This window comes from Leptidea sinapis, chromosome Z (assembly GCF_905404315.1).
Source record: "Leptidea sinapis chromosome Z, ilLepSina1.1, whole genome shotgun sequence".
Taxonomy (NCBI): Eukaryota; Metazoa; Arthropoda; class Insecta; order Lepidoptera; family Pieridae; genus Leptidea; species Leptidea sinapis.
Window position 1 is genome coordinate 36,106,299 of NC_066312.1, and position 144,179 is coordinate 36,250,477.

The 144,179-nt window shown below is 38.5% G+C and overlaps 5 protein-coding genes and 2 long non-coding RNA genes across 9 annotated transcripts; 3 read left to right on the plus strand and 4 right to left on the minus strand.

The window, feature by feature from the left end:
* Window positions 1-11,885: 11,885 nt before the first annotated feature.
* Window positions 11,886-19,117, plus strand: LOC126978573 (uncharacterized). The gene is made up of 2 exons (XM_050827525.1): window positions 11,886-12,292; window positions 13,800-19,117. Exons 1-2 carry the CDS (start codon window positions 11,980-11,982, stop codon window positions 18,665-18,667), a joined length of 5,181 nt encoding a protein of 1,726 aa, XP_050683482.1. The 5' UTR covers window positions 11,886-11,979; the 3' UTR covers window positions 18,668-19,117.
* LOC126978579 (adenylosuccinate lyase) lies at window positions 19,087-59,308 on the minus strand. The gene is made up of 3 exons (XM_050827532.1): window positions 58,912-59,308; window positions 20,669-20,964; window positions 19,087-20,166 (listed from the first exon to the last, which is right to left on the minus strand). The coding sequence occupies exons 1-3, from the start codon at window positions 59,077-59,079 to the stop codon at window positions 19,152-19,154; spliced, it is 1,479 nt and encodes a 492-aa protein (XP_050683489.1). The 5' UTR covers window positions 59,080-59,308; the 3' UTR covers window positions 19,087-19,151.
* LOC126978597 (protein snakeskin) lies at window positions 24,783-32,997 on the plus strand. Its single transcript, XM_050827557.1, has 4 exons — window positions 24,783-24,946; window positions 30,247-30,443; window positions 31,708-31,837; window positions 32,214-32,997. Exons 1-4 carry the CDS (start codon window positions 24,896-24,898, stop codon window positions 32,307-32,309), a joined length of 474 nt encoding a protein of 157 aa, XP_050683514.1. The 5' UTR covers window positions 24,783-24,895; the 3' UTR covers window positions 32,310-32,997.
* LOC126978604 (uncharacterized) lies at window positions 32,812-34,458 on the minus strand. The gene is made up of 2 exons (XR_007732645.1): window positions 33,375-34,458; window positions 32,812-33,180 (listed from the first exon to the last, which is right to left on the minus strand). It is a non-coding gene; the product is annotated as an uncharacterized LOC126978604 (long non-coding RNA).
* Window positions 44,049-51,232, plus strand: LOC126978602 (uncharacterized). The gene is made up of 4 exons (XR_007732643.1): window positions 44,049-44,121; window positions 47,701-47,803; window positions 49,423-49,554; window positions 50,069-51,232. It is a non-coding gene; the product is annotated as an uncharacterized LOC126978602 (long non-coding RNA).
* A 562-nt stretch (window positions 59,309-59,870) lies between the features above and the next one.
* On the minus strand, window positions 59,871-69,939 carry LOC126978580 (hydroxysteroid dehydrogenase-like protein 2). Of its 3 annotated transcripts, XM_050827533.1 has the most exons (13): window positions 69,705-69,939; window positions 69,458-69,621; window positions 69,153-69,244; window positions 68,932-69,053; window positions 68,527-68,613; window positions 68,268-68,386; window positions 67,278-67,374; window positions 67,040-67,134; window positions 62,714-62,878; window positions 62,055-62,122; window positions 61,640-61,751; window positions 60,865-60,993; window positions 59,871-60,396 (listed from the first exon to the last, which is right to left on the minus strand). In XM_050827533.1, the coding sequence occupies exons 1-13, from the start codon at window positions 69,725-69,727 to the stop codon at window positions 60,284-60,286; spliced, it is 1,386 nt and encodes a 461-aa protein (XP_050683490.1). In that variant the 5' UTR covers window positions 69,728-69,939; the 3' UTR covers window positions 59,871-60,283. The 3 variants fall into 3 exon arrangements, with proteins under 3 accessions (XP_050683490.1, XP_050683491.1, XP_050683492.1); XM_050827534.1 differs by lacking the exon at window positions 62,055-62,122 and having other exon boundaries at window positions 62,748-62,878; window positions 69,705-69,933; XM_050827535.1 differs by lacking the exon at window positions 62,714-62,878 and having other exon boundaries at window positions 69,705-69,932.
* Window positions 69,940-75,599: 5,660 nt separating this feature from the next.
* Window positions 75,600-96,517, minus strand: LOC126978576 (uncharacterized). Its single transcript, XM_050827528.1, has 6 exons — window positions 96,313-96,517; window positions 96,022-96,224; window positions 85,927-86,072; window positions 84,407-85,853; window positions 81,791-82,005; window positions 75,600-78,148 (listed from the first exon to the last, which is right to left on the minus strand). Exons 1-6 carry the CDS (start codon window positions 96,341-96,343, stop codon window positions 78,028-78,030), a joined length of 2,163 nt encoding a protein of 720 aa, XP_050683485.1. The 5' UTR covers window positions 96,344-96,517; the 3' UTR covers window positions 75,600-78,027.
* Between the last annotated feature and the right edge of the window lie 47,662 nt (window positions 96,518-144,179).

Sequence of the window (144,179 nt, forward strand, 5' to 3'; positions counted from 1 at the left end):
AAAAAATAATCTTATAACTATATTTACAATACTATGGCTAATTGAAACTATCAATACGTGGAAGCGCACCAAGAATACTGGCAGCTTCGTACGCACCGCGTTGGATCGCGACGCTGATCCTGGACCGAAATAGCTGCCAGCGCTTGGCTTTCCAGTAGCCTTATTGAGGCGCGAAGATAGTATTTTGAACATTCTCCGCGCCTCTGGGCCCCACGGCAAAGTGTCTCGACTCCGCGACACTTTGACTCCGGCGACGAAACGGCTCGATTGAACTTATATTGATTAATTTGTTTCAGGACGTTGGAGACATTTTGAAATCAAAGTACGTCCAAGGTGTAGAGATATACGAGGCTCACCGCAGCCTGAACAGCAGTAAGGTGCAGGAGAGGGTGGCGGGTGTGCGCGGCGCGGGGGCGGGGCTCCTGTTGCTGGCGCTGCCGGCGCACCCCGAGCTGCTGGCCAAGTACTACGAGCTGCGGAGCCTGGCGCACCACGTGGACCTGCTCACCGTGCAGACACACGCGCTGGGGCTGGTGCGGCACGCCACCGGCCACCCCAGCCGGCTGAGCGGCCTCTGGGACATGATGAATACTGTACGTACACTTGCGTGTTCTCTCGCACGCTCTGTTCTATATAACTTAACTTTATTGAACTAACTTAAATATAATATAATAAGGCAAACATGGCATTATTCGAACAAACGTTGACGATTTTACAAACGCTATTTGGACTAACTTAACGTTTGTTCGACTAAAATAACGTTTATTAGACTAACAAATAGTTTTGGCAACCCATGTGTGTGGACCCACATTAACAAGAAAAGTGAAATCACGATTTAGAAAAATAATTTAAGTGAAGAAGCCGCACTTGGTTTTACCATCAATGTATGTACCACGCTTACCACAATTGTATTCAGTATTATCCCGTGAACTACTTATGGTATAACTTCATTTATTTCTGCAAGCAGTGCTCGGGTACCGTTAAGTGCGGGCTGTAAGGGCAATGGCTGCCGGTGTGGTACGGGGACATGAAACACTCCATCTTTTAAGTACCAGGGGTTTCAGGGGATGCAATACTACTTCATGCAATTTTGGGATGAGTTACAACTTAGTTCCAGGTGTCATAACATCAGATGGATCATGTGGTCAGCTCTTCTCTTATCCGACAAATTGTTCTCGTCCAATCGGAATAAATTTATACATAAGAAGACGTATGACACCACGAAGACCGCAAAATGTTAAGATAAATAGTTACAAAGTATTTCGTTGAATAATCTTAAAGATTTGCTCAAGGCATTATGTGATACGGATTAGTTTAAAATATGTCTATTAACATTATTACAAATTATTATGAAACACGTATTATGTATACAAAACCTTGAATATTGATTAACAACATAAAATGTAACTGATCCACTTTATGAAGATCAAACCTATTTTGGTCAAAACCAAAATATGTTAAAACATGATTTAATTGGTGTTGTCTGTTCTTATGATTAAATACTATTTAAATATAAATAAATATTACAATTCCCGACCTTTGACGTTCTATACAATATGTATTTGTAACACAAGGATGTATGTGTAACGTGGACGTTACACATACATCCTTGTGTAACGTCCACGTCGATGACGTGGACGTCATCTTTAATTATAAATGTATCGAAAGTGTGCAAATTGTATGATGCTATATTATATGACTTATAATACATATAATGTAACACAGAACTCTTGTACTTTAGGCCAATAATGAGGCATAGTCATCAATATTGAGATATTAATTATTTATCATTGAGGACAAGAAAGGTCACTTTAAAGTTACATTGTACAGTTCCACGTTATAGTGCCAGGAATCACGGAATTACTCTGCAAACCAACCGCGACCCTTAAGTAATTGGAGTCTGTAAACGTGTGAAGACGACAAGCCAACCCATCTGCACGGGGCTGTCTCGTGTGGGGAGGGACACAGAGGCATTGTACTCTGTGAGCTCCTTCTCCGCGAAGAAACTAAATAAGAACCTGATATGGAGCCAGTCTGGCCTTCCTGTCGACACATAATTTAGACTTACCTCGAGGCAGAACCGCGAACTGACACGAAGGCAAACCGCCTCCGAGAAAACTCACCTAGCCCCAATGATACTGTTTTGCGCAATGTTTAACCTTGCTGCCCAGTTATTAAGGCCCGGCTTACTGCACAAATTATGTTTGCAGTGTACATTTTAGGAAACTAGGACACGGCAGGTGCATCTGCTGTTTATAATACTAACAATATGGCGTGGCTTAGGCTTAATTACGTAAATTACAAGTTGATTGCTAATAGAAGCATAGTAGATTGATTGCATATTCGCGTAGTTCTTGCAACGAGACTGAATTTGTAGCGGAAAATGTGCTAATTTGGTTCTAAATAAAACGCGATTTGTGTGAGTATTTATCTCTTAGTATGTGTTCTAAAAAGCTTATATAACATTAAGTTGTATTGTTATTTATAGCTGCACAATCAATATAGCACTACTTTCTCTCCTCAGGATTCCGTTGTTGATCTGGTGATCGGTCTGGGGGCACCTCCCTCTAAAATAGTGGTGAGTCTTCCAGCGACGGCGCGGGTATTCACGCTGCAGAACGCCACGCTCAGCACCCCGGGTAGCCCCGCGCTGGAGGCTGAGCCCCGCGAGATCGACCAGGATGAGCTCTGCAGATACTTGCTGAAAGGAAGGTGGACCCTCGAACGTGACCAGGACCTATCAGCTCCATATGCTTTCAAGTAAGTAGTATGTTTGTGTCAGCTTCATTATTAAAAAAATGGTCATATATATTATATGAAGGTTTTATTAGTGTTTTAATAGGTTAGGGAATGAGTTTCCTCGCAATTTATATGAAAATGGCATCTTTTAGTTATATATATGATCCCATTGCTGTAGCAACTTTGGGACTTCTGATAATCGTGACAAGTAGTTTAGGTATTCCTCTCTTGATTTAAACTTGCCAGCCCGAGACTTTACATAGGAAAAGGTAGCTATGAAAGTGTACGCATTCCTGAACTAAGTCAGTTGTCAGAACTGATGGTAACAACTCACTGATTTTGGTAAGAAATGAAAATTTCTCGTTAAATCCTTGATAAGCCTGTTGCCGTTTTTCTAACTCGGATATCAGTCTATTTATGACATCGAAAAATTCTATAAGATAATGAATAAAATTTTTTTAGTTAATAATAATTAGTCAATTTTAGTCAGTATTTTTACGCATAAAGAAATAACTTTCTGAAATTAAATTTGTCAATTTGCAAACTTACTGCATGATATCGATGTCATATCAAGATTTAATTGAAGAAAATTATGTTTAAACATTACCTTAAATATTGTAGATAGGGTATTTTACTGAAAGAAGACTTTATGTTATTTTTAAGAGTTAGTAATTCTCCATTCAAAGATTTTCTAAAAATTACTTGCCTCGGCTGGGACTCGAACCGACCTAAATGTAAAAAAAAACACCCCTACTTTTATGATGCCAATCGAAAGAATGACCAAACACTAATAACTCTTCTTAAGTAACATAGTATTTTAAAGGAAAGGAGCAACGCAAAATGTTTGAGTTAAATTTCAAGAAAGTTATTTATTTCCGACGACGACGCGACGTCGGAAAAGTAGAGATATTATCATTCCATTGATAGCGTTGGTTATTCGTTAATAAGTACCCACTTCATAATTAAAATATTTTATAGCATAGCTTTTTTTAGTTTAAAAGCGATACGAGAACGTGGGCGAGTTACAATCAGAATTGTGCCATATCATTTCAAGTATTCACCATAAAATGATAAGAAAATCAAAAGACAACGGACTCATTAAAAGATTGGCGATTTGCGTAAGACAGAAGGGATCACATTTTGGGCATTTAATTAATTAATTTACCCACTAAATTTACTACTTTCTCATATCTACATATCATAAGAGTAGGGGTGTTTTTTTTACATTTGAGTCGGTTGGATTCCCAGACGAGGCAAGTTATTTTTAGAAAACCTTTGAATGCAGAATTACTAACTTTTAAAAATAAAATAATGTATTCTTTCAGTAAAATACCCTATCTACGATATTTCCCATAACTTTGGAACACCCTGTATAGGTATATATTGAATTTCTTGTTAAATATCTTAATTTCTCTCCAATTTTCGAAATTCGTCTTTTCTGTGTGTATGATATTTTTTTTTTCAATTTCAATTATTTATATATACTAGTCAAAACAAAATAAGGGCCACCACATTTTTACAGTATTCTCATGAATTCTTGAGGCTTAAAGGTTGATTAATGATTCAATTGGATAAATTGATTGATTTTTATTGTAGACTGTGTAGTTGTAGAGAAATAATGATGCATTCAATTAAAAAAAGAAATTTTCTCCTCTTTGTCTAAAAATTAACATTTTTGCAAAAATAATTAGTGAGGAAAAAAATTCTGAAAAAAAAAACATAAAATGTTTCTTGATTTATGACTTTCCTCAATATATATCTAGTATGCCATCCTTGATAACTAATGCACTCTTGAAGCCTAGAAGGTACACTCTCCACCAGGTGTACCACTGTTTCTTGAGGAATTTGTTCCCAGGTTGATTTCAGAACGTTTATTAGCTGTCTTTCACTGTGCACGGGTTGGTTTGTGCTTCGAACACTGCGTTTCAGTAAATCCCACATGTGTTCAATGGGATTTAGATCCGGACTGTTTGTAGGCCAGGCCGACACCTGTATACCAGGCACCTCTAGGGCTTCTCTGGTGGCCCTAGCTGTATGAGTGCGAGCATTATCGTGCATCAGATGGAATCTTGCGCCGATTCTCTGTACATATGAGACCACATGGGATCTTATGACCTCCTCGATGTAACGTTGAGCTGTTATTGTGCCTTCGTATAGAATTACCAGCTCGGTTCTGCCTGACATAGAGATTCCTCCCCATACCATAACATTGGGGCCCCCAAATCTGTCACTTTTATGGATGCAAGCATCCGAAAATCGCTCACCTTCACGCCTCCACACCCTAATGCGACGGTGATCACTAAAAAAATTAACTTTGCACTCATCCGTAAACAATACTGTCCTCCAATCATTCATATCCCACGCCAGATGCTGCCTTGCGAATGATAATCGGTTTGCACGATGAGCTCTTGTTAATGGTATCCGCACCACACTCTCCTGGAGAACTGCTGGTCCTCGTGTAAACGATTTCTAATAGTTTGATCACTAACACGTGTACCGGTCGCCTGCTGCAAACGGTTTTGTAACGAACGGGCTGTTATACAGCGTTCTCTACGCGCAGTCAAGCGCACGTAGCGGTCCTCCTGTGCTGTAGTTGCTCGAACTCTGCCAGATCCCCGTCTCCTGGTTAGTCTCCCAATCTCTTGAAAACAATTCCAAGCATTCTGGATCACTCGCCGGGAAAACCCCAGCTGCAACGCCACAGAACGCTGCGAATGGCCTTCTTGAAGCAATGTTACAGCCCTAGTTACGGTTGGCAAGTCCATATGACTTCGAATTCTCGGCATAACTTTTTAAAAATGTTAATTCAGCCACTAGTCAAACGAAACTAACAGTGTTCCTGAGAGAATCGTCAATTTGACTGAGTTGAAATCCGTCTTAAAATCGGGTAGAATCAAGTGGTTACAATAAATTATCTAAAACTACCCACTTTAAACAATTATGCGGGTGGGATGCTCAAAAAAAGTGTGTAAACAAATAAGGTAACACCACAATAAAGTATCAGCTACTTGAGAATGCATAAAAAATAAATTATCGCTAGCGAGGCCAAAAAAATCAAGTGGCCCTTATTTTGTTTTGAATAGTATATTATATTTTTCATTATTAACTAAATTTGCCACCCTAGGCTCCAGCCTACTCAGCCTGCTGGTAAATCCGACACTGGCCGCATAAATCTTTTAAAAAAGTTTAGTCCTATAAAAAAGTTTATTCATCAAAGACAGTAGCGGTATAATCAATGTACTAATATTGATAACAAGCTGTGGAACTTGTCGACATTTGATTGGGCGCGTTCATGTCTTTCATTCTACAGACCGCAACTGCGCGCTTTATAAGGAACTTTTTGGCACACACAGCCATTTTGTGAAATAATTTGCTGGCTGCTCCTCCACGTCCTATTAATACTAATATATAACAGTTTCATGAAATCTCGACCCAGATACAATTTCTTCAAATCTAACTTTACAAACATTATAATTAATAACCTCAATCAAGTGAATTGGCTTGAAGAACTGAACGAATGCAAGGATGTTAACATAATGATTGATAAATTATATTTATAATTATATTAGAATATGTATTTAATAAACACGTGCCTAAACAACGCAGGTCTCAATATTCTGTAGGTATAGTTCCCGCCCAATCTCTTATGCCTACTTATACCGGAAAATAAATGTCATAAATGATTAAAAAAATACAATAAAGAAAAGATTGTGACTACTCAATAATAACCCAATCAAACAAAAAATGACCAATAAATAATAATCCCAAATATTTCTGGACTACTACCGTGTCTGGCAAGGGGTTGCCACGATGGTAAGTGTCGGGCAATGAATAACGTGATTTTTAATAATATTCTGAAGGTAATACCAAAAAATCGCATTTTATTCTTTGATGTATTTAGATCGGTATTTTACACACCTTAACCGTTTACGTTTTTACCTGTGTTGGGAGCATGCACTGACAAACTTTCAGCTTTATAAAATGACGTAGGTCTGGGGTCCACGGGCTCTTAGACCATTGAATGTTTCAGAGGTATCGGTCGGGTAAACCAAAAATACTATCCCACCACTCTTGTTGAATTGGTATTCTGAAGTTCTTTCTGTTCCATTAGCACTTATTTATTCCTTGTTTTATTTTATAAATACTCATTCCTTGAGTACCGGTACTTTTCTAGACAAATGGAAGCAAAAGTTGATCCTATTTTCAATTATGATAAAAGAAAATAAATATAACTCAACTATGACAACATTGCGTTAATTATAATAATACCTAAACGGTTTAGTAAATATTGACGTGGTTACGTTAACTGTTTACAGGAACACCACATGGATATCGTTCGAGGATGCGTCGTCGGTGGACGTGAAGGGCAAGTACGTTCGCGTACGCGCGCTCGGCGGCCTGGCGCTAGCGGCCGCGGAGCACGACGCTACTGGCTCCCGCTGCGGACCCTCGCTGAGGAGCTCGCTGGCGGCTGCCCTCGCGCACCAGCCCCGCGCACCGCGCGCCGCGCTGCTACGGTATGTACACATCATTATCATCATCAGCCGGAAGACGTCCACTGCTGGACAAAGGCCTCCTCCAAAGATTTCCACGACGATCGGTCCTGCGCTGCCCTCATCCAACGTATTCCAGCGATTTTGACCAGATCGTTGGTCCATCTTGTCGGGGGCCTACCAACACTGCGTCTTCCGGTACGAGGTCGCCATTCGAGGACTTTACTGCCCCAACGGCCATCTGTCCGTCCAACTATGTGCCCTGTCCACTGCCACTTTAGTTTTGCAATCGTTTGGACTATGTCGGTTATTTTGGTTCTCCTACGGATCTCCTCATTTCTGATTCGATCTCGCAGGGAATCTCCGAGCATAGCCCTCTCCATTGCCCTCTGAGCGACCATGAGCTTTCTCATAAGGCCCATAGTTAGCGACCACGTCTGCGTACCGTAAGTCATCACTCGCAACACACACTGGCTGAAAACCTTCGTCTTCAGACACTGCCGTATTTGGGACGAAAAGATTTTACGGAGCTTCCTGAACGCTGCCCATCCGAGTTGGATTCGATGAGTGACCTCTTTCTCGAAATTGGACCTGCCTAACTAGATTGTTTGTCCGAGGCAGACGTACTCGTCGACAATTTCGAGTACAGTTCCCAATTGTTATGGGACGACGAAGGTGCGACATGGACATTTGAATTTATCTTCGTCTTGTCCACGTTAATTTTGAGACCAACTCCCTGGAAAGCTGTATTGAGGCCATCGAGCATATGGCTTAAGTCTTCCATGGTCTCTGCCATAATTACTTTTCTTCCATGAGACGGACTGACATGGTGGCGTTTTTATACAAACACTTCAACGCTTCGATATGTCGGTAATCAATGTGGCACCTCTGGAGAGACAGAAGCACCGCCCAGGTCTCAATCGAATCAAAGGTTTTCTCATAGTCCACGAACGCCAAGCATAGTGGCTGGTAATACTTCTCTGTCTTCTGTATATCCTGCCGCAGCGTGTGTATTGGTCTATGGTGCTAAAGCTTTTTCGGAATCCGGCTGGAAGTCATCGAGCCTGTGCACGGGCGATTCGTGATAACCCTAGAAAACAGCTTATATACATGGCTCAGAAGTGATATGGGCCTATAATTCCTCAAAAGCATTTTATCACCCTTTTTGAAGAACAGCACCACCTTACTTCTGTGCTATACTAGCGGCGTTTTGCCCTCGAGCATGACGAAATTGAATAGTTTCTGGATGGTCTTAAGTACAGGGGTACCACCAGCTCTCAGAAGCTCAGTTGTAATTCCATCATCACCCGGCACCTTGTTGTTTTTAAACTGTTTTAGGGCCATACTAATCTCGTACAGGGTCAGCCTGTGCGGTCATGTATAGCTGTCCCTAGAACTTCTCGACTTCCCTTAAAAGTTCGGATTTAGACGAAACGACCCTGCCGTCACCGTTCTTCAGCTTTGTCAGTTCGCTCTGCCCGATAGACAAATTTCGTGCGAATACTTTTGAGCCTTTGTTACGCTCTATGGTTGCCTTCACACAATCTGTATTAGGGCGGCGTATATCGCAAGTCACTGACTTGGAGATCTGTCTATTTAGCTGCCTATACTGGGAAGCATCGTCCGGGGACTGAAGGGTCATTTGGTGTCTTACATCCATCAATTTGAGGGTTTAGTCTGAGATTTATCCGGTTCTTTTTGAATGGTTGGACTTGAAGAACTTAGACCCAGCCATTTGAACAGCTGCCACGAACCTGTGATTATACTCGTCCACGTCTACGCAGTCACAGAGGCATTCGAAGCGGTTTTGCAATTCGAGTTGAAAGTTTTCGGGTTTTGGATCTGAATGGGTGCGGGTCAGAGCGTAGACTTCACCAGTTGAGACCGCTACAGTTTTGGATTGATATTCAATGTGCCTCTTACTATGCGGTGATCACTCCCAGTTTTCACTGAGTTGGTCTTTTGGTCGACATAATGAAGTCGATCTCATTTTTGGTGGCACCATCGGGGTTGATCCAAGTCCATTTGCGTTGTTCTGCGGTAAGCGGTTGCGGTATATACACACGAGTATTTATTTATTTATTTATAAGGTTTGCCAACAGGTTTACTAAGATGTAGTTACGACCAGAATTCACATTCGTAATATAAATAGAGATGCAGACCCAATTACTGGCAAGCACAGCTTGCGTTGAGTATTGTACTTATTGTTTACACCAATACTCTCAACAATCATGTTGTCAATTTTGCCCTTCTTCTCAACTCCAGATCACTGGAGAATGAAATAACATCGTCGGGCAGCTCTGAAGGGCGGGCGCGCACCCAGCGAGCGTTGGAACAGCTGCAGCTGTCGCCGTACCGCATCTCGCAGGTGGTGGACGCGGACGGTGTCATCCACTCCATTAGAGAGGTACCAGCAGGGACTACCATCTCGTTACACACACACATGCACAAAGCATATCCATAATATGTTGCTTGCAACACACAACAAGGGTTTGGAAGATCCATCCTTCCTCTAAGGAACACGCAAGTTCCTAATGTTGTCGAAAGCTCCGATTGCTTGCTAACTTAATTGAGCGGTTCATGAAGGCGATGAACATATAGAATGACGCCCTGCTCCATGCGGTAAAGGAGACGAACGATCTTTAAATTTACTTGATAAGAAAAGGGTCGGTGTACTTATGTATGCACGTAAGAAGTTATATTTCTTTGGCCTAAGGAAGCAAAAATCATTAAAATTATTTATTCCTCGTACTAACGTAAAACGTAGAATCGTTTTGAGACAAAACAATTTTGTGAAAATCTTGCAAAGATGCCTTTGACAATGAATTATTAAATAATGAATACGGTTGTATGGGCTTTAACCCTTTGCCTGACCTAATAATTGACGAAGAAACCAAAAAAAATAACGAATGACGATAGCGCCAGAAGTTTTTAGGAACCAACTTCAACTTGTTACTTTTATGTTACAGTGATGCTTGCGCATCTTAAAATTTCACTCTCATAATTTTTCATCGTGTACTCGTGTATGATTGCAGGACACTCGGACAGAGTTCTCGTGCTCGCGCCAGGGATATTTCGTGCACCCGCGGTCGTGCGCGCGCTTCTACCGCTGCGTCAAGTTCGACCAGCGGGCGGACGAGTACACGGTGAGTGTTGCAGGGCGCTGGCAGCGGCCCCGGCGGCCCCGGCGGCGGTGGCAGCGCGGCTGACGGCTCGTGGTGGTTGCAGGTGTTCGAGTTCGACTGCCCCGCGGGGCTGGTGTTCGACGCGCGTCACGAGGTGTGCGCCTGGCCCGGCAGCGTGCCGCGCGCGCGAGCCTGCCCCGGCACCGCGGAGATCGCGCCCGTCCCCGCGCACCGCTTCCTGTGCCCCGCCACGGAAGGTGAGTGGCGCAAACTGTGCATCGGGCGGGACTTCCTTTAGTGAAACGGTGTGGAAACAGGCCCGGGCGTGCATTAGTTAGGGAGACGTAGTATATTCTACAAAATCATTTTATATTGCTACTTTTTTGTCACGAAAATTTTGAAAATTGAAGTATCCAATCCACTTTTCTTATTAACTCTATAATTCGTTTAACAGCTTTCCTATTCTATCTCAGTAGCCTAGTAAGTAGGGCCGCTGGCCGCGCAGGATACCGTCTACCCAAGCTTATCGTCAGAGTCCTTAACACGATATCCCTTAATTAATTATATTAATATTAGAAGTATCTTAGAATATCAAGCATATTCTAAGATACTTCTAACAAAGTAATATATGTGTACTGTTCACTAAGAATAAATAAAAAGTAGTGCAAGTCATAAATTATTATTAAATAAAAATTGGCTCTCGTGAAACACGGACTACTAAAAAAAGACTCGTCCGTGTCGTGAAAATTATATTTTACTGCTGCATCAAAATTTATTTTAATATTCCTACCGAGATATACCATATACGAACGGTGGTTTGTTGACGCGATGGAATGTATTATTTAAACATTTCTATCCGAAATATATCATAAAGTGTCTCTTTTTTATCCTTCGATACACATACTTCCATTTTTAACGCCATCTAGCGGTAGCGACACATACTGCATTCACTTTATGCACTTTGTTTACATGCATTTGAAAGATGCTCAATAAATTTTACAATCAATGTCAATCATCGAATAATGTCAATGATGTTCTTTTGTATATAGATGTTCTATATACATAAGAACGTCATTGAATTTCGTAAAGGACTTTGTACTTTGTACTGGCAGAATGTTCAAAGTTTACAGAGAGTCAGTAGATGTCCATCCATGCTTCAATTGTTGTGAACTGTAATAATTATTGTTTAATATTTTTTAAACGTTTTTACCTTCGTAAAACAACTTTTAAAACCATTAAAAGCACAGTGCAATCGTTTTATTTATCATTTTAAAACTATTATTTACTTTTTCTACATATCATAGCAGGTCTTATAATTAGTATGTAAAAACGATATAAATTCGCTTACCACTGTTTTTGCCATTGTTCGGGCTGTAGTCGAAAAAAATTTACACAACATCAGATATCTCATGTAATTCTAAAAATTCTGTGTAATGTTATATTAACGAGTATTGGTCTATAGATATACACAATTTTTATTTTATTTTTCAATGAAAACAAAACTGGTTGGATGTTCAAAAGAAGTTTGATGATGAAATAAAAGAATCAAATTTAACTGAATTAACTTGAAATCTAATGTATTATTATTTATACGGTATATTTATATAGGCTCTTAATGCGGTATGCATTGTCTACATGTTCCGCCCGCCCCTGATCGCTACTGTAATAATTTCCCCCCGAGCTCGGGGTGTGACACCTGCATTATTGTCGTCGCAGGCTTCTACGCTGACCCCGAGAACTGCCGCTGGTTCTTCGCGTGCGTCGACCACGGCAGCGCGGGCGGCGCCCTCACCGCCTACGAGTTCCGCTGCCCCTTCGGGCTGGGCTTCGACCAGCGCCAGCTGCGCTGTGACTGGCCGTGGCTGGTGGATGCCTGCGGGGACATCGGCCGCTACGAGGAGGAGGCGCACGGCTCGTCCGCCCACACACTCACCGGTAACTGCTTCCTACCTACGTATCCATTTACAATAAGGAAATAGCGACGCTCGAGTACACACCTACACCCATGGAGTTTAGTTAACTACTTAAAACCACTTATATTTATACGATCTCAAAACTCATTAATACATCAAGTCCAAAATTGCTTCAAAAAAGAGCCGAAGCATTTCATTTACCTAACTTGCAAAGTCTCTATGGTTGATCGTTGTTATTGTCAAATAAATATTTGAATCTGTTACCGGCAACCGATTGAGCTGAAAGCTTTTGTTGGCCAGATTCAAGCCAATAGATCTATTGGTAAGCATGACTTGTTGGCTTAAAGTACAAAGATTATTAATGTACAAGCCCAGATACGACTACAGGCGTGAACTGATAGAACGGCTTCCTGCATGTCGACCGAGTCGCGATCTTCTGGTGATACTTCTAACACATTGATAGGAGGCGTGTCTCAAAAGCAAGAGTGTGCTTCTCGTGAAACTTCCATAATTTGGACTTTCCAAGAGTCTTTATAGACCGGCCATGCAGATCTCTATCGAAAAATCGTCAACCAGTACCGGAAATCTGTTAATGCCTCGCTTAACATCCGAATACTGGGTCTCGAAATTGCCAATGTCGAAGGTAATACCATTCTGGCCACTAATAGAGTAAAGGGTAATACTTCTTAATAGTAGTAATACTTCTAGTGCTCTGAAATGCGCTGGGCTTGGCCACATATGGTGTAACTGGATCTGGATATGTGATCGTTTCTCCCCATTATGGTATTCAACAATATTTTTGCCACGTACAAACAAACTTGAATGTTTTTGCACTTCCAGGATGATACGACATGAGTAAGTAATACCTTAAATAAGCGTGTACCCATACATCCCTATAACGCTCCTGTGATGCTTCGGGTGTTGCAGGAGAATGTGGGCGGCGGTAATAATAATAATAATCACTTAACATCAGGTGACCCGTACGCTCGTTTATCCTCCTCTTAAAATTATTTATTTTTTTAAAGCAAGACTTTATTCAATGATTGCAAATTTATAATAATAGCTTGTAGGGCACATAGAGAACAGAGAAAGGGGAATATAAGTTAACTAATGAAGTTTTGAAAAAGAACTTATTTTTAAAATGTCTTGCATTAAGTTTTATATTACTCGCTGACTGTAGTAATATACACTTAACCTCACCGACATATAATATGACATATTATTAACACAGCAAGTATCTAGCTAAGATAAATAAAAGAGTTATAACGCAATTGACTGATACATAAGTTATATAAGCTTGAAAAAATGTTTTATAAATATGATTTACTCTTTTAATATTGCTTGGGTTATCAATAGAATTTATCATCCATTTTTCGGCAGAGTCAACAAACTCAGCTTACTTTTTGACAAAAAATTATTGAAGGGATCAATTATTAACCACCAGAAGCAATCTATGACATTGGAGTGATAAAAACAATAGAGGACAAAAAGTATTTTTATTTGTTACTAATGATATCTTAATATTTCAGGTGCAACTGGTTTTCAAGGCAGAACCGTGGAGTCAGTGAACATAGCGGCGCACAAGAGCCTCGCGTCAGGGGCGGCTCTCAACAATCTGGTCGGGATCCAGGGGGGATTCCTGGAACGAGGAGACACTCCCGATGACGACGCACAGGGGCGAGCCACCGGAGCTCCCGCAGACTTCCTCCTCAACGATGACTATTACCTTGGCAGCCAAGGAGAGCCCAGCGGTCTGTCCTACAACGTGGTCGCAGCGGATGCAATAAACAAGGGCCTCGTCCAGGCCAGGGATTTTGGTGAAGAGGACAAGTACACCAGTGGCTCCATCATTCTGGATGACTACAGACTGCCGTCTAAACCTGCAGGCACCGGGACGGCTTCGGGAAACATCGCCTCACGAAAGTACCAATCGGGCGAGTACGACCCGCGGAAGTACCAATCGGGCAAGTATGATGACTTCAACAACGGAAAATATCGTTCGGGCGCTTATAGGAAGGACAACCGTGGGGCTTACGTTCACAATCCCATCGGAGACAAAGCAAAGCCCTACCAACACATCGATGTGCCAGCGATGCCGTACAAACATTTGGACAACAAGTACCCAGGGACTTCGGACTTTGATCGAGGAAATTACTCGGGTGACTCCGACAGAAGTACGTACACTGGCTCCTATGACGCCGGCGCGTATATCGGAGACGACAGTCGTAACAGAGGTGGGTACGAGTATCCGAGGCCGGACATTGAATTTAACGAAGGTTTCGATACAACTAAAACAAGTGAATACAACATTGAAGATTCCGGCAGCTCGACTTCAGGTGGTCGCAAGACGACCACTGCCAATGGTAACTCCGAGTCGAGTCAGACCACGTACCTTGGCTCATACGGGCACGGCGACGCTGCTCACACCAGCGACTATCACCTCTATTCTGGCGCATCGCACACTCTAACAGCGGGCGCTGTCAATGTTGGTTTAGTTGGGAAAACGACTCTCGTCGACAAGGACATAGCTATTGGCGGGTACAATACTGGTGCATTTAACAAAGATATCCAGGTTACCTCCGGAGTCTCTCAAGCGGCTGTGTCCATAAACCACGCGGGTACCGACGCACAAAATTTTAATGGCTACACATTCGCCACGACGCCCACATCCTCGGGCGTCCCTACCACAGCCACACCATTTGCGGTCACTACTGCAATACCCACCATCTACAGAACCACATATGTGACCGAACCACCCAGAACTAGCATCAAACAGATATTTGGCTACACTCAACCGGCGGTCACTGTCGTACAACCTGCTACCGTCGCTGTAAAGCATACGTCTGATGTGTTACACTATAACCAAGGTGCTCGTGAGGCTGAGACCGTGAGTGCTTATGCGGGTGGTTCTACCAGTTCAGTAGCTACAGGCTACCACTACTCGAAGCCTAGTGTTCAATTTAAAGAGGGCATAGATTATACAAAGTCCACCCCAGAAATTAAACTTACTAAATTGAAGCCTCAAGGATTCGCACAAAGTCAGCAGACCTTCCATACAGAACAAATTAGCTTAGACATCGTAGGCGCAGTTCCAGTAACAGAAGAACCGTTTAAGAAACTGGTTGCATATACGACTGGACCCCCATACGTCCAGCCGGGCGCTCAGTCTTTCACACGACAAACCTTTTACAATTCTGGCACAGCAGCTTCCGATATCTCGCGCGATTCCATTACTAATAATGCTGCTGTTTTCGAAAGTTCAACACCTCAACCGGACTTAACATATACACCATCATTTTCAAGACAAACATTCACGCAGCAAACTCTACATAGTATTAATACGGACAAAGCTAGCTTTTCACAAAGTCAATCAAACGGTTACGAATACAACCGACCAACCTATACAAAAAGTGAGTCGAGTAGCAACCAATACTCCCAACCTGCAATCCAGTATAATGAAGTACGAAATGTACTATACGAATCTTCTCAACCCAGTGGCTATAGCTCACAAACGTTCCAACAGCAAGGTCAAATATCTGAAGTTAAACCAACCATTACTCAGGACACGGTATACGATTCGCCCGCCGTGCAGTATCCTGTGAAGACTACTCCCACAATTCAACAGACGTTCGTCCCTAATGCTTTAAGTAATCAATATTCCGAAATCGAGGCCATAGATGTCAGATCAGATTTTGATGACAAGAGTACCGCTAGTTTTATCCAGCCGGCTGTATCTACATACCAATCACATGGTTTTGTGGGCCGGAATGCAGAGGCGTATGGTAACACATATAGCAACGAACCGTCAACTGCAACTTCCATCGTGTTAACTACTGAGAGGCCACAAGTCTATAGTCAACAAGCCATCCACAAGACTGAGCAAGGAACTGTTACATTACCGCGAGTCCCTCTCACTTACCAGGCAACTGTCTCCATTCATGAAAATCCACTTTTAAAATATAACCAAAAAAATATTAAAGTAACACCAGCATCTACGCTTTACACACAGGTGAAGGAAACGATTGTAAATGATCCTGCAGCGTATCAAGTGTACGGACAGCGAACTCGCTCACAACCAGTTTACAAAGGATATTCGTACGAGCAACCTGAAATACAAAGAAATGTAGAAATTATACCAAACTATTCAGATGCCAGCGCAGTATCACATCAACTCTACCATCAGACTCAAGTAACAAATGGGGCTGTTAAGTCTAACAAAGATATTGTTTTAGTTTCAACAACACCGGCTTCACTTATATACGAAGATCACTACGCTCAATATGAAACTCCAAGACCTTCGATACCAGAGCTTCCATACCAGACCGCTGAATTTGTTCGGCCCAAGTCGCAGTTCCAAGAATATTATTCTTTATCAACTTCAGCGAGACCGGACAATGTGTATGTCCGGTCACAAGACTTGGATTATAAAAGTGAAATTGAACAGTATGACGTAAACGTTCCGACTCAAACATTCAGTCAAACTAAATTTTCATCTGGATCCAGTTTAAACACTAACACTCAATATGAGCAGACCAGGTATGAGTCACCTGAAATTCAGACTTTTAAAGGTGAGGACTATCTGCCACCAGTGGTGGTAACAGCTGCACCATTGAGTTCCACGTACAGACCAGTGACTACTACATATAGGCCAGTAACGACCACATATAGGCCAGTAACGACCACGTACAGACCAGTGACTACCACCTATAAGCCAGCAACTAGCACATACCGGCCGGTCACTCCGTACAGGACGACGAGCTACAGACCAAGAACATATTCGACAACAACAACGCGGGAGTACCTCCCACCCGCATCCGAAGATAAATACAGTGATGCTCAGATCATTCCATCCGGGCAGACTACATCCACAATTCAACAAAATGAAAATCGGAAAATTCCGACAGTGGACTATTTCCCACCAACACAAAAACCCCGTGTTGGCAGCTACCAAAGTTTTGGATATAATAAAGAGGAAGAACTTGATTCAGGCGCTGGTCTATACGAACAAGATTACTCAGTATCAACTCAGGAGCCACACGTTGTATCGACGTTGAGGCCAGTTAAAAAAAAACAAAATATTGTAATAGAAACGGCAAAGTCAAGCAATTTACTTGGCTTTGGGACTATTGGACCTGACGCTGGGCTCGTCACCACATCGTATTCCACTTCACAACCGATCGTATCAACATACACTAATTTGTATTTACCACCCCATGATATTCCTTCCACACCAACGGAAGCAGAAGTAGATATCATTCCGGCTACGATAAGATCTAGGCCCAAGTACTACAGGCCTGCTGTAACCACTCGAGTGCCTTACACAACTAGTACAACAGACTACCGAGCTCCAGAATACTTGCCCCCAGAAGATGTGGAACAAGAGAGAACTGGAAACTATGGTTTCAAGAGTGAAATTGAACAAACTGTTGATATTAACAACAATCCTTATCAAAGTTCAACACCTAGCGTGTCTTCAACAACAAGAAAGCAGAATGTTGTCGTCGAATCTTTCAAGTCTAGCCAGTCAAGGTATGGTTTGGAGGACGAGCTTCTCGCTTCAGGGATTCAATCGACATTAGCTCCTGTTGAATTATCCAGCAGAGTATCATCAACTCCTACAACAGGAACATACGGTACATCGACAAGAGTGCCTCTGCGAAGAACGAGGCCCAAAGTTGCTGTCGTCACTAAAATAAACGACTTCAATCCTCTTCTCGTGAGGAAGCTGGGAGCCGTATGCAGCTGTCAATCTCCCGTGTTGGTGCTGAAGGGCGGACGGCCGACCACGCAGCAAGCCGTTGTAGAATACACAGACGAAGATTCCGGTCGGGGCGATAACGACGATACTTCATATTTAAGGAAATCTTTGAGAGTCTCTACTCCTGCAAGCATCATCAGTACTGTCGCTCCCTCCTCGACGAACAATCCTATCATTGTTTCAGAAGACTCGTTTTATCAAGACTATCAAGATAACGACAATACTTACGAAATCGCCGGGAGCGGGAGATCAGAAAATGTTTATGTTTCAAGCTCCACACCTGCGGTGAGTGAACGCGTAGTACGGATACGTCCTAAGGTGAAGGCTGTCAGTGTCGCACCCATCAATAGAACCGTGGTGGAGGACGCCTCGTTCGCGCGCTATGGGCCGGGTGGCTGGCGCGGGCGCCACGAGCGGCTGCAGGGCGCCGTGGACTGCCAGCGCGCGGGTCTGTTCCGACACCCGCAGCAGTGCAACAAGTTCTACGCGTGCCGCTGGGACTGCTCCAAGCAGCGCTTCACGCTGCACGTGTTCGACTGCCCCGTTCAGCTCAGCTTCGACCCGGCGCTGGGCGCCTGCAACTGGCCCAGCCAGGGGCCCGCCTGCCAGACCGACACGCTGCTCACTAACTCACTGTGATCCGCTGACCAGCGACCAGCCCACTCCACGTGCCATCGATCAACAATCTCGGATACAGAACGGCACCATTTAATAAGACACGAGTGTATATCTACCGCAAAAAATTACAAATATTTAACTGTGTGTACATTAGATATAACATTTGAACATTCAACAGTATGTTCGTGTTCGTTCTGTCACCCTTATGTGTACGAGCAGTATGACAGTCACTTATGACCGCGACCATGTTTAAGCTTTATTTATTTCATTAACTTTTTAATTTTTAATTCTCATTTATTTATTACTCATGCTCTGTATTAAGCTTCCACAATCATGCTACTGAAATTGTCTGTATATTAGTTACCATTGTCTATCTAGTGCACTAAGAATTTAATATTAATTAAGGTTAATTGAATGTTTTATAAAATATTACGAATGCGCTCTGTTGTAAATATATCATTTATTCAGAAATATTTGTTTGTTTGATCTCCTTCCACCGCTACCGTTAAATATTTAACGCAACCGGCTTCTCCACTTCCGATAACACGGCGCTATATTTGGAAATTATAGGCTTGACTTCTTCTTCGATAAACTCTGTGACCTGCTCCGCAGCTCTTCCGATGAAGGTAGACGCGTCCAGGATCCTGTCCAGTTGCGAGATGATCGGCTGAAAGTAGTTGTCGCTTCTGATTCTCTCGATCAGGTCGTTATCTCTGCCCTCTTGCTTGACGACGGCGCCGGCTTGCTGTGACAGCACCCTGATCTTCTCGTGGCAGACCTGGCGGTCCCCGCCACATTGCACCATGGCCATTATGATATTTTCGGTGGCCATAAACGGGAGCTCTTGGGCGATATGGCGCTCGATGACTTTGGGATAGACCACTAGACCTTGGCATATGTTGAGGAGCGTCAGGAGCGTGGCGTCGGCGGCCAGGAAGGCCTGGGACAGCGTGAGCCGGCGGTTGGCAGAGTCGTCGAGCGTGCGCTCCAGCCACTGCGCCGCCAGCGTGTGCGCGGCGTTGCCGTGCAGGGTGATGAGGTGGCGCGCCAGGGCGCAGCAGCGCTCCGAGCGCATGGGGTTGCGCTTGTACGGCATGGCGCTCGAGCCGATCTGCGACGACTCGAACGGTTCCTCGATCTCCTTGCGAGAGGCCAGGATGCGGATGTCGGAGCACATCTTGTGAACTGTGGCTCCGAGCCCGGACAGCGCGGAGATCACTTCCAGGTCCACCTTCCTCGAGTAAGTCTGTCCAGTAACGAGGTACCTCTTGTCAAAGCCAGCTAGCTCGCTGACTCTTTTGTCCAGGGCTCGTACTTTAGCGCTGTCTCCCTTGAATAATTGCAGGAATGACGCTTGAGTTCCAGTGGTACCTTTGACCCCGCGGAACCGAAGGTCATTCTTCACGCGGGAGAGAGCGCGTTCATCCATCATCAGATCGCTCAACCAGAGCGAAGCTCTCTTTCCAACTGTTGTTAGCTGTGCCGGTTGCAAGTGGGTGAAACCCAGAATGGGAAGCGACCTGAAAGTTAAACATAACAAAATAAATAGATAATAAAATAATTAAAATATGTTTAAGTCGAAGTAGTACATAAATCACATCCAATGTCAGAAATCTGATCATGCAAAAAATAAAGAAAAGTTTGTCAACTTATACTCGTCGAATTGAAATAGTCAATATGTACTGGGTGGTTTTTGAGAAGGGCGGTGATGGCCAATAAGGAAACTACGAAACTTAGAGGAAAAGCGTAAAAAGAGGCATGTCCTCTATTTATAAGAAAAACAATAACTGCATATTTTCTTTTTTTAAATTTCTTAAACTTTTGACGGAAATCGAGCCGAATGATTTTTCAAAAAAATTACAATCTGTATTATCGGACCAATGGACTCTGATAAGGATCAATCGTTGCAAAGATATGTATTACTAAAAATTTCGTTGCCTTTCTGAACTCCCTGTCCGACTGCCCTATCAAACGTCAAATGTTAAAATAAGACAGGAAATCAGGAAATGTAGGAAAACCCACTTGAATTCGTCGGCGAAGGCGGCCAGCCGGCTGATGACGGCGGCCAGGCGCGGCAGCAGCAGCTCCAGTCCGTGGCGCAGCACGATGAGGTCGGTGTTGTCACCCACGTAGCACGAGGTGGCGCCCAGGTGCAGTATGGGTGCAGCCCGCGGGCAGCGCTCGGCCAGCGTGTGCACGTGCGCCATCACGTCGTGCCGCACGGCCCGCTCGTGCTGCGCCGCCGCCGCGAAGTCGATGTCGTGCACCGCACCCTGCAGCTCCGAGATCTGCTCCTCCGTTATGTCCAGGCCGAGCTCCTGGAACATACATCCTGTGAGTGGGACTCAACACTCCTCACAAATAAGAAAGTTGTTGTGAACTGTTTTAAACAATAAACCTACCTAGAAACACCTCGCTAGGAAGTCATGCCACAACGTACAAAAAGGCCCTTATGTAAGTAAGTTGTAAAGTTTAAAATTGCGTTGTAAAGATATGAACAATTAACAAGTTGTTGTGATAAGCAACTTCATCTCTAATCGGTCAGACGTTCCCAGCGGTGTATCGCAAGGATCACTGCTGGGACCTTTTTATTAATGTTATTAATACTTGTCTCCACTCATCTCATTTTCTTTGCTTTGCCGGTGAAACTTTTTTCCGTGATATCTTCTCCTTCTGATATGTTAAGTCTTCAAACTCATCTCAATCGACTTGAAGAATATTCTTATAGCAATAGACTGGACCTTAATCCTTGTAAAAGTTTTAGTACATTATTTACCCGCAAAAGAAATATGATTCAATTCTATTATAAAATTAAAGGTCAGCTTCTGGCAAGAAACTCAAGTGTACGTGATCTAGATGTTCTATACGAGAATAAATTAATCTTTGATAAACACATTGATTTAATCATACAACGAGCGTCAATAATGCTTGGTTTCATTATATTATGAGAAGTTCCAGCAATTTCTATCGCACTAAGACTTTCAAAATACTTTACTGTGCCCCAGTCAGAAATAATCTTGAATATTGTTCCCAAGTGTGTAATCCTCATTAAAACTGTCATATTAGTACAAAAGAGAATATTCAAAAGAACTCTTAAAGTTCATATACAATCGTCTTTGAAAAATTCCGAAAAAAACAATAAGTCCGTTGATTATGAAAGTCGATGTAAACGTCATCATCTTCTTCCACTAATTAAAAGACGTGAGATTGCTGATCTTACTTACCTAGTCCAAATCGCTTCTGGTGCTGATCCATAAAGCAAAAATTTAACTCAAAATACCTGCATTCCTACCCACAGTCTCCGATTCCGATTACAAACAATATTCCTTTATATGGCGAGCGAGTAACAACTTCAAGTGTAGAGGTTAAGACTCGTCGTTTGATGTTTTTAATATGTCTGTGCGTATGGCTAAAGCTAGATAGCCAATTAGCCAGGAGCTCTTCATGAAAATAAAAATATTTCACTTTGTTCATATACTGTTTCATCTTTTTGTTTTGTTTATGTGCTTACTTCATTGTTTGTATCTTACTGTCTGTTACGATTTACTGTATTTTATTTTTGAAATTCAATGAAAGATCTGGGTGTGATATTTGACCAAAAGCTTACCTTCGACGACCATATAATAACAGTCACTCAAGAGTCCTTTATGAGACTAGGGTTCGTATTAAGGAAGACGCGAGATTTCCACAGCGTCAATATAATACAACTGCTTTACAGTATCCTTGTGCGTAGTAAGCTTGAAGCGAGCTCGTGCATATGGAATCCCTATGAAGTAAACTATTTCCTTATGCTGGAGAAAGAACAAAAAGCATTTTTGCGTTTCCTGTATAATCGGAAACTGGGTTACTACCCGTACTTGTATTTTACGAGTTGGAAAGCCATTTAAAAGGCCTTCCACGTATAAAATCTTATATAATAGTTTCGTTCGGAGTCACGTCGAGTATGCCTGTAGTGTTTGGAATCCTTTCCATACTATCCATACCAACCGAATCGAAAGACTCCAAAAAAAATTTGTAAAGTCACTCGATTATAATAGTAATTCTAGGTACTCCAGCTACGCTGAATCATCTTATATTCACAATGTTGTCAAATTAAGTGATCGCCGAAACTCTTTTGATGCAATGCTACTTTATAAAATCGTAAATAACCACATTGATGCTCCTTTATTACTACAGGCCCTTAGTTTTCAAGTCCCCAAAAGAAATATACGTACTTGTCGAAGTAAACCCTTGTTCGTAGTTAAAAAAAGTAGGACATGCTATGCTGGAAATAGTTATATAAGGCGGACCTGTCGACTTCTTAATGGAAAACTTGCTGACTTAGATATTTTTAAAGAAACCTTGTCCAGTTTTAAAAAGAATATACTAACTGTGCTAAGAAAAAGTGAGATTTGAACGATTATAACTGTTTAACCACAACATTTTTTTTTTTTATAATTTAGTAAATAAGTAAGTAAGTAATTTAGTAAATCTTAGTTTATTATTAACATTTTTTTTTACTAGTGCCTCTTTTTATTTTTATTTTGTATAACTTATTTTTCTCTGCTGTACTTTAGTCTTAATTGTCATAAAATATAAATTTTAAGGAAACTGTAGGTCTAATTCGGTACTAACATTTCTTTGTAAACCTGAATATGTATGTGACTGTTTGTTTCTAAATATATAAATAAATAAATAAATTGTACCCGAAGGCGTATCTCGTCGGTTGCCTCGGTTACAACACTCTGGAAACCAGACGGGCTCTCGACCAGGCAACTACCTTGCTTAAAGTTAGCCGGGGCTTAATAGATGCCCCTGATATTCATAATGAGCTGATTCGATTGTATACACTTGACAATAATTATAGTCGTAGCAGAAATCACGAGCCGCGGGTCTTGAAATTGTTCAATCACGTATTAGAAGCCCGCCTTGATTGTGATCTATTTACTTACAGATTTTAGGTTTTGGTGCAGTTGCTGCTCCAACTTTGTGAGTCCTCGCATACTAGCGTCTAGCAATGGCAATGTACTTGATTAATGTATTTAATGTTATATATTCTGTAATACATGTAATGTATCATTAGCTGTAGGTTTTCCTTTAATAAATAAATAAACATAAAATAAATAAAACGTTGGAGGCAGCAGTGCGATTATCATAAAGTAAAGTTATCAGCCTACGCTACGATCTATATTCCTAACATTTATTTCATCAACTCCCATAGTCTCTTCCATCTAGTTTCTATTTCCGACAAAACTCATAATAGATAAATTTTATTCATATATTAAACATAATAAATTATAAGAAACATAATATTCTATAGATCAAAAACACATCCATCCAATTAGTTTTACTTTATAAAAGCAACCTGTTATAAGTGTTCGTCTTAACCTCTTTACTTTTTTAAAAGTAATGCTGGCAGCATTAAGGCTAACTACTTTTTCAACGATACCGAGTATCTCGTAATGTGTGATAAGATAGATACATTTAGGTAATGAGGCAATTTAACTTTTGCTTTTTTATCATACAGCTTAAATGACCGGCAAGTTTGTATATCATCAGGATACATTAAATGAAATTTCCAATACTGATATTGTTAACCAATCAACCAATTCAGGACAACAATCAATCTAAATGATCTATAACACCTGTAGGAAAGTTCCAGTGTTCGCCTGAATTATTGACTATATTCGGGCGCGAGATGAAAAAAAAAGGTAATATCATGAAATGTTTGGATTAAATTATACTTTGGAACACTATCGGTAATAGTTACAGTAGACGCGAAAACAATGTGACGTCGCTGTGCAAATCCAATGGATTCTTGAATGGATCGACTAGATCGCAGTGCATTTGAGAGCAATTGCCCATTTACGGGGCCAATAATTATATAAGTGCCAATTGTTATTGTTTATTATCAGCTAATAAGGTGACCGGAAGTGGCAGTTCCTTGATTTCTTTACCTCGAACAACCTACTGCCAGTAGAAACGATTGTCCAATGTTGGCCCTCGCATACACCTTACGATAGTACAGAATGAAGTCATACGACATGAATAGACGACAGAGTTTCAAACAAAGTGGGCTCTCTACAGGACAATACAACGTGCCCTACTAATTCGCCAAACATGATAAGATAGCTGTTTAGATAAGATACACGGTATCACCTCAATCAGCACTCAGTGCCGACTCACCTCTTTTCAAAAGCGGACATAAACACAATTTGAGTGAAATTGATAAGGAGCTTTTGATTGAAGAGAAAAGTGCATCGTGCAGCCATGGTGTCCGTGCAGACGATAGCCACCATTGTGGTGAAAGTATTCAAGATTGTAAGTATACAACGATAGCTATGTCACTATCAGTGACCCACTGGTCCCCAGATAACGCAACCACCGCCCATATTGTTCACGACGAACTCATTTATTTACCGTGTGTGTGTCCGATTTGTAATAAGGTATAAGTCTCAAATATCATACGATTACTTCCCATATAACTGACTATCTGCTGCTAATCTTATACACTTACCTTAATCTACTACAAAGCTTGTGCTAATATAAAATGAACGTTCTGATGTTGGTTATAACAAGTCATAACGCCCGAAACACATCTCCTTACTCGTTAGGGCTTTGATTGCCCAGTTTAGATAAGAACGTGATTTGATTCCCGCGGAGTACAATTACTGGATAGTATTACAACGGGCTGCTTGTGATGGTGGATGGTGGTTCATATATATCAACGTAATACCTCGCAGTACAGGTGGCGCGGGCGGTCGAGTGACTCACTTCATGAATCACTATGACAAGCGCTCAAACCTGTTGTTACAAATTATGAATAATAATAATATATTACCGTAAAATGTATACGAGCGAATTACAACGTGAAGCCCGCTGTAGCTACAGCCGCTGTAGTGATTGATAACACAATGTGTATCATTATGATATTTAGGAGTTTGAGAAACATTTTAAAACAGTTAGTGTTTGATCATGTTGGAAATAGAACAAAAATGATTTATCAAATACCTTCTATAGTATATTATATACAGTATATTTGTTGGTGATGTTATTCGTATTGCTTAACAAGCAAGCATTTCTTTGTACAGTATAAGGTAGGTAGAGCGAGAGACAAGATAACTAGAGCAAGGACACGTCGATAATTATATTTTAACTGTTTCTTTTGTTTATTAAGTCAACCCAAGTTAAGTATAACTGATAATGAACTTAGATATAAACTAAAGCCAGTAAAGAGCAGGGTTCGATCAGTTACTTTATGATTGTCGGAAACTTATTATTTTTTATGAAGAAAGTGACGAAACAAGACGAGTAAGACATTCAAATCAAATCAAAAAATGATTTATTTCCATAAAAAGGTATGTGTGTATGTGGAAATGTCAATGTTTTTCCTATAATATATACTATTTCGACTTAATCCCAGGCTTTTAAGTCATAAATGTAATCCGAAATTTTATAATAAGCCTTGCTACATAATTTGGCTTTTATAATTGAAACAAAGATAATATCAATTCTCTAATATAAAATGGGAGTTTATTATAGAATCTTATACATTGTCGCATAAATAAATGGCGAGTGTCATGACGATGTGGAGGCGAGTGGTATGTGTGTGTGTCACTCCCTTTACAGAAGATTAACTCTAATGTGGACATATAACACTTTCCAGCAAGACTCTGCACCTGCTCATAAGGCACGAAACCAAGCTAGGCTGAAACTCAACGTTCCCTTTAAAAAGTTTGATTTTAATTATTAAAGTATTCGGTCTCGTACTCTCGTAACATACTTATATTATACAGAGTTAGCGTTGACAACCCTATTTGCACGTTCCCTTGTCTCCGCAGTACCTCCCCAGGATGGATGTTGTAATAGATCACATGTGTGGCTGAGTACTGGCTGGTGTACAATGGAACATGTCTGTTAGTGGGAACTGGAGCGCGGCCGGCTCGTCCTCTGCGGACCAGCTCCAGATGTTACACTGTGGTGCAATTAAGATGCAATTATGAAATATTGTTAACACTTTAACACAAGTTCTAACTATATTCCGCAATAGCCCAAACCAAAAAATACGTTGCCAAATAACGGCGAAAAGTCTGCCAGAAAACCAATTAAAATTGGCTAATGTAAAGCTAGTATCTTTTCGTCTGATTTCAAAATCACAAGACCGTCTCCTCGGGGATGAGCGACACCTTCATTTATCTCGAGTTTCATGATTCATTACACTTATAGGATCCGCTATCTCCGTATTTTAATAAGAGAGACACATATTTTAGAATTCAGATGATTCTGTGACTCTACGAATATACTACAATTAAATTGGTTTGTATTAATTACCGATCGTCATGTTTGATATTGTGTATATGTCGCAGGTATATTATACTCGTACAGTTCGTTTTTTGAGAAGGGAAGTTTTTTCACGACTTTTATCTAAGACTCTTAGTTTCCGACTTGGCCATCACCTCTCAAAACACCGCCCTGTATAACCCAATCGGCACTTGTTCACAACAATTTCCACAAAAATTTCAGATGGAACATTGCATAATCGCTCTAATGTGTCGTTCAGAAATCAAATTGAAAGAATAGTTTAAATTGAATAACTAATTAGATCTTTCTAACTTTCTCAGGAGCTAAAAAACAAACTTAATTTTAGCTAACTATAGTTGGTAGATTAACTACAGTTGTATTTCTGAACACAACCATTCAATTCAATTCAATTTTTGTGATATGGCGTGTGTCTGCACCAGTTGAGCGCAAATTGAAAAATGATACAGCATAAAAAAATACATATAACTTCAAATTTTCATCTGTCTTCAATTAACACCTATTTTTGTATCGCGATTTTTATATTATTCTGTTCCATCCACAGAAATAGGGCTGCAAGATGGAAATCGAATATAATAATTATTGTAGTACGATACATTTTATGTTATTTCGTAGGTCTGAGAATCGTTCGTCATCTATTTTTTATGCGGCAATACAACGTTTGCTGGGTCAGCTAGTATAATATACAAGGAGTCCCAAAGTTAGATAGTAGTAGTAGTAGTTAGATAGTAGTTAGAAGATAGGCTATATATTTTTAAAAGTTAGTACTTCTGCATTCAAAGATTTTCTAAAAATTAATTGCCTCGTCTGGGAATCGAACCGACTGAAATGTAAAAAAAAACACCACTCCTTTTTGATGCCAATCGAAAGAATGGCCTAAAACTAATAACTCTTCTTAAGTAACATAGTATTTTAAAAGGGACAACGTAAAACGAATGTTTTCTTACTTGGATTGGTACGAATGGACCGATTAGATGGCGGGGCAGATGGCCGGACCTTACACCATTAGATTTCTTCTTTTGGGGATACGTGAAAGATATGCTATACAAAAAGCGATACGAGAACGTGGGCAAGTTACAAACAGAATTGTGCCATATCATATCGAGTATTCACCAGAAAATGATAAGAAAATCAACAGGCAGCGGACTCATTAAAATATTGGCGATTTGCGTAAGACAAGAGATATCACATTTTGAGCATTTAATTAATTAATTTACAAATAATACCTACTTAATTGACTACTTTCTTTTAAAATACTATGTTACTTAAAAAGAGTTATTAGTTTTTGGCCATTCTTTCGATTGGCATCATAAGAGTAGTGGTGTATTTTTTTTTACATTTAAGTCGGTTCGATACCCAGACGAGGCAAGTAATTTTTAGAAAATCTTTGCAGAATTACTAACCTTTAAAAATAACATAAAGTCTTCTTTCAGTAAAATAGCCTATCTTCAATATTTAAGGTACTTTCCCTTCATGTCCCATAACTTTGGGACATCTTGTATAGTGTACCCGTGACATTACAATGTCACTAAAACCAGATCGTTACATTGTAAGAAATGAAGTCGATTGACAATCTTCCGTTTAATTATAATATCACGGCTTTGACAATATACCTATGACATATACATGGAGTTGAGGACATGTTCGTCTATACGTATTACGAATCCGTTTCCTTACCTTCCTCGAAATCTTAAAAATATTATATCTGTTCATGACTCAAAGAAAAACTCATCCGACAAGCGCAGTACTAATTTATTGAGTTACACCGAGTATTCGAACATATTGAACGGAGTGAGGCAGGCCAGGGTTAGTCATGAACGCGATCCTAAATGAATATTTCATTAATTAGGTTTCGTGAGTCGGTGGCGCTCGGGGTCAAGTGATGCCAACCGCCGCGACCGCCTCACAGGTCACCGGGGCTTCCTGTATGTTGTATCTCGTGAGAGGTCTGGCGAGCCATCAGAAACACACAGAGTGATCAAAGCTGGGTTCTGAGTTGGTACCTGACACTATAATAATGATTCTATTTAAACCCTCAGGAAAACAATGGCAGTCACACTGTCACAATTGAAATATATTAGGCGCTATAGGACAGATTATACCGGAGACGATGGAGGCAGTATCTAGTGGTGTTGAAAGTCAGTATAAATGATGAAATTTGATGTTCGCAAAACATAACAACTATATTAATATAACATTGAGTACCTTACTACAACTAGGTATTGTCATAATAAGGAGCAACACATCAACAGTGGTTGTGGTTCTGTTCGTATTAATCTGATAGTGGACACACACGTGTGGTGCACGACACTCGACACACACCGACAAGAACAACTTGTTACTATCGTAAACTGATCTCCCTTCCTTTTACTCAGTACAGTTAACATATCTAACCCAATCCCTTACATTATTCACAACCTTAATTGTTTGATGAGTCGAATACTGAACCTAAAGCGGCATTTATTTTAATAGTCCAGCTGTATTTATATATTATGTTTATTACCACGTTTTGTGAGTAATAACAAGTAAGGTTATCTCGTATGTTAACTCGCCAGACTTATCTAAATTTTGGGCTTTTATTAAAATAAGTTTTAATAAAATTCGTGCTTTACACAAAATTAATATATTACCTATGATTTCAAGTAATCATCATACATTTTAGGCTTCGATAAATAGATGAAGCTTCCTTAAAACAATACGTATATCCAATTCGTCATGCTTTAGTTTACGTACAAGCATTGTACAACATTATACTGAGAACTGATAACTAACATAAGATAATATTATAGTAGATACCAATGCAATACAAGGTTGAGGAATATTTCTCAACTTAATGACTTTTTTAAGAATGAGAATGAGACGGGCTCTTTTAACAAACGAGCTAACGTCACCTAATATAAAGTGATCACCTACAAACCAAAACCAGAGCATCACAAGAACGTTGTCCACTTTTGAGGCTATGTCTGATCGTCCTGAGGTCGCCGCGAAAGAAAGACCATTCAACTTTATATTTTATATCATAGAGGAATAGACAGATGAGAGTAATATTCTGTGTCAACAGATCTGCACTGCTGAGAGACTGGAATATAGATATTAAATTTCAAAATTACACATCAGTTTTTATGAGTATCGTATCGTAAGAAGCCCGCTGATTATCTTGCGCCCGTTCTTCTCAGGTCTGAGGCATACTGTTTCTAATGTGTGGTAGTTTTTGACTTTCTATTTTAAATAAAACTATTTGAATTATAATATTCAACATTTGTGTATGTTGTTATAATGAATGATTCTGTCTGTGACTGCAGGTGCTGAACATAGTGATCCTCGTGCTGTACCGCACCGGCTACAACGGGGAGTTCCTAGGTGTGGGTGGCACATGGAACCTGAACGAGGAGAAGAACCCGGACGCCGAGATCGTGGCATCTGGAGTGTTCGTCGGCTACCTCATCTACACCTGCGTGCAAGTTATCACCTTCCTGTTCGGCACGACCGAGCACAAGAGGTAGCCATTTTAAATCTCGTTTATATCAATTATCCTAATCTGTTCTCTAAGCCAAATGTTTTTTGTCAATAGAAATTAGAAATTATAACATGTTCTACTTACTTGCGCCACGCGCTCAACCTGCACGATACAAAGCTAATGGGGAACATGTTCTACGTTTTCGCGACCGCGCGCTGAACCTGTAAGATATAACTCTTGTAGGGAAGTTGTTCTACTTACTAGCTGTGCCATGTGCTTCATTCTACGTTCGCCCTTTCTCACTCTATCTCAATCGGTTTCAATATCCCTCACCCTCTTCTTGGATAAAAACGTATCCGACATTTCGTGTTATTGGCACATATACTGGATTTAAAAAAATGATCCCAAATTCGTTCTCTGCACCATCAAGAACCTCGGATCAATATCCATATAGTTGAAATCATAAATTTGAGCGGCAGCCATCTTGGATTTCAAAAATAATCCCAAATTCGTTCTCTGCAGCCTCTAGATCCTCGGATTCGATATCCATATTGTTGAAATCATAAATTTGGGCGGCGGCCACCTTGGATTTCAAAAATGATCCCAAATTCGTCTCTACGCCCTCCAGAACCTCGTATTCGATATCCATATTGTTGAAACCATAAATTTGCGCGGCGGCCATCTTGGATTGAAAAAACACTTGCACGATACAAGTTTCTATGGACTTTTTTTTTCGTTTCATCGAGTTTGAAATCACAACGATTCTAAAGAAGTTTCACTTCAAAATACTCATTCGCTACTTTAACGGATATTTAATGTTAGTACGCGTTGTCGTGATGAAAGACGATTTTACGCCAAGGATTAACATTAGATTAACTGTCTTTTGGTACTTAATCAAGCGTTACTGTCTCCCGATTTGCCAAAAAAGACAATATGACCAAGGTTAGATACGTTCTTAACATTCGAAAGCAAAATCTTCAAAAGAAGGTTCAACGCAATATGGGATTCGTCAGATATTTTTTTAGCCATTAGCTAGTCAAAGTCTCTGGCATCTTTCTTCTTGGCTGAAGCCACTGCGAATATCATAAAAATATTTTCAGTATGGCCCACACAGTTATTGCATATAGTACTACTTATAACCCTTAAGTTCCTGTAACCCCTGGCTAGTAAGTAGAAAGCGCCCACAATGCATCTCCATCCCGGTCGATGCTGATAGTGATAGATAGATGTAGTGCAATAGATATATTTTCATTAAATATACAATAATATGAAGGAGTTCAGAGTCCATACGTGTGGTTGGTTGCAGAGCGCTGTCGGACATCGTGATGAACTTCGTAGGCGTGTTCCTGTGGATCGCGGTGGGAGCCGTGGCGCTCCACTACTGGGGCGGGTACCAGGGAGAACATCAGTTCCAGTTCGTGTTCGCCGAAAAGCAGGTACTACCGCTAGCACTGGATTCCTGGCCCCTGCCCGATACTAATCGCGAGGGGAGCCGTGGCGCTCCACTTCTGGGGCGGGTACCAGGGAGAACATCAGTTCCAGTTCGTGTTCACCGAGAAGCAGGTAGTACCGCTAGCACTGGACTCCTAACCTGGATGCCCGCGCCGTGATGATGTCACTGTAGCCACCACCACCACCACCTGTTGTCACATAAGGATGACGAAGTGATTGGTCACAGAAGTTACTTTTGGGGGATAAAAGTTGGCTAGGTGACGCTTATCTGATATCTTTATGTTTTAAAACTGACCGTTCGACTGATATTGTATAGTCGTGTGTTAGAGGGTGACTTGACCGGGGTTTAATGCATTGCAGGTGGGGCTGGCGGTGGGCTCGCTGTGCGTCATCCAGGGCGCCGTGTACCTGCTGGATACTGCGCTCTCCGTCATACACTACATGAAGGAAATGTAACGCAGGCCTGCCACCTGCCACCTCAACGACGTATATTAATAAGATTTAGCATAGTAAGGCTGCACACACTAGCGAATTTAATTAAGAAACAAAAAAGTCCAAGTTTCGACGAAGGAATCTATAAGCAATTACTGCTTCTTAAAGATTTTAAAGTTAAAACTATTTAATTCGTTACGTTTACTGGAAGATCAATTATTTTGTATGAATGTTAATTATTTTGGTTCCAAGTTAATCGATTAGAAACAGTCGAGTAAGATGGCGTCCACCATTAAGTGACGTCACCCAAACATTATATAAATATATTATTATAATTAGGTTTTCTTAATGGTTTTAAACTGAAAGAAGGTTTATTTTGTTTTATTCGTCAGATTAATTAATAATAAAAGGACACATAGTTTAAATTTCTAATAATAGTTATAACAGTTATAATAAATATTTCTTTTATTTCTATATTTTACATATTATTATATTTTTGCTCGTGTGTGTGTTATTAATAGGAATATTATGTAATAAAATATTTTATTTTATGTAATAGTATTAAATAATATAATGAGTATAATATGTTGTGCCCCAGGTGTAATTGAACCTGATAGACACAACCTGTCCCACCTCACGTCGCGGTCGGCCGCTGTCCTAATACATGTTCTATCATTTTGTAACTATTTGAATACAATATTATAATGTTAAATATTATTTTATTTATATATCATAAACACCTGAGCGAACTGTGTTGGTCAGCAACAAGTCATAACCCACATACAGAGGTCACGCGACCTGCGGCACCGTGTTTAGCACGTGGTGCCCACACCAACTGTGTTTGTCAGCAACAAGTCCTAACCCACATACAGAGATCACGTGACGTGATGGCGACCTGCGGCACCGTGTTTAGCACGTGGTGCCCACACCACCTGTGTTTGTCAGCAACAAGTCCTAACCCACATACAGAGATCACGTGACGTGATGGCGACCTGCGGCACCGTGTTTAGCACGCGGTGCCCACACCAACTGTGTTGGTCAGCAACAAGTCCTAACCCACATACAGAGGTCACGCGACGTGATGGCAACCTGCGGCACCGTGTTTAGCACGTGGTGCCCACACCAACTGTGTTTGTCTGCAACAAGTCCTAACCCACATACAGAGGTCACGTGACGTGATGGCGACCTGCAGCACCGTGTTTAACACGTGGTGCCCACACCAACTGTGTTGGTCAGCAACAAGTCCTTACCCAAGTACAGAGGTCACGCGACCTGCGGCACCGTGTTTAGCACGTGGTGCCCACACCAACTGTGTTTGTCAGCAACAAGTCCTAACCCACATACAGAGGTTACGCGACGTGATGGCGACCTGCGGCACCGTGTTTTGCACGTGGTGCCAACAAGTCCTAACCCACATTCAGAGGTCACGCGACGTGATGGCGACCTGCGGCACCGTGTTTAGCACGTGGTGCCCACACCAACTGTGTTTGTCTGCTACAAGTCCTAACCCACATACAGAGATCACGTGACGTGATGGCGACCTGCGGCACCGTGTTTAGCACGTGGTGCCAACAAGTCCTAACCCACGTAAAGAGGTCACGCGACGTGATGGCGACCTGCAGTACCGTGTTTAGCATATTATGGTGCCCACACCATCAAAGCCGTTGAATTGAGCCGAGGTGATCGTCTTAGCATGAACTTGCAAAATGGAAACCAATATTATATTGATATATTTAATTCAGACTCGGCAGGAAACGACAATTAGCAGTCAAACTAGCATTAATAATATTGGAAGTCAAGCAAGAGAAGAAACCTTATCAAATATATTGTCAAATAAGGGCCCAAGGGTCATCCGGAACGTTAGTGGCGAGCTAATTAATGGGTGAATCACAATAATTATACAATTGAGAGCGGCAGCCGGCAGACGGGTCAACTCGAGGATCAAGTGGCGCCCACACGGGACCTCCGGCACCGGACCAGCTCCAGCTAGCAGCCGGCTGCCAGTTCTACTGCGACAACACTACTCATCAGCCGAGGTGTAAGAATTTATAAAGCGAATAGTTAACTCGGGTTTAACGAATCTTGCTTGAATGAAGCTTGCGCTAGCCATAGTGATTGTTAGAAAGTGTTTTGACAACTTGGAAGATATCTAATATCGAAGCACCTGCACTCAGTCCAGGGTACGTCGAGCTGGAGCCGGAGTTTTCCTGGAGCCTGGCGGCGCCCGCCTCCGACCCGCAGCAGTTTCTCTGCGAGCTGGACCTCTACGAACGGAAGATGGCGCCGCTGACGGACACCGTAAGTATACCGCGGGGTGCGGACTGCTATACAGGAGTTGTACCAGTGGGAGGCTCCTTTGTACAGGACGCCGGCTAGATAATGGGTGCCACAACGGCACCTTTTTGTCACAGTCATGTGACAGCATTATTGTGTTTCAGTCTGACAGGCGCCGTAGCTAGTGAAATTAGTGGGCAAATGAGACTTAACGTCTTATGTCTCAAGGTGATGAGCGAAATTTTAATGTTGTTCAGAATTTTTTTTCAAGAATCTTGAGCGGCACTGCATGGTAATGGGCGGGGTGTATTAATTACCATCAGCTGAACGTCCTGCTCGTTTCTTCCGTTATTTTTATAAAAAACGTTGTTATTGTTCGACAAAAGGTTCATCAGTAAAATACGTGATTCGCCCACATTGAAGGACCTCCTCAATGGGAGTGTTCTCCATGGACCATGGGACTTCACCTCGACTAACTGCTTAATAATTTGTTTCTGCTGATTCCTATAAAGGAACACATTCGTGGTACATGATAAAAACCCAGGTACATGTACCAACTACGTAGTCCTCAATAGGACGCGGCTGTGTGACCAGCCATATGTTCAACTGACACTGCTCCGAACGCCACGTAACAGAGCTCTCTGGATACCGATGTACAGAGCAGACTGTACGTCGGTACTACAGAATACTACACCACGAGCACACCTGTAGTGATGGCCACTGATAACAAATAACACATGATACCGAGGACACGAGAACTAACAACTTGTTGGTCACATGCCAGCCTCACTGGCACATTATCAATCAGATACACTCAGAATCCTCAACATAACAATTATAGTAAATACTAGTTGAAACTTGTGTCAACTAGTCAATGTGTGGTGACGACACTGATTAAATATATTCACGAGCACGGATCAGGAACAACGAACCTGCGACACGTTACGAGACATTGTTACCGCGCTCGCCGCCTGCGTGACCACACCGTTGTCACGACTCACGAGGAGCCTTCACTCTGCCACTGTGACAGTTACCATGTCCACACTACATGGAGGAACGTGTATCAAGTAATAGAGTGGGCACTTTGAGTTAAACACGTCACTTGCAGATTTTACAAAATTGATACCAAAAATGACGATACATTCAAAGTTAAACTTAAATATCGTTTAACAAAACGACTGACAAATTAGAAAATAATAGTTTACTGAACTGAAACCCACTCTCACAGAACGGATCGTGTTAAACGAACCCGACAATCACGAAAACCTACATTGATGAAAACAAAAAGCGACCCGAGATTATCTATAAAATATGTTGGAGCCGACGAACAGGGTCGCAATTATTAAAACAAAGACTCAATATTTGTAAAGAAAGTATGCCAGTCCCGCCCACTAATGTCTCACGTAATTAATACCGCCGACCCGTTACCGCTGGGCTCCTTCAAAGACTCATAATAGTGAGAGCCGCTGTTACATTTTGTGTCACTAAAAACAACAAATGATGTACCGCACGTACCTACTATACCTAAAACATTCTATTAGAAACGAGCAACTTAATATAAACTCAGCGTATACTGACAGGTATAAGTAACTCATTATTTAAGTTTGTGTTTGTTTACATTTTCCGAAGAGAATCGAACAAAATCATTGTAATGAGTTAGTTTCTTATACAAAGACTAGCTGATCCAGCAAACGTTGTATTGCCATATAAAGTAATTTAAAAGTAATTAAATTATTTTGGGATATAAAAAATTGACGCAACTGATTTTCTGACCTACCAAATATTATTTCGTACTACAATTATTGTATTCGATTGCCATCTTGCAACCCAACAGCGAATTTGTGGATGGAACAGAATAATATAAAAATCGCGATACTAAGAGTTGTAGATCGTAAAAGGGTGAAAATTTGAAGTTGTATGTATTTTTCAATGCTGAATCATAAAAAAATGTCTAAAAAATAAAAAATATAAATTTAGGGGTGGGTTACCCTTATCATTCAGGGGTATGAAAATAGATGTTGGCTGATTCTCAGACCTACCCGATATGCACACAAAATTTCATACAAAACAGCTGTTTCGGAGCAGTTTGGTAACAAACACGGGGACACGAGAATTTTATACAGTTTATTAGATTGCCACCCAAAATATAATATATTTAGTTAACTTTATATTTGATACGTACTACTCTATATTTGAATTAATATGACGTCACTCTCTAATACACACAATCTATGGCGGAGCTCAAGTACAGTGGACAAACGAACATTCGGACACACCGAGCAAACTCGCGACACACGACCAGCACTTACACTACTACCGGTACCTGTTGACACTTCTACCTATATATTTATGAGTCTCAGCGTACGACAGCGTGCGCGGACAAGGAGTGAGTACCTACATATACAAACTGGTGTTACTTAATGTTTTAGATCGTAGACACAAGAGAAATATTTTATTAAAGTAAATAACAGTATCAACGACACGCGGAATTAAAAAGTATAAAATATATTTTAAATATTATTATGTTGAGAGTGTTCTGTAGGTACCCACTGCGATGTCAATATAACTGGCTGTACTAAAACATTAAAGTGAGTCAAGTTAGTCAATCTCAAAGGTTACAAAATTCATTTCTACTCTTTTAAATCAATATTATTACAGATTCATCATTTTTTAATAAATATTGTAAAAATAATCTTGAAGAGTAATGAAACAGTTTTTAATTTCAAAACAGCATCGAAACTACTTTTAATATAAAGACTGGATCTCTGATTATATAATTTCTAATAATATTTTGTTTAACGATATCTTCCTCTGGTGATCTTGGCAGCCAAATAAGAACATAGTAATCAGAACAGAGTTCTGTACAACGTGTTCAATATTGAAGTAAATCTAGCCTTGAAGGCTCACAGAGTGGCACTAATACGAGACGTCAGACGACGGACCAGCCTTCATTGCAGAACATAGCTGTCAACCCTGAAATGTAGAGTGGGGTAGTGGCTCTAGTGCTGACATCGAATATGTATAACCATAAAACATACATTGTTTAATATGATCTTAAACAAACTATTTGTGTCCTTCAATAATACGTGTGTTGTAGCCTGTAGGACAACGGCCATTGATATATATTTATATCTAACGTTAACAGAGCTGCTCGACATATCCGGGATCTATGTTCCTCATCGTCGAACTTCGGGAGGAGGGCTCAGCCTTCCACTCTTATGTCAATTAATCAATCAGGCTGTTTGTATCAGTGGTGGTCAGGGCGGTTCTTCGAGCCACAACAAATATCTAAAATCTGCCGTCTGGACCCAAGCTTACTCAATCTACTGACAGATGCCGATGGTCTGTGCTGGTTCTTCCTTAAAGGCCGGCAACCATATTGTGATTCCTCTGGTGTGCGAGTGTAGTGTGTGTGTGTGGCCTGCGTGTACCTGCCGCGGCGCTCGACCGGAAACTGTAGAAAGTGTGTTTTCAATTCACAAATAGCTACATAACATTACACATATCTGTAGCTCCTGTGATACTGAGAGCGTCCTTCATGGCATAACGAAAAATAATTCAATGATAAACTCACGCCTCTGGAATTAAAGCAATTCCAGCAAAATGTATACTCATATATGACAACCTAAAACCGTAAACTATATGATAACGGTTGAAAATAAAATACTAAAAAAATGATCATTTTACAATTAAAACCATAAAGTTAGCTTGAACAAAAGTGAACCTTGTCTTGAGTCAGGTCGACCTACAGGGAGACAAGCTGGTCAACCTTTAATGCACGAGTGACTCATTGACCACAGTCCACACAACGAAACAATCTGTTCAGCTTCATCAATCTCAACGTTAACCAAATCTATTTAATTCTAGAGAAACCATTAGCTCAACCAAAGTCCTAACGTGATAACCAGAACATTATCAATTGAAGGAAATCTAATGTATGGAAGAACGACATACTGACGAACACCAGTTTAAGATGAGCTGATGTGGTGCGGTGCTGCCATGTTCAACTAGCATATTGAACAAAATACCAGGTGCCATTGTTGATATTTAGTGAGCACACGAGGCCATACGTACAACCCATGTCGTAACACAGTGAGCCGTGAGTGAACACAAATAGAATTGGACCGAAATGATGGTGGAACAGTTTGGAGTGCTCTCGACTGGCTCAGAACCAGACGCCCATCATAAGTCAACAACGTATAATGGCTTCCGGATCCATAACTTTAGCAATGTTGTATTTGATATTATTGCAGAGTATGTATGTTGTCTAAGCATTGCTCTGATTAAACTTTATTAAAAATAGAAATCTTTCAATATGTCACTGATGTTCGAGGGCGATCTTCAGTAAAGAAGAAATGACAGTTATTTAGAAGAAAATGTTGAGGTTTTTTGGTCATCCATAGAGGATGGATGGAAGTGGATTAAATTATACAAATTATAAGAAAATGAGAATTATTACTCGTGGGCGAACACTCTCGACCAGGTCGTTGTTGTACTCAAATAGGAGTCAACGAAGTGGGAGGGACCAGGGAGATATGTCAGGATAGAGACAGACGCGAGTGTCTGTAGGTCGGTAGGGATTGTGTATACTTTATGTATGTATGTTGTATACAGTCCAGTGTCCACCAGGGGCCTGTCTCACCGCGACCGCACACACACACAGATCATCGGTAATTATACAGCGGACAGGTGAACAAAAAAACAATTTGTCTTACATTTGTGAGCGAAAAAATGGAAGAGCAAGTAACAGTAGTAGGGTTCATGTGATTGAGACGTTTACGTTTTAATAGAAGATATTATATTGTTTGTTATAATTATTCGGATGTGACGATGTCAGTGACGTATACGGGAGAGGCTCGCGGGGAGATCTGGACATGAGAGGCAATGAGGCGCGACTGGTAGCGGGCGGCGGGCGGCAGAGGATCGGTCCTCACTCGTCGCCGTCGGCACTCACAAGTCACAACCAACGTCGCTCCGCCGCGCACCAGCCGCGACCACCAACCACACTGCGACCCCGCTCACTCAGTTACTCAGTCACTCACCACATTACCACCACAGAGCTACGCATTGGTGTTATCAGTTCCAGGACTCGTACGTCCTAATCCTTTGTCTTAGGTAAGTCTACTATTAATTATATCCGTTTTTGTAAAAAAGAATGTGTTTTTTAAATAATTTTTTTTCATTTTATAGCAGAAATATAAAGGGTGTATTTATTATTATTATTTTCGTCTACATTATTATTAAAGTTAAAGTTATTATGTTTATTGTGTTCGACGTGAAAAATATATCTTTGACTTTATAATACTGAAAATGCGATAGTGATTATAATTTTTTATACTTTTTTAATAAATTCTCTTCGTACGATATTTACTATTGTTTTAAATAATAATTATAAAACTATGGTAGCTGCTTTACCTAACCCTACGAAACAAATAAATGTTTATTTGTATGTTGGTCACCAGTCCTCCAACAAGTAGTATCATACATGTAGGTAACAGGTAACACGGTATACTGTGAGAGACATCCGTCGAAGCTCAACACCGAATGAAATGAATCTTCTTTATTTTTATGAATCAATTTAAGTATAACCACTCCAAGCTTACATACATACATACATCAATCATTTTAATATAATATTATCAGAGGAGAGAATACCGAATACATAACAGAGTTGTTCTAATATCTTCCATAGACAAACATCCGTCAACTATATTTTTATTTAATTAATGTAGATGACGATACTCTATTGCTAAATATTTTAAAAGTTGTATTTTATAATAAACTAACTAAAAATATTAAAAAATTACATTATATTATATTATAATGTGAAAGATTATTTGAATGTTAAAAATAATTGGGAGTGATATTTGTAAATTTATTGTTATTGAATGTTAGTTTATTAAAATTATATTCATAGTTTTTTTTTAAATACTTCATTCTGACTTGCACTTAATAACTTATAAAGCTTTACAGTGAATAAAGTTATTTTGAATATAAATATATCAAGGTATCACCAGCACGGGTTACCATGTCACATCTCAATAAGTCGTCGGTACTAATTATATATAACATTTGAATAAAACACATTTAGAAATGATTAACATATAAAATACTGAATTTTACCATAAATCATAACTAAAGTACACATTACATTAGTAATTACTTTTAATAGATTCAATAATCTGCTGATCCCGACAGTTGGTTCTGTTATTATTATCGTGTAGGTTACAGCAACAGCCGTGACGGAGTGACCAGGCACGTTAACACGCACCTCGTCACTCCACCTGCAGGCTATTGCTAAATGGATATTACTTATTATAAGGATTAAGTCTTACTCGTGTCCTACTGTCCAACTTAGTATTCACGGTGCCATTTATAACATGCATAAGAATGCTACTCTACTTAAATATGTCACATGTATAAATATTATTAAAGTGTGTTTACTCATTAACATAATATGAGTATTAAACAATGTTTATTAACCAAATTCATCCTTCCCGAACCCGCCATCTATATATCATACACAGTCATACATCATTGAATTATTACCAGAATAACATAACGAATTTAATGACTCACGAATAATAAAATTAATTACATAATGATAGTACAAAACTATTTATAATATTAAAAGAACCGCTTCACAACTGAGCAACGCTTTTGGAATAACGTTCACTGGAAATTCTGGAACCAACAATCAAATTATTTAAGAAAATAATATTTACTCGAAAGATTTTGTATAAGCTACTAGCTGACCCGACAGACGTTGTTCTGTATATAATAAATAAAATATTTTTTTTATATGAATTTGTCAATAATATATCATAACATCAAAAATTACTTTGTAAAATATGCACCCTGCTGTCGTAATGAAATTGTTTCACAGCAGAACTGTCAAACCATGCGTCAATAAATTCTCTCATAGAAATTATGTATGGACATATCAAAGGAAAAACAAATTTGTTGTTTTTATTTTATTTAGCAGCATTTTCCTATTTATTCACCTTTTAAACCTTCCCTGGACTTCCACAAATAAGTCCACCCGTTCTCGACTTTTAGCAAGACTAACGAACAGCAATTCATTTTTCTATATATAGATTATACATGTATTATTTGACATTTACTTAAGTATAGTTAGCTAATAGTCGGGCCGAGCGTCGCGTCGCCCGGGTATTCCCAGCCCACTAGGCCGGCAGTAGACGCGGAGGACCCGGGACCGGGACAGTAGTCGGGTGGACAGCGGACACGTGCGAGTGGTCGCGGAATGCGGCGCGGGAGTGCTTCATTAATAATACAAGAGGTAGTTTCACTGCACTCAGCACTCGCCACTCGCAGTTGGAAAGTCGAGCTGCACGCAATTATTCAAAAAGTGTGCACCAATGTGTGCTATTGGAAAGTTGTGGCGGGCGAGCGGCGACGCGCTACGCTAGCGCCCACGCCGCGGCCGCTAGCAGCCGTCTCCTGTGACACATGCGAGCCTGGTACCGCCGCGGCTTGTTTTGAAACTTTACTTCAAAACAACACCGACTCCACCAAAACAGCAATTCCATTGAAATGATTGTCGTGCAGAGCCCGTGATCTGGATCAACACAACAACTAACATTCTATCCGGTTGTGTTGAGCAAAAGCATTCAGTCCTCTCATATATACATCAAGTAAGAGTCTCGGCACAATATTAATGAAGTATTAGGTTAATAATTCCAAAATAATACACATAATATTTTTAACTGCTTTTATCTATGTATAATCATTGTAAGAGGAGTAGGTATGATTGTTCAACTGTAAAGTAGATCCAGTAGAATTGTAGATGAAGATTTATGGATAATCGCGCAATCGGTCCCATCTTCGGAATGCACTCCATTCGAAACTAACACACAGCAAATAGGTTCACTGTTATTACAATAAAGTCCAATTCAAAAATATTTACTAGTACTTCATTATTAGGTCAAAAATGACGCTTGTGATGTCAAACATATACTGTATTTTACTACCGCACGGAAAGAAGATCTTTTATTAGAAGAAATGACAAAAAATGTATTGCATTAATATCTTTTAAATATTTACAGCTTCATATATAGTGATGAAGTTAATAAAATAATATAAATTACATTTAGTGTTGCAACAATAAACATACTGAAAATAAACAAAGATGATATGAAGAATGATATGAAGATATACATCTCTCAATAATATAAAGGATAACTTTAAATTCGACAACAAGAAAGCTCAAATCTTTTAATTGTGGCCAATTATACACCAGATTCGTTTTAAATATTAATAATTCCTTTAGATTTTATTAGGATTATATAGTTTTCTTCTGGTGTCTGTTACAAGACAGTTGTTATCCACAGTGGTCACACACGTACCTACCATCAGGTGACTAGTATTTTTGACCTCCTGAGAACCGTTACAGTTGACCGAATTATTTTATGTAACTGGATAAAAATATTATATTTGAGTCTATGTTCCTCTCATTCTACCTAAATAGAAAAAGACCCTGTTTACATCCAAATCCATTTAGTTAGAGCGTTAAGAAGTAAAAAATAAACACACAAACTTTCACCTTTATTATATGAGTGATTATTGATAAACAACGTAAAAAACTTATAGCAACCTTCTTTTTCGTCAGGGTTTATTAAAATACAACTGCTACTCCACCACTGGTGTTATAGTCCTAATTGGGTTCTAAATTCAAGATATACAGCTTAAGTTGAAAAAATGTTTACATTGCTGCCTATTGGCCACTAATATTTTAAGCAACAGGAGTAAACACAGAAATGTGTAGATATGGCAGGCGAAGCTTATTATGGTGTCATTTGTGGCATGTGCGATATTTTGGCTTTGTTTTGTGTATGTCTATGACTTATGTCAAGTGCGATCGCCCGGGCTAGATAACTGATATTGTTTGTTATTTATAATCCAAGTCACTAGCGACAATAATTTAATTATATATATATTTTAGTTTTATTTTGTATAACTTGCAATGAGCGATTCTCTCCTAACACAGATTATCTAGATCTACCAGGAGAGTTTCATATGTCATTGTAAATGACTGTGTAAAAATAAAGAAATTTTGATTTGATTTTTTGATTTTGTTTGACGTGAATTGTCCATATGTATAGAACGTTTTTGTTTCTGCATTAAAATTAGCCCATTTGCACTCTGCAAGATAATGCTTGAGTTTAACTGTTTTTGTTTATTTTTATTTATTTGCAAAGCTGAATGTAAAACGTATTTGATCACACGACAATGGTACGACCGAACTGAAGTGGTCATGAAACCATCATCGAAACTTTCTTCAATTGATTGTATCCTAACCGTTAGAACTGATTAGTGGCGGTGATCACTTAATTGGTGATCAAGTGTGTGTTGGTGTCCGAAGGTGTCGGAGCCGGGCGGCGCGCGCGTGCTGTGGAGAATGTCTGCGGGGACGGGAGCCGACGAGCGGGGGGGGGACGCGCCCAGCGGGAAGGGCGGCGAGGGGGGCGCCGGCGAGCGGGGCTCGGGGGCCGCCGCCGCGCTCCAGAGGAACTGGTGCCTGGGGCTGCGGGCGCTGGAGCTGGTGAGTGAGGGCACACACACACGTAGGTAATGTGCTTTGTAAATGTTATTTGCAGTCCCCGTCAAGACCGCACGAACTACCCGACCTTAGCTTGAGTCCAAGTTCCGGACTTTATAAGAACAAAACACTGGCCCTCGTGTAGCCACGTACTCACTACCAATTATGGTTATATTAATAAGACATGGCCTCTCCACACGACGCGAGCACATCGCGTGGCAACTGGATGGAACTCTAGAACAATCTATATCATTACTGAGTGTTATTATAAATAAAAATAATACCAACATTTTCAAGAGTTCCCGAGAGAGAGCGATACTTATTTTATGTCGGGTCCATACACATATGACAAATATGTGCAGGTACGTTGTGTTAGCAGGCATTCTGCTACTGTTTACTGAATAATATAAACACTTATTATTCTCAAATGGATAGATTAATATTGATTGCGGGTCGAGTTGTAAAGTAAGTGGCTGGCGAAGGGGCGAGGGGCTATGAGTTCGATTCTCGCTTTTTCTACTTTATAATCCGGACTGCAACATCTGTGTGTGCAACATATTACCGCCAGTATTATCAAATGGAAATAAAAACAGAAATCAAACAAGATTCCAATATTAAGTTGACTACAATTAAAAGTGAAATTAACGTCAGATTGATATTATACGTAGTTGAACTCCTTACATTAACATAAGTGCCTCTTGGTAACAAAGTCAATCAATACGGTACTACACAGCTGTACTGCTAGAAGCCAGCTCGCGTGCGTGGGAACAAGCCCGGCTGTCAGGTGCAGACACCTACACCGGGAGATGACCTCTAACCCCATAGTAAAACATGTAATAATTTCTCATATTGACAAAAATCAATTGGTTTAGAGAACAGATTAGGATAATTATTAATATAAACGAGATTTAAAATTGGTTTTCACAAATAAGTTTCACTTCTGACATGTGTACTTTGTACGCACGACATTTTTTGTGTTGGTGCTTTGGACGTAGCTGCCCCCCTAAGGACACCTCCCCTAAAAGTGGAGTTGAAAAAAATACTGGAGACTTGCCTTGTGGGGTATCGTTGGATAGGTCTTTGAAAGTTAGACTCAGGTTTGATACATGACATTTCCTTTGGTCTTTTGAAAATAATGTGGGGAAGATATACGTAACATTTATGTAATAGCTTATACCTTATGATTACAATATCTATTGAAATAACTCTTCTTGACATAATATTGTGGTAATAATTTATAAGAAGGGTAGAGCATCTTGTGGTTAAAAAGGGGATGAAAATTTTTTTTGCATGTAGGGTATCACTAGATATAGGTCTATCAAAATCAAATTGTGAGATTTTTTAATTTGATTAGTAACGGAATGTGTTTTGTAAATATTGTGGGTGAAAAGTCGAAATATAATATTTCTGTATTTTAGGGAATGAAGAATTAATTTAGCATGTGTTGTTAAACAGGCCTTTTATAATATAATTTATGTTTATGAATGAATTCTAATTTTGACGATGTAAATGACACCCATGAAGAAAATTTTGTAGATTTCATTGGCGCCATCACGGATTTCGATTTAGACCCGATGTTCGTTATTGTTGACCCCCAGAACCACGAAAATGACACCCATGATGAGAAGTTGGTGAATTTCATAGGCGCCATCTTGGATTTCGATTTTGACCCGATATTCGTTATTGTTGACCCCGAAAACCATGAAAATGACACCCATGAAGAGAAGTTGGTAAAATTAATAGGCGCCATCTTGGATTTCGATTTTGACCCGATATTCGTTATTGTTGAAACCGAAAACCATGAAAATGACACCCATGAAGAGAAGTTGGTAAATTTCATAGGCGCCATCTTGGATTTCGATTTAATATAGACATTATATTTAGAGATGAACTTGTAAATCACTCATTCTTCAATTTTTTGTATTTTTATACAGAAACATATTTTTTTGTAAATCTGACTGCGTACAAAATATATAAAGTATCAAATACAGTATTGTAGAGCTTCCGAATCTTTCCGACTACGAGCTGCTACTTACAACCGACATAGTGTCTACCCACGACGGCGGCCGAGCGCGATAGATCTCTCTGTGCAATGCGTACGGGCTACGGAGGGAGAAAATAAAATAACCCTTATTACCACACTTTAAAGCTCATGCTTATCAGAAAAATATATGAATTTTAGACGATTCATTTTTATTTTTTTCTGAGATTACTTATAACATATGCATTAATTTATTTCCTTTTTTTTTTTAAATATTATATCTGCTTTCCTTACGTAATTTTTAAGAGACATAATTATGTAAGTAGTAGCAGAAAACTGATCCTAAATGAAGCCCCATTTCGTCATTTTTGTGTGAAGAGGTAACGGATAATCGTTTTTACGACATAAAATATCAAAATTTCAAAGCAATATATCCCGCTAATTGGAGATAAAGAAGTAATCTATTTGTAGCAATTTTTAGTTTTGTTAGTTTTAGTTTCATTTCATCACAAACTACCGAAAAACATCTTATTTTTGTCGGATTCGTAAACGCGTACTTAAGTTCTCAGAAATTAGTTCTGTTTCAAATCACATTTTTTTCAAATCCCTTCGGTCTCCATTACTTACGTATATATGTTACAGTTATTTAATAAATCCATTTCTAATATTGTATGAATAATAGATAAACAAGTCCTGTAAATGTAGGTATCTAAGTCCATAATTACTAATATAATAACTTATATTTGGATTGCAGGGTTCGAAATTGAATAAAAAAAATCAGTCGCGATATTATGAGATATTGTTATACATATTTGTAATACACAATGTACTACGTACTTCCTAAAGTAGCGACGTGCGAACAATGAACAGTAAACAGACTTTATAATTACTGTTATTATGACACTTGAGCGATGTTACATGAGGCGCGAGTCCCAACTCGCAACTCGTGAGTCGTTAGACAACGAGGAGGAAATACTGATCTTGTAAGATTTAATAACTACACGAAAATAATACTGCGACTTGTTTATTTTTGTACAATTACCTACACACTCATGCAGCGGACCTGTTTCTCCACGTTTGTCATTTACTTCCGTGGTCTTCACTAACATTTACATCTAATGCAATTAGTCAGAAGTCCACTCAAATATAATTTGTGGCCATTCAGTTCAATGAGTTTAGTTTTGTAAAGATCCTTGCTATACTTGTAACTATATCAATGATCTTTGTAAATCGCACGAAGGAGGAAGGTCAGATGTTCATACAGGTAAAGATCGTAGTTTACTTTGGAGCGTTCAAGCGATCAAGACATTCACAGAGAAATGAAACCCGACGATCCCAGAAACTTGTGCGTATATTCTAGTTTTATTTGTGATTTCCAGTTTCTTTGAAGTCAATTTGGCTTTGTCTTCCCGATACACGAAATGGTTTCCGCTCAAAATTGGGAGACTCCGTATTACATTAGACGACCCTTACGACGGATCAATCAATTTGAGATAAGTTACTTTTAAAAACAAAATAAGATTATTTGATGTAGAGGCTGTGTTCAGTTGTGTTGTGAGCCTCACCGGATGGTATGTGATGGTCGTGTGTGTGTCCCGCAGGTGCTGTCAGTGACGGCCGTGGGGCTGCTGACAGGCGCGCTATCCTGGCCGCAGGTGGTGGCTGGTCACCGTCACATCGCTCTCATGTACTCCGCCTACAGCAGTGAGTACCACCTCCTTACTGATTGTCTCTCCACTCGTCACCACGTTGGGTTAACATCTTTCTTCGAATTGCAGCGCTTGAACACTATTTTCTCATTCTTATTCTTTCTTGTCAACTTCTTTCAAGCTACAAAGCGCTAATGTAAGTACAAAAATTAGGACTAAATAAAAGTTTGCACGAGTCAGGCCTGCTTCATATCTTTGCACGTGTAACACATTTATAACAATCGTCAGTCTGAAGACAGACCTCGCACGTCGACGGAGCACGCTCGTCACTACCGTCTGCGAAAGTTCGCTATCTAGTACATACGAAAAGATTTAATATTAAATTTCAAATGCATTTCATAGAAATCCCTCAGGCCTGAGAAGAAGTGGCGCAACTACAACGTTCGTCTTATGCTCCACTGATGTCTGATAGTACTTGTAGTGTTATAATGTATGTCAACTCAAGATAACATTATATTGGCCGCCGGCCGGCCTTGTTAACTGGCGAACCGGTAAGTGTCCGGGTGTTGAAACTAAACAATCAAACTTAACAAATTGGAAAATTACAATCAATACCAAACCTGGTCGGCTGGAAACAGGTCACGGCCCACGTGCTTGTGTCATTGTATTGGATACACAACACGACCAGCGCTGAGACTGTACCAGCGGACACCTACCAGCTACCGTAAAATATATCACATTCGACGAGACGGACGTCGGACATTCATGTGGTATATATCGCAGCAGCAGGCGCGGCGCCAGGTGGTAGTCACTATCTCACAAAATCATCGTCATTGGTTGTGGTTCTATAAACACTGCACACAGCAACAAGTCAATTACACACATCATGTTCTGGGCGCTGCCCATTTTTTATCAAAACAATCAAGATAGTTTTTGCCGTCCCAGCGAAGATTGAGTATTGTTACTCAATGTCAACTCTCATTAACTCATCAAGACTTACTTACAGCCGCAGCCCGCAATGTTCACAAACAACTGTCAGACAAGCATGTCATGTATAACATAATAATTATAATATATAATATATACATATTGAATAATGTTAAACGGACAAAGCCACAGAACAACAACTTGTAACTGATTCATTACAAATTAAATTAATATTTAACAATCAACACGTGACACGAAACATGATCGTTGATACCAATAATACATAATGCAATCATTTGAAATCAATTTCACTAAACTGCAAGTGAATTCTAATGAATTTTGAGAAAGTTCTGACTGCGTGCAGTAGAAAATTACTGCGATGTTATACCGTTATATTGAGCAACTACACAGTATTCGAATGATTCGCCATTTTTTAACATTTTGTAATGATCGGCGAGAGAAATGCTTGAATTTTCACCAGCGCAGCGTTTGTCAGTTCTGATTCAATCTCGCAACGAACTCTAGGAAACGAATTTTAATTTTATCAAAGTTTTGCGACGGCGTGGCGGACGAGAGCTATCGAGTGAAAGAGAAAGAGTCTGTGTAGGCAGGCGAGTGACAACGAAGGGAGGTCATTATGTGAGTTTAGTTCGTGGTCGTGGAGTTAGTGTGAAGTATGTGGCGCTTGAAGAATATGAGTACAGAATGTAACTGTTAGTTGAATTATATCAAGTGCATCTCCCGCAGGCTACGTCATCATCTGCGGCGTGCTGGTGGGTGCTCGTCTCCTGGGCGAGGCGGGCGGCTGGCGCTCGTCGCTGGCCTTCTCCGTGGTGGGTGCGGCCATGTTCACGGCCGCCGCCGGCGTCGTGTTCTTCGGTGAGTGGGCCGCAGGCAGATACAGCGCTCCACGTCGGTCTCACCGGGCGATACTCGATCTCTTGCAAAACTACCGTCGCCGACCGTATGCAGCGTGTAACATGTGGCGGGCGAGGAGCCACGCGGGCCCGGGGTTGGCGGTCAACGTGAGTTTGAAGACAAGCCGCGACTTGGTATGACACAACATTTAGAACGGTGTCTACATAATATAGTGTCCAGAACAGGCGAGCCCATGTTGTCCAACACTTTTAACGATGTCCTTGTTATAATGTAGCGAGCCTTATTTGGTCGGCCGTGCTGTATTCAACGGACATGTTATGGATCGCCTCATTGTCTTGAGCTGCGCACTTCCGGGCATAGCTGCCGGACGATTCTCCGGGTACTATTATATTGTCCAGTACATATTTGGAATAAGTTATCATCTCTTACTATCTTTTGATCCCTCCCAGATTGTTTAGCATTCCAATAATAGAAGGATGCACATTTTAAAGTGAAGCCATATTGTTTATTTCAGACTGGCACAGATCGTACTACGCCAACCTTCGCCCCAACAAGGAAGCCTACGACCTGCTGCTGTCCTCTGGGGTGTTCTCCGTCATCAACGCAGCAGTTTTCCTCGTTCACGCATTCCTTACTTTCAGAAAGGAAGCAGATTATTAATTAGGACAGACATGACATGACGTGTCACCTATCATCATTATAATATGGCCGCTATTAGTTTAAACAGATCACTAATAATTAAGTTTAAAGCATGTTATAAACATAACAACGATACTATCACTATTTGTTCACTCCAAAGTTAATTAGCTATAATATTAATTAAGAAATCTGTATATAAAATATGTTGTCCTATGTTGTACATTCCATTACGACATTTGAATTGTCTTTTAAAGTTTAAGTTTAATTTAAGAGTTGCGAGAGCCACCGTCGTAACATGACTCACCTCTAGTAATAATATAATATAATGCACAGTTTTAGTTAGTAACAGCTTGTAAGTATTTTATGTTATGTTATAGTTTTAGAATAGGAAGACCAAAGCAGTAATCAGTATCCGTCCACTAATTGTAGATTATAAATTTATTTTTCAGTCTTCATAATAAATATATAAAGTCTTATTTTATTTCTAATTACACATTTATATATTATTATTTATTCTTTGCTTATTTTTAATGTTTATGAGATTTATTGTTTTATATTGACTGTATGACTTAAGTTGTACCACTCATAAGCGTTCCTGTTTACTTCTTTTTTGTTCTTTAAATCTTTGTAACGAACTACTTTATTAGTAAGTTAAAAGATAATTCACGGTTTTTAATATAGCATTTTTGTTAGTGAGTAAGTAAGTAACCTTTACATCATTTTAACGGCAAGGGTAATTATTTATTTAAACATATTAATCATAGATTGTTAAGTGCATCAATGTTTATTTCGGCGCTAATGTTACCTTAATATATATAAATTTCAAATCATATTTACAGAAGGTACTCGCGTAACGTTATCCATCGTATAACAATTGTATTAATTAAATATAAAAGTTTATAATTTGTTCTTGTGTAGTTATATAATATATAAGAACATATATAATACCAAATATATATTATGTACTTACAACTTGATATTCAAAACATTTAAATTGTATTCATGCATACGTTATAATTAAATATTGTATTTATGACAACTTGTTGTTTAATTAACCTTTTATTACTTAGAAAGTGCTTTTATTAAATGTGCTCATAGATACTCCTTCTGGAGGGCATTTGTCGCTCGTAGTGATTGCACATGATTGATGCTCGCTTGGCTTAATTATAATTTTATTACATATCTTTATCAGAATAAATATGGGCTTAGAAGTGTCACATCAAAATGGCCGAAAGCTATTTTTAAAATAGGCAACAAAGTGTCGAGTTGTGCATGACACAATGAGTGATTTTATATCAAATATGGTACAATAGAAATTACGCTGGTAACAAACTAAGGCCGGGTACCTCAGGGCAGTGTCCTAGGTCCCTTATCCTACTACATTATCATTGACCTTTAAGTCGTGTTAAAAGCTGAAGACATTACCACAGGTAATTATCCCCGACATAAACTCAAAAAGCCACACGGCTAAGTTATACCTGTATGACGAAATCATTAATATGGCTAAATGGTCAAAAAGTACTAATTTAAATATTAATATAATGATATTATAATAAAAATTAATCATAAAAATTGAAGAGGCTGAAAACATAAAATTTTTAGGTAAAATAATGAATGGTAAGCTCACGTTGAATATATAGGGGAGAGTTTGATAATTCCGCGCAATGTCGTTCTATACATATGGACATATCATTAGCAGTCTGACAGTGCAACGGCAAAAGTGTGCTTAAAGACAATGTAAGCACAGTTTTCTCCTTAGTCGTGGGTCAATTGTGTGGCAATCAACAAGCCTAAGTGTGCTATAAAAAGTGTGTAAATAATACATTAACGACTCAAAAATAAGATGGTGTGATCACCGGTAAATTCAAATTCAAATATTTTTATTCAAAATAGGATGTGACATCACTTATTGAAAGTCAAAAACTACCACCACCCATTCCAAAATGAATGCCTCAGACCTGAGAAGAATGGGCGCAACAAACACAGCGGGCTTTTTTTTTCATCGAATAAATATGTTTACAAAGTAATATTGTACAATTAAACTTATTATTTAATAGCCTGAGGGCGGTCACTCCATTCCCAATCTGTGGTATCATTAAGAAAGTCATTTATGTTATAGTAACCTTTACCACACAAACGTTTTTTTAACAATTCTTTTGAATAACGTGATACTTTTGTTTTGAACATTTTCTGGGATCTTGTTGTAAAAACATATACATCGCCCCACAAAAGACTTACTAACTCGACTTAGCCGAGTAGTAGGCATCATAAGTTTATATCTGTTCCTGGTGTTAACATTATGGTTATAACAGTTTCTGGCAAATTCACTTATGTGCCTATGAACATACATTACACTATCGAGAATATATTGAGAAGCAACAGTCAAGATGTTAATTTCTTTGAATTTTGCTCTCAATGATTCTTTAGGACCTAGGTTATAAATAGCCGAATAGCCCTTTTCTGCAGCACAAATATTGTATTAATATCGGCAGCGTTGCCCCATAGCAATATACCATAGGACATAATACTATGGAAATAACTAAAGTATACTAGTCGCGCCGTATCTTTGTCAGTTAATTGTCTCATCTTTTTAACCGCGTATGCTGCAGAACTAAGTGTGTTCACCAATCCTTCAATATGGGGGCCCCATTGTAATTTGGAATCTAGAGTTATGCCAAGAAATATAGCACATTCCACCGGTTCTATCACCTCTCCGTTTAACAAAACATTTGCATTTACAGTTTTGACATTTGGTACGGTAAATTTAATGTATTTAGTTTTCTTGCTATTTAACAATAGGTTATTAGCGCTAAACCAGTACACGATGTCAGATAGAATATCGTTCACTTCGTCATACGTAGCTTGGTTTCTTTTCACTTTGAAAATCAGTGAAGTGTCGTCCGCAAACAACACTACCTAATTTTTTTTCTCTATAAGATTAGGAAGATCATTTATATAGATAAAGAAGAGGAACGGTCCAAGAATAGACCCTTGTGGTACCCCCATACTGAGAGGGGTCCCAGGAGATCTCCTGCCATTCACGTAGACCCTCTGAATTCTATTGTTTAGATATGAAGTCAGAAGATCGAGCGCAGTTCCTTTTATGCCATAGTGGTATAGAGCGTTGAATGTTGAACACAATCAAAAGCCTTAGATAAATCACAAAAGATGCCAAGTGCATTCTGCGATTCCTCCCAAGCAGCAAAAATATTCTTGATTAGCTCAACACCTGCATCCGTTGTTGAATGTCCCCTAGTAAAGCCACATTGTTTCAAATGAAGTAACTTATGAGAGTTAAAGTAAGTAAGCATTTGGCTTAAAATAATTTTATTCAAAACTTTTACTAAGGGTCGGCAAAACCGACACAGGACGATAGTTATTCGGGTCAGAAGGGCATCCCTACTTAAATATTGGTATAATTTTACTATGTTTCAGAAGGTCGGGAAACACGCCACGATTAATACAATTATTAAAGACTATTGCAAGATATGGTGCTATGACATCAATTATTGAACTTATTATTTTAACAGAAATGCCCCATATATCAGCAGTTTTTCATGTGGAGAGACTTAAAAGTTTTAATTATTTCTGCAGGGCTAACAAAACTAGAATCGAAAGTTTGTTGGCATTCTTTAACATTTTCCAGAAGAAGTGACTCAGCAACACTGGTGGAGGAGACAAGAGTCCTTGTGATAGAAACTGGAATGTCAGAAAAAAGTTTCTCAAAAGCAGAAGCAACTTCCTGCTGAGATTGAATTATAGTATTGTTTATTGATAGATTGTATTCAATGTTGCGGTCTTTCACTCTTCCAGATTCCTAGTTAATCACATTCCAAGTCATCTTTATTTTATTCGGTGCATTTTTAATTATCTGTCTGATATGCATATACTTTGCAATGAAACAAACACTTTTAAATAATATAGAGTATTTTTTAACATACTCGAGAAAAGAAGCATCATGATTATATAATGATGTCTCACTATATAGTTCATATAGCCTTTGTCTGCTCTTAAGAATGCCAGCTGTGCCAGCAAATCATTAAATGACAAGAGACCACATGATTTGACTGTCTTTGAAGTAAATATCGGTCCTGCGCTGCAAACTTGTTTCAATTATTTTAAATAACATATTATCATACATTTCATTGGGATTAATATTATATTTCAATAAATCCAAATTTGAGAGTTTAACTGACACATTACCTCTATATTTCTCCATTCGCCTATTATTCACAGGAACAAACGTAAACTTTTTAATTTTAGTACATTTATTGACCTCAATATTAAAAGAGGCTAACTGACCAAAGTGGTCTGAACTCAGTTTGTTTATTATTGCCTGAAAAATGGGTTTATAATTTGAAAATATGTTATCAATACAGCTTTTGGAGGTGCCGGTTACTCTAGTAGGCTCTAAGAAAATATTGGTTAAATCATATGATTTAAACAAAGATCTGAATCTAATACTGGTGGTGGATTTTTATAATAAATTAATATTAATTATTAGTAAGGGTATTTTATTTACATAAGATTGATATGCAAAAAGCCTAGGTAATCTAATAAAACAAATATTTTTTCATTAAATATGGTATTAATTATTGACAAGTCCCCAGACAAGACCCGTTTGTCAGAATGAGACAGATGAAAGAACATGGTCAGAAATGAAAACAATAGTCGTTTTTTAACCGACTTCAAAAAAGGTGGAGGTTCTCAATTCGTCGATATGTTTTTTATGTTTGTTACCTCAGAACTTTCGACTGGGTGAACCAATTTTGATAATTCTTTTTTTTATTTGAAAGGTGGTGCTTCCATGTTACGAGAATTAGATTTATTAATTAGATTGTATAAAAATACGCAATTATTTTTATACTTTTAAGTGCATATTATATCTATTGTTTTGGAATAGTGTTTTTGAAGTCAGTTGTTTTTTTTGTTAAAATTTTATTTTTAAAGGCTATATATATACTAGTGCTAGTACACGTAATCACGGAAGTATATTAGTTATATTTTAATGATACTTATTTACATCGCAAATATGTAAAAGCTACTATTTTTCAGCTTTCCGGTACACGATATAATGAAAGATAATTGGCACCAGTTGGTAGCAAGAGAGAGATGTGAAGAAATTTCCAAACGAAATAAGCATATTTATATTCCACATTTAAAATTTGACAACAGCTGTCATACAAATAAATGTTGATGCCCGTTTACACTACATATACCAAAAAATACTCGGGAAAAGATATCTAAGACTAAAAGACAAATTTAATTAAATTCAAGGAAATTAACATTTAAACAACCAGTTTAACTAATTATTTTATGTAAATAAAAATATTATATACAAGTATTAGTTTCTCTCATTAAAGGTTACCTTAACTGATTAAATAATCCAAATCGTTTTAGAACGTAACGAAGTAACAAATTTAAACACAAGCCAATAAAAAAAACATACAAACTTTCTCCTTTATAATATGAGTGTGATTTATGATTAAAAACGTAAAAGACCTCCGACTGAACAGATCTTAATCGGAAAATGGGACAGACTGACGAACGTAAAACTTATAGCAACCCACTTTTTCGTCTGGATTTAAAAAAATTACCTAACTGCTACTGCTGTCCAAATCGGGTTCTAAATTCAAAATTCGCAGCTGAAACTGAAATAGTTTTTACGTTGCTGCCTATTGACCAATAATATTTTAAGCAACTGGAGTTAACGCAGAAATGTATACACATAGCAGTAGAAGGTCATTATAGTGTCATTTATGGCATGTGCCATATTTGGGCTTTGATTTTGTATCAGGTGCATTGTCTATATGTATAGAACGTCATTGATTCCGCGCGTCAGCGTAATTCATAAACTATACATTAGTAAATATCCATCCCTATTCTGTGGTTATACATACAATACATTGAACACTGATTGCATTCTTATGTCAGAGAATATAATTATGTACTTGGTTTATCTATTCTCAAATATAAATAAATATAATATAAACTAAATAATGCAATGTTGCAAATGTTGTAGTCCCAGCAAATGTCTAAATAGATATATACCATGTGAATAAATTGGCTCGTTGTTCATCACAGCAAACATATAAAATATGTGATATCCATACAGAATTAAATGATATTTAAGGGTAATTTCAATGCATAAATGCTGTTCGAAAAAAAAAATTAATCAGGCTAATTATTTGCCTTTTGCCTATATTGCATAATTGACGCACTTTCACACGAACTGTATACTTATATTTTAACACAAGATTGATATTCAAATTCGAACAAACATACGAATAAAAATATATGGACATCCATGAGTCCGAAACAAACTTAATTCGGGACCGCCAATGACGTTCTATACACATAGACAATTCACCATACAAAAACAAAGCCGAAATATGGCACATTACACAAATGACACCATAATAAACTTTTACTGCCATAACCAATACATTTCTGCGTTTACTTCAGTTGTTTAAAATATTATTATTGGTCAATAGGCAGCAATATATAGATTTTTTCAGTTTATTCTGCGTATTTTGAATTTAGAGCCCGATTTGGACCATGACATCAGTGACGTAGCGGGTTGATAAAAGAGATCCAGTTCGGCACAGTCGGGGGTTTTGAAATTAAACTTATTTAGGCGCGGCTTGGGGGTAACTCAGACCGTTTCTAACGGAAGTAACGCTTAGTACTTCCGGCAGAAAAAAGTCAATAGCAAAAATAATTTTTAATGTTATAATATAATGTTTTGAAAAAAATTGTTTCAAATTGCTCAGTTATATCTTAATATTTTTTGTAATATCAGTAATATTTTTTGAAAATCTCCAAGTGTTTTTGTTGATTAATTACTCCTTGTGTAATAAATATTAAAAGTTCTGAGTCGGCTTTTGTGACATTCCTTTTTTTTTGGTTGCTTCGTCCATCGGACAGGCAAAGGGTTTGAGCCCATACAGCCATATTCAATATCAATGTTATATTGATATGTGATTGTGTGTTAATTTCTTGTTCTCAATTATTTTATTTAATGACTGAAATTTTTACAAAGTGAAAGTAATATTTATTAATTTTATATCAAATATATAATGAAAATAATAATCATTTAAATAAAATGGCGGAGACCCAGGAACAATTCATCAATAAATAAGAAATTCAAGATCCTGTGACTTGTCGTAAAAAATGTAAGTATTTATTTTTAAATGAATAATATTAATTTAACATTACAATATCATTATTTGTAAAATATATAAAAGTCACTTGTGAAAATAATATTATTAAGGATTATTTTATTCTAGTTAGAGGAAATGCCACTTTTGCTCTAAAGATGAGATTATATCGTCAGCGTTTGCGAAAAAAAAAGAAGGGAACAAATCTAACAATGCTCCTAGCTCCCCATAAATACGTGAGTGTTATTTGGTAACACGCCTTTAATGTCTATGTTTAATGGTATACATTTAATTCTTCCTGTCTCTCAACTTTTTAAGAATATTTGTTATTTGTATATATGTATCTGTTACTTATACCTACCTAAAGATAAAAATTATTATCCTACTTTTTTAGCATGAATTTATAAAGGCTTAAATCCTTTAGTAGTGATATATAAATCAGCCTCGAGGAAATCATTTGAGCAAATGACACTTGACTTATTTGGGTTGTAAAATTCTTTACTACTCTCTCTTGCTACCAAATGGCGCCAAATCTCTTTCATTATCTCGTGTACGGAAAAGCTGAAAAAGATTAGTTTTTAAAGATTTGCGGTTTAAATACGTATCAATGATCACTAGGTAACGATACGTCTGTGATGCCGTGTACACAACACTAATTTGTAATTGTTCACGTTCTTGTAAGGCAATCACATTCACCGCCAATGACTGTCTGTACACAAAATACAATATAGCTAATCATTGTCACCGGGCCTTTAAAACAAGAGCATCTATATAGTTTTATTTCTGACTGTATGCTGGTCGCGTCCTTTCATCTGTCTCATTCTGACAAGCGGGAGAGAAAGGGATGTGAATACTTGTCAATAATTGTACAATATTTAATTTTAAAAAATATTCGTTTAACTAAATTATTTAGGTTTTTTGCCAGCCTATCATCAATAAATAAATATTTTTTTTTGCGTCGTTAACGTATTATTCGATCACTTTTTATAGCACACTTAGACTTGGTGATTGACACACGACTAAGGAGATAAGTGGGCGTACATTGTCTTTAAGCACACTTTTGCTGTTCCGCTTTCAGACTGCCAATGATATGTCCATATGTACATAGAACGTCATTGGGGACCGCAAATATGTTTACCTGTTATCTTTCACTGTTACCTATTGGTGTATTTACAAAAGAAGACTTCGTGGAAAAATTGGAAATGACTCGCGATTCGCGAACGCCAAACAGTTGCAGTGACTTGTGAGTTACTTATTTCGGACATCAATCAACTTCAACAAACTTTCGAAAACATTATGGATGACGGTGAATGAAGTATAAGCAGTGAATAAAAAAAACCTGCAGTTAGCAACAGGCAACTCAGCAGTGAGCAGTGACAAATGACATCTGCCGTGCCACTAATTAAAAAAAAAACATCTCTAAATTGTATGAAACCTGCAATATTTTGGAGGTTATGATTAAAATATTTTTGCCACATGATGTAAGTTCGAACACTTATGACTTATTTATAGGTATTATATTTGTCGAGTCAATCATGAAATTAAAATTTATTCTTACCTTTTGTGCTTTCGCCAAGTAAATCCATAATTTTCGCCAAGTGGAGAATTTCTTCTGATCACTGAAGTTATATTGCATCTCCTTAGAAGCATAACGAGTGCTCAAAGGTGACCGATAATTGCAATATTCTGTATTTTGTAGTTCTAACGGCGCGTCAATAGAAAACATTCTCGTTAATAATTTTATAACTTCTATATCGGCGATCTTGATTTGCTATGACGAAGTATTTATCTAAAGACTAATTAGTAGTTACTATTGAACAGTGCTCACTCTGACGCAAGGTCGATCGAATAATGCGAGTCGCGGGAGACCGAGAATATAACTCTGATAACAAGGTTATCACAAAGCGAACTGATGTAATAACTGTTTACGAAATATTCACCAACATTTAACTATGTCGCTCTGGCTGTCAATAGGTCAATAACCTGTATTATTATAATCGTGAACATTCTTTTACTTTTTTAGTATATGTAATCTGTTCCTTCTTTGTTATAGTTTAAAAAAGCGAGCAAGATTGATTTAACTGAGTTTAAATAATTATGTATGTTATTAACTAGAGCAGTATGCTTATTATTTAAACAAACTAGAACTTACTTTCAAAGACAGATGCCAAAATTATATTATGATGATATATTTAAGATTTATTACGTTTATAAAACTGTGGGTTCTCTAAACTCAAGAAAAAAAAATAAAGTTGTGGCCTAGCATGTTTTGGTAAGAGTCAAGGCACTTGAATAATTTGATGTGTTCAAAAAGTGTGCTGATGACAGAATTCATTGAAGGTTTTATGTTCTATTTTGTTAATGTATTTGTTTGTGTGCTGCTGCTCCCATCCAGGTGATCTCACACCACTGGGGTGGGTTCATGTCTCACACTTGTGATATTAGTGCTGGTTTATTGTTATAGCAGTATTAAAGGTTATCAGCCATCTAGTTATAGGAAAAAAAAAACAAACAATGTCACAATATATATGTACATAATGTATTCTGTTCAAATATACAAAATATAACAATATAAAAGCATATATTTCTCAATTGTTTTTGTTTATCAATACTATTAGCTATTTGCTACTTATATACAAATGAATACTAATACAAGTCTGTAACAGTGAAGTGTTCACATATTATCATTCATACAACAATTGCTGATAGTGTGAATCTAGCTTCAACAATTTTCCGCTGATGTACACAACAATACAAGGTTAAATATATAAAATTGTAACAACAGAGATATAATTTGTAACTTGTTGCCAGCAAGACAGAATAAAGACCTATATATTCTGTGTTTTTCCAGAGATTGATAATGGGATTGGAGGACAGGAGTTTTGTATAGATATTTTACTCTTATATTTCAATATACATAACAAACTGAATTAAACTTTATTCTTCAATGATTTCATCATCTTCTCCAGCTTCATGGCCTTCTGCAGGTCTCCGCTGATCTTGAGCTTACCCATCATGAATGCAGTGGTGGGCTTCAGTTTACCTGCAATTCAATAGGTTGAACAATGTTAATCTTTCATTTATTTACATTCCAATTACCGTCAAACAATATACAATCATGTTATGGTATTCATCTTTGTCAAATAAAATCTTCACAAACCTTTTTTTTTAAATCAATTATTTATATATCAATTTTTTAATTAATTATCAATGATTATACAAATATTTTGTAAAATGTTGTTGACATTCATATTTGTATTCATAGATTATTTTTTTTACCAATATAAATAATTTATGACTTTATCTAAAGATAAATGTTATGATATAATTGAAAAATATAAAACCAAAACCTTTTAAATAACTAAATATAAAAATTTGGAGCTTTAAAATATGGAAATAGGGGCAAATTATATTATTTGTGCAACTGTGCAGTTTTCAAAGTTGTCCTGCTATAAACCAGCTATGAATGGTGGGTCTGTCTGGTCCGAGTGTGTGTGTGTATGTGCTGTACCGGCGAACATGTCCGCGAAGTGCGCTCCGTCCATGGTGAGCGTGGCGTCAGCGGGCCGCGGCGGCTGACCCGCGCCGCACGCTCCCGCGCCGTGCTTCAGGTCCAGGTGCCACACGCCCTCCTCCTTGCCTGCACACTACTCTGTTATTTGTGACACCATCACTGATACTCATCATCAAGATGGGAATAAATATTTAACACTATGAATTTTTCAAAGGAAAATATAAGTAGTGTTTACCAGAGCTCCTCTTATTCTTAAGATTTTAAAAGAGAGGTGATTATTTCCCAATCAGGTGGCCAATATACTCAATTGTCCGCCTAATCTCATCAAAGAAAAGTTGGTTTCCCCTTTTTAATATGTATCACTTATGATAAATAAATCATTAGTGGTTCAATAACATACAATTACATTAATTACAGAGATTCAAACACTGATAACATAAAATTAGTTGTAGTTCATATGGAAATATCAACAGACCACGGACTAGAATGTCAAACAATCAAATTCTTCTAAATTCCATATATTTTTATTTTATCTGTTCTCAAAGAGATAATACGAATTGGGGTTTTTCTAATGTTCTGTTCTCTTGAACCCTATTATCAGGGTTAACAAAAAAAATAAATGAGATATTCATAAGTTTTAGTATGTTTAGTGAAAGCAATAATTCACTTTTGTATGAATGCACATAATATAGTATTGTTTGAACAAATTCAAAATGGTGAAGTTGCACATTTGTGATTGTCAAAAAGACAATTATATGGACTTATACCTCACCTCTCACATTGAACTGATAGACAGCCTGTGTCTTCTGCACGAGCTCAGGGGAGATGCTCTTGCTGATGGCAGCAAACAAACTTGGTATCTGTCCTTCAGAGTTGCTTTCGTTCTGAAATCGTCATGTATTAGAATGTCTGGTTGTGGCACATAATTCAATTTGATCAGATTTTTTACATATCTATTATAATTCATCTGAACCACTTAGAACAGCAATATTTCAGCTGATTGGTGATATAGAGAATGAGAGAACTACAAACCACAGTTGGCTTTGTGTTATGTTATATTTTAATGTGTCCTATCTCATCTTAATATGCCAAGTCCACATATTATAAACAAATGAAAGCATACATTAACTCTAAATGTTGGAAACTTAATCTGTGGTATGACAGTTACGAGCTGTGATACATCCCACCTTTGGCGCGGCGTTTTGGACGGCAGGCGCGTCTAGAAAGAAGTCAGGTAACAGGCTCGCTACGTTACCTGCAACAAACAAGACCTTGTTATTACATTCACCTCGTCCACGTTGCGGGCTACCCTAATAACAATATAATAGACAATTTATAAGTTGAGTACTTATACAATTATGATATACTTATATTAATATATCTAGTCTTGCCATTACTAAATATATTTTGTAACTAACCACTAAACCAACACTTAAGGCGCCACCTACTATTTGAATATCATTCATAGGTGCGACAATTATAACAATTACAGGTTCCAAATTCACAAGAATTTAATAATATTTTTTTATGAATTGTAATTTATGGTCAGTGAACAAACACAAGTAAACAAGTGAAGAAAATCTTATATTCACACCATAACGCATCTGTTTTGATTAGAAATTTTCTACAGTAAATTTCATAGTTTAGTTAAAAGTAATCAAACAAATTTGCACATAATATTATATACTGCAATCATAAACTTTGCAAAAAAAAAGGAGTTTTCATGTAAGATGCGAAGAACTTTTTCCTCGACTTATTATATTATGAAGTTATATACAACATAGCAGCAATGCTCATAAATAATATTTATAACGGACGAAGCATGCATGATGCAGACGTAACTGACAGCGGACAGGGTGCAGGGTGGTGGAGTGGACAACCTTATCACGTCGCACTGCGGAGGTGTGGTAGCGGCGCCGCTGACCGGCGGCGGAGCTGACGCTGGCGCGGTGCTGCTCCAGGCTGGCCGCCTCCTCCAGGAACCCGTCCAGCATCAGTCTGTCCGCCTTCTCTGTCACACCGCGTCACGTCACTTACGTCACCACGCATGCGCACAGAAACCAGCGCCAAGCCACACCCTTGTATATGGAGGACAACATGGTAAATTCTTGCTGCTGGTGTGATGAGGCCGGTCCATAAATGACGAACGACGGCGAAAGGAGGGCTGGCTGGCTTTGATACTTTCATGGCGTCAGTCGTTGTATGTATGTGTGACATGTGCAGCTTCTGTGCGTATGAGTTGCGATGCATTAGTAGGTATTACATAAGTACCTATCTTATATTCATGTTACTTAGATCAGTCAACAATAAATTAATTTAACTTTAACATACTACATGTTTCATAGAATGTCTCCGTAGTGTGCACTCTGTTTAATCGAAACTACACAGTATTCACAGACATTAACAACCTCTACAATCCAATTTCTTCATATAAATATTAAATCTTTCCTCTTCAACAACTCGTAATACACACATTTGGATGGACTCACTCTTGTTTTTATTTTATGGAAGAGAAGGACAAAACAGCGTACGGGTCACCTCATGTTACATTATTACTGCCGCCTACATCCTCTTACCATACCAGAGGAATTACTACAGCGTTGCCGTCCTTTAAGAAAGGTGTACGCGCTTTATTTTGAAGGTACCCATGTTGTATTCGAGCAGATCTGTGTTGCACGCGGTCAAATGGTTCGAGCTTATCAGTTCGGACTGGAGGCAGGGCTGGCCTGCGCTTTGTAGAGCGCTAGAATGTAGGCCGCCTTGAAGTATTGGCATGCTCTATTTATGACGCCTATGAACTCTAATTTTGAGCAATAACCATCGATAACGACCTCTATGCCGCGCCCAGTGAGGAAGCTGGAGTTCCGCTTGCATAAACTCTCGGGAAGCCCAAATGATGGATGTTTTGAGAGAAGTGCCATGCCATGCATGATCGAAGGCCTTCGCTATATCCAGACTTACTGCCAGGCCTTCTCCCTTGTTTTCCATAGCCGACGCCCATCTATTAGTTAGGTATACCAGAAGATCGCAAGCAGAGCTAGCAAACTGGTGCTGGTAGGTACCTTTTCAATTGTATCTCTCTATTTTATGAATGATTGTTATTAACTTTAATGTTTACTTCTCCATATATATCCACAACTAACATAACTGTACAAAGTATTTTCTCTGATTAATGCAAGTTTTACATTTAAATATTAGGGGTTAAAGTATAAAATTTCCGATTTATAATGAAAAAAAGGATTTTTTTTTTAATTTTCATTATTATTTATTCAATCAAAATATTTACCATTATTATCTATACATTGCTGCTAACTAATAGGAAGATCATTTATGCGTTTGCTATAGAACTGTGGTGATCTAGATCCGATAAACAGTGTGAAAGCTTCAAGCAAGCGTCCTGAGAAAAAAACTTTTTTACTCATAGAATATTGTCCAAATCACGAAAAAATGGTCGTCCGTTAGAGCAAGGTCTGGCGAACTCGAAGGATGACGAATGGTTTCTAATCCTGTTCTGGCAGTTCCTGTAGAGTTAAAACGTTTTCTCTTGCTGTATGAGGGCTCGCGTTATCATGGAGCAGTAAAAAAAGGCATTTATTTTTTCAAAATTGATTCCTTTAGAATTATTTTTGATGTAATTTCTAATATACTAGATACTACTATCGCTTCGGAAACAAATGGCGCTCTGAGAGAGAAGAAGCGGCGCAAGAAACTTTAATAATAATGGGGAAGATCGATGAATCGGGTCTGTTTCACTGCTAGTTTTGCTATCATTGTTCGGAGTTCGGCACTGTATCAGTGAAATCATTTTTCACATCTTTTATTTTATTAATTTCACGCAATTGAGGCAATATAGATGGTAAGGTAGCGTTAAACCATGTCGCTAAGTCGTGGGTAATTTGGCTCGGATCGGCTTTCACCATCTCTTTTAATGTGGTTATTATTAACGCGGGTCGTACACGTAGTTCGTTCTTCAAATCAAAGTTTCCATTAAGAAAACGTTTAAACCAAAATCGCACGGTGCGTTCATTAGCAGTCCTCTCTCCAAACACAACATTGATATTGCGAGCTGTTTCTTCCGCGTCGCAACTCGAATTCAAAAATCATTCGAATTTTCGAAGAAGCCATCTTTACTGACTAAGCTGAATAAAAAAAACAACTGAAAGTCGATAATCGAATGTTGCACATTTTTGTAGTAAAACTTCTCTAGGCAAACAAAAACAATATTTTAAGCCGTTATAATTTTATGGTTTAGAAAAAACAATTTCAATATGCTGAGAAATAATTTTTGCAAATCTTCAAGTGTATAATTTGCTTATTTATTACTACTACTTTTGTAATAAATAATATATATGTAAGTTCTAAGAATTTTTCTGACATTTGCGACATTCGTTAATTTGTTTTTGGTTTCTTCGTCCATTATTAGGATAGGCAAAGGATTCGAGACCATACATATTCGTTCAATAACAACGTCATATTAAAAATGTGCTAATATAACCTTCAATTTCTTATTATCAATTATTTTATTTAATGAGTGAATATTTTAAAATGTGCGAATGGTATTAATGAGTTATAAATAGAATATAAAATAATAATCAGTCAAATAAAATGGCGGAATCCCAGGAACATTTTACTCTTTCAACAATAAATAAGCATAAAAGAGAAAATCAAGAAACTGATAATGACCTCACGTGTAAAATGTTTTAAAAGATATAACATTATATCATTCTTTGTAAAATATATAAAATATTATTTATTATAAAGACATTCTTTTATTTTAGGTAGAGAAAATGCCAACTTTGCTCAAAAGATGAAGTTATATCGTTAGCGTTTCCGAGAAAAAAAATAGCAAAAAATCTAACAAAGCTCCTCAGTCATACGTGAGTGCTTTGTTTATGTAATAGGAGGACAAACGAGAGTACGGGTCACCTGGTGTTAAGTGATCACCGCCGCCCACAATCTCTTGCAACACCAGAGGAATCACAAGAACGTTGCCGGCCTTTAAGGAAGGTGTGCGCGCTTTTTTTGAAGATACCCAAGTCGTATCGTACCGGAAACACATCACAAGGAAGCTCATTCCACAGCTTTGTAGTACGTGGAAGAAAGCTTCTTGAAAACTGCACTGTGGAGGACCGCCAGACATCGAGATAGTGGGGATGATAACCTAACTTGGGCGTGTCGTGCGAAGGTGGAATTCGGCGGCAAGAATCATATTAAACAGCTCTTCGGAACACTCCCCGTGATAAATGCGGTAGAAGACACACAATGAAGCGACATCTCTACGCAACGCCAAGTGATCCAGCCGTTCACAGAGGACTGGGTCTCCGACAATTCGAGCTGCTCTGATGGAGCTGATACTGGGGTGCGCCAGACCAGAGATGACAGCAATACTCCATGTGTGGCCGGACCTGCGCTTTGTAGAGCGCTAGAATATAGGCCGGCTTGAAGTATTACCGTGTTCTATTAATGACGCCCAGCTTCTTCGAAGCCAATTTGGCTTTGCCCTCCAGATCGCCACGGAATTGGCAATCGCTCGAGATTTCGAGACCCAGTATTCCGATACTAGGCGAGGCTTTAAGGGAATGTTGTCGAAGAGCGGTGATACGACAAATCGGGCTTATTTGGTAACAAGGCTTTATTTAATGTAATACACTAATGTATCTGTTAATTATTCCTAAAGTTAATTATTATTATAAGTTTTTTTTTAAAGAAGAACTACACAGGTACCATTTGAAAAAAGTTTCACTCAAAAATCTCAAATCATGAAGGTTTTATGTCAATTCGAAGTACCTGTTACAATAAAACGGCAATTTCATACTTTAACCTCTATCAAAGTACTGTTCAAAGGATGGAAACTTTTACGCAAAAACCTAATGTAAGAATACAGTTTCAATTACACGCGATTTAATTTTATTTAACTAACCAAACAATTCAAATCACTAAATCTAAAAAAACTGAGATTCATTTCTGATGAATATTTGTAGAGTAAATTTTTGTTGAAATAAAAGATTCTGCTAAAACAGCATAATCTTTAAATTATTTCATATATGTTTTATACATAATATTAGCTCTTCAAACCTCAGATTGATTTTAGTGTTGCTAACTATAATAATAATATGCATCTAATTTAGCGTCAATACTGCGTGTGTTAGTGTAGCTAGCAGCAAGCACTCACTGGGGTCGCAGGCGTAGGGCGTGAGGTCTTGCACGCCGCCCTGCTTTACCACTTCCTCGTCGATTGCGAAGTTGCCAGTGTAGGTCTTCGGGTCTCTGGAAATACCAACAACTATCAGTTAAATATCTAATCTTAAAAATATTAAATTAACTAACATTCAATGAGTAAGACGTGTAAATAATTCAAAACTGTGCTAGATTCAACATTGGTTTATATAAGTATAGTCCTGCAGACGAACCTGCATAGCATGAGATAGGCCGCGTCCGACACGATCTCGGGCTTGCGGCTGGTGGATGTGTCCCCCGTCAGCATCTCAATGGCAGCGGTCGCGATGGCTGTACATATACACACAATTACAACAATTTTTCACTTTGCTAATGAGAAAAAGGAAAAAACCAACAGCTGAACCATCCTGAACTGATGAGTTAGTTCAAATACAAAATAGTTGTTGGTAATAATTATGTAATGTAAATGATTTATATATTCTTGTTTAATATATTTAAATGTATATCATGGAAGTTTGACATGAAGATGTACCTCATTGAATACAACCATAGAGGCTTACTGAGGATAATAGTCATAAATTAAATTAAATACATAAGAAATATCCATTATTTATTTTTCACCATAAGGGTGTCATATGTTGTAAAAGCTAGTGGGGTTTGGTGCTAACTCCACCCACCACATAACTGTATTAGATTTTCCGCATTCTTATGTATGTTTATTCCAAACACTTACAGTAAAAGACATAAAATTGGATCTACACACCTGCCAGGGAATTTAAAGGTTATGTGTGAAGTTGGACATGTGGACAAAACTCCTAATTTTCTCTCAAAATAGGCTCACAACAGACATGTAGCTGATGAGAATACCCCGTGAATACCTACAACCTACTGCCAACTTAATTAGATATAAATAAAGTCACCAATGTGAGTACTATACATGAGATAGATGGTCACACAGGAAGAATTCAACAAAACAGGAAGGGCTCACACATCTTATAATTCACCTGTTTGCGTACAATACTAAATTAACAATACACCAAATTAGTCAAGTATACTGTCAATAGATTGCTGTGTATCTTTTTTCATCAATATCTTTTCATAATATTTATCTATCTATCATTAAGTTGGATGAAGAATTATTACAGAAGTTGTTTTAAATAGACAAACAAAAAACACTTTTTATAAGGATATGTAGAGAAGTGTCTAATATTAAATATATTAACCTGTTCTGGGCCACAGCGCATTGACTCCAATATTGTGAGATCTGAACTCCTCACTCATGCCCAGTACACACATGGACATGCCATACTTGGCCATTGTATATGCCACATGGACGGAGAACCTAAGCACACACAATATATATATTACACCAATTATACTATATAACTTTTCTTTTTAGGCATAATGATTTACAATTTATTTATTTGTGATAATGATCATTGTTATACTTCTAATCTTCAAAATTATAACAATAACACATACCAGTATGGATTCATGTTCAATGGAGGAGATAAATTGAGGATGTGTGCATGATCACTCTTCTTTAAGAATGGCACACATAGCTTTGACCTGCAATTAATATTGAAATAGTTTGTTTAGTGAAAGCATTAACATTATTGTCACATGTGTACAAAATTCCAAGTTTTTCTTGCAATCTACTTTATTCTATTTTGTAAGAAATACCTCTAGTATTACATTAATTACTATCACAAGGCAGCTATAGCATAGCTATATGTACTCTGTGACATTCTACAAATATTTCTCATTATCTAAACACACTTTCTTGTAAACATAACATAACATGTATCTAACAGTTTACAGATAAATGTGGTTATGAGTAATATAAAGATATGTGACTAAAAGAGCTGTTAATAATAAAACACTTACACTAAGAATGTTCCTCGAGTGTTTATGTTATGCATGAGATCATATCTCTTCATGTCCGTCTGCTCTGTTTGAGTCAGAGATATAGCAGATGCATTATTTACCAATATATCAATTCCATTAAACTGGAACAATTAATAAAGATTGTCTTAAAACTGAGAAAAGTTGAATCTTATAATAAACTCATCATGAAAATATTTGTTGATGTTACTACAATATCCAACCTTCTTGATAGCTTCGTCAATGGCCTTTTGCACTTGTTCTTCACTTCGCACATCAACTATACATGGCAGAGCTTTTCCACCAAGTGCTTCAACTGAAACATAATATATATCTCTAAAAATATAATACCTGTGACAGAAATACACTCCAATGTGAATCTCCAGTTTTCCAAGAAAAAATATAAAATTTGTCTGAAGTTCACTGCACTCTGGCCGAAGGTACAAAGTTCAATTTCAAAACAATACTCAAAGTGCAGTACACTAGATAATATTAAAAGCAGTCAGTAGGAAGATGCAGTTATACAAACTCTCTTCAGCTGCCGTGTATATTGTCCCCGGGAGTTTGGGATGTGGTTCTGCAGTTTTAGCTGCGATGACCACATTCGCACCGTCTTTGGCTGCTTTGAGGGCAATGGCTTTGCCAATTCCACGGGATGCACCAGTCACGAAGAGTGTGCGACCTGCTAATTTTCTAAAATACAAAAATAAAAACTTTTGATAGTGAAATTATACGTGGACTGCATAGATTTGAATTTTACACCTGTTGTTGCTTACCCGGTATTGGCAACCAAACTCATTGTGTTGATAGAAACCTAAGTAATTAATTTACAGAAAAACCAGCTAACAACTAAGTTGTAGTTTGTACTTTGAACACAACACGGTCACGGAAGTAGGTACCTACCAAGTACCTATCTACTAGCAAGTAGTAAGTACCAGCCTAGCGAAACTAAGAAAAAAGCGATTGTATGCAATTGTACGAAACGTGCAGTCATCGATAGATTGACAGGTGACGGCTATAACCTTGTAAAAAACGAAGATGGCCGAAATCCACTACGTTATAAATAACAGTTTACTTTCAAACTTAGCCGGAGTAAACTTCGTCGGCTCACTGTAATTGTAATTGCTATTTCAAACTTATATCAAATGACTGCAAGTTTCTAAACTAAATTTCAATTTTTACTTAGTAGTCCCGCCTCTTATAAAGTATTATTTAAATACTCTTTGTCTACTACCTACAAGTCCTACCAAAGATAATTTAACCACTACGTTCAAGTCCTACAAATAATCAGTCTACGTCCTACAACGACGGGCGAATCAACATGACACCTGGCTAGTATGACATTTGTACAATGTACAGTATGCAAAAAAGTTTTTTTCTATTTCACTTTCTCATTCATTGTTAAGCTGTTTTTCATTTTCTTAACATTTTCAGTGTTATCTAGGTACTTTCACTTATTTTGAGTCTATTAGTATGTTGACCTCGCAGATCGACAACATTCTGGATTTCTTGCTCATCAAAAGCTGCGTATACAGTCTTGTCACCGAGATTTAGTGTTTGTAACACATCTTTTTGCAAACAGTAACTGCATCACGTCCATTACTTTTTGGCAACGTATAGACCACTTTCTGCGATCGAGGTCTGTTCGAGCCTACTAGTGCACGTATTGGTTTTCCTTTAACGTATTTTAAAATATAATCCCACTGACGCTCGTGATTAGCTAACTGCCAGTAGCTTTCGAATACAAGTTGTCTTTCTGAGTGATCTATCTTTTCGGTGCACTTTTTTATAAATGTACATGGATCACCCATTATCTTTCTTTCTATTTCCTTTTTAGCAGATTTAGAATGGTAACCTTTCCCAGAATTTTTCAATAGCTTATTTTTGTTTATTTGCTACGAACTTTCATCTCTTTCCTCTTTTACGGCTCTGACTTTTTGTTAATTCATTGTCTTCAAAAAAAGTATTTTCATCATTAAGATACAATGTGAACTGTGATGCGATGAAGTTAATCTGTGTGGATTGTGCTGAAGTCTCATTGGAATTCGATGACGACAGTATTGGAAGATTTTGGTTCAAAGGTTCCTCTATGTTTTCGCAGTACATAGTATTCATAATTTCAGTGACATCAAACAGACTATCATCGTTTTCAACATGATCAACATTAATGTCGCAACTATTGTAAACTGTAGAAGTTGACACTACAAAATAAAAAATCTCATAATATGTGGTGTCTTTTTTCCGGAGGTAATATCTATTTCGCTTGGAGGTCATACAAATAATCTGTTTTTCTCTCGATTCAGAGTCGCCGTCGTGCTTTATTTGTAGGATTATCTTCCTCCATCTTTGCTAGTAAAGAACACACGTAATAATTTATTACGTAGGTCGTCGTAATAATATTTGCGATCGAAGCACACGATTCACTACGTACAACCCGAAGCAGCACTAGCGCACCACTAACTGACGAGCGAGCCGCGAGCGGTGTAGGTACAGTTGCGTGCCTAGTATTGCTAGGTGCAATACATCGAATAAGTACTTTTTTCTTTATACGACACTAAAAATAGTTTATTTTTTTACTTAATTTTAATTACACGAACATATTCTTAAATTTTTTCTTATTAAAAGCATGTATTCAAAATTACCCAACATCAGGTATGAAATGCTTCGTGTAATAAAGGAGTAACTGCAACTACACTTTACGCATTGTGAAGTTTTGCTGGGTGGAAGGTAGGTAACAATAATCACTCACAAACTATCAGCTAAAAGTTTCGTAGAAGAAATAAGTAATTAGAATTACACAATAGTCCTAGATTGTAAAATACAGGAACAAGTATTTAAGTATATTTGCGTTATACATTTTCTTGTAAATCTTCTTTTAAAATTTACGTAAACATAATTATGACTTTATTAGCGGGATAATTGTAAAGCGAATAAATGTAAATATGCATACATCTATTTTATGCTGGAATTTTATGTTTTCTAAAGTCGCAAAATTTTAGTATTTTTGAATTTATTCCTTCATTTCTGTCGATAGCTTCACGATATTTTGATAGAAGGTGTAAGCCATGATTCTCGATTTATTTACGTAATAAAATATTTTTGACGCAAGTGTAGTTACGTCTTTTTTACAGGGGTAGTGCGATTTATAATTGAGGAGTGTCTACCCAAAAAGTTATATCTACATTTAACATGTAAAATTTCAGGAAACAATAGAATAGTGAAATAAAGAACTAAGCTATAAATGTAATCGTTTTTTTTTCTCTATGTTTGAAGGAGGGAACTAAGTTACCCGTAGTACAATTTTTACCCTCTACACACAGAATTTTAAGACATAAAAAAAAAGTATCTTGTATTTATTGTCTTATGGTCAGACACCTAATAAAATATAACCTTATGGTTGGACTCAATTGTAAATATAACCTTATGATTGGACTCATTTGTAAATATAACTTTATAATTGGACTCATTTGTAAATATAGCTTTATGATTGGACTATATGGTTATGTATATAAATACTAAAAGTTAAAAAACTAAAAACAAATTAAAATAAATTTCTCTTATCAAACGAAATTTACTTAAAAAGATTATAAACTAAGCTTAATTACTACTAAGTTGGTTACTTAATAAATCCTTCTAAATTATTTTAATAGGTACAATGTATTCTTCTACAAATGAAAAAAAAGAGAATCTGTGCAGGCAGCATACTTAAATCTACACCCTCAATTGACCTATATCTTGTTCCAAACACTGACAAGATTCATTATCGTCATCCCTATGTTCACAATTTTCATTAACTTCTCTGACATTGCTTCTACTATCATTGATTACACGATTATACCATTCTAATTCTGGTACAGTCATCCAATCATCACCAAACTGTTTAGTTAAAAGATTAGAGACATCTTTTTTTTTTATTAGAATTAAGTATAGATTCACAGACATTTAGTTTTTCTAGTGCGGTAGAATGTCTTTTAGCTTTCTTACACAATGACAAAAAGTTTTCATTACTCTCAAACCTAGTGTTCATAAGGTTTTATTTTACAAGCAAGAGTTCTACCCTGAGAACTCTTAATTTTTTTTAATTGTATGCGTTTAAGAGACTGTATACCAGTTAGTTTTTTATAATAACTCTCTAAACCTTTGACATCATAGAGGAACCAGTTTTCTCCCAGGATCATGTGCTTTCCATGTTTTGCAAATATTTTATAGTATTCTTCTTTGTTTATGATAATGGGTATTTGTCTGATTTCTTTTTCTAACCTTCCAAAGACCCTATCAGCTGGAAGAAAACTGTGTCCCCTAACCGGAAAAACAATGACAATATCCTTTATGTTGTTATTACTATTCATGAGCCAGTACATTAAAAGATGAATTAAATGACTATTTTTGTTCTGGCCCCCACAGCCATCACAAAATAATCTGAGTGTTCTTACATGGTCAGGTATGTCTAGCTCAATCAGAAATGAGTACAAAGCAGAACAGATCTCAACAGCCCCTCTACCAGACTGCAACTCAATCCAAGAGTAAAAGATTGGGTTTTTTGCCTGTACATCAACTACACAAAAGTTATACAAACTTATCTGTCGAGAGTAGTAAGCGTCCTGTATTGGTGTTTTAGGTAGTACTTGAACTTTTTATAGATCAAAACAAAATGATAGGCTGTTTTCTTCATATTTATTCATAAGCTCATAGAAACAATTAGCACGCAATTTGTGGACTCTTTTTTCAGTCATTAGGAGTGCCTTATTGTGAGTATTTGTTTCATTTTTTATTTTGTTAGCCCATAGAATGCAGGTGCTGCAAACATCAGTTGCTGGTTGCTTGAACCCTATATTAAATTCATTATAAAATATGGAGTTGAACATAGTGCGAGACACTTTCAAGTCTAGATCTACAGAATCATTATAGTACCTCCAAAGTTTATTAGCATTAAGCTCACTGGACAGATAAATTCTTCTACTTTTATGCCTGCTATAATGACTTTCAGATGCAGGTAAATTGTTGATGAATTTGCGGACACATTCCTTTTTAGTTTGACTTTTATAGAATAATCTATCACCTCCCCTTTTATCTTTAGGGATATTTCCATTGAAAACGGTGATGATCAAATTCTGTAATCTTTTTTGTCCAATTGAGAAGAGTTGAGAGATTCGTATTGTATATTATTTTAATAAAAAGCAGGCAGAACTAAAATAAATACATTGCAATGCGGCCGCCCGGCCATAGATAGAAATTGCGCGCCGAAAAGAAGAAAGTATCATTCATTCATAGATAAAATAATGCACTCTTGTCAATTTTGACAGTGGCTGTCAAACTGAGTTTTTTTTTATTAAAAAAAAATTGATTGTAAACCCAAAGTAGACCTCAAAAAAACGGCCAAGAACCGTTATATAAATATTGTTTGAATGTGTTTTAGCAATACGTTTTTTTAGACAAATGTAACCTTTTGTACGGTTTTATTTGCGAGTTTATGAATTTGTATGTAAATTAAAAGCTTTTTGGTCAAAATTTAAATCTTTTGCAAAAAAGTTACAGCGTTTTGGTCAGTCATACTGTCTTTAAGTCACATTTTATACAATAAAGAAAGCGTTTTGGACAATTTTATTTAGTCGGGATTGTACTTTTTAATGTACTGACCCAGAATCAAGAAAAAAAAATCATATTTCTATTTTTGTAGATATAACCTTTTGCGTGAACACTCCTCAATTATTAGTAAGCTTCGTTTGCGCATTAGGTAATAACCAACTTATCTTTTTCAATTTGCCTCTTTTTCCTTGGGCTTTTTTCAATGTCAATAATTTCCACGTCCTCTTTTAAAACACACAACTTTTGTTATTTATTTTGTTTAGTGTGGAGCAATAACACTTTCATGTTTAATGCCAGTAATTCTTTAGATACGGTAGAAAATATTTTACTTTCCTGTGTAGTAGCTATAGGCCTGTTGTTTGCCGGATCCGAACTGTCTCCTTTTTTTGGATCGGATCGTTAAGGGCTGACTTCCATGAGTCAGGGACTACGCCTTTTGAATATGAGTGCCGCAATAAACGCAACCGTACCTGCAGATTTTTTATGCGGCAAATCGCCCGTGCGAAGCGAACCGAAGCATGTCGTCAAAATCGGCGAGCACCTTTCCATTTACTTACCCTACTGGAACACGCAAGTTCTTGTCGTTGTCGAAAGCTGCTCTTGGTAACTTCAACCAGCCGTCCCTGCCTCCGTTGCACATGAGGAATGACACCCTGGCCCATACGGCAAAAGAGAAAGCCGACCTCCTATGCGCTCTTTTTGCCTCCAACTCGACTCTTGACGCCAACGGAAGAACACCGCCGATCATCCCGCGGTGTCAGAGCTCACATAGAGCTCTGACAGACATCTGAAGTACATTTCAGAAAACAAAACTGTTCGCCAAGCTCTGTTTTCGTTTCACGTTAGGAAGTCCTTTCTCCAATCGTGCTTAGAACGTGTTTCCCCGAGTTGAAGTTGGCCTGCTAACGCGTTTTAGACTTTTAGTTGGGTTCAAAAATTTATCATGTTATGTATTCAGGAACAGAACATACAATAATTGCAAAAGGTGGCACAAAGTTTTATACTATCATTTATGAGGGACACGCTCACATCTCGGCCGAGCAATATAAGTATCAGAGCGTCTTATTTTAAATGAAACACCATAATAACTGAAATACATTTATTTGTGCATAATTTAATTTCTCTCGCGCTAAGTTCTCTATAAATATAGCACAACATCTATATTACGGGACGAGTGAATACAAAACAAAACACATCAATAATAATTATTCTATTCATAAGACACAGTAGATACTGCCTGGTTCTTACACAACCAGACCCCCCCCCCCCACCACGGGGTATACTATTATACTTGTAAGTACTTATGGCTCGAATCATTGGAGAAATTAACTAATTGTTTTAATGATTTCCTCATGATATAATACTTTATTATATATTAACTATTATATAATATGGATATATTATTTATATTACCTATGAACATACTTTGGAGCTACACTCTTTTAGATCACGCCTACCTTACTATAATGTAAATCTCAAAATATTAGCTATATTTTAATTAAACCGAGTCATCAATGTCTTAATAAAACATTGCTTGTACGCACACGATGGTATATCCGGCAGTATTCCACATTATATTTTGTATAATTACCGGCGAACGATCGCACTGATCTGTTTATCGTCCTTTACGCAGCAGGTTATAGATTGATTCATAACAATTAAAAAAAGTTTGGAAAACCGTTGACCCTAAAGGCCATCCCTGCAACTTCCCGCTAATTCCTTACACACTTCAAATTGTACTTATAACGGTAACATAATTTGTGTTATTTTGAGCACAAAGAGTTAGCTGTTCTATGTTTGAAGTCTGATAGAGTTAAGTAATTCTGAAAATCATGTCTTATAAAAGTTTAATAAAACACAAGATTAATAAAACATGAATTTTCAAATGGCAATAACTATTTTTCTTTAATTGTTTGAGATTTCTTAAAGTTTCTCGCCCCTTCGAATGGCGCCAACCGTGATCGGTCGAGCCGTTTAAAAGTTATAAGGGGACTCCACCATCACGGGAACAGTCGGGGATGTTTTAAGGTCCTACCTTAAAACGTCGAGATCTGATGAAAACTAAATTTTCGAAAAAAGGGTAAAAGCAATAACTTGCCGATTTAAAATTAAAGAAAACTAATTATCTACGGTAAAAAAACAATAATATCTAAAACGTATATGAAAAATCTGCTCATTCGAAACAAACTTTTCGTACCAAACACACTTTTTGTACAAAATCACATAAGTTATCCGTTTATGTGATAACTGAACTTATCGTCTCTATAATACTACTATGCTTGCGTATTAGCCGGCGACACCCTATAGGTAACTGGCACATCGCCATGTCGTGTGCAACACACAATAAAACATACAATTGTTATAATATTTGTGGGTTTGCGACTAGTTCACTTGTACAATAATGTAATACTAGTGAGTGTACGTGACTACTCGTGTCTAATACTACCACTAGTAGCTCTACCATTACACTCCGACTGTAGATTTGATACAGAGCTGCGTGTGTGACTCTCATGTTGACATATGAACAGCGAACTAGACTTTGTTCAGACTTAGATTCGTAAAACTTTCCTGTTTGTGATAAAACTCAAACTTCTTTTTTATAATCGCCTGTTTTAAAGTTTAAGGTTAAGCTCAGTAAAATTTCAGCTGTCAAATGATAATAAAAACGAAATAAAAGGTTACGTTAAGCTTACACTTAGCTATGTCTTACGTAAGTAAAGTCTGAGCAAACTCTAAGTACACTCTATAGCCTTAGATGCAGCTTGCTTGAGCAATGAGCTTCTTCAAGTAAAGTATTACTTTTATTGAATCAACACCAATCAACAATACTGCGATTTACCAATATTGCATTAGTTAAAGCGGTAGTATTTATTAAATAATAACAGCGTTAATATATCGCTCCATATACCTACATATTATATATGTATATGTTATATATAATTAGCTAACTAACACTAAAGTATCTGTTGTTGTACTGATATGATGAATGTTGGACACACGCCTACACCAGGTCGACCAGGCTTATACACAAACTAGACGACGTTGACATAAAGATGGGCACACCCTGCCGCGCGGCGTCCCCTTGCGGTGTGCCACTCACTAGGTGTTCAGTTAGTTCTAATAAATAAAAAAATATTTTAACTCGCTCTACATAGTACTCAATACTACTACGAAATTATATTTTGTATAACAGTTGAGACGTATAATCCACCGTTCGTTGGGAATCCTTCTAAAATCTTTAATTTTAAGTAGTATCTTAATTAACACGTATAACTATCTCATTCAAAACAAAATAACACTCGTAAATATCGTAAAATAAACGTCACATTAGCTCCCAAGGCCTATTACCTACTTGTGGGACGGGGCTTATTTGTTGAGCAACTGTAAAACAGAAAATAAAAATATTGTCGACTGCCAAACAAACCGACCGGTCGCCAGTGACGGAGCACAATGTTTGTAGCGGCGGCGCGCTCAACACAAGTGTATGTCGATGTGCGAGGTGTCAGTATCCAGCTAGATGTGAGCGGGGCGCGCGGCGGAGTGGCTCAACGCCGCCAGAACGTCGTGCCGCAGCCGCACGTACAGTCGCCCGCGCCGCCACGGGTTCTGGAGTTGGAGCGGCCGGAAGTCGTCTCTGCGAACATCGTACGAACATCACACTACTGCCACTTGAGAAAATTAAATGGTAATTTACTCATGTGCTACTGCCGGTGTATTGTATTGTTTAGGTATTTTATTCCTTTGCACTTAATAATATACACTTCATAATAACGCATGCACATTGTAAACAAAACTATTAAGAAGCATTGACGTTCAATAAACAACTAGACTCACCATCACGCTCAAAAATTGTCTGAAGCCAAACTCTGCCTACGCGTCTTTTAGGCAAAGTTTTCATTCTGTTGCGTTTTGACCGCGCTTTGAATACAACGCCACGCAATGACAAAGTGTTCAGTGAAAAACTGTCTAAATAACAGCATATCCAAACTTGAAAGGGATGGAGTGTCGTATTGCAAGTAAGTGCCCTTTATTTTTTTTTAACTAAATGGCTACACTCTATATTGTATGAAACAGTAATATACGTTGACATATCCTCTACATCCACCTTCTGGAAGTGAACACAGCATGCTTTTAAATGTGTTCTAGATTTAATATAAAACTAAAACCAACAATTTAAGCTTAAGATGAACACAATTCCACCCCACAGACCCCAAGCCAATAAACCGCTTTTTCTAGCAGAAGTCTTCTGAACCTAAAGACTGACGGATTGAATATGTCTACCTCCTGACAGACTACATTATACAATGCAATCATTATAGAACAAATGTGATACAAACAAGCATGTTGACCATAGTTTGTGCGTGTGCGACAGATTACTAGAGACACAGATTACTTGAATATCAGAGATGATATAAAAATTGCAGTGTACCTTTTCTAACATCTTAATATTAACTTTCTAAGAAGGGTTCCACACCGGACTGTAATACTCTAAAAGACAATCGCAGATCGAATTAAGATCACTTTCTAGTATGATCGTATTTTCTGTACATCGATTTTTTCAAAATTTTTTAAGTCGTCTGCAAACATTCGAAATTCACAAAGAACAAGAAAAAAGGGGCCCTAAATGGGAGCCCTGTGGAACCGCCTGATGGCACGGTTCTTGTTATTGACTTAAAGCCACGGATCTTTACAATCTGGGAACGGTTCTGCAACTAAGATTTGCACCACCGCAGTACAGAGCCACATATTCCTGCGTGACCAAGTTTTTCTATGAGAAGTTCAAAGTCAACCACATCGAAGGCCTTAGATAAATTAGTGTAAATAGCACGCTATTCGTGGCCATCTGTGTAAGCTTGAGTAATGTCACTAACAAAATTCAATGTAGATAGAATGGTAGTGAATATGATGTGTTTTTGATCTACCAGCTAGAAATCCTTGCTGTTGGGGTATGAGCAAGTAATTCAAACAGTTTACCGATAGCAGACGAAATTGAGATGGGCCGGCAGTAAGTAATATCTCCAGGATCTCCCTTCTTATGTGCGCAACCTTCCATCTTGAGAGGAAAGTTCCACACAGTAAAGACTTATTGAAAATCATTCGTACCGGAATCTCCGCCAATTTCGTGACACAGGCATTTAAGAAACTAGGAGGTATAGAATCTGGACCAGGAGCTTTATTTGTCATCTGAGTCCGTGAAACGGCATAAACTAAGTAACGTGTGACATTCGACGGTTTCTTGGTGTTTAGTTCTTGGTTTTGGGTCATGCTGATAGGTTTCCACTCAACCTATCAGCATTCTGGAAAAAAAATTGGCAATCCGCTTGCCTCCTTGAATGCTTGGATATAAGTAAGTCATTTCATCCGGTATATTGTTGCTATTGGATCGTAAATATTTTACGAAAGACCAACAATATTTAGGATGCTTCTTAATTAAATTTTTGGCTTCTGATTTCAACCGTTAAAATTTTGTCACATCTCTCGCGGAGCAACCGATATGTAAATAAATAATCCCTAGGATTGCCATACATTTTAAATCTATGACGATACTTTGCTTTTCCTTCAAACTCTGGGTCAACGATCGACTACACCAAAAGTGGAAAATTGCTCCGACCTTTCGTAGTTATTGGAACATTCTTATTGATGATAGATGTAAGTATGTGATAGAAAACATCTACTGTCTCATCGACTGTTAAACTAGGATCGAGAGTTTCTTCCCAGTTAATGTTATCCAACTCGATTCTATTCATGTCATGAAATTAGGCCTGGGTGTATTTTTAATTCAATTTTTGGGGGTCTCTATGTTTAGACCACAATATTAACGGAAAAACCGTAATACTAGAGCCGGTTGATGCGTCTCCAAATCCACTAGTGGGATACCCGGGGTCACTGACACGAGTTTCAGTGAGTTTGAAATAACTCGATCTAAGAATCTGCCATTTAAGTTTGGTATTGCACATGTTTGGTGGAGATCGTTGTAAAGAAAGAGCATCGTTAAGCAAGACGTCCGTGTTATCTGTAGGAGGGCTAGGGATCAGAGAGCATAAGTTAAAGTCTGTACTGTGAGACCAGTGGAGGTTATTAAAATCATCTACTAAGAGAAGTATAGATTCTATTGATATTTTGTGTTGTATGACATTAGTTACATTATTCAATTAATTTTCTAAAGAATCATACTTAACGGGAGGAGAAAGGTATAACATACAAATACATAATTTCACTTATGAGCTACCCTGGCCAAACTTAATCCTAATCCATAGGTTCTCATAGGAGTCTCACTTCAATTTCCTAACGGGGGCATGTGTTTTGTGGACTACTATGAGGATCCCATCTCCCTCCACTTTCTGCGAGACTGTCGAGTATCGCTCTCTCTTAGAAACAAAGTATCTGCTGTCTATAAGTTAATGGCCATAAACAGACTCATTTAAGTTTGTCTCGGATAATAGAATAACGTCCAAGTCTTGTTTTAGTTTCAGTTTTCCTCGTAAAATATGTGCTTTGGTTTAAGATTACAAATAGGTTTAGTTAATGAAAACATTTGACAAAACATTTGAGGGAGTTTAAGAAGTCCGAGTCTCTGAGTACGAAAATTTTGGAATTAACATCCTTTTTCATAAAAAAACTTTCCACCTCGAAACCACACAAACACGTACTACTTATCTTTTGAAACTCTACGGGCAGTCGCGTGAAGAATTTTGTTGTCTGGAGAAAGATGCTATCACACGTACACTGGTTTTTACTTCAAGCGAGCCCCAGTTGAATTAACAAAATTATGTAACTTACTTGACGTTTTTAATCATTTTGAAAAAATCATTTCAAAAAAATTACATTTCAATTGTGAAAACAAATTGCTTAAATAAAAAACATCGCTGTTGAGCTTCTTATGAGCGTATACAATTGACTTTGAACATTACTGCCACGAAATAAGGTGCTAATTTCAATGTTTTAATGTTATCTGTTTAAGTTAATTTTTACGTATATACAACGCCGCTTGGACATTTTTGACGGCTTTTTATTAGGCAGTTGGGAGTCTGGTTGTTTATAGTACGTCAATGTTAAGAATTTATAAAATTAGTTCATGTACCTATAGGTCTTTGTTAAATAGGACATCATACAATATTGGTATTGTGACCGTTTGTTGATAAAAAAAAATAATAAATAACTAACACGTTTATAAACTTGTTGACTATCCTAAAGTAAACTTGAGTGCGTATACTTGCGTAATGACTATTAACATTATGATTATCACAGTTTATAAACAGTTCGTGTTGTGAGTCACCTGAGACATCGCTCGCGCGCGCCGATTACCGCTACAAGACAGAAGTCGGGCAACCGCTGCGGCGGGTACACAGGCCCGGCGCGCCCCTTGAGCACGGTGGCCATGTTGAGCTGCTTGACCACCAGCTCGATGACCTCCCGGGCGGTGGTGCGCGGCGTCACGTGCAGCTTCAGGGACGTGCCCGCCGCCAGCCCCGTGTCGTATGCCGCAAACACCTGCAGCAGGGAGCCGCCACGTGGACAACCGCAATAGTACAGGGCCGCACAGATCAACACATGCAATAACACCCAGAGCTCAGGACAGTAAACTAGGCTGCGGCAATAAGTGAATTGTTCTCAAATCGAGGAGAGACAACAAAGTGCGATATCATTGACATGCAGATGAATTAGTGTAACAGATAGAATGATAGCCTTATGGGACAACGTCGTTTATAGGTTTTAAGTCTCGCTACACCTAAAACATGTTGATGTAACAAAAAGCGCGGGTGCTGACGGAATACATCCTCTCTTTATATCTAAACTTTCGAAAGAATTATCTACACCTATATTTATAATTTTTAAAAAATCATTATCAGAAGGATGTTTTCCTTCAATTTGGAAAAAGGCTCTTATTACTCCCATCAATAAATGAGGTGATAAGCACGATATACGACAGTATAGGCCAATCTCCAAATTATGTATAAAATTGTAATGAACGAGTTGTCGGCGTTGATCACCCAACAAATATCACAAGAGCAACATGACTTCTACCGGGGAAGAAGTGTTGATACCAATCTTGTATTATTTACAGATTATATCCTTAATGCTATGGATTCAGGATATCAAGTTGATGCGGTGTATACGGATTTCTCCAAAGCTTTCGATAAATTAAACAATACTACGCTAATTAATAAATTGTCGAAATTCGGTATACACGGTGACTTACTTCGTTGGTTGATTTCTTATATTTCCAATCGTAGCCAAGCTGTTGCACTAAAGGGTTATACATCTAGGTACCTTGAAATCTCTTCGGGTATACCACAGGGCTCACATTTAGGGCCTTTTATGTTTATACTGTACGTTAATGATATAGAGAAGTGTTTTAGAAACTCTCATCATTTGCTCTATGCAGATGATACAAAGATATATAAAATAATCAAATCTCGAGAAGATTGCGTTCAGTTACAAACAGACTTACAAAGATTTGAATTATTTTGTGAAAATTACCAACTGTTTATAAATCCTGATAAATGTTAGTCAATAACATTTGCCGGAAACGTAATTTAATTGTTTTTGATTACTTTCTTTCTAGTAAGAAACTACAACGAGTCAACAGTATTAAGGACCGAGGTGTAACCCTTGATTCTCAATTAAACTTTAATCTTCATATCGACAACATTTCCTCTAAGGCTTATAAGCAATTAGGAATGGTATTACGTCTGTCAAAACCATTTAGGCAACCAAATACACTCAAAATTCTTTACTACGCTTTCATCCGCAGTATCCTCGAGTTTGCTTGCGTTATTTGGAACCCTCAGTACGAGGTTCATATCGCTCGTATTGAAGGTATACAAAATAAGTTCTAAAGATCATTGGAATACCTGATTGGGATAATTTTTTCGATTATGCCACTGCGTTACAAAGGCACAGAATATCCCCACTAATTAACAGAAGAAATTATGTCGATAATTTTTTTCTATTTAAAATTATTAACAGTAAGCTTGACTCAGCATCCTTGTTAAATCTAATTAAATTTATAACACCGCGAATCTCCTCTCGTTCTAAGATTACATTTTATGTATCACCTTATAAAAGCAATTATGCAGGAAATACATTTGTGAGGCGCTCTTGTAGTTTGTACAATAAACATCTTACTGAAATTGATATATTTTCATTAAATATACAAAAATATAAGAAAATAGTAGGTGATATTATACTCAATTTAAAAAATTTATAACTCTAAATAATAAAATCATTGTTGTTATGTCCTGTTCTTAACTATACTCTTATAGCTGTTTAAATTTTCGTTTTGTACATTGTAATTTTGTAGTTTTTACTTGTGGTTTAAAATATCTATGTTGTTTGTTGTTTTTTGTTTTGCATTATTGTCCATTGTAAACATAATTAGTATTTAATTTACGGAACTGTTTTGTCTTCTAGCATATGTATATTTGTAACTCACTATTGTAAAATACTGTTTTGTTCCTGAATAAATAAATAAATAAATATATCTGAAAGACTGATCTCAAACGCCTCTCTATAAATGAGGTAAACAAGAAGATCAACTCCAGGTTGATGATCTGACTGATGATCGACTCTATTACTTTTGCCTCCACGGGTAGGATGCAAAAATAAACTATATTTGATCCTAATCTGTAGACCTTTAGCCATTTAAAGCGCGCGAACGGCAAGGTGCTTCGGATTAGGCAATGGTCAAATGATCTCAAAGGATGGTCATGTCAAACCATCTCCATATGTGAGGTCAACAGTTATTTTAAAAGAAAAAACATATTTAGGTTATTCCAATGCCAATATTAAAAAAAGAATAGACATGCGTCAGCTTCTATATAAATTGAAATAAAAATATTATTGCTCCTCATTTTCAATGGCCTACACACAAAATACTACTGGCTCATACCTGCAGGATGCCGGGCTGTTCACGCTCGGCCCGGCCGTCCGCCGTGCGCGCCACCTTGTGGCCGAGGGTCTCCGCCGTCTCCATAAGCGGCACTCGCTTCACATTGCGCTCCCTCGACTCGCCTTCGACGGCATCTGCACTTGATTGCTCCTCATCAGTCTTCATGTTATTCATACTTTTCGATGGCATCACTCGGTTGGTCAGTGGATTTAGTTTAGGCACCGTGGTACAGCTTTGTGTTTCCGAGTCACTGGACAAACTTTGGGCGGATTCATTGGACTTAGCCGTTCTCGTGCAGAGCACGCCGCCCGGGTGGACACCCCGCACGGTCAGCATGGGGCTCGAAGAGGTTGACAAGCTTGCGGTGATGCTCTGCGGGCGCGGACGGGGCTCTCCGTTTTCATTGCTCGTTTGCAGTACCAGAGTGTCTTCGCTGCGCGACGGTGGCAGGCGCCCAGTCGCGCTCTCTTGTGAACTGCTGGACATCACGTCGGACTGGGCGTCCCCGATCATCACCCTGCGCTGGATGGACTGCGAGTCCGCGCTGCCTTTCCGTGGATATTTACTATCCGCGTCCAGATATTGAGAGCTGCTCAAGTTTAGGCTCGAGACGGAAGTTTGTCGCGGAGCCAGGCTCAGCTGTTGATCAGATTTGCTGAATTCTGCGTACAGGTTTGCACTTCCGTTTCCAGCCGGTCCTGGCCACGAACCTCGACCCGGAGAGGTTTTAGTTATTTTTCCGTCTCGAGCAGGGATTTGCAGAAAATCTAATTTCTGGTCTGAGTCTTTGGTGTAACCTGTAATATTGGCGGACGGTTCATTCTCTAGTAAGTATTTCAGCAGAATCCCAGAGCTGGAACTTGTTTTGTCTTTATCTCTCGCAAAGCTAATGAGATCCATGAGCCAACGCTCTGACTTCCACACTACGGTTAAACTATTTTGCAAATCTTCCAGCTTGGCGAGTCTATCTTTAGCTGTCTGCAGCTCGGTGCTGGAGAAAGCTTCCCTCTGCGCATGAGTCGCGAGAGCTACATCCAACTCCAGCAAACAGCTCAGTCTGGAATATCTGTTAAGAATATTAGAGTGGTAGGTCTGCAGGTGAATCATCTCGAATGCTTGGATGGGCAGACTAAGTAGATCCCCCTTTTGGAGGAGTATCTCTCTCTGCCCGGGCACGGAGCAGGCCTGCTCCGCAGGCGGGCAGATCATGATGAAGCTGACATCGCCGCTGAACTCGATGACCTCTAGATCATAGACGCGGTGCAACAGTGCGTCGTGTTCGTTGATGTCCATATCTCGCAGCAGGCGCCTCGTCGCCGTCGCCAGCTGCTGCACGAACATCAGCTGGCTCTCAGAAGGCTTGTCGCTCCCGCTGACCGAGAGAGTGCTGCGGTGCTGTGACTCAATAGCTTTACAGGATTGATTTTTAAGGTATTCCCATTCATCTCTGCAAAATAAGATGCAAAATATGATATAAATTCCCAAGTAGGTGGTGTGTGTGTGCGCGTGCGTATACGTACCCGGCCACGTGCGGGTTGTGACGGACGCGCGCGTGCGGTGGCACGTTGGGCGCGCGCGCCGGCACTACCAGCCGCGCCACCTCCAGCGACGACTGCAGCTTGAGGTAGCCCACGTACAGCCCGCGCGCCAGCTGCGAGCGGCACACCTGCGGTCCCACGGAACACTACGATCATTGGCTGGATCGGAGCGGGGTAACAGCCAATACGTTGTATTTTATTTTACTAAATCAATTAACAGACTGTACTTTATTTACTTAATTAAAAAGGCTTATATCGAAAAAACTGGCCAAAAAGATCATAAATTGCACTATATATATATATATATATACTAGCGGCCCGGTACGTGCTTCACTACGTATAAAGTGTAATAATAAAAAAAATATCGGAACATCAAATTCATTTATTCAAACAAAAAAAATATTATATATTGCTAGCAATTTTAAAACTTAATCCAAAATATTTGGATAAACAATATCTTTTATTTTTCCATTTTGAGCACGAATAAACAAACGGCTGGGGCTACCGACTCTGGAACAGACAACATAAAGTTAGCCATGTAAAAAACATGATTCCTCCAAATTCACACCACAAACGTAGTGTTTGTGGTGTGAATTTGGCCTTGTTAATGGACATTACAAATGATAAATGCACAGGATATTGTAATCGTTTGAACTCAAATGGCATATCAATTGGAATCATATATATCATAGGGATACGCGGTATCAAACAAACTTCTTCTTTTAATTTAGCAGTTAAGATCGTAGCTTCAATCAAATTTGGCAATAACTTTTTCACTACCAATCTCGTGCAGTTTTGGTGGATTAATATTTCGCAAAAATATAATCAAAGAACCAACTTTCATTCTTCTTCTAGAATTTAAAAATTCAATTGGATAATTCATTGCCTCATCTTGAGTCATAACACTGTCAATTCATTATTATGTCGTGACTACACCTGGCAGTTTCGTTTCAACTTGAAAATTAAAGGCATTGATATGAATGTTCTACGGTGCTAAGCGCGTTCTCTCAACCAATCACGATTTCTGTAATTCTGAAGAATATTCGAAAAACACATTCAATCAATTCATCTATCGATTGCACAATTGTACAAAAATTGTTCGGTACAGCGATCAATCCCATCACCAATTTCTAACACGGAGGGGAAATGAGCGAGAGGACGCTCATCCACGCGATGGACGGACCTTATCAAAACAGTGAGCCAGATACCTGTGGTGTCAAACCGTCAAAAGTAGAGCATCGCGAGGGAGGCAGTGCGACCCATAAATGGGAAGACAAACGGCGACTAATGTTGCGTCATCTTGGCAACCACGACCACTCTGACAATAGTCACCGATTGAGAACAAGAAGAATTTCTAACAATTGTTTTGAAAACTAATGGGCAAATGGATTTTTTTGTAGGTGAAAACGCACAGTTCAGTGTAAATTTTTGTACATATATCCAAAAAACTGATGACTTCGAACAGGCATTTATTTCATCAGCAGGAGTTGATCGAGGAATGACAGGCAATGTTTGACGAAAATCCCCTGACAGTAATATCAAAGCAGCACCAAAAAGCTGTTGATTACCACGTAAATCTTGCATTGTTCGATTAATTTGCTTCTAGTAATTTTTTATTCACCATTGTACACTCATCCTATACAATAATTGACGTTAATCGCAGAACTTTTGCCATAGCAGAATTTCTCGAAATATTGCAAGTTGGAGTTTCAATCACCTGTACATTCAATGGCAATTTTAGTGCAGAGTGTGCGGTCCGACCACCTTCTAATAAGGTAGCATTAATCCAAGAAGGCGCAAGTGCCAATGCAATTTTCTGTTCCGATTCAATAGTTGCTAAAATCAATGATATAACGAACGTTTTGCCTGTACCACCAGGTGCATCCAAGAAATATAATCCACCTGCATAATTGGAAACGTCTTGCATGATTGTGTCATATAAATGTTTTTGCTGAATATTCTATTTGGTTATATTCGATTTTACAAAAAGCGCAAATCATTAGAATTGAATTCCTGCTCACGTTGCAATTCACGATCAAACAAATCATGCATCTCACGATTTGGTGCGGTCATACCCAATTGTACTAATGATTTATTTGCAATCGTTAGACACATATCTTCAATTATTATCAAAGGTTCGTTGCACATTTCCAAGGTCATCAACATATCAGGATTTCTTGCATGATGACGCATACGAATTTAAAAAAATCTGCCTATAATGTTTATATTTGTACCATAATTCAATTGGATTTGATGGCATACACGTTGATAAAATAATGGCAAATAGCATTCGTATTTGTTGTGGATGAGCTGAAGTACAAAATGCATCATGAAGTGTTGAATCCCAATGTGCATCATCCTCCAACAAATGCAAGAGATGGCATGCTTCACGATATGTTTGATACAAATGACCGTTGACTTTTCTCAATTCTTGAAATGATTTTGGACCATTTACGTTAACTAATAACAATCGCAAATAAAAACACTCAGCATTGTTTGGCTGTATATATTCCCCCCCAATTGCATCTGTTTGGAAAATGCCTGGATGCCCATCAACTGCTGTTCCTTGATTACGTCTGTGAAGTTTTTTCGAAGACACATTCCATGTGTAATATTGAGGCACTTCGGAATATAACAAATTTATCAGTTTCGCATAATTTGAAAAAATCGGTCAACGTTGACAAGCTGGTGGTTGTGCTGCGCTTTCCAATACATTTGCTTCATTAAAATAAATATGTTGGCCATTCTCAAGATGCACAGCCAAGTGAACAACCACCGCATGCCTTTCGTGCATTGCAAACGAAATAATCCTCCAGACATCATTTCTATTATCACCAGCAACATCGAAAACAGCATTATCGCTCCCTTTATTTACATACTTGCAAATATATTTAATAGATTTGACTGAATCACAATACTCCACATTATATGGTTACGCATTTTAATGGTTGCCGTTGGTGATCTACGTCGATACAACGGATGTCGGTCATTGCCCGATATTGTGTCTTAAGACAATTGCCTTGGGTATTGTTTCGAACACTTTCCATCAACCGCACGGACCATGTATCATGTTTTTAACGAAAACGTGAAATAACTCAGGATCAACAGTTTTATCAGGAATTTCAGCTGATATAATGTTATCGATTTGATATGGAGTTATTTTATGTACCAGCCAAATTAATATATGTGCATGCGGCAATCCCCTTTTTTGGCATGAGATGGAGTATGTATGGCAACGCACCTCTTCAAATACACATAATTTCACAATTAAATCCATAAGTGCTTTCAATTTTGGCGAAAAACACGTGCTGTAAATGTCATGACGATTAATGTCGACTGTCCTTCAAATAAATTGTTTTTTATGACCACAGCGGATTACATGTAAATGTATTGAATGTAATGAACAGATCCGGCCGATCGTATTTTTGTACATAAGACATTGCATCTTGTGCATATTCGTTCATGTTCCGTGGGCTACCAAAATACGAAGATGGCAATATAGTTAAACGTCCGATGGCATTAACATTAGCATCATTCGCTATCGCATCTTGCAAATGTATATATTCTTCGGATCTTAATTCTGTTTGGTGGAAAGGATTAAAATTAAGACGTTCAGTTTCTATTTTGGCATACATATCAACATGTACTGATGATATATAGTTTACCACTACTAAAGATATAATTTTGTTCTTGTGGACGAATCATCAATCGATACGAATAAAAATTCATAGCACTTACTTTTTCTGTACATGTAGACCTGAAAGTAAGTGCAAAATGTGACTTTAGAAAATACAAAAAATACAAAATCATTTATTACAAATTATACAAATGACATGTCAACACACTGAAAATAGGTCAATTATTGAGCTGTTAGTGGATCAATCAGTGGTATTGATATGGTAGAGATCGTCACCTTTCCAATGCAATATTGGGTATTGTAATGCATCGTAGCTACTAACTAGAATGAAACACGTTGCAATTGCTCATTTCTGCGATGAAGAACACTATCACGGGATTGAAACTGATCACCAAGAATAACAATTGCAACCTCATCAATTGTCGGTGCATTGGATCGCCTTGCATGCTTTCCAAAAGGTGTTCTATCAGTTATTATTACGATTTTGTGATTATCAGGTGGAATTCGATCGAGAGCAATTTTGAACAATTGAACTAATGCGTTATGCTGCTGGAAATACTTTTTAGAATAGAATAGAATAGAAACACTTTATTAGCAATAAAAAAACACTCACACAAAAACACAACAATTTACAATGTTAATAAAAAAAATACCAAATTAAATACCGTAATCTTAATATATATAAATCTCGTGTCATAATGTTTGTCCTCAATGGACTCCTAAACTAATGAACGGATTTCAATGGGGATTACTTCATGGAGTGCAGTTTAGTCCAACTTAAGAGATAGGATAGTTTTTATTTCGATTTGGGACATTATGGGTTTCACTCGGAAAGTTAGCCGTATCACAATGTGGACATATTTCAATGTATTCGTACATACTATAATCAATCTGAGTGTTGTAATTAAAAGCAGCACGCATCATTTAGCCAAAACAGCACGACGTATTAGTGATCGCCGTGCAAGATTCAGTAGAGGTACAGGGTCAACAGATCTATTTCGTGCATAACGTTTACGCTGCGATACATTAGCTTATGCGCGTTAATCTGGAGTTAATGTATATAAAAATGTCATTAAATAATTCATTTTTAAATCAACGTGCTTCCATCTGTTACAAAAGAATAAAACACCCGTATGCACACAATATATTTTTTCTAATAAAGAAACACATATACATACATGTAATTCACTTCAACAGTTCAAAAATTACCGTTTGTATGAATGCACTCAACAATATGTTTAAAAATATATTATACACAAACCAATGATTATCGCTGACAATTAGCATCGAAGCACGTCCAAAATGAAATGCAACAAGCTTGAAAAAAGAAAAAAGCCATTTGCATTACTTTCTACGCATCAACGATCCCTAAAATGACTTAAATTACTTGGTAGTAAAAAAACTCCTGTTGAATATGTACGAATATTATTTAATGTGCACGAAAAGACTCAAGAAATTGACTCCACAATTAAAATAAAAGTACAACTACGACTTGAAACGATAATAGCAACGACAGCTTAGATAGTGTCAATTGTTTTTTTGTTTTTTGTTCATTGTCAACGAGCAACATAGTGTCGGTCAGATTATCGTAAAAGTGACGTTTGATTATTTGTCAAATTCGAATATTCATCTCTGACATTTTCAACTAATTGTAGGGTTAGGACCGATAATATCGAATATCGAATAATGTTTCGTTCGTTCAATCATCGTGTCGACATTCAATACGATGTAACTAAGAGTAGGATTCGACACGACTAATGCCACGATATATCGAATATCGATTTTAGGAGTAGGCCCCCTGTATTGTTACAGACAATACAGCGCGAATTGTTTATTTAGCTTATTTCCACAGTACCTATATAATCTATATATACGACAATTTTTTAGGAGAGGGCAGCTAATATTAAACAGATCCTTATATTATTACATAATAATGGATATTTCTCATACGGCATACTAATTTTCTGTCAAGGAATAATTTCCACAACAATTTAAAGAAATAGACATTTTGACTTCACGTTCTTTGCATATAAAAATCATTTAAAAAACGTTTGATATCCATATAGGTACCCGTTAACGGCACGGCGGGTATTAACACACATATAACTGACTTATCTCATGCATTAATCAACAGCTATGAACAGACGTGCCCTCTTACTTCGACAAAGTCCATTTCAAGCAACAGATCTGCGTGGTGGGGTCCACAGCTGGAAAGGCTGCAAGGAACAGAGCCAAGAACACCCGGGCTCCAGACGACTGGGACGCGTACAAGCAAGCCCAGTACCGGTTCAAGAAGCGTATCCGCGATAGGAAGAGGGAAGGATGGAGACGCTTCTGCACCAGTATAGAATCTACTAATCAAGCGGCTAAAGTTAAAAACATACTCTCACGCGACCCAGAGCAAGACTTAGGTTGACTGAAAAAATCTGACGGAACGCACACCAAATCCGACACCGAGACCTGCGAATTGCTCCTGAAAACTCACTTCCCTGGCTGCCGTATCACCAACAACCAATCGTGGAATGAGACGTCGCAAGAGAGCACACCGGACCGGATGGACTGGACTACAGCTCACAGGGTGGTAGACACAGATAAGGTAATGTGGGCAATCAATAGCTTTCTTCCATTTAAAACAGATGGCCTTGACGGTATTTGTCCGGGGCTACTACAATGGGGAGACACCGGGGTGCTGGCCCTGCATCTCACAGCTATATACTGCCCGGCAAGAGTGACTACACGAATCCCAAATCGTTCAGACGAATAAGTCTCACATCCTTTCTGATGAAGACTTTAGAAAGACTTTGCGATAGGGATATTAGGGAAAATGCTCTCCTACACAAACCACTACATATCAACCAACATGCCTATAGTCAAGGCAAATCAACTGAATCTGCCCTTTACTGCGTAACATCACTTGTAGGTAAAGGTCTATCACGTAAACAATCAACTTTAGGTGCATTGAAGGCGCCTTTGACAAAACTCCTTTTACTAGCATAGGCCGAGCGCTAGCTGAACACAATGTCGATCCTACAATTGCCGGGTGGATACACAACATGTTGAGGCACAGAGCGATACGTTTTACTGTGAACACCAGCACAAGATGTGTGGTGGCAACTGGATGCCCACAAGGAGGGGTACTCTCACCGCTCCTTTGGAACCTTGTGGTGGAAGAGCTCATCGCGGAGCTAAACAGAAAGAAACTATACACAGTAGGCTATGCGGACGATCTCGCCATTCTAATAACAGGTCCATTCGAAAATGTCCTATGTAATCTCATGAGATCTGCTTTTAAGATAATCGAAGAATGGTGCACACAACATCGGCTAACCGCTAATCCATCAAAGACTGAGCTAATACTTTTCACTAACAAACGCAATTTCGGCAATCTTACATTACCAAAGTTGTTCAATACCGAGATAAGCCTTACTAAAGAAGTTAAATACCTGGGGGTCATACTGGACAGTAAGCTGCTTTGGAATAAACACATAGACTTCAAGCTGGAAAAAGCATCAATAATATTTTGGCAGTGTAGAAGACTCGTAGGGAGAACCTGGGGTCTTGCTCCAAAGATATGTAAATGGCTATATACAGCAGTTATTAGACCAATTATCACCTACGGAGCAATAGCTTGGTGGCCCAGGACAGAGCTAACAACCGTACAAACCAAGCTGCAACGATTCCAACGGCTGGCCTGCACAGCCATAACTGGTTGCATGCGCACTACGCCAACGTCTGCCCTAGAAACCATTCTAGGGCTCACACCGCTTGACATACATATCCAACATGAGGCGACAATGTCGGTTCTCCGCCTGAAGCTGATGGGTGTATGCAAGAATGATGACTGCCTCACAGGAAACCTCTGGAACAGAGTAAGGAAGGATTTCCCACTATGTGAGGCACCCTGTGATAGAATACCCAAAATACACATCTTTCAAAAGAATTACCGCATTCAACTGTTCGAAGTGGGAGCAGACCAGTCAGGTGTAAATGAACTCAGAATTTACACAGACGGTTCCAAAATGGCAGCCGGAACTGGAGCTGGCATCTGCTCACAGGAACTGAATATACACACCTCTATACCCTTAGGCACACACAGCTCCATATTCCAATGCGAATGCATAGCCATCAAGGAAGCTGCAGATGCGATACTAAGAAGGAAAATACATGGATATCATATCCGTATTCTATCCGATAGTATGGCAGTACTGACTGCGCTGGGGAGCAACACCTATAACTCAGCGCTGATATACGAGTGTCACCGATCCTTAGAACGAGCTGCCTCTAACAACTGGGTAACTCTGCAATGGATCAAAGGACACAGCGGTTCGTTGGGGAACGATGCAGCGGATGAACTTGCAAGGCGGGGGTCGGAAACGCAAGTGGCTGGCCGAGGGCCAGTCCTGCCGCTACCCTTCAGCCAAATGCGGTCATGGATACGCTCTCTCACCAACAACCTACACTGAACCCGATGGACAAATGTCTCAGGCTTCAGTCAGTCGAAAGAGGCGATTCCTGCACTATCGCCCAAACTGACACGTCGACTTATTAGCCTAAACAGACACGACATCCGAATTATGGTCGGCACCCTAACGGGTCACACATCACTGAACAAACACCTATTTACAATCGGCGTTACGGACACTCCTAAGTGCAGGGGCTGTCTAACCGAAGATGAAACGGTCACTCACGTAATCCTGGAATGTGCTGGGGTGGCCAACCAACTGGAACAAACCTTAGTAAATACAAGGTCGCTCCAGGAAGTCTGCGAACACCCCAGGAGTGTTCTGAACTTCTGGAAGGAGCTGGGCTGGTTGGAATGACTGGCCACCACTGCACGCAAAATGGACCCAATTAAGCGGTCTAATTGCGGAAACAGGAGCCCTTTACCAATACCAATAGGTACCAGTCATTCTTGCGACTAATGTCAAACATTGCTGAATGTGTGAGGTTTTACAATGACCTTCCAAAACATATTGGTTTGAATATATTTAAAAGTCACATTAAGCGAATTTTACTATTTTATAATCACAGAACAGGTAAAAGACATTAGAATGGCCATCACGCATAATTTGTATGGGAACCACTGTCGCCACTCAATGTTATACTACCGCCCTAGTCAAATAAATACAAGCATTCACATATATACGTAACCAGTAACGCAGCCCTATAATTGATCAACACATAGATAATTGGACAACACACGCCTAGTTTTGGCTCACGCCTACTTCTCCCGCGGCGGTAGAATAGCGATTCCAGAGAATAGCAATAACTGTAACTACATTATTGATAATTATTATGTCGTAGAAAAATAAACAATTACTTTTTTAAGTCAGTTGTTTTTTTGTTATTTTTTTTTGTATATTTATTTATCCGCTCAATAGGATATGATCCACAATTATGAATAGAAATATGTTAAATTACCATAATCAAGAGCCTTTTTTATAGTTTAATGTTAGGTGTCGTTCGATATGCCATCTAGCGTTTTGGAAGTTGACAAGTATTTTATATTTTGTGGTCGTTGCTGTACTTTTGCAACGTTTTTTAATTTTTATTATTTTTATTTACTACAATCTGTCTCCTTTCCAGCAGTATGTTGGTTGGTGCTATCGCTGGCGCGCTCGGTATGTGACTTGTGACATATCCTCAATGTTAAAACAGTATTCATATTCATATTTATTTATTTGCTATTAAATAGGATGGTACACATTTGGTCTTACAATAGCCTAAAGTATCTCTTATTTAGCCAATACCAATAGCATGCAAACTTGGTCTTCGGCAAAAATTTACAATATAAATTAATTTGTTTTATATTACACAAAATTCACAAAATAAAATTATAATTTGGTATAATAAAAAAATTATTATAGTCAAGTAGCTGTGTTTATTTTGTATTAAACTGATTATATTAAATCTTGGGATATTTGGCGTCACGTTTTGTTGTGGTTTTCCATAAGTGGCCGCGCCCGAGTGTTTGAGTGTCTTTCGATGCGCTCTTTGTAGGTTTTGGTATGACATACAATTTCCTGTTTTAAAGTTGGCAGGCGTAGATTGCGGTGTAATATAATAATTCGTTGGGTCGAACTAGGGGGCGTTGGGTATCATGCGGAGTGCTTTATTTTGAAACCTTTGTATGATTTCAATGTTTGAATGGGATGCAGAACCCCACAGTTGGATTCTGTACGTCCAGACGGGTTTCAGTATTGCCTTGTATAATAAGTATTTTGTTTTGGGGAGGCATTTGTGACTGTCATCCAATGATCCAGTAAAGATTTCGAGTTTAGATACCAAGTTGCTTTCTCTTAGTGAAAATATGTTTTTGCCAGGTAAGTCTTTTATGTAAGTGGAATCTAAGATATTACACATGATCTGCCTGTGGGACTACACTGTTGTTGACTGTAACTGGACGACAAGAGTCTCTTCTTGTGGTGAATGTTGCGCACCTGGTGGTAGTGGATCTGGTGCGGCACCGAGGCCAGCAGCAGGTCGGCGGCGGCCTGCTCCTCGCCGCCGGGCCGGCGCCGCAGCTTGTGCAGCGGCACCCAGCGCGAGCTGAGCGCGCCGGCCCGGGCTCCGCGCGCGCGCCCCACGCACGACACCACCACTGTGCCGCCCGCGTCGCGCACCGGCTTGTACCACACCTGCCCTGCACCACCAATATTGCTATGTACTACTACTATAATAACAACTAATTCATTTGTTTGAGATACACTTGCGTCATGGGCATGTGTTACCGAGGACCCGCAGCGGGAGCGAGGACTGCATCTGTCAGCAGCTTCAGACGGTGGAAGAAGTGTGCCGCTCCATTTATTATAATATGGGCGTGTGTTACCGAGGTCCTGCAGCGCGAGCGCCGACTGCATCTGCTCCACGGCGGTCAGCAGCTTCAGCCGGAAGTGGATGGAGGAAGAAGTGTGCCGCTCCATTTCGCTGCGCAGAGATTTCACTTCATCCCATGCGCACGACACCTGACAAAAACACACATTCTTCCCAATTTTAATTTTCATTTTGTGTAGTATAACTTATTGTTTCATGTTATGTGCAAGCCAGAGAAATATCATTTTATTTGATATTAAAGGATGATGATGATGATGCCCGACCGAAGGATGGATTGTGGTGGGTTAGTAAGATTTTATACGAATTAGGTTTGTATGGATTTTATAACTCTTATAACCAAGTAATAATGTAAATTGAGATGAGAAGTAAATCAGTGTCATACGATATAGTTGCTGCTGCAACCTGCTCATTAGACATGATAATTTTATGATTGTGTAGTTACAGCGCACGAGCACTCCACTATGAGTAATATATATATATATATATCAATGAACATGTGATTATTAAAACCCTTTTGTCTATATGTATATATTTTCACATTCCTTATCAACAGCTACTTTTCCCACTAAGTGGAAATTAGCTAATGTCGTACCAATATTTAAGAAAAGAGATAAATCTGATGTTTCTAACTATCGCCCCATTTCTCTTCTATCTATATTTCCGAAAGTCTTTGAAAGAATTCTACATAAATTTATTATTTGGTATTTTAAAGAACATATTTCTAACACTCAGCATGGTTTTGTTGGTGGCAAATCTACGGTGACAAATCTTATGAGTTTTGTTAATAACCTAGCTGAAAACGTCGACAGCGGCATTCAAACGGACGTCATTTACACGGATCTGAGTAGTGCGTTTGATAAAGTCGACCATAATCTACTCCTTACTAAGCTTTTCAACTATGGCATCTCTAACCCCTATTATCTTGGTTTAAGTCATACCTAAGTGGTAGGTCTCAAAGAGTCATCACGAATGGTTATACCTCCACGTGTTACACGACATTTTCTGGCGTTCCCCAAGGATCTCTCCTAGGGCCTTTGCTGTTTGCAGTTTTTATAATTGACGTAATTTCGGTTGTGAAGCATAGCAAAGCGCTACTGTATGCTGTTGAATTAAATTTGTACAGATTAATTAAATTGCATAATGATGGAGAGTTGTTACAAGAAGATCTTAACGCTGTTAGTGACTGGGCCAGAAGTAACAAAATGTTCCTCAACGCTCAAAAATGAGTTCATATTAATATCACGCGGAAGAAAAATGTAATATCCAAAACATATATTGTTGATGACCTTGCCATCAATGAAGTAAATACTACCAAAGATCTCGGAATATTGATTGACACTAGACTTTCATTTAAACCACATATAGATGAATTTGTTGGAAAGGCGACGAAAGTGGTTGGGTTTATTAAACGTACTTCCAAAGATTTTAAACAGATTAATTCTGTCATCTGTTTATACAATGCATTTGTTCAAAATGCTGGTGTGATTTGGGACCCCTTTTACAAAATTCATGTTGACAGGTTGGAAAGAATTCAAAGGTCTTATACTCGATTTCTGGTATACAAAGGCACAAAACATAGCGGTTTATGTTTATTATACAGCCAAAGGCTAAATATTTTTAAATTAAATTAATGCCCCAGAAATATTACGACAAATTGATTTCAATATACCCCGCCCCGGTGCAAGGCTAATTAATCGTGAATTCTTTCATCTTGCTATTCCGAGAACTAATATTGGTCTTCACTTTCCACTGCAGCGCTCTATGAGATCATTTAATGAGCTCCTTAATAATAATTTTGACTCCATGGATGTGTTTGGGATGTTGGTGCTACAATTTAAAAGACTTTGCAACAGTGTTATTTATAATAGTGTTTAATTATATATATGGTTTGTTTTACTCATATTTAACATAAGAAATAATTTGTATTTTAACATTAATTAACCTTTAAAGTACTTTGCATTTTTTGTACTACCATTATTTTTAATAATACAACAGAGCTGTACATACCTGTAAGAAAGATATTCTGTTCATAATGTTCGTTTTATATTTTTCTTATTTTTATTTAGTTTAGAATAGCTTGTTGGTGTGTCTATAATAAATAAATAAATAATTAAATTATACAGTTAAAATCACTGTCTATGTAAAATCTGTGTCACTACCACAAAAATATGTGTACTGTCTCTACGCAACGATGGGAAAGAAGTACGAGCTGAAACAAGGAGCTGGCGTTATCTGTGCACAGTTCTGTGATTCAGCCGATGAAGGCGTACTGATGAATGGGAGAAATTTATAATGGTCCCTTAACCATATGACGAGATAATTCGACAGGCTAGAATGAAATCGTGTACGGAGGGCATCTAGCACCTGGTGGTACTGGTGCTTGTGTTTTATGGCTAAGGACTTTCATTATGAAGCCTTGGGCAAGAAAGCTTTCATATATCGGACTGATTTGTACGCAATTGAAAAGTGTATGAACACTAATGAAACCAGACAGAAATTGCCAGACAAGGAATATTGCAATGATGTGAATTGTGAAGTCGCTCGTCTGACAACTGGTGTGGAAGGATTAAAATAGATAACCTCTGTGAGGGTTTGGGCGATGCTAAAAAAAGGCATCCATGATCCAGTTTTTTCAAAAATTAATAAATCCTTGAAACATCGAAAAAAAAGCCCGTACACCTTCCTCAATCGCCGGTAACGCTTTTGTGATTCCTCTGTGTTAACGTTGAATTTAACCATTCATTTATGTAACCGCAATTAAATTCTACTTCCCATAGCCATGACTAGATGGCGCTAGTAGTGAAATGTATAATAGTTTTAAGACACACTATTAGTATTTAATGCAAATGTACTTAGTACTTAATTAAATATCCAATAAATCGTTGTTCTACCTAAAGCGAACCTGTGGTGGTATAATTTTAGTGTAGTACTGAATTCCATTCCCCTTCACCCCCTCCGGCTTTCTTCATGGTCCTTCGGAACGGATCTGTCATATAGACGGAGCCAGCTTTTTGTGAGATACTTGCGGGCAGTGGGTTGCTGCCGCAATCGCAAGTGGGAGACTAGCCATCCGGCTAAGTGTCCGCCAGTATCCTCGTGGGAGGAGACTGTCAGGTGAGCAAGCAGCCGGGAGCGTTCGTGTCTGGACGGAAGGGACGTGGTGGAATTGCAGCAACGTCAGGATCCGGGAGGAAGTTACTCTTGGAAGGTCACGAGATAAGTGTTTGGTGTGGTGAAATCGTGAGTAAAAAGCTATATTTACACTACTAGTGAAGTGAAAAGTTAAAAGAATATTATTTGCTTTGCAATATTGATCTTTAAATCTTATCGTTCTGGAACTTTAACTATTCTTACATCGTGTTTGAACTTAGAATTATTTGTTTTGAAAATTTACTTTGTGTTCTGGGACTTGGGACTGGACTATAAAACTTACCAATTTGGAACTTGCAATTTTTTTCTCTTCGTGTTCTTGAACTTATAATTTCTCGTGTTTTAACTTTAAGTTTTAGCAATAAGGACTTAGTTAATTTTAATTGCATGTTACTTTAGACTTAGAATAATTTTGTAAAATCTGATGATACGGGGAACCTATGCCCGATTTTTCTTCGGTTAAAGAGTGTTCAAACACTTAGAAAAATTTCATCAATTTTATTTGACACTTAGAATATTTTTTTGAATTTTTAACTTTTTAATTTTTTGTGTACAATGGAATCTACAATTAATTTACAAATAGATTTACAATCAAGAGTATATAGGGATCACAGTAACTTTAAAAAATCTCCTAAAGATCGTATAACTAAGGAATGCCTTGAAGGGAGATTAGAAGCTTTAAATTCACTATGGTTCAAGTTTGAAGGCCATATTGAATTGATCTCTAAATATAATTTAAAAGAGTTAAAACTTAAAAATTATAATCCGGATGATGTATACGATAAGACAGAAGACTTGTTTATGGAATACAAAAGTGATTTAAAACAAACACTATCAGGCTTTAACACACAAATCGAAGAATCTAAATGTAATTCTAGCTCTAGTAAAAATCAAGGTTTAGCGAAATTGCCAATAATTCATATCCCTACTTTTTCTGGAACCTACTCTGAATGGTCTTCTTTCCAAGATTTGTTCAGTTCACTTATTATTAATAACTGTTCATTAAGCCATGTTCAAAAATTGCACTACCTAAAAAGTGCTCGGCGAAGCTGAACAATTGGTAAGGCACATTCCTATACAGGAATGTAATTTTGAAAGGTGTTGGGAATTGTTGGTTGAGAGGTACAACAACAAAAGACATATTTCTCACCACGCGTTGAAACGATTGTTTTGCCAAAATAATTTATTAGTGGAGTCTGCAAATGGGCTAAAAGATTTAATAAATACCACAAACGATTGTTTGGCATCCCTTTAAATATAGGCATTGATACATCTAGTTGGGATATTATAATTATTCACATCTTAACACTAAAATCGGACACAGTCAAGGCGTCAGTGGGAATTTAAGATAACTAAACTGACTAATGATTTGCCTACTTATAAAGAATTTTTAACTTATCGATTTAAAGCGCTTGAATTTTTAGGTACCAAGCCAACGTCAGGGCATAGCCAATTAGCTAAGGTAAAATCGCTGCATATTAGAAATGTAAGTGACGTTATGTCGATTTGCCTATTCTGTAAGTCTGATCACAATATACCATTATGTAAAAAATTCCAAAATTTAACTGTAGATTCTCGTCGCAAGGTAGCAACCATTCGGCCAAAGACTGTCGCTCAAATGTTAAATGTCGCATATGTAAGCGAAGGCATGACACGACATTACATCCCACGCGAAGTAACAATCCCAATATAAATAAAAATGAAACGAGTGGGAGTGTTGCCACTGCTTCAGAAATGAATACATTTGACTCTATGCAAATGGTCTCCTGTTTTTCTACGGAAAGGTACAACAACAAGTCTTACTCGACACGGCGATTGTGAAGGCTATGTCCCGACACGGAGACAGTCATGAGGTTCGTGCACTTTTAGATCAAGGTTCACAGTGTTCCTTCGTAACTGAATCAACAGTTCAGTACTTAGGCCTAAAGAAAATGCCAATAAGGAGCAAAATAACTGGCCTAGGAGGAAACAAAAATGTAGTGTTGAAGACAATGGTTAGCATCGACATACAGTCCCAGATTGATTCCAATATAATCATACCGGTGAAGGCTTATGTTTTAAAAAATATAACTTCTCTTCTTCCAACAACAAGAGTAGCCTTGGAGTGGGAAGAACTTCAGAATTTGAAGCTAGCTGATCCAGATTTCTATACGCCTAACTGTATTCACCTTCTGTTAGGTGCAGAAGTGTATAGTCAAATACTTCAGGAAGGAGTGAAAAAAGGTCCAGTTGGTACGCTTGTGGCGCAAGCAACCAATCTGGGCTGGATATTATCTGGAGTGTTGAACACAGAAGTAACAGCTTCAAAAGACATGAAGCTGAAAAGAGACGGAAACTAAAAACCATAGAAGATCTGGAAGTGGTAATAGCACATTTTGATAAGATTGATGAAACGGTTTGCAATAAATTATTAATTAGGCATAAATGGACTCATCAAGACTTTCAAGTTAATCACACGAATGTAGTAGTGATTAAGGAGGACAATTTACCTCCATGTAAATGGTTGTACGGACGAATAACTGCTACCCATCCCGGTGAAGACAATATTGTTCGAGTTACTCTCCAAACGAAAAATGGCATTCTTAAAAAGCCTGTCTCAAAATTGTGTATTTTACCTGTCGATAAGTAATATAATATTAAGTTTAAGAAAATTGTAATTTCAAAGGTATATGTTTTAAATTTATAAGGGTTCCTATAGTGTTTATATTTGAAGATTGTTATGTGTTTTTAAGTTAAAAAAAGGTCAACTATTTTATGTAAAATTTTGATTTAAGTTGTTTTGTGTAATTTACTGTGTAATAGGCAGTTGCATAAGGAATAAGCTAGCTCATGGTGGGCGGCATGTATGTTCACTTTTCATAAGTAAAGGGACAAAGTCTACTTTGCCCTTGGTGGGCGGTATGTTAACGTTGAATTTAACCATTCATTTATGTAACCGCAATTAAATTCTACTTCCCATAGCCATGACTAGATGGCGCTAGTAGTGAAATGTATAATAGTTTTATGACACACTATTAGTATTTAATGCAAATGTACTTAGTACTTAATTAAATATCCAATAAATCGCCTTTGCGCCTCTCTCTCCCCATGAGAAGGTCGCCTTCGATGTAGGCTTAGAGGGCACCTGCCCAAAGCCAACTGCAGGTGGTGTTTAGTGGGTAGGCACCTAGGTTTCACGTGAGTCCCACATAACCAACGCAGACTTAGGCTGCGTTGGTATGCATGAGCATTCACCACCTCCCTCCCGTCGTTATCCCGGAGGGTAGCCCATTCCCTTGCTTGGGCGCAAAAAAAAAAAAAAAAAAAAACCAATAAATCGACGTTCTACCTAAAGCGAACCTGTGGTGGTTTAATTTTAGTGTAGTACTGAATTCCATTCCCCTTCACCCCCTCCGGCTTCCTTCACTCTGGTGTTGCAAGAGAATGTAGGCGGCGGTGATTACTTAACACCGGGTTACTCGGTACACTCGTCTGTCCTTATTTTCCATAAAAAAAAAAACATCTCGTCCCTGGACATCATTACCAGCATAGGCATGCTAAGATATCCATAAACATAGACGATAGGCACAGCAAATTATGATTATCATCATAAATCGAGCTACCTATTTGCGATTAAAAGCTGAGCACGACTCTAGCTTAAATTAAACCGGTGTACCGGCCTCTGGAGTTTGTGACGCGCAGCCACTGAACACTATAAACACACCTTTCTGAAGTGTGAGGCCTTCGCTTGGGTAAAAGTGAGTCGGCGGGAGGTCCTCGAAGAGTGTGACATCCGCGAGCTGAACCCGTTGAGGTGAATGAACCGAGGGAGTCCAGTGGAGGGGGGCGGCTCACCTTCATGAGCCAGTGCAGGTGGTGGTGGAGGGCGGACGGGCAGGTGTCGGCCACCTCGACGGCGGGCAGCACGTCCTCGCCCGTCAGCAGCACGCGCTCGTCGCGGTACACCACACACGCCAGGTACACGCCCCTGCAACACACACGCGTCAGCCGCACTCACACGCGACACTCGCGCCCACACCCCACCCGCGCGGCCTCACCTGCGCAGGTTCTTCTGCAGCTTGGTGGCGGCGGTGAACAGGTGGCGGATGGTGTCGGCGGTGCGGCGCGCGCGGGGCGCGGCGGGCGGGGCGGGTGCCTCACGCGCCGCGTTCACGGCCACCGCCAGCGCCGAGAGCGCGGCCTCGCCCCGCGCGCCGCCGCACTCACCCGCGCCGCCCCGGGGCCCGCGCGGGTCGCCGCCGCCCGCGTCGCGCCAACCTGGCGCATACAGAAGGAGGTCTATAGAATTCAAACCACTTATTGAACGTCAAAACGGTACTACCACCACCCGAGAACGAGAAGCGTGAGAAACTTAGCGGGCCTCTACTTTTTTCTTAATATTTTTTTTTTTAATTTTTTTTATAGGAGCATGAGGGTAAAATCTTTACAAATGAAACTGAAACGAAAGCGTCACGGAAATTTGAGACGTTTTTGTTCAAGGGAGAGAGCGATTGTCACCGATTGAGGAAGAGTATTTCTTACTCTCGGGCTTCCTTACTAGCCTTGTATCATGCAAGTTTAGCGCGCGGCCGCTAGTAAGTAGAACATATTCCCTCCGAGCCTTGTATAGTACAGGTTTTTTTAAAATCCAAGACGGCCGCCACGCAAAATTATGATTTCAACATTATGGATATCGTATGCGAGGTTCTTGAGGATGCAGATAATGAATTTGGGATTATTTTTGAAATCCAAGATGGCCGCCGCGCAAATTTACATTTAAATAATATGGATATCGAATTCAAGGTTCTCGAGGACGCAGAGAACGAATTTCGGATCATTTTTGAAATCTAACATGGCCGCCGCGCAAATTTATGATTTCAACAATATGAATATCGTATCCGAGGTTCTCGAGAGTGCAGAGAACGAATTTAAGATTATATTTGAAATCCAAGATGTCCGCCACTCAAATTTATGATTTCAACAATATGGATATCGAATGAGTTTCTCTAGGGTGTAGAGAAGTAGCGAATTTTTGGATCATTTATTAAATCCAGCGTCTATATGTGCCAATAAAGTGTCACGAAAATGTAGGGCGTTTTAATCCAAGAGAGGGAGATTGAGACCGATTGAGATAGAGTGAGAAAGGGCGAACGTAGCATGAAGAACAAGGCACCGCTAGTAAGTAGAACAACTTCGCTACGAACGTTGTATCATGCAGGTTAAGCGCGGTCGTGAGTAAGTAAAACATCATTCCTACTAGAAATATATCGTACAGGCTCAGCGCACGGCCGCGAAAACGTAGAACATCTTCCCCACTAGCTTTGTATCGTGCAGGTTTAGCGCACGGCCGCGAGTAAGTAGAATAATAATTTCTAATATTGACAAAAAACATTTGGTTTTTAGAACAGATTAGGATAATAGATATTGTATGCGCTGGATCTAGGTGAAAATTTGAATTAGGAAGCCGGTGTAAGGAAGGAAGGAGAGGAGGACTTAACAGAGCAGCAGCGATTCTTCCACCACGTGCCGGGTCGCGAATTTCCCTCTTTAGTTTATAGGCGTTTTCTTTGAGTGGCCACTCTTTTTTCCCGAATTCAAGACACTTGATCACGAGTTACACGTAGGGAGACGAATTAATGAGTTACCAAGACGTTGACAAGTTCAATACTAATTATTCCTCGCGGAACGGAATGCTCAGCTGCGCTCGCGCTACTCCGTAAATGGGAGGGAGAGGGTACAGGTAGGAAAGAGAAGGAATTAGTACAACTCTTTGTGCACCTACAATATTTAATTTATTAATAATTTAATTCATTAAATCGGTGAATGTTTCACTATTTTCTAAAAACACTTTAGGCATATTTGGCCAAAACAGATATAATCAAGATTTTAAAATTTTCACTTCTAACATGTGTATTTCGTACGCACGCAATTTTTTCATTTTCAATTTAGTAACTTTTTTTTTATGAAAATACGGGACGAGACGAGCAGGACCTTCAGCTGATAGTAATTGATACGCCCTGCCCTTGACAATGCAGTGCCGCTCAGGATTCTTGAAAAGCCAGAAAAAAAGAAAAAAGTTAAGGGAATTTCAGAACTCACTTCATATATTTTAACAATTACCACCCAGCGCTTGTTGTTGAATTTGTGACACCTAAATGCTCAACTTTCCTAAAGAGTGTCAAAAGTTGCACTCTAAACTTCAATAAATCTGACTTTACTAAAATAAATGAAGAACTGTCGCGGTTGCAATGGTCAAAAATTTGGGAAAAAAGTGCAATAGTAGATCAAATGGTGGATAAGTTCTATTCTACCATTCTACCATAGTTAAAAGATAACACGAAGCAAAAATGAATCATACCCTACTTGGTTTAGTACCTCTTTAATTAAGTGTTCCAAAGAAAAACTTAAATTTCATAGAATATATAGGCTATATCTAAATCCTAGAGAAAAAGAGACTTTTTAAATCTTAAGAATTAGATATGAAAAAATGTCTAGAGAATGTTAGAGCGCGTTTAAAGAAAAGGCTGTCATAACTATGAAAAAAAAAACCCCAAACACATATGCTCTTTTGTAAATAATTTAAAACGCAAGAGAGGCTCTATACCACAACAAGTTCTCCTAGGCTCCAAAATGGCAAGCAGTGGACTAGAAATATGCGAACTATTGTCAGAATACTTTCAATCAGTATATAAGGCTCAGCTCCCAGGAACAGCAACTCAATCACATATAAATATTCCGTCGCTGATTGAAAGTGAAATTTGATCCTCATTAGGTGAAATAATGAATCTGAGGTTTTTACAAAGTTAATAAAACTTAACCAATATAAAGGTATGTGCATGAATGTAGTTCCCAATATTGTTTCAACTAAATATACTGAAAATTTATCTGTTCCTTTTTGTAGGTTGTATAATAAATCTATACGTGATGGTGTGTTCCCCTCAATATGGAAAACGGCCCGCGTGACACTTATACACAATAATAGAAAGAGAAATATCATCTCAAATTATCGTCCAGTGTCCATCAGCCATCCTACCAACTCATGGGAAAGTTTTTGAATCGATAGTACACGAGAAAATGTATTGGCACATTAAACCGTATATACACCCACAGCAGCATGGTTTCTTACCAAAAAAATCGACTACAACGAATTTAATTGGATTTATTGATGAGGTCGCCAAAGATATTGATGAAGGCAAGGAAATGCATTTTATTTATACCGATTTTAGTAAGGCTTTGGACCTCATTAACCATGACTTATTACTGCGGAAGATTTTGGCAATGGGTATTCAGGGTTCATTATACAGGTGGTGCGAATCATATCTAAAAAAATAGCACAAATCGTGAAAATCTAAGGTTATGTATCGAGAGCACAGTCAATACCCATGGGGGTACCTCAAGGATCTCACCTGCGTCCATTATTCTTTAACGTATTTATAAATGATTTAGCGTATGATACATAGTATGATATATAGCATACATTTTAAAATGTGATTTTAAAATGTATGCTGTCGATTTAGAATTATACAAGAAAGTACAGTAGGATGATGACAATATAATAATACAGGAGGAACTAAACAAAGTAAACAACTGGTGCAGACTTGAAAATAAATAATATAATAAACATAAAATGTTGTTAAATGAAAATAAATGCTATTTCATATGCTTCTCAAACAAGAAAAAATCGTCGTCTATGAATCACTACTTACGGGATCACAGACTAAAGTTCACAGCATAAGAGACTTAGGAGTTATAGTTGATAGGTCATTAACTTTCAAAGAATATTTTGAAAGAATTATTAAAAGATATCCAAGCTTTCTGGTTTTATCTCCAGGCTTATTAACCTTTTTAAAGACCCGCAGCTCTTAACCACAATCTTTTCAAACATCGTCAGAAGCATATTAGATTACAACACTTGTATATGGTCACCAAAGTACTTGGTTCACTTTGCAAGATTGGAAAATATTCAAAGGAAATTCTTGTACCAGCTATCATTTGGAAATAATAAATGTAGAAGTTTACGAAAGTACGAAGACAGATTAGTATATTTTAAAATGGAATCGCTAAGCACTCGACGGAAAGTCTTGGATTTAATATACTTATTTAAACTAATGAATGACTTCGAGGATTGCCCTGAACTGCTGGCCCTTGTGCCGATACATGTTCCACGCGATAGCTGTCGGCTCATGAACCGGAAGAACTTTCATTTACCGTATCGGTTTTGTTTTTATTATAATTCTATTTTTCATAGAATGGATATTTTCTATGGGTCTTTCGCCTCAGCTAATGCCAAAATTAAGGCTATAATATGATTTAATAAACATAATGAATGTTATCTTATCTACTTATATAAATGTAACCTAAATCTATAAAGTGCCCTCTGTTTATTTAAGTGACGTGCTCACCGATTATAGGGAAGACACTTTACTGTATTTACTGTCTATTGTGTTGTCTTTATGTATGTATTGTGTTTGTTCCAATTGGTGAACCAAATATTTAAAAAAAATAGCCCTACAATTTTGAGATGCACTTCAATTGCGCTCGTCACCTTGAGATATAAAATGTTAAGTCTTATTTGCCCAGTAATTTCACTAGCTTCAGCACCCTTCAGAACGCGAAGCAGTTAATGCTTATACATCACTGCTTCGCCTCTGAACTCAGCCACGTACTGCTGGGCAGCACGCTCGTCGGCGTGGACGCGGTCGCCTGTCCCCAGCCCCGCAGGTTGCCGGGCGCCGCGCGGAAGTAGTAGCGGCGGCCGCGCGCCAGCCCCGCCACCAGCACGCGAGCACCTCGCGACTAGCCCTCTTAAGTACTACCCCCCCTGTACTCAGCCACGTACTGCTGGGCAGCACGCTCCTCGGCGTGGACGCGGTCGCCTGTCCCCAGCCCCGCAGGTTGCCGGGCGCCGCGCGGAAGTAGTAGCGGCGGCCGCGCGCCAGCCCCGCCACCAGCACGCGAGCACCTCGCGACTAGCCCTCTTAAGTACTACCCCCCCTGTACTCAGCCACGTACTGCTGGGCAGCACGCTCCTCGGCGTGGACGCGGTCGCCTGTCCCCAGCCCCGCAGGTTGCCGGGCGCCGCGCGGAAGTAGTAGCGGCGGCCGCGCGCCAGCCCCGCCACCAGCACGCGAGCACCTCGCGACTAGCCCTCTTAAGTACTACCCCCCCTGTACTCAGCCACGTACTGCTGGGCAGCACGCTCGTCGGCGTGGACGCGGTCGCCTGTCCCCAGCCCCGCAGGTTGCCGGGCGCCGCGCGGAAGTAGTAGCGGCGGCCGCGCGCCAGCCCCGCCACCAGCACGCGAGCACCTCGCGACTAGCCCTCTTAAGTACTACCCCCCCTGTACTCAGCCACGTACTGCTGGGCAGCACGCTCCTCGGCGTGGACGCGGTCGCCTGTCCCCAGCCCCGCAGGTTGCCGGGCGCCGCGCGGAAGTAGTAGCGGCGGCCGCGCGCCAGCCCCGCCACCAGCACGCGAGCACCTCGCGACTAGCCCTCTTAAGTACTACCCCCCCTGTACTCAGCCACGTACTGCTGGGCAGCACGCTCCTCGGCGTGGACGCGGTCGCCTGTCCCCAGCCCCGCAGGTTGCCGGGCGCCGCGCGGAAGTAGTAGCGGCGGCCGCGCGCCAGCCCCGCCACCAGCACGCGAGCACCTCGCGACTAGCCCTCTTAAGTACTACCCCCCCTGTACTCAGCCACGTACTGCTGGGCAGCACGCTCCTCGGCGTGGACGCGGTCGCCTGTCCCCAGCCCCGCAGGTTGCCGGGCGCCGCGCGGAAGTAGTAGCGGCGGCCGCGCGCCAGCCCCGCCACCAGCACGCGAGCACCTCGCGACTAGCCCTCTTAAGTACTACCCCCCCTGTACTCCGCCACGTACTGCTGGGCAGCACGCTCCTCGGCGTGGACGCGGTCGCCTGTCCCCACCCCCGCAGGTTGCCGGGCGCCGCGCGGAAGTAGTAGCGGCGGCCGCGCGCCCGCCCCGCCACCAGCACGCGAGCACCTCGCGACTAGCCCTCTTAAGTACTACCCCCCCTGTACTCAGCCACGTACTGCTGGGCAGCACGCTCCTCGGCGTGGACGCGGTCGCCTGTCCCCAGCCCCGCAGGTTGCCGGGCGCCGCGCGGAAGTAGTAGCGGCGGCCGCGCGCCAGTCCCGCCACCAACACGCGAGCGCCCCCGCCCCCGGCCGCGGGCACCTCCCGTCGCCCGCACACCGCCGAGAAGTCGCTGCGGGTGGACCACTCGACTGTAACGAACGGGCCGCGTCACGATCATATGTCATTAGTACTTGTTCCATTTTTATAATTTTTATTAATCCATAATTATCCAAATGTTATCTCAAGTGTTCATTCCTTAAGGACGCGTTTACGAATCCGACAAAATAAGATATTTTTCGGTAGAGTTTGTGATGAAATGAAACAAAATCTAACAAAACTAAAAGTTGCCACAAATAGATTACTTCTTTATCTCCAATTAGCGGGAAATATTTGCAACAAATTTTTGATATTTTATGTCGTAAAAACGATTATCCTTACCTCTTCACACAAAATTGACAATCGACAAGCATGAGCTTTAAAGTGTGGTATTAAGGGCTATTTCGTTTCGTCCCTCCGTACGCATTGCACAGAGAGATCTATCAAAACAACGTAAGTCCGCGCTAGGCCACAGTCGTGGGTAGACACTGTGTCGGTTGTAAGCAGCAACTCGTACTCGGAAAGATCGCTGTACGAACATGAATATTTTTTAAAAGCTCTACAATACTGTCTTTGATACTTTACATATTTTGTACGCAGTCAGATTTTCAAAAAATTATGTTTCTGTATTTTTATCAAGAATTAATGATTTGTTTTAATCTCTAAATATAAGGTCTATATTTAATCGAAATCCAAGATGGCGCCTATGAAATTTACCAACTTCTCTTCATGGGTGTCATTTTCATGGTTTTCGGGGTCAACAATAACGAATATCGGCTCAAAATCGAAATCCAAGATGGCGCCTATGAATTTTACCAAATTCTCTTCATGGGTGTCATTTTCATGGTTTTCGGGGTCAACAATAACGAATATCGGTTCAAAATCGAAATCCAAGATGGCCGCCGCGCCAAATTATGATTTCAACAATATGGATACCGAATCCGAGGTTCTCATGGGCGTAGAGAACGAATTTGGGATCATTTTTTAAGGGAAACTTCTTTGCCCGCATGAGGGTAAAATTTTTAGAGATGAAACGGAATAAAGTGTCACGAAAATGAAGGACGTTTTTATCCAAGAAGTGGGGAGGGAGATTGAGATAGAGTGAGAAAATTCGAATGTAGCATGAAGCAGACGGTATGGCCATCTTGGATTTAAAAAATGATCCCAAAATCGTTCTCTGCACCCTCGAGAACCTCGGATACTACACCAACATTGTGAAAATCATATTTTTGCGCGGCGGCCATCTTCGATTTCAAAAATGATCCCAAAATCGTTCTCTGCACCCTCGAGAACCTCGGATACGATATCCATATTGTTGAAATCATAATTTTGTGCGGTGGCCATCTTGGATTTCAAAAATGATCCCAAAATCGTTCTCTGCACCCTCGATAACCTCGGATACGATACCATATTGCTGAAATCATAATTTTGCGCGGCGGCCATCTTGGATTTCAAAAATGATCCCAAAATCGTTCTCTGCACTCTCGATAACCTCGGATACGATACCCATATTGCTGAAATCATAATTTTTCGCGGCGGCCATCTTGGATTAAAAAATGATCCCAAAATCGTTCTCTGCAGCCTCGAGAACCTCGGATACGATACACATATTGTTGAAATCATAATTTTGTGCGGCGGCCATCTTGGATTTCAAAAAAAATCCAAAAATCGTTCTCTGCACCCTCGAGAACCTCGGATACGATACGATATTGCTGAAATCAGAATTTTGCGCGGCGGCCATCTTGGATTTCAAAAATGATCCCAAAATCGTTCTCTGCACCCTCGATAACCTCGGATACGATACCCATATTGCTGAAATCATAATTTTTCGCGGCGGCCATCTTGGATTAGAAAAAACTGCGTTTACTGCACACGACGTTATGCCATCTAATGTTCTAATATTTAACTACTAAACGAATACAAAAACTTGCTAAAGTATCAAATTTATTTGATTCCCGCAATTTACTTTAAGTACGTGTATGTGTTTGAGCGGTGTCAGTGTAGTGGTGCGATTCGATACCTCTCTGTTTTGAGAACGCGTCCTTAAGAATTGTTATTCTACATGCTGAATGCACCTAAAGCTCCGCCTCAACAATAAGAGGTAAGAGAGGAGCGCCCTCCACTGAACAAACTACCCCCGTTGACCCCCGATCAAACGACCAGGTTAATCAGTAACCTAAGACTATATTTCAACCAATTATTTGTTATTTAGCTTTTACAAGCGGCATCCCCAGGAGACGTCAGGAGACAACTTGCGGAAATCTGGAACGAGAGAACTCATAGAGAACTGTAAATCAACAATTGTTAGCGGAATCAACATTCAACAGCACACAGGAAGTACGTACGTTATTTATGTTGTTATGTTGTCTATTCAACACGACAATTGTTCAATAAATATAAAGGTGATGATAGGAGCCCTGTATAATTGTGAGTATTTGGTGAGAACTGGTTAAAGTTAACGTTTATAAAGAAACTTTCATGAAGAACCATAGGGTTGACGAAGAATAACATTGAAAGATAGTATTTGACAATTTACAAAAAGAGTTCAAAAGCTATTAGTGTATTAATATTAGTAAGTGATAGTGACTTAATGAGCTAAGAGCACAAGTTTCGATTCCCGGAAGGTGCAAATATTTGTTAAATGAATTTAAATGTTTGTGTCGTGTGAGAGAAGAGAGTCGTTTTATAGTACAGATTATATCTAATATGCCTAATTTGGGCGTAGATGATTTGTGTCAATGATTATAATATTATAGATACATAATATAAGGTACTATATTTATTACACAGATTATTTAGAGAATACCTTAGCGGGATAATTGCTAACTTTAAGCAATGATGACACCTTGGTTACTGAACTGGTAAACTTTCGTAATTAATACATACAGTGTGAGAAAATTAGTTAGTCATGATCGAAAGTCCGTCGCGACCGCACGTTTTACTATAGCTTCTTTCTATTCGTTTGTAATTTACTAAATTTGTGTTAAATTAAATAGTGTAATTACCTTCTGTCGATGACCACCAAGTAAGGCTTACCACCGACACAGATTGATCAAAATATTGATCTAACAGTCATACGCCCGCTCTTGAAGTGAAGAACTCGGTGTTATGTTTGATGTTTTCAATATCTGTTATCAACTTTGGGGATTCGACCTTTAGATTATCTTTTATATTCAATTGTATAGATTTATATTCGAATTGAGGAAGCTATTTCTCTTAAAGATATTTGATTAAGTTTGTGAGCTGAGTTATTAGGGGTTTGAGTCAAGTGATAGCTCTAATAACGAAGAAGGTTGAAATACAGATAAGAAAGATAACATTTGACTAATGTTAGGAGGTACGTGTGGCAATGATTTGCTGCTTTTTAAAACATTTATTTGTTTGCAGAATAAAGTTTTATTTGTTGTGAGTGGCGACTTACCGCGGTACTTGGTAACAGGCGGCGCGCGGCCGTCGGCGTCGCGGACGCTGACGGCGACGTCGTGCGCGCCGCACACGTCCACCTGCGGCGGCGCCAGCGCGGCCGGCACGCGCAGCGACAACCAGCCCTGCGCCAGGCCCCTGCGCCCGTCATCACCACGTTACTACTACACTAGCTACAATACAATCCGTCACACCTACTCCTAATGTTCACCTTATATCATCGCTTGTTTACGTCTCATTAGTACACACGACACACACCAGCTGGTTAATCCAGTAAGCTTGTAATACCAATTAGAGATTTCATTGTGCAGCCATAAATAGTAGATATTTGCTAGACATTGTCCCTAATGATGATAAAAGGCACTTAATTTTATCAAATTATTCTCGATTCACAATAAGATAATATGTTATAATTTAAAATATAAGCTTTATTATTATGGCATGTGTAACCAGACCACCACGGGTGTCGTAGCGATCCTTACCCATCTGAATCACAGCTATTGGTATTTTGGCAGGAAAGTTTTGAAGTTGCAGAAAAAAAAATTCAAGTTAATTGTAAACTTATTTAGGCAGTGTTATAATACAATGTATAGTTCCTACGTAAGGGTCAATGACGCGTGTACAACGTTACCACACGTTACTAACGCTGTCAAATTTTGCGGAAAAATACATCTTATTTTTAATTCTAAGGAATAATAATAGAGATAATTATTTAGCTATTATTAATAAAAGGACTGCATGCATTTTTATTCAAAAATTTGATAATAATCTGCATCACATAATTTTTGAAGCAAAAATCTTTAGAGGCGTTGAGCAATTTTTGTTGGGGTGGGTATAAAATGTTAAACTCGCGTCAGGTGTCTCCTGACCTGATCGAAAATTCGTAAGACGTTGAAATTATGGATGAAAGTTGATTTAATTGAGTAAATAATAATTGTATGAATAATTGTAATAGTTTTGAAGTGTTCAATTTTTATGTTATATAAAATGTTTTGTGCGTAACCACTTAAATGCTGGTACTTTTATCCTGATAAATAAAGCAATTCATGCGAAATAATTCCCTAACCATTCCAAGATGCAAAACGTTAATATTCAAGTTTTCACTTTTACCAGCACTCCCGGAGTGCTACTCGTTTTTTTTTTGAAATTTTTAGTGCCAATATATTCTGAATCATGGTATGGACTATATCACACCATATCCACTTCACTGCGATAGGATGTAGTTGTTGTACAGCCTGTACATTTATTATGATAGTATCGGTCACTAACAATAAATATATTTGCTGATGTTTTGTTCCCGTGTGCCGTGTCGGTGATAATCATCAAGTTGAGAGTGCTGATCACTCCGTCGCCAGCCTACCTCAGAGTCCGGAGCCTCTTCTCCCAGTGCTGCGCCTGGCGCTCCCCGTCGGAGGCGGCGTGGCCCGCGCACCCCATACCGCCCGGGTGACCTCCCGCCGCCGATCTATTAACAAGATATATTGTTTATAAATTACAATTCAATCACACGGGTAATCATTGATTGTTTCCGGCCAGCTGCGTTGTGGCCAATTGTCTGCTCCTGTTTTGTTCACAGCTAAAAGCTTCGTTTATTGATAAGCTAGGTAGTCAACATCAGATATCTGCCATGTTCGCCGTATAGCTTTACAATAAATATATTCACATGTAACAAATAATTTAAGCAATTCAGTTTTTTCTGTGTACTGTTTGTTACATTGTCAGAAACTTATCTGTAATAGTGACCAATAGTGCACACTGAACATGACATCACAAAATACAAACACTATAAAAGAGACTCCGTAATCAATCATGTTTTTTTTCCTAGACTAGACTGTAACGAAACGCCGATAGCACGCCAGAATCCAAAAATAATAGAACCTCCATAGACTCAGAGGAATTCTGATCATAATATTTACGCAAACCCTAGTTGCGAAGGAAGGCAATGTTATGAGCGATACGAATTAGAAGTTCAGTTTTCCAAGGATGAATGTTGGGCCCTATACTGTTTTTGATTTACAGTAATGACCTCTGTATTGTAAAGCTCAACCATGGTACAACCATATCAAACGCAGGTGACACTGCTCTTGTTTTGGAAATCCGTAATTTCTAAATGTTTAGTTTAGTTTGTCCGAGTTATTTACACACTTAGCTTCATTGTGTGTGTTCTGTTCGATTCCTTTAGAATTATTTTTAATGTCATTTCTAATATACTATATACTACTATCACTTCGGAAACAACTGGCGCTCTGAGAGAGAAGAAGCGGCGCAAGAAACTCTCCCAGTATTCTTTTTCTTTTGCGCTCTTTTCAATAAAAATAAACAATATTGTACAGTAATTTATATCGCTATAAAACAATCATAATCTAGTACCAGGCTGTCCGATCACTTAGATATTCAGCTGTGGAGTAGTAGGATTTACGACAGAGCCATTTTTTAATAAAACATTTAAATTTATTAATAGATAATGCCTGAACAGTGGCTGGGAATTTATTATAAAAGTGTATACATATATGCTATTATGTATCTTATGAAGCCTACTAGAATTAGTTACAAGCAATCCCTTATTTCTAGTGTTATAATAATGAAAATCACAATTAAGAGCAAAAAGGTTATGATTTTTATGAACGTATATTAAATTTTCATAAATGTACTGACAATGAATTTATTTCTTTAAACTTTTCTTTAAGAGACTGTCAATAACCAAGCTGATATATAGCACGAACAGCTCTCTTTTGCAGAGCAAGCACTATATCAATGTCAGCAGCATGACCCCATAGTAAAATACCGTACGTCATGTTAATAAGGTTATCAAGTAGTAGTTGAGAACGCCCACTAAGTAGCTGGAAAACCATTTTAATGAGGCGCTGTCGACACCGTAGTAAGCTAGCTTGGAAAGAAGTATTGGATGGCTGACAGATTCAAACGCGCGAGAAAAGTCTAGTAACGCAAGAAGAGTTCCCTCCCACACATCCTGCCCCGCCAGATATGTCAACAATATGATCAACTACATCCAAAAGTGCAGCAGCTGTACTCCGGCCTGCCCGGAACCCCGATTGTTTTTGAGGCAAGATATTATTATTACATAAAAATTCTGACAATTACATGCAGACTACCTTTTCAACAATTTTGGATATAAAACATAGGATACTTATTGGCCGAAGATCTTTAGGTGCAGTTGGATGATTAATTTTAGGGAGAGGTTTGACCAAAGCTTCCTTCCAAATGTCCGGAAAAACACCAGATTTAATGGACTTATTCACGATAGCAGTAATAATTCCTAAAGTACGTGGTAAAGTCAACAAGATCATATCACGTGAAATACAGTCAACACCTTGAGCATTGGCATAAATTTTTAGAATTATCTTGGAAACTACAACTTTATCCACAGTTTTTAAAGTGAAGGTTGCAGGAGAGAAACGACCAAGTAAAGTAGAATCAGAAATACTAACATCAACATTGCCTGGGACATTTAAAAAATGATCATTAATTTGATCAGGATCACTAAGACTAGGGGGTAAGTCAGAGTGATTACCTTTAAAGTCAACAACAGTTCGCTTAACGTTCTTCCATAAATCACGAGTCCTTACATTTATCATTGATCTTATGTTTAAAATAAGCGGCTTTTTCTTGAAACATGGCCCGATTAACAATACCTTTCAGTTCCTTATAATAAATTTTATGTGATTGAGTGAGAAATGGATCGGTTTGTGCGGGATCTGTTCGACGCCAGCGGTGGTTCGTACTCTGCCCTCCTTCCTCTTTCAATCTTGACAAACTATTTCAGCAAAGACATGTCTCACCTGGTGGCATCCTGAGCCGTGTCGTGCAGATGTCCTCCAGCCTCCAGCAGACGAGCCTCCGCTTCTCTACATAGTCTGCGAAGGTGAGCCCCGACAGCCTCTGCTGATTTGACTGGAAGAAAATGTTACAATTTGTAAATATTTTATACTTTTATGAAAACTATTGAACAGATCACCTTAGCAGTGCCATTTCATGGTGAGCTCCTGAGTAGGTAGATAACGATACGTACACTGGTTCCCCTCTTTGGCACCGAACTCCAAGAGCATCTTGGTGAGGCCTCTGTTGCCGCCCAGCACTGCGATGTCCAGGACACACAGGCTGTCAGGGTTAGGGCTGTGGAGACGAGGGAGATATTTATACAAAACGTTTACTAGGAATATGCATTCTGATTTTGCAATGGCTCTCTTCATAATCATCAGCTGAATTATAAAGTCAGTCAAAGAAAAATTAATGAAATACATTTTATGATTGTTTGTTCTTGGAACGTCGTAAATATTTTAACCTTTTTGATAAAAACGTGATTTTATTAGTGCGGCTTGTTTCTGTTAGGCTCTATTAAATACAAAATAGTTTCAATGCCTTTAAAAACATGTACGTTCTTAGCAAAAAACATTTTACAGAGAACGGGATGACCTCATATCACTATCTTAGCTCACACAAGCAGCGTCACTTTTGAAGGTGTCCGGATTGAAGTAACCTATGATGGATGACTGATAGTTGATTGACTCTGGTGCCAGCTCAACGAACACCGGCAACCGCGGCACCATTCAAACCACACAGATTGTCACTCAGCAGCCCAGCGTCAAATGGTTGGAGGAGAGTAGTAACATAACGCAGGCCGGGTGGAGACGCCGGCCATCTTGAGGGTATACATGCAGAGCGAGCGTGCCGTACAGACCTGTTGACGTCGACGTCGGTGGACTCCAGGATGTTCCTAGCCTTGTCCACGTAGCCCAGCTCCACGGCCGCAAACAGCGCTGCAACACAACACCAGCGGCGTGAGCGCCTGTGGACTATGACCACTTGCACTGAGTATCATAAACATGATAAAATAAAAAATGAATAACATAAAAATGACAAAAAAAAAATTAAAAGGAAGGTGGTACCCTGCTGGTGTATATTGATCTGAGCCAGTTTTTCGTGCGGCCTGCCCTTGTGTCGCTCGCGGGCGTGTTCGCGGGTGCGGGGCGGCGGGGAGCACGCGCTCAGCGAGGGGAGCTCCGCGGCGCATCCCTCTAGCAGCGCGCCGTACTGCAGCTCTAGGGGGACGGGGGGGGGAGGGGGTGGGGGGGGGGTTGCAACATAAAGATTAAACAAACAAAATAAACAATGAGGTGTCTAATATTAAATTAATGAGATGAGACATAATTATGTATGTAGGTAATGGTAGGCAGGGCCGAGTCAGTATTGTTATTGTATTACGAGCGTTTATAAAAAAAGTTGTTTTAGCATACAGGCTACTTTGAATTCAAATACGTGTCGTACGATGTGGGGCAGGTCGTTCCCTTCCCCAAAATATGGTCGAGGGAGGCGATGGCTGGTCCATGCGCCATGCTCGTGAACGGGTGGTAATCGTGGTGGCTGGATGATCTTGTTACCGGGAGGTCTGCTTGATGTGTTTTTTGTTATTATTATTTCCTTTAAAGTTAAAGTTAATATATATTTTATTTTATGAAATGCTCACATAATGCCTCTATTTATTTACGGTATGTGTCTATTGATGCGTAAGTATTAATTTACTTTTTTTTTCTTTTTTTGACTTACTCGTGTAAGCCTTTCAGTTTTTGACATTTGAGTATTTTTGTTGCGTCACTTTGCATATATTGTAATTGAAATGATTTGTAAATCAATTAAAATGTAAATCTTGACTTAAATGAATGGCAATGAGTTTCTTGCTACTTCTTCTCATTAGCTCAACCCTTTACGAAGTAGGGGTAAATTCAATAAGAAACAATATTTTTATTTTTTTTTTGACATTCATAAGTGTCATTTCCGTGACCTACATGAATAACGTGTTTTTGAATTTGAATAGAAACCCCTTGATGGCAAATTTCATAGTGAAACTTATTGCATACAAGCACGATAAATGGTTGCATTTCTACAATAATCCGGGGCATGTGTGATTGTCCACTGGCCACTTGTTCTTGTTGCGTACGCGGCAATACTGGTTATAACCGGTTGACGATCGCACAGACAGTTGACAACAGTTAGCGCGATACACGTATTGTTCTATTAATTGCAAGCTTTAATATTTTAACGTAGAAAATCACTTTCTTAGATAGAATTAGAATATTATTATTAATATGGTAGATTACTGTATTGTATAAATAAATAATACGAGAAAAAATAAAATATATCATACTATGTTGACTATTCCATATTTATATTTGTATCATTTTCTTGTACTTCATCTTTTGCGTATAGGAAGAGATTACATCACGGTTTTGACAATTTTATTATTATTGCAAGGTTTTACTTATCACTTGTTTATCGGTTAGTTGTTTTATTTTTATTTATTTTTTTTTATTTATTTAGATTCACCAGTGGTAATTACAATAATACATTTATAATTATGTTATATAACTATGTAAGTATTTGTATCAATTCAGACTCTGAAATAAACTTTTATAACACTTCCCGATATCTAATTGAGCTAAAATTTTGTACACCTACATAACTTCGGTGAAAATGCAATAACATGATATTATACATGATCTGACCTTGCAGCCAGATTATCTCTTCAATAGGGAACTTCCCTATTGAAGAGATAATCCTGTTTCAACGGTTAGTAGCACTATCACGAAATTTTGTATATAAGTTTAGTTTTGATATCTAATCACGTTTTTATTACGAACTGTTGCTGCTGTGATTATTGTCACCTTACGAGATAACTCCTTATTAATTAGATGTTACGCATGTATGTAAATTTCTCTTCAGAGGCATTGTCTCTGTACTGTTTTTCATCAAGTGATATCGCTGAAAACTGTCAAAACAATGTTTATTATGAAGTTTTTCGAATGTCAGACAGTCTTGCAAATAAACGCGGTAAATGATGTACCACCAAACAAATTAGACATAAGCAAAATGTCTACGAATAAAATAAGAATAATTTATACTTCGTATATCGTTGACATGTCTGCCCGTACAATGATCATTCTGATTCGATCTCATAGCGACCCTTGTTTAAGTCTAGTATAACTATGAAAATAAAAGTTTGAGTTCGTTTGCATGTATGCATTTTAACTACAATTTAATTGAGCGTTATGGATAAAAATGGAGAAAAAGAAAAATATAATGCTCTTCAAAAACGGGAAAATCTTTGTACTTATAACAAAAAAAAAACGATTTTCTGTTCGTGATGTGCTGAAGGTACCAATGATTTAGTAGTCAGGTTAGTATGTTTTCACTCGTATTACATACAGATTCGTATCTCCGCGATTTCAGAATAGTTTCCTAATTACCACAGCTGGTATTGTCACACTGGGCGTCGGTTGAGTGACGTTCAGTTTCGTGGTCACTTGGAAGAGAAGGCTTGAAAAATGCCTGCTGTGCTCAGTTAGGCGAGTCAGCACTGGTGATGTCGTATAAAAGGGCCATGCAGGTCTCTCTCAATCGTCAACCAGTGCCGGGAGAACTTGTGTCTTCTATCGAGTCCTCTCTTAAGAAGGTCGCGGAATGGGGTAAATTGAACCTCGTCCAATTTAACCCTCAGAAGACTCAAGTTTGCGAGTTTATTACTAAAAAAACCCATTTGCCGTATCACCGCTCTTCGACAAGACTTCCCTTAAGCGATTGCCAATTCCGTGGTCATCTGTAGGGCAAAGCTAAAAATATCAAAATTTATTCCTTTAGAATTCTTTTTGATATCATTTCTAATAACTACTAGATAGACACACTACTACCGCTTCGGAAACTCTCCCAGCATTCTTTTTTGCGCTCTTTTCAATATAAATATACAATATTGTACAGTCATTTCTATCGCTATAAAATAATCACAATCTAGCCCCAGGCCGTCCGATCATTTAGATATTCAGCAGTGGAGTAATAGGATTTACGACAAAGCCATTTTTTTTATGAAACATTTAAATTTATTTATAGATAATGCCTGAACAGTGCCTGGGACTTTATTATAGAAGTGTATACATTTACCCTTAAAGCTATTATGTATCTTATGAAGCTTACTAGAATTAGTTACAAGCAATCCCTTATTTCTAGTGTTATAATAATGAAAATCACTATTAAGAGCAAAAAGGTGACGATTTTTGTGAACGTATACTAAATTTTCATAAATGTACTGACAATGAACAGTCATACTATTTATTTCTTCAAATTTTTCTTTGATGGACGTCTATAACCATGCTGATATATAGCACGAACAGCTCTCTTTAGCAGAGCAAACGCTATATCAATGTCAGCAGCATGACCCCATAACTAGTAACATACTGTACGTCATGATGCTGTGAAAATAACTGAAGTACACTAATCTAGCGGTCGCAACATTCGTGTCCTCTCTAATCTTTCTAACTGCATATGCCGCAAAGCTGAGTCTATCTTCTAGATGGGCAATATGTGGACCCCACTGAAGCTTTTTATCTAACGTGATACCCAAGTAGACCGTAGTGTCCACAAGTTCCAATATCTGGTCATTTATAAGTACGTTGGTTTGTACCTCCGCTGTGTTTGGTGTAATGAATCGTAAACTTTGTTCTTTTACTGTTTAAGTGCAGATTATTCGTCTCAAACCAACGCACTATCTTTGAGAGTGCATTGTTTACCTCGTCATCAATATCTGCACGTCGCTTCACTTTAAAAATAAGTGAAGTATCATCAGCAAACAATACAATCTACCACAAACGGTAGATCGTTAATATATATAAGAATCAAGAAAGGACAGAGAATAGAACCCTGTGGAACACCTATTCCCACAGGTTTACCCGAAGACCGTTTGCCATTTACATCGACTATCTAAACTCTTTCGCTTAAATATGATTTTAACTTACTTCGAAGAACCTGGAGCGTCGTAAATAGAGCACGGCAATACCTCAAGCAATAGTATCAGCTCGATCGATTTGTCTGCGTGCAACGCAGATCAGCTCGAATTGTCGAGGACCCAGTGCTTTGTGAACGGTTGGATCACTTGGCATTGCGTAGAGACGTCGATTCATTGTGTGTTTTCTACCGCATTTATGTCGGAGAGTGTTCCGAAGAGCTGTTTCACCTGATTCCTACCGCCTAATTCCACCTTCGCACGACACGCCACAAATTTGGATATCTTCCCCACCAATCAGTGGGAGGCTCTTTTGCACAGGATGCCGGCTAGATTATGGGTACCACAACGGCGCTATTTCTGCCGTGAAGCAGTAATTTGTAAGTATTACTGCGTTTCGTTCTTAAGGGAGCTGTAGCTAGTGAAATTACTGGGCAAATGAGAATTTTTGGGGTATTTCAAGAATGCTCAGCGGCACTGCATTGTAATGGGCAGGGCGTATCACTCACCATCAGCTGAATGTCCTGCTCGACTCGTCCCTTATTTTCATTAAAAAAAACTGGATGTGTGGCGGTCCTCCACAGCGCGGTTTTTCCAGGAGTTTTCTTCCACGTACTACAAAGCTGTTTAATGAGCTTTCTTGTGCGGTGTTTCCGGGATGATACGACATGGGTACCTTTAACAAAGCCCGTTCACCTTCCTTAAAGGCCGGCAACGCTCCTGTGATTTCTCTGGTGTCGCAAGAGAATGTTGGCGGCGGATCACTTAACACCAGGTGACTCCTTACGCTCGTTCCTACTATTCCATAAAATAAAAACAAATTTCTTCACTTCAAACTACACAATTATATAAGGTACAATTTTGGCGACATCACTGGGAGTACTTAGAGTTGTTCAAGTTAATACCAGTAGCAGATACCACCGGAAATTACACAAAAATGTGAAATTCCACTCCCAGCACGATTCACTAGACACATTTACCTCGCAAAGCCAATTTGTGAAATAGTAGTGTGCGCGTGCTGTATTTCTGAACCGAACCTCAAATGCCTAAAAAGTCTCTAAAAATGACAAAGCACTAAATTCTAAAAAAAACTATGAACTATCTCTGATTAATTAGCTGTTTCTTGTCTCTATTGAATCTATTAAATATATGTTCGGTATTTACGGTGTGTGTCTAAACATTATTGTTTATTTTATTTACATGGTGAGATATATTAAATGAATGCTATCAATACGAAAATATAACCAATATACATACCAATACACAATTACTTATTATTATTAATATATTGAAAATATCTATTTCAGCTAAACGAGCTTGCGATAAAAAAAATTAGGCAGCTGACAGATGTTGAAACGGCTAGACTTGTATATTTCAGCTACTTTCATAGTGTCATGTCTCACGGAATTAATTTGTGGGGCCTACCCCACAATATAATTCCTGCTGCTAATGCTAATGCCTGCTAATGCCTAAAGGGCTGCAGATATTAGAAACATATTTGTGCTGCAGAAAAAAGCAATTCGAGCAGTGTATAAAATGCGTTCAAGGGATTCATTGAGAGAAAAGTTTAGTGAAATAAATATTATGACAGTAGACTGCCAGTACTACTACGAGAACCTCCTATACGCCCATAAAAATATTAGCCAATTTAAAAAGAATAGTGATGTACACAGTGTCAATACTCGAAACAAACATAAACTCGCAATTCCATCTACTAGGCTCCGTAAAATTGCTAAATCTTTTAAAGTGGATTGTGTTGTATTTTATAATAAACTCCCAAATGAAATTAAAATGTTACCTATTAAAAAATTTAAATGTATCGTAAAAATAAATTAGCATCTAAGGCCTATTATAACGTGAAAGATTATTTGAATGATAAAGATACTTGGAATTAATGTTCTAAATTTTGTTAATGAATATTGTTATACTCATTTGAATGCTATTGTAACTTTTGTACTTCATCCTGACTTGCATTAAATAACTTATAAAGTTTTACAGTGAATAAAGATTTTTTGACTTGACTAAACATACATTGATAATCACAAAGTCACAAAGAGCCAATAATTTGCGCTTTTAAGATTATATTTATTTCCATTAACATAATATAGGACATACATAGACAGAAATAATTATTAAATGCAGAATATGTGTCTGGCTATCATAATACAGAATTGAATTGAATCGAAAAATTACGCAATGAAATGTACGAACTAACCTCAAAGATAAATACGAGTCTAATTGAAGATATTAACACGAGGCTGGCAGATATTGATACAAAACTCTCTGTTGTTGAATCTCTAAGTCAAGAACTCGACCGGGTTAAGTCACAGATTCTCAACGTCGAGAATAGATTAAAAAGTTATGATACTGAACTTGCGAAGAAAGGTGCTGCTATCTCTAATCTTCAAAAAAATATTGCTGCATTTGATTTAGAAAACAAACGCGAGCAGCAAAAATCCCGCTTCTTAAATATTGAGTTAGTTGGCATACCGGAGAAATCGAAAGAAAATTTGGTTGAATTATTTCTTCTCTTAGCTACGGCTATTGGTTCCGACCTTAGAAGAGACGACATTGAATTTATAACAAGAGTTCACTCAATTCGTCAGAAACAAGGACATCCAAGCAAAATTGTGGCTAAACTTAAGGATAAGAGAGGTAAAGATGAACTCCTAGCTAACTTCAAAAAGCATAATAAACAAAAAGGGATAACCTCACGTGATCTTGGCTTTGATGACAATTCCATGAAAATCTTCATCAACGAACACCTCACAGTTGCTAATAAGATGCTCCTTAATAAGTGCAAACTAAGAGCTAAGGAACGTAATATCAAATTTGTTTGGGTGAAGAACTGCGTAATTTATTTACGTCGCAATGAAAAATGTCCACCCAAGGCGATCAGGTCAGAAGAGGAAATGAACGATTTTTTAGACACTTCGCAGGTTTAATGCTCAGTTACAATTTTTATTATTAGAGTTCATTGTACCAGAAATACGTATATTCATCACACACACTTTTACCACTCAAAAAAAATCAAACTAATTATATTCATTCACACTTACACATTATTATTAATCTTAAGAAACAAAAACTTAAATTGTTTAAAACCTCTGACATTCAGTACTCACATCACTGTCGTACAATTTTTAGTATGATTTTATATCTACCCTCTTATCTGTTATTGTTTTTAGCCATGTTATGCATTTAATAAGTTATCAATTGCTTTTTATTGCAAAAAATTTTTGTATTAGAAATTATGTAATTGTATTTACATTATATTGCGTAACCGTGTTCTTTTTGACATTTCCTTATATTTTAAATATTTTTACTTCATAATAATTAGGTTTCTTTATGATGGATTTAAATAATCTCAAAATTTATTATCAAAATACTCGCGGATTACGCATGAAATTACACTAAATTTATAATAATATAGAAACAAGCAATTATGACATAATAATTTTAACAGAAAGTTGGCTATGTGGTGGAATTTTAAACACGGAAATATGTGACAGTCGTTATGATGTATTCAGATTTGACAGGAAACACAAGAGAAGGTGCGGGGGCGTTTTAATATGTATTAAGAAATTACTTGCTGCGTTTATTTCACAGGACTCAAACTGCGAGTAAGTAGAATGTATATGGCTAACTATTCCTTATATATTTAAGCAATCGCTCGCTACGTAGTGACAAGGATTTACATATTATAGCGGCATACATCCCCCCTAACTCGGATGCGAATAATTTATTACGTAACTTTAATAAAACCCTAATATCATTTTACGATAAATATTCGAACGACAATTTTCTCATAATAGGAGATTTTAAATTTTTCTTTCATTTCATGGTATGGAAATGATAATAGTTACAGCATTACAAAATACTGTAACTCAGAATTATTAGAATCGGCATTGAGTTTACCAAATACTTACAATCTGATGGGATTAAAACAATATAATTTCAACAAAAATAGCTGTGGTAACATTCTTGATCTTGTCTTATCAAATATTTACTTACAGCGATTCACTTGTAAATATTGACCACTTTCATAGTCCCGTGGTTATCGTCGTAAAAGACCTTTTTATGAAAAGATAAAGAATTTTCTTAAGCGTGACTATGAGACGATAAATTTAAAATTAAAAAATACAAACTGGTCCGACATCCTAAATGGCTCCGTTGAAGATGCCGTGGAATATTTTTACAGAACTATTCATTCGTTCATAGAATCTCATATACCTGTTATAAAAATCTCCTCACCTCATCAATACCCGAAATGGTATACTCCAGCTCTAATTAATTCAATAAAAGAGAAGTACAAAGTTCATACTAGGTGGAAAAAGTTTAAAAATCCAGGAGACTATGCCATGTTCTCCTTGCTGAGAGCCCGAGTAAAGAGGTTGCAAATCGAATCATATACAAAATATATGAATCGTTGTCAGAGTAATATCAAAACTTCGCCTAAAGAATTCTGGAAATTTATTAAAAATAAACGCACTGATTCTGGTATTCCTCACAACATGTACTACGGAAGTAGTTTACTTACGAATGGACATGTTATCTGCAATGCATTTAATGAATACTTTCAAAGTGTATTCCAGCCTAGTGACCTAAATGATGAGACCCTGAACGAGGAATCAAATATTTCCGAAAATCTTCACACAATTGAGATCGATGAAAGAGTACTTAGGAGGTTGTTTAGTAAATTGGATATCCGGAAGGGCGCCGGTACTGACGGTATACCAGCTATTTTAATAAAGAAATGTGAATCGGGCCTATTACCTCCGCTACTAACACTCTTTAAGCGCCCCATTAATGAAGGGACCTTCCCTAGATGTTGGAAGGAAGCCCGAATAGTACCAATACATAAAAAGGAATCAAAAACAAATATTAGTAACTATAGAGGTATCTCCATTTTGAATATATTTGGTAAAATGTTAGAAAAAATTGTATATGATCATATTTATAGAAATTGCCTACAATGCATCCCTATCAACCAACACGGTTTTATTAAATCTCGTAGTGTCCTTACTAACTTGCTTGAGTTCACTCATGCCGTTAAGTGCGACATGAATGATAGATCACAAATAGATGTAATATACACAGATTTTGAAAAGGCTTTTGATAGAGTCAACCACAGTATACTATTAAAGAAGCTTTACGCAGTTGGAATCAGAGGGAACCTTCTTAGATGGACAGAATCGTATATAAGAAATCGCTGTCAGGCCGTCGTCCTCGGTGGTTTCGAGCTGTTACCTTTTTTAGGGATCGGATGGACAATGGCTGACTTCCATATTTCTGTGGCTATGCCTTTTGTCTGTGTCTAAGAAGACCAGACGCAAGAAATACAACGTGCAACTTTTTTTATATTCAAATTGTACTTACTAGGTACAAATAATATAGTTAATGAAAAAGCCCTATCATAAACTTTGGTTTCGTTTGTAAAGTCATTTATGTTTTACTTGGTAGTTTTATCACATATGTAAACGTATTTAAGTATTTTTCCTGCACAAGTATATAATATCTAAGGCATAGCAGATACACGGATGTATTGGAGATGTGGTAAGGCGACAATCTCACTATTTATAGGCCCACAGGTTACAAAATGAAAGATCATATTGAATTTCACGCAAAAACTTACATTCATTATATTATTTTCACCAAACGAGTGATATATTATAACGTCTTATAATTGCTTAATAAAACATTGCTTGCGTGTAGCGTATTTATTACTTTGGTGTGCGGCCTGTCTTATAGAACGAATTCGAAAAGTGAAGTATCAATAAGTCAAACTGAAATATATACACAGAGCAGACAAAGATACATTTTTGTGTCTTCTCTTTGGTTGCGCTGTTGCCAAACCGTGCCTTTTGACATGTTTTTCACCGTATTTAGACTTAACAGAAGAGAGAAGGCAATATCTGATTTAATTGTCAACAAGTTTCTTGTACTATTTTCATATTAAAGCAAGCATCACCCATACTCAATATAAAGGTGGAATAGAGTAATTGTTATAAGACATTTTTATTTGTAAGGCCGCCAGGTTTTCAGATTTACTGATATTTGCAAAATGTCGATTTCAGAACTTAATCGTTCACTGAAGAAAACTCAAGAACTCAGGGAACAGAAGTCATTGGAAGTAGTTAGAAACCGATTTATGAATAAAATTACTATAATACTTCATACTTTTTGTGTGTACAAATATATCCACACACAACCATTGTTGTCAATAATTTGCTTCTTTCGTGGGAACATTTTTTGGAATTGTTAATATTTATTTAATTAATTTTCTTAATTAATGTGTTCAGTAATAACGGTTGATGAGCCAGTTTTGTGGTTATTTTTAAAATAGTGGTGTGTAGTTTGTATATATCCTACTTTATATTATAAATAATATATAATAGTTTGTGAGTGTGTGTGTATGTTTGTACTTCTTCAGAAGTACTGAATGGATTTTAATGAAACTTTACAATAATATAGCTCACACATCAAAATAACACAAAGTCTTAAATTTATTAAGATATAGTGTGAATTATCCAAAATATAACCACAGAATAGAAAAATCTAGTAGAAGTGGCATCATGTCATTTTACTATGGAAACCGATGTCACCAAACTCACACATGAATCTATTAAATATGTAATACACACACGCTTAATTCCGGCTTTATGATAGATATGATATCACAAAAAGACAAAACTACAAATTTATTTACATCAAATTCGAACTTAATACAATTACGCTAATCTCATATTTTTAAGGTGATAGTGACAACCTCAGAACTTTTTCTTAAATTGAGAAGCATAACATATAAGAACTTGAAGTAATAGGAACTCTATAACCATTCAGTGTTGTACAATTCAAATAAAATCAAGACAGCATACACAAAAAGTCTTGGAAAGTTACTTAGATAACCAATATTATATTTACCTGGGAAGCAATTCCCGCATAAAACATAGTTTTTTTTATAAGTATTCATCGTTATTCTGTATAAACCCAAGGGGCCAGCAAGAAATGAGATTTTATAACTGCTTCCATACATAATGCGCGTGCGGAAAGAAAATTTCCAAAACAAGCAGTAACGAATGATTAATAAAAAAAAGAGAAGCTATAAGTAATGTTGAAGTATTAATAATCTTGTTAGTCTTATGATATAATATGATATTAATTTATAATACGATGTACATATGCTACAATGGATGGCAAGTACTCCCAGAATTCATGGTTTTTGATCAAAGTTTTTCAATTCCATGACTTATTTCCTCTACTCTATGATGTGAGGTATTTACTAGTAGGAGGCTCCTTTGCACCGGATGCCGGCTAGATTATGGGTACCACAACGGCGCCTATTTCTGCCGTGAAGCAGTAATGTGTAAACATTACTGTGTCTCGTTCTGAAGGGCGCCGTAGCTAGTGAAAAAACTGGGCACACTAATTCGACACTTAATTTGGTAGTGGTTTTGGACTTCAATTTACCGATTTTTCGATGTTATCTTTGAACGTAGCTCTAAAACGAAAAAAGCGAGATATTTTTCTCCTCCCACATTACGTACAAATTAAATTAAATGTTTGAATTCATGAGAGATTCATTTTTGCGAAAATAAGTTCACGCTACTGTCAATGTTTAAAAATTAACTCTAGTGTTAGTAATTAAAAAGATACCGTATCCAATGAGTGTTGAGAACTTATTTGTAGCAACACCTATGGGAATTAAATTGTTCAGTTAGTTGTTGCTATTTTATGATTGTATTTTCTGTAAATCATAGAAGTAAATTTACTGATGCATAATAAGTTATAACGTCTGGGATATTATTATTGCCTTATGACAAGTCATAACTTGTGAGTTTCCCGAAAGTGACGAGTCATAAGTCTCGTTATGCTGAGTTTGCGGGAAAATGTAATTATGATGTTTACAGTTGTACTTTGTAATTAATTTTATTTAAGTACATACTGGGACCATTGTGCTGCAATACCTAGTGCAGAAAAGCGTGTGATGTCACGTGATGCCTTGCACAGTATTCGCATGATACAGCGAGGCTCAAGCGATGGAAGACCACTGGCGAATGTGAGGATAATCAATGAGAATAAAGGAGAATACCTCTTTTCAATAATTCAAAACAGCCCGACGAAAATATTTCATGGTAATCTTTAAAAAGTAAGTCAGAGAAAAAACGATCGAACACTAAAAATAATGTATATGGCAAAACAACTTTTGCCGGGTCAGCTAGATTAAATAATAAATTTATTCATCAGCTAGAGCCTAGACCTCACTAAAAATGACTATTTTTATTATATATAATTAATCACGTGTAGCAAACGAACAAAATAAGAAGTAATGATAAAAATTAGGCCGTGCAGACAGGAACAACTGAAATGCAATCAAAACATGGCGGTCAAAAGATCCCAGAAAATATTGAATATTACGTTGATCGGCACGAGTGTCGTGTAATATAACTAACATAAGCTTTCACTAATTCACTAACAGTGATGGGATCTCCAATAAAACCAACTCATAGTTGAGTTCTGATAACTGCAAAGAATATGTAATAATATGCATTACTCTTTATTCTGTGATATAGCTTAGTGTTCTTGGTGGTGCCTCATTTATATCAATGAACGGTAAATAACAATTCCGTACAAACTACTCACGCACTTAAATAGTGTCATGTAATAATTCTTCAAGGACTAAATTCCAACTGTTTGCCAAAATTTGTCGCGACGAACTTCACAGAAAGCAAAACTGTGCTATAATAATAACTCGGAATGGTAGATTTAGTCCACTTCCACCCAAAGAAAACACGTATTTTTATAGTGAAACTAAGAATACTTATTAATAATACAACAACTACAGCCTGTATTGACTTTAGAAATTGACCGACGTTCAGTTTCGTGGTCATCTGACCTCTGGGCTGCCAACACGATTAAGTTACCTAGTGCCGGGTTGAGTCAGAAATAATTATTACACTGATCTGGAGCAGTTGTGAGATATGTGGACAGTTTGGTTTGTTTCGCAGCAGAAATTAAGAAAAGAAATGAATACAGAAATCAGATTGAGTTGGCATGGAGATCATGACAAGATACTGTTCAGCCCTCGTTACAATACGAGCCTTTATAATAATATTATATTATGCTGTTATCTTCTTATGGTGAACGACTTACCGACAGTTCTTGGGCATGCACAGTGTCTCCTTTACGCAGACGATCTTAAGTTATACACTGAAATTCGATGAGAAGCAGACTACATGGCGATCCAGGAGGATGTTCGTGCGATACATGAATGGAGTAAAGCAAATGACATGGAATTTAACATCCAAATGTTACATAATGAGTTTTGGACGTCTGAGATACCCTATTTTATTTGACTAAACAATTGGGAACACTACACTTACCAGAAGTTTAATAATGAAAGATCTGGGTGTCACATTTGACCAACAGCTCACCTTTAAAGATCATATAACAACCGTTGCAAAGGAATCTTTCCAGCGGTTGGGATTTGTCTTGAGAAAAGCACGCAATTTTAAAACAGAACGTGTCTTTCGCCTTCTATATAGTGCGCTAGTTCGCAGTAAATTAGAAGCAAGCTCATGTGTTTGGAACCCCCATTAGGTATTCCACCTATGACAGGCTACTTGAAAAGGTCCAAAAAACTTTTCTCAGGTTTGTGTACAAACACAACTTTGGATACTACCCATTCATGTAACCTACAGCATTCCTCCTGGGCTGCCTTAGTTACAAGTTACAACTCGCTTAAGAACAGGAGAGCGAATGATCAATTAGTCATGGTATGCAAAATAATCCGAGGTCTGATTGATGCTCCGCATCTACATGATGAGCTGGCCAGGCTTTATACCCCAGACAACTATGCCGATCCCGGAAGCACAGTCTCCTTGCTGTCCCTTTCTGTCGGACAGTTGCACGGGCCAGCTCCCCCATTTCGCGCACCCTCACTGCCCTCAATGGGCTGCTGGAAGCCTTTCCTGACTTTGACTTATTTGCGGATGCATGGAAGGAAGTCTTGAATGTTTGCCTGAGGTTCAGTGAGACACTTTGACTACGACTACATGTATGATGTTACAAATAGGAATTATTATTGTTATTATCATTTTATTATTATTTTTCTGCTATTATTATTAAGAATTGTTCTATTTGACTAATCCATTATGTTATTTTTTTAAGACGACGATTGACAACGGTTGAGACGACTTTGATCGCGTATGTTTTTTTCTTATTACTTTGGACATTGTTTAAATTTAATTTTATTGTTAATTGAATTATATGTTATTTTAAATTTTATTTGTAAACATTATTATATTCTGTGTTAATAAGTGTAATTGGTTATAGGCCGTTCTTATTAACAATAAATAAATAAAAATATAAGGTTGCGCCGCAGAACACAGTTCGGTTATAAACTATCTCTTGGAGAATTAAATATTATGACTGGTCATTGTCTGTATTAATGACAATTTGCCCTGTACTTTCTTACTTCTTTATGACCGAGGACAAACGAGGCAGTAACACCACGGCACCCTGTGGGCTCAACGTGGACTTTTGCAATATCAGGGGAATTCACTCCAATTTAAACGCCGTCCACCAACACCTTGAGACGGCGCAGTCGGCCTTGTGTTTCCTTACGGAGACGAAGATATCTCGTCCTAGCGATACGTCATATTTAACGTACCCCGGGTACAAAATTGAGCACAATTTTCTGCCTCATGCCGGGGTATGTGTGTACGTTAGGGAGGATATCTGCTGTCGCCGTCTCGGCAATTTTGAGGGTAGGGACCTGTCTACTCTCTGGCTCCGCGTAGATTTAGAGGACCGCGTCGGCATCTATGCGTGTGTCCACAGGTCCCATAGTGGTAACGCAGAAACCGATCAACTCATGGGCTGCGTTCAAGCGGCAATTGACGACGTGCTTGCACAGATTCCCTCCGCTGAAATCGTAGTCTTGGGTGATTTCAACGGGCACAATGCCGAATGTCTTGGATCACGCACCACAGACTACGCAGGGCGATCTGTGCATAATTTTGCATTGGCGTATGGTCTGTCCCAATTGGTTGAGTCGCCAACGCGGCTGCCGGATGTGGATAGCCACATGCCGTCCTTATTAGATCTTCTGCTGACTACACGTCCCGATGGTTATCAGGTCTTTGTCGACGCCCCTCTCGGAACGTCCGACCATTGCCTGGTCAGGAGTGTAGTGCCTATCCGACGCCAACGTCGCAGACCACCAGCGACCCGACGCGTTTGGCACTACAAGTCAGCAGATTGGGAAAGGATGCGTTCCTTTCTTGCATCCTACCCTTGGGGCAAGGTTTGTTTCCCTTCTGACGATCCTAATGCCTGCGCCGTTGCAGTAGCCGATGTGATACTACAGTGCATGGATATTTTTATACCAAGCTCTGTAGTATAATCAGAAATAATCGCGGGTCGTCGCATACGATACATCGTTCTTAACATAATAAAAACAATTTGAGTGTTTTAAAGTCAAAAATTTTATTGAAACTGTGTAAAGTTAGTGTTTAGATATTAATAATAAGTATGTGTTAATCAGTGTAACTCAAAACACATCGATAATTATAAAATTTCAAGATAAATGTATACAAGTGATACGTTCATAGTGAAGGTATTTTAAAATTGTATTTGTTGTGATTGCTATAACTCTTTGGCGATAATAACGACATAAATTGAATAATCCAGAACCTTTCTGGTAGGAGTGGAACTAGCATAGATCTAATTACATTGGGTTATAAAACAAAGTAATACATTGTCGCATCGTGATGGCTAAGTGCTCTGGTTGTGGAAAGTTCCTGTCGTCGTCAGGGGATGTTGTTTGTACAAATTGCCCCTGTATATTTCATAAAGGCTGTGTAGCAATTCCCGACAATACTGCCATACCAAAAAACTGGTCCTGCCCAGAATGCAAAAAAAAAAGCAGCCCAGAGGCGATAATAGCAGCACCCCAGTGAAAAGCTTGTGTGGAGCAGTCTCACCTCCCGTGTCAGTAAACAATGTCAGTACAAAATCAACTGAAGGGACACTGACCTTGTCACATGCTAATTCTACTGTAGTGGGTGATTCCAAGTTGCGGGACATGCGACGTGAACTTGCCGATTTGATATCTGAGCTTCGCGAATTTCGAAAGGAGTTCCGTCAATCCATATCTAGTATTGGGGAACGGATGGACGGGTTTGAGAAACGACTAGAAGCGGTCGAACATAGGGAGCTGGCAATAACGACGCCCATTACAAATGAAGTTGTCGAACTTCAGGAGACGGTATCTCAGCTGAGGCTTCAGCTTAACGAGCGTGACCAGGAATCACTGCTAGCGGATCTGGACATCGGACACATCCCTGAAATAAAAGGGGAGAACCCTGTTCACATTTTAAACGTCCTCGCCACTAAGCTTGGTATCACTTTGGAGGACCGAGACATTGTCTTTGCCGAGCGGGTTGGAGCGCCAGACTTGAGAAGTAGCACCGACAATGTATCTGGTGAACGCGCGCGCCGTGTCGTCGTTAGGCTGGCGCGTCTACAACTGCGAGACGACTTACTACGCGAGGCGCGCGTGCGCCGCAACATTACATCGGCCGACATAGGTGTGAACGGCCCGCCACGTAAAATATATATTAATGAACGACTAACGCGTACATTCACATGCGTACATGCGTAATCGACAGATATTTTATCAAGCCAGAGAACAATGTCGAAAGCTGCAATGGCGATATGCTAGGACGCGAAAAGGGCGCATCTTCGTCGGGCAAAACGAGGGAAAGCAGGTGCAGACCATTCGTTGCGAAAAGGACTTTGAACGGGTTTTTAAATCTATCATTGTTGGATGAACAGTTCTACTTGTTACATATATCTCCAAAGTTTAAAACAAAATACATATTATATCAAATTAGTTTATTTTTAGAACTATATCTCGTAATAATTTGAACCTAATTCAATTAATATTAAATCTTAAAATACAATTTATTGTCTGCACTAACATAACTCTAATAATTAGTTACATAGATCAGCTTATCTCCAATTTAACTTTCTTAAATTATTTTAAATTATTTAAAAAAAAATATACAATCATTAGTCTTAAGAGTTATCACTGGCAATCATTATGTTCAATACTAACACACTTAAAATAGGTTTGTTTAATGCAGGTTCTCTAGGTTCAAAAGATGATAATCTTGCTGTATCCGTTTCTCGCAATGACATTGATGTTCTTGCAATAAATGAAACTTGGCTGAGAGCGGGCGAGGAGGGCCGAGCTCCTATGTTGCCAGGGTACCTGCTGCAACACATCCCGCGGCCACCCTTCGTGCGCTCACGCGGAGGCGGTGTAGGCTTTTATATTAAACAGAATATAAATGCACGCATTTTGGTGCATCCGGAGGATCCACAGCACAAGTCAGTAGAACAAATGTGGCTAATGGTGACTCTTAAAGGTAGGAAAATAGTTATTGGTACGGCATACCGTCCTCCAAGGCATGACATTGATATATTTTTTGATGCAATTACTGACATTATTAGTTCTTTACGTGGCTATGACAATATTATTCTATTAGGGGACTTCAATATTAATGTGCTAAACAGTGAAGACTTTAAGACTAAAAAATTTAACATGTTCCTATCCTGTCTGAACTTATCACAATTGGTTACAGAACCGACACACATTACGGAACTAGTGAGACACTCATTGATGTTGTACGTTCTGATATGCACTCTAAAAACACCAGTCTTGATTATATATCACAATTTGGGCATTGCCTTGTGGTATGCGAATTTAAAGTTAAAAAAGAAAAACCATTACCATACACTTTTACCTTTAGGCCATTAAAAAGCATATGTCTCAAAACTTTCAACAGACATTTAGAATGTATAGAGTGGAATCAAATAACCAAGCTCAGTAATGTTAATGATATGGTCACCACACTGAATCAAAACATAATTAGCCTTTTTGACCTATTTGCACCAATGAAATCAGTTGTTATAAGGAATCAATCACCACCCTGGATCACAAACACCATTAGACTCATGATGAAATTGCGGGATGAACCTTTAACAGCATATCACAAGACCAAATGTGATAAGAAAAAAGCATACTACAAGTCTTTACAATCAACTGTAAACCAAGCTCTCTTTTCTGAAAAAATGGCTTATTATAAATATAACATAAATAATAAAATTCATAATCCAAAACTTCTTTGGCGGAACTTAAAAAATACTTTGCTGCCCAAAAGTAATGTCGAACTTCCTTCATTCTTAAATAATCCAACACTTATTAATCATCACTTTCTAAATATAGCACACACATCAAATGTCACAATCTCTTCCCTCACTTACTTTAAATATTATAAATATAATATAAATGCCACATTTCACATAAAACAAGTTAGTTCAGAGAGTTTGATTAAAATTATTAAGAGCTTAAAATCAAATGCTGAAGGTTGTGATAACATTAGTCTAGACATGTTAGTAATGACTTTTCCCTATACAATAGATTGTATTAAAGAACTCATAAATGCTTCAATAACAACATCAACATATCCTGAACTTTGGAAACTTGCCATTGTGCGTCCTTTGCCTAAAACATCAAACCCTGTTAGCTTTTACTTTAACTGATTTAAGGCGAATCAGCATCTTACCATGTTTATCAAAGATATTTGAAAAAGTAGTGTGTTCTCAGCTGACTGATTATCTCGAAATCAACAATATTTTGCCTGAGTTACAATTTCAGGGTTCAGAAGAGGTCACAGTACAGTAACCGCATTACTTGACATAACTGCCAATATTCTCTGCTCTCAAGATGAAGGCATGTGTACAATCTTAGTGTTGTTAGATTTTTCTAGGGCATTTGATTCTCTGAATATAGACCTGTTATTATCAAAACTAAATTACTACGGTTTTGATCAAAATGCCTTAAAATGGTTCAATAGTTACCTTAGTAATCGTTACCAGTATGTAAAGTTAAAATGTAATAATGGCTCATTACTAACATCTGAGAAGATGCCTGTAAAAAATGGTGTCCCGCAAGGATCAATTCTAGGACCAACTCTTTTTATATTATATTCAGCCGATATTACGACTGAATTAAAACACTGCAAATATCATATATATGCAGACGATTTACAGGTGTATATTTCATTCAAACCTTCTGAAATAGACAGCGCTATTTTAAAACTAAATGAAGATCTTTTGAGAATATGCTCTTGGTCTGTTAAAAATAGTCTCTAACTCAATCCAGGTAAGACTCAATACATGATTTTTGGTAGCAAGTACCAAATGTCAAAATTATCGCCCTCCGTATGTGTAACACTTAAGAATGACCCTATAGAAGGTGTGTATGAAGCACGTAATCTAGGACTGCACATGGATTGTGATCTTCGCTTTGAAAAGCACATATCTTATTCAATCAGGAGCTGTTTTTATAAATTACAAAATTTTTACAAAATGCGACCATACCTTAAAGAAAGCTTGCGTGTTCAATTGGTTGAGTCACTTGTGTTATCAAAACTAAACTATATGGATTCAGTGTTCGGTCCACGTTTACTCGCAAAAACACAAAAATTAATACAAAGAGTTCAGAATGCGTGCGCCCGTTTCTGTTTAAATATCCCTTTGAGAGCCCATGTAACACCTTACTTAAATAGACACTCAATCCTTAAAATGAGACACAGGCGCAAATTCCATCTCGCTTGTCTTCTCTTTGATGTCATTAAGTATAAAGCTCCTTCATATTTGTATGATAAGTTGTCATGGGCATCAAGTCGTCGTTCTCTAGGCACACGGCAATGTGCAACGCAGCTTTTGACGCAGAGTCATGCCACAGCTACTTTCAGAGGAAGTTTCCGATTCGCGTCAGCCAAAATATGGAATAATATCCCCCCTCCAATAAGGAACCTCCAATATAAACTAGGTTTTCGTAGTAAACTTAAAGTGTTCCTTAATACTCATCAAAAAGTACAGGAAACTCTTTTACTTGACACTAGTGCTATTTAAAAATAAATTATACGACCTGTTACTGTCATGATTTCTTTTTAGAGAGATTCTTATTAATATCAGCAGAATTAGCACCCATTCAATCACGCAATTATACTCACTTGTTATTATTATTCAAAATAAAAATCAAAACGTTTATTGAACTCATAACATTGATTTAAAATAGCTTAAGTTCAGTCATACACTAAATTTCATAATAATAAATAAATAATATCAAACAGATAAAATTAAAATCAAACAAATCAAATAAGTAATATAAATAACATCAAACAATTAAAATCACATAAAACACACTTAAGTAGATCAATTCAATTCCAGGCTGCTTTATCATTTAAATAATCTTGGATATTGTAATAGCCTTTGCTGCTTAATTTACTTTTTGTGTAGGCTTTCAATTTATTTCTAGACATATTTGCTATATGTTCGGGGAGTTTATTATAGAAGCGAACACACTGACACCTAAAAGAATTACTGACTTTATGGAGTCTTGTGGCAGGCATGACAAGTCTACCCCTATTTCTAGTATTAATACTATGTAAGTCACTTAGTTTTGTGAACTTATTTTTATTCTTTTGTAGGAACATCAAATTCTCGTAAATGTATTGTGAGGCCACTGTCATAATACCTATTTCCTTAAACTTATTCTTTAACGAAATTCTAGATCCCATGTTATAAATGGCTCTAACGGCTCTCTTCTGCAGCACAAATATCGTATTGATCTCAGCAGCATTACCCCATAAAAGGATACCATAGCTCATAATGCTGTGGAAGTAACTAAAATATACTATTCTGGCCGTATCTATGTTAGTCAGTTCTCTTATCTTCTTAACCACATATGCTGCAGAGCTTAATCTGTTTGCTAAGGCAGATATATGGTCACCCCACTGAAGCTTCTCATCTAGAGTTATACCCAAGAACACTGTCTTATTTACAAGATCCAACATTTCTCCATTTAATTTAATATGTGTGTTAATTTTTTTACATTTGGTAATATGAATTTTAAGCATTTCGTTTTCTTACCATTCAAAAGAAGATTGTTTACTTTGAACCATTGTTCTACCTTAGAAATAGCATTATTTACATGTTCAATAGTAGTTGCATGTCGATTAACTTTAAATAATAGTGATGTATCATCCGCAAGCAATACTATGTGTGTACTCATGTGTGTTCTTTATAAGATAGGGTAGGTCATTGATATAAACTAAAAACAGAAATGGTCCCAGAATTGAACCCTGCGGGACACCCATTCCTAACACGGAGCCTGAAGACCTTACACTATTAACTTCAACATACTGTATCCTGTTATTCAAATATGAGATTAATAAATTTAATGCACTTCCTCTTATGCCATAGTGTTGCAATTTCCTGATTAGAATTTCATGTTGGATGCAATCAAACGCTTTGGAAAGGTCGCAAAAGATTCCTAAAGAATCTTGTGAATCCTCCCAAGCACTAAAAATATGTTCCATTAATGCAACACCTGCGTCAACAGTGGAACGTCCCCGAGTGAATCCAAATTGTTTATCATGTATAATTTTATTTATGTTAAAATGAGCGCGTAGTTGACACAGTATTAGTTTTTCAAATATTTTACTCAGGGTAGGCAAAATTGAAATAGGATCTGATGAGCAACTCGACTTGAATAAAGGTATTATTTCGCTATGCTACATGAGGTCTGGAAATGTGCTACAGTCTATACATTTGTTAAATATTAGGGCTAGATCAGGCGCTATTATATCAATCAGAGAGCCTATTACTTTAACAGATATACCCCAGAGGTCAGCTGTCTTTTTAACATTAATCTCTTTAAATGACTTTATAATATCCGAGATATTAACATACTTAAATTTGAAATTATTTGAACATTTAGTAACATTTGCAGAAAGTAATGATATTGCCCTGGTTCGACATAAGTTTAAATGTTTAGTGGTAGATATGGGAACATTGCTAAAGAAATTTTCAAAAGCTCTAGCAACATCTAAGTTTGATTTTACAATGACATTATTAATATTTAGATTAAACTCAGAGTTTTGATCTTTTGTTTTACCAGTTTCATTATTAATAATTTTCCAAGTAGTTTTGATTTTATCGTTAGAATGTCTTATTTTATTTCTTAAGTATAAAGATTTTGCTGCTTGACAAACATGTTTAAATGGTTTTGAATATTTTTTTACATATTCCAGAAAGAGTGGATTATGGTTGAAAGTTTTTTCATTATTTTTTTTTTTTATGGAATAGGAGGACAAACGAGCGTACGGGTCACCTGGTGTTAAGTGATCACCGCCGCCCACACTCTCCTGCAACACCAGAGGAATCACAAGAGCGTTGCCGGCCTTTAAGGAAGGTGTACGCGCTTTTCTTGAAGGTACCAATGTCGTATCGTCCCGGAAACACCGCACAAGGAAGCTCATTCCACAGCTTCGTGGTACGAGGAAGAAAGCTCCTTGAAAACCGCACTGTGGAGGACCGCCACACATCCAGATGGTGGGGATGATATCGTAACTTGTGGCGTGTCGTGCGAAGGTGAAATTAATCATTATAGAGGCTATAGAGCCTCATTCTACTCTTATGAATTCCAGTTGTAGCCCATTCACTAAATTTGGTATTAGTATTAGTTGTAATGGTCTTCGATGTAAATATTTTTTTAAATTCAGTATTAAGTAAATTATAAAAAATATTATATAAAACATTGGGGTTATTTTCCTCTAAAGGCATTACTTGCAATTTATTAAATAGGTAAGATTTAAACAAATTCAGACGGCCCTGTGTAATTGGTACAACAGTGATGTCTTTAGTTATAGTTTTCTTTGTCGGCCAATCAAAACTAATAAGTTGTCCACAGTGATCTGATTCTAGTTGATTTATTATTCTTTTGCTGTTAGGCTTTATATTTGTAAAAATGTTATCTAGACAAGTAGCTGTGGTCAGTGTTATTCTAGTTGGCTCTATAAACAAGTTAATGAGATTATATGACATGAACAGACTTTTAAACTTAGTACACATGGAATGTTCTAATAGATTAATATTAAAATCTCCACAAATCAGAATCCTTTTGTTGTTATTATTATTATTTTTTGCTTTTTAGTGTTCTTATTTATATTACTTATATTATTATTGAATTAGGTCTTGAAATTTTATGTAAATTTTGTTTTGTTGTTAGTACTTTTTTATTGTAATATTATTATTTTAGAATGGCAACCCTTCATATAATATGTATCCGCTAGACCACCTGGGGTTCTCCGGAAAACCAGCGCTGATCATATCACCTGTGGGTGATCAGTATTATGCTGAGGTGAATTAATAATTAAGTTTACTAGTATACTAGGTTTAAGTTGCAGAATAAATGATTTCTTTCTTTTCTTTCTAGTACCGACTGGTGGCAGATCACAGCCCTGGTTCGATGCGTCAGTTAAAGCAGCATCTGACTGCAAAAAACAGACGTATCGAACTTGGGTAGCGGCGCTGGGCACAAAGGATCCGAACTGCAAAGTTCTTAAGAGGAAATATAACCGTGCCTCCAGATTTTTTAAGCGGAAAATCGCCCGTGCGAAATCGAAGCACGTCGTCAAAATCGGCGAGCAGCTTTCCAGTTACCCAACCGGAACACGCAAGTTCTGGTCGTAGTCGAAAGCTGCTCTTGGTAACTTCAACCAGCCGTCCCTGCCGCCGTTGCACATGAGAAATGACACCCTGGCCCATACGGCAAAAGAGAAAGCTGATCTCCTTTGCGCTCTTTTTGCCTCCAACTCGACTCTTGACGACAACGGAAAAACACCGCCGACCATCCCGCGGTGTCAGAGCTCTATGCCTGAAGTACAGTTCAGACAGAAAACTGTTAGGCGAGCTCTGTTTTCGTTGGACGTCAGGAAGTCGAGCGGGCCGGATGGCATTTCTCCAATCGTGCTCCACGTGTGCCCCTGAGTTGCCGCCGGTGCTAACGCGTTTATTCCGACACTCTTATTCCAAAGGCGTAGTCCCTGACTCATAGAAGTCAGCCCTTGTCCATCCGATCCAAAAAAAGGAGACAGTTCGGATCCGGAAAACTTCAGGCCTATTGCTATTACCTCCCTGCTCTCCAAAATAATGGAGAGCATAATCAGCCGTCACCTCTTGGTATATCTAGAAGGTCACCAGTTGATCAACGACCGACAGTACGGCTTTCGCGATGGTCGGTCGGCAGGATATCTTCTGGTATACCTAACACATAGATGGGCGGCGGCTATTGAAAGCACGGGGGAAGGCCTGGCAGTTAGCCTGGATATAGCGAAGGCCTTTGATCGTGTATGGCACAAGGCGCTCCACTCAAAACTTACATCATTTGGGCTTCCCGAGAGCTTGTGCAAGTGGAACTCCAGCTTCCTCACTGGGCGCAGCATACAGGTCGTTGTCGACGGATATTGCTCGAACCCGAAACCCGTGAATGCTGGAGTGCCCCAAGGCTGTGTGCTATCTCCCACGCTGTTTCTTCTGCTAATCAATGATATGATGGACACCTCCAACATACATTGCTATGCAGACGACAGCACTGGTGATGCCGTATACACGGGCCATGCAGGTCTCTCTCGGGAAATCGTCGACCAGTGCCGGGAGAAACTTGTGTCTTCTATCGAGTCCTCTCTCGAGAAGGTCGCGGAATGGGGTAAATTGAACCTTGTACAATTTAACCCCCAGAAGACTCAATTTTGCGTGTATACCACTAAAAAAAGCCCCATTTGTCGTATCACCGCTCTTCGACAACACTTCCCTTATAGCCTCACCTAGTATCGGAATACTGGGTCTCGAAATCTCGAGCGATTGCCAATTTCGTGGCCGTCTGGAGGGCAAAGCCAATTTGGCTTCGAAGAAGCTGGGCGTCATCAATAGAGCACGGCAATACTTCAAGCCGGCCCACATTCTAGCGCTCTGCAAAGCGCAGGTCCGGCCACACATGGAGTATTACTGTCATCTCTGGTCTGGCGCACCCCAGTATCAGCTCGATCCATTTGACCGCGTGCAACGCAGAGCAGCTCGAATTGTCGGGGACCCAGTGCTCTGCGAACGGTTGGATCACTTGGCTTTGCGTAGAGACGTCGCTTCATTGTGTGTCTTCTACCGCATTTATCACGGGGAGTGTTCCGAAGAGCTGTTTAACCTGATTCCTGCCGCCGAATTCCACCTCCGCACGACTCGCCACAAGTTAAGATATCATCGCCACCAAGGAGCTTTCTTCCGCGTACTACAACGCTGTGGAATGAACTTCCTTGTACGGTGTTTCCGGGACGATACGACATGGGTACCTTCAAAAAAAGCGCGTACACCTTCCTTAAAGGCCGGCAACGCTCTTGTGATTCCTCTGGTGTTGCAAGAGAATGTGGGCGGCGGTGATCACTTAACACCAGGTGACCCGTACGCTCGTTTGTCCTCCTATTCCAGAAAAAAAAAATTAAAAGTATGGATAGGTTAACTACGGCCGGTCTCAATAATCTACCTACAGTTAAAGTCGGTAAGCTACTAGAGTCTATCGGTAACTTCCAAACTATCTGTTACTGCCGTCTCAATAACAAAACTCTGGCAAGGTTAACTACAGTTAAAGACTCTACTAAATAGGTCTTTGGTAAACGTCTCCCTCTCGCGCGTTCTGTTTTTATATTTTAACAAAACGGCTGAGTAATGAGTTGACAAGCAAATGTTTAGAATTTAGATTTATTTTCGCAATATAATTTAAAGCTATATAATGCTTCTTTTAAAGTTTTACTTAAAACTAGCTGACCCAGCAAACGTTGTATTGCCGATTTTAAAATCGCGATACAAAAGTAACTGTTGATCGTAGATGGGTGAAAATTTTAAGTTGTATGTATTTTTTAATGCTGACTCATAATCAATTAAAACTAAAAGCAATGTTCGAAAAAATAAATAAATAAATTCGTGTGGACCACCCTTAACATTTAGGAATATGAAAAATAGATGTTGGCCGATTCTCAGACCTACTCAATATGCTCACAAAATTTCATGAGAATCGGTCAAGCTGTTTCGGAGGAGTACGGGGACGAACATTGTGACACGAGAATTTAATATATAAGATTTAGACATATAAAAACTACGTTTAATAAAACCGACTTCAAAAACTGAAAAGTACTTTTAACCGACATAAAAAAAGGAGGAGGTTCTCAATTCGCCGGTATGTTTTATTTTACGTTGGTTACCTCAAAACTTTCGATTGGGTGAATCGTTGATTTGATAATTCTTTTTTTATTTGAAAGCTG

Bases quoted from the DNA above. Each gene is read 5' to 3' on its own strand.
- LOC126978580 (XM_050827533.1), bottom strand. From the start codon at position 69,727: ATGAGTTTGGTTGCCAATACCGG. The intron at 69,245-69,457 runs GTTTGTATAACT...ATTATGTTTCAG, and splicing joins ATACACGGCAGCTGAAGAGA to TTGAAGCACTTGGTGGAAAA. The intron at 62,123-62,713 runs GTCAGTTACGTC...TGTTTGTTGCAG, and splicing joins CACCCTGCACCCTGTCCGCT to GTAACGTAGCGAGCCTGTTA.
- LOC126978576 (XM_050827528.1), bottom strand. From the start codon at position 96,343: ATGCAGTCCTCGCTCCCGCTGCGGGTCCTCG. The intron at 86,073-96,021 runs GTGCGCAACATT...GTGGGACCGCAG, and splicing joins ACCAGATCCACTACCACCAG to GTGTGCCGCTCGCAGCTGGC. The intron at 82,006-84,406 runs GTATGAGCCAGT...TCCCTGCTGCAG, and splicing joins AACAGCCCGGCATCCTGCAG to GTGTTTGCGGCATACGACAC.
- LOC126978597 (XM_050827557.1), top strand. From the start codon at position 24,896: ATGGTGTCCGTGCAGACGATAGCCACCATTGTGGTGAAAGTATTCAAG. The intron at 30,444-31,707 runs GTAGCCATTTTA...GGTTGGTTGCAG, and splicing joins GGCACGACCGAGCACAAGAG to AGCGCTGTCGGACATCGTGA. The intron at 31,838-32,213 runs GTACTACCGCTA...AATGCATTGCAG, and splicing joins TCGTGTTCGCCGAAAAGCAG to GTGGGGCTGGCGGTGGGCTC.
- LOC126978579 (XM_050827532.1), bottom strand. From the start codon at position 59,079: ATGTTTTCTATTGACGCGCCGTTAGAACTACAAAATACAGAATATTGC. The intron at 20,965-58,911 runs GTAAGAATAAAT...TGTATGTTCCAG, and splicing joins ACTTGGCGAAAGCACAAAAG to GAGCTCGGCCTGGACATAAC. The intron at 20,167-20,668 runs GTGGGTTTTCCT...TTTAACTTTCAG, and splicing joins GCCTTCGCCGACGAATTCAA to GTCGCTTCCCATTCTGGGTT.
- LOC126978573 (XM_050827525.1), top strand. From the start codon at position 11,980: ATGCATTGTCTACATGTTCCGCCCGCCCCTGATCGCTACTGTAATAAT. The intron at 12,293-13,799 runs GTAACTGCTTCC...TTAATATTTCAG, and splicing joins GTCCGCCCACACACTCACCG to GTGCAACTGGTTTTCAAGGC.